The sequence below is a fragment of the Macrosteles quadrilineatus genome, unplaced genomic scaffold, assembly GCF_028750875.1.
Source record: "Macrosteles quadrilineatus isolate MER2022 unplaced genomic scaffold, UCM_ALF_1.0 Scaffold_5__1_contigs__length_97177068, whole genome shotgun sequence".
Classification (NCBI taxonomy): Eukaryota; Metazoa; Arthropoda; class Insecta; order Hemiptera; family Cicadellidae; genus Macrosteles; species Macrosteles quadrilineatus.
Genome location: NW_026542598.1, coordinates 82,809,694 through 82,944,759, shown reverse-complemented (window position 1 = coordinate 82,944,759; position 135,066 = coordinate 82,809,694). Strand labels below are relative to the sequence as shown.

The following is a 135,066-nucleotide window of genomic DNA, read 5'->3' as shown; positions in this document are numbered from 1 at the left end:
TGATTCCTTCCCTTCCCCCTAATTTACTGCATAATAGAAGTAATTGTATTTCCAAAACATATTTCGAAACTGAAATGAAATACTGAAATTGATCTTTAGGAAATACATATTTCAGTTCAGAAAACACAGCCAATCAAATAGGGACTTTCTTAGTAAAAAACAGTCTGGCTACAAAGTTTTTTATTTTTTTATTTGTGTAACAATAACAGTTGGCATAAAAAAAAACAAGATTTGTATAAAGATGAGTTAAGAGCAATAAACTGTTTGATGATATAGCCTATGACAGATAATTAATAACAATGCAATGGATTTATTGACCTACACATTTTATCTAACAGTGCAAAAATATAAAAACAATAAAAATAGACAATATAGTTTATATCATTAAATAAAAAAAAATATATTTACAAATATACAAATCGTACATTTACCACAACATACTAGCAGGTGCAAAAGAAACAATACTAGTCTCCCTGTTGCTCGAATTCGAGCAATTTCTAAGTATTAGAGGCGTTATTTCAAAAGGAATAACGTTCATAATTTCTGATTACTTTAAAGGATTCGATCCAACGATTATGGAAATATTCAAGATGTACATAACAGAATATATCAATTTTCAGGCTCTCTCGCTTTTTTCCATTGTAATATTTACGCCAACCCGAATTTAAATACAGTAGTAAATATTTCATTTCAACCAAGTCAGTAAATGTTTGTAGCAAACTGTAAAATTAGCAAACTTATTGACTGTTTAAAATTAACATATGTTTTTCTTCTCACTTTTAATTTTTGACAACAGCTGGAGTTTCATAACAATATTTTTGTTTCCCATGTTAATCTTATGGAGAAATACGAAACTTTAAAGGGCCCCAGGGCCTCACTCTCTGATTATTTCCCTAAAAAGAAAGTTTCCTGCACAACTTCACGTTACGCTCTTTCCAATGACACCAAAAACATGTCAATCGGTTCAGTAGTTTCGGAGGAGTAATTGTCACAAAAAAACATGCTTGCGTATTAAATAAGTAAAATAGATTTGTGACATAACCGGGATTATAGGCATAACAAAAGCCACAATTTTTATAAGCGTTTTAATTTTTTTGGGGAGTTTTTTTATCTAAATCATCAGCTGTATAGATAGCTTCGTCATTATAAATATATAGAGTTTTTCTATAATAAATTCCTACCCTCTTCTTGCCTCATATTGTTATTTTTGAGTTAGTAGAGTCTTAGTCATTTTTCGTCATAGCAGGTCAACAACATCAGGGGTTGTAAGCTGCCATACAGTAAAATCAAAATCTTCTTTATTTACAGTAGTTGTGCTAGAATACTCTTTTCCATTTAGGGAATAAGCTATTACCGTAGGTCTCATTGAAAGACCTAGACCCGGGACCTATTTTATTTTTCGTTTTGATGCCCCGAGAGAGCAAAAACACCATTCGTAAAAAATATATGTAATTTGTAATTTAAGTAATTTGGTTATAATTCATTTCCATTCTAGCTCCTGAGCTGCAATATTCAATGTGATAAATAGGTTTACATACGTTATAATCCGACAAACAGCTCAAATAGTAGGTTGTTTACATGTTTCGGCTTGTATCCGCCATTGTCAAAACATTGCAGTTGGAAAAAAATACTTATCATTGTTTACGAATGTCTATAAACTTTCACACCCACATACACGAACGAATAAAAAAATAAATAGGCCTATTACCATAAATGCACCTGGAGTCTACAAACTGTTATAGTTTGCTCATTTTATTTATGGATATGTGTTGGTAAATGTATACTCGTATGAATTATTTGATACAATTTACATAAAAACTATTATTTCTTCCCCAAGAGGGAATAAATTTAGTCTGCAGGACTGCTGCGCGGGAGTACTTTGTTATGTATTTAATGTGACAGCAAATCGTTTTAATGGTTTTATAGTGAAATTCTGTTTAGTTTTTGTTAAGAATATAAGTTGAATCGGCGTTAATGTATACTCGCCTCCCGCTCCAAATTCTTGGGTCGCTAGCGGCACGGTAGAAAATTGGTGGGTCGCTAGCGGCACGGGTCGCTTCTGGCACGGTCGCTTCTGGCACGACACCGATGTGATTTGCTTATGTTTTTATCCATACCGTTTTTGTTTCTATGTCTAGCCTAAAAGTAATGTGTAAAAACAGTTCCGCACTAGAACCGAGCGTCCTAGGATGTGAAGATGGGACACACAAAAAGTAACGATTTTAAGATTGCGATGATGATTAGATATTTATAAATAGTTAGTTACTGGTCTGAAAAGACTGATTTGTGCTTATTCAGTATATGATTTATCGTGGTACTAGAACGTTTAAGAACGATTGATGTGAGTCTTTTATACTCCACCCTAACAAAGGGCTGATCTAACTCTCTGGCAGCATTCATGATCACGTTGTGCAACTGGACACACGGACGCTGTTGAAAACCCCTACTACTGTATTACTACAGTAGTACTTGAGTTGCAGGTTAAAATCGTAAAATCAGGGAGGAATATCCCCCCCCCCCCGAATTATTTTATAATTTATTAGCTAACATGAATATTATTAGCTTGGGCTATTTTAGAGCTCAAATACGTATAAAATACGTTTTTAGGCTTTCAATTCCACATTTTTTTCCGGGGGGTGGGTCCGGACCCCCTTTTTTTCTGGAAGATATTCCGTAACCCCCAGACCCCCCGGTGGTCATCCCCCCCAAATGAAATCCTGGGACCACCACTGCCACCATTGTAGCAATTTTTCATTATTTTCCTGCGTCCTTTGTTTTTACGCGGTAGTATGACCAATAAAAATATTAGAAACTACAAAAACAATAATTTTTATATATCCGGCTAAAGAAGTTCATTTATGCCAAGTAAATAATTGGGATGTCACTGTACCATTTACTTCTCTGCTATATTCAGCAGATCCACTATTTGAATGATGATAAATCTTTAAGGAGTTGATCTTGACTTTTAGTGGATGAAGAACCTAATGAGACTGCTCTAGAAATATGCCTCTTGAGCCCGTATCTACGAATCGGATTACATTAATAGTCTTCATGTCAGGCACTTAAATCCCAAACCTCTCCATTAGCCTGTTTGGTTCATTACCAAAACCTGAGGTAAAGCCATAGTTTATAAATAGATGGGTTTACTGTATTTGTAATCTACGGGTGTAGATAGTTTGTCTAAGATTAACATTTAGGCTACAGAACATGTTATGCATGACTTTCGGCCATTTTTATTCGGATTTAATGGTTTAGAGCATATTAAGTGTATTTAAATAAATGGATAGCTTGTGGTCAACGTACTCGCCTCACAATCAAAAGGCTGCCAGTTCCATCATGAGAAGTCAAGTCAGTCACTTGTTCGTAAGTGGACCCAGTTGTTCTTAACCGTTGGTTTTCTAAAGAATGATCCTGACTAAAGAAACAGCTTATCTTATTCAGTAACAATGCTACAAAGATCATCTGACTCCATTCTAGACTAATCGTGCATTAATATTCATCTTCAAATGCTCGCCTTAAGGGCGTCTCAAAAGTAATGATAATGATGACAATGAGACAAGTTTTTACGTAAAACATTTCCCCTCCCAATCTTAAATTTACTAGTCCACAATAGACTCCAAAAACGTGTCTCCAGTGATACAAGATTGGAAGTAGAGCGGAAAATCCATGACGAATATCCTCGGTTGTGAGATGCGAATTGCAGATGAAGGTTTGCCACCCACAGTCAGATATAGCGGGCCCTACCCACGGGGCCCGGGGCCCTCCTGTGTGTGTGTGTAGGTGGAGGGCCCGTCAAGGTTAACCACTCTCGGAGCAGCGCAGTTATCACATCTAGTTATTTCTGCGGATTAAAAGACCTCCTAAGACGCCCGCGCTAGTCCGGAGGTCAAGTTACTTCGGGGTTTATAGGTTTTCTGTGTTCTGACGATGTGAGGAAACTGAAATTTGGAAATTACAATTTTAATAATCTTGTTAAAGGGTCAAATAATCTTGTTTGACATTTTAGATGAGTAACAAATCGTAACTAAAAGGGAGATTTTATTTAGGGCTTCGTCCCCTACTGTTTAGTCAATTTCAAAAGTTTGCTCTAGAATATTCAGTGATGCTGACAAATTTTTCTAACGGGTTACATGTTAGTTGTAATTTAACAGCTGATCCTGTAGTTGAATGATTGACTACTGTCAGATTGTAAACAAGAGACAAAACAGTTTATGAAAAGGATTTTGAATAGGCTACTAGATGATTGCAACCTGATTAAGGTAGGCAAATCACTCCTTATGTTAGAAATAAAATCTACGAATTTACTTCATTGTAAATTAGTAGTTTTATTCGCATAATAACTGTCTCCAAACATAATCTTTGAAAGGTAAGAGAGTAGGCCTGTTGCTTTATCTGAGCGTCGAAAACAAGTTTTTGAACCCTGTTAAGATGGGCAATATTGCGTGTGTAATGAAATGATAACCCAAATTACTCGACCATTTGTACCGAAGAGTGACAGAGAAGTAATAAGTATTACTAGTAATTATTACTGTAAAGTAATTTACTTCTCTGTGCGTTAAGGTAGAGTGGCAGAGAAGCTGGTGGGCAACAACACACCTAGTTCCGCTACCAATTTGCATTAACATTGGACAACACCTTCAAAATTGGCTGAATCCGCTGTGACTGTGTATAGAATCCTTTCTGTGAAATAGAAGTTTGGCAAGAAGAGAAATTTGAACTATCGGCCTAGTGAAAAGGGACAGAATAAATTCAGCAGACAATAGTGACAAATATGTAATATACATAATGTGTGTTTTCAATACCTATGTTGATAAATATTAAAACCAATAGGCTAAATTGAATAATAACTTGTTCTAAAATTGTGGATTTCATGTAGGCTAAGTAAAGAGCAATTTTGTCTCATATCATGACGTTTTACCAACTTCAACATGACGGAAGACTAATATGTAAACTTTTTCTTTTCCTGTCATTTATATACCAAAGCGTGAAGAAAATGCTGTAATAAAAAGTACTCTGTTTTGGAGAGAAATATTGACTTGATATTAGCTGACTCAAGCATATAGCTGGGTAAGAATGTGTAACATTACAAGTCTATTTGCTTTGCAGAATCTACTGTCAAATTTCTTATTCAATGAAATTCAACGTCTTGAAAGGTTATGTATGATGGTTGTATACTGAAGGCTATAAAGACCTGTATTCCTCAAATGTGGAAAGACCTCTTCTTCTGACGCAAGCTTGTCCCATCTGTCCAATAACTTGCGGCCTGATGACGTTAGAAAGCCTACTGGATGACCGAAACTAGGACAGAGTGAGACCGTGTGGGCAATAAATGTGTTGAAATGTCTCCAAACTAAAATAATCTTCCTGTCTGAATTCAGCTGGAGTGATACTGTATCTACAATGGTGTAAAACAAAACGGATACTTCCGCCGCAGCAAATCTGCAGATTAAGAGAATTTCACTATATTGAACAGTGCTTCAATATAGTAAATTATTTTTTTTAAGCTCTACAAAATAGATCAGAAAGAAACTTCAAAATTTGAGGTTTTGGTGGCCAAAATGGTAAACCCCATTTTATACCATGACACCCCATTGTCCGATCATGGTGGTGCACGAACTTGTTCGAATAAATGTAGGTTTACACATTTGTACAAAACTTTATCATAATCAGACGACCTTTATCGTGCTAACAAACACAAGTTCACTGCATATATGAATTTGAACGGTTGGTGCTTTTGGCATCTGGGGACATTTGTCCTGGGTCTATGTCTTACCATGAGACCTACAGTCTTATTCCCTAACACTAGCTAAAACATGCCAATTAACACTCAGGGTCATTGCACACACATTGATAACACAACATACACAGACATTGCATTCTCTCGCACTTTCTGCATGCAGCATAACTTTCCTATCACACACTTATCAGCAGTATCTCTGCGTCGCGATTTTGCAATGCAGCCTGACAGGACAAAAAGCCGAGTCGTAGCCCTAGATGGTCACTTACCCAACACCTGACATTGTTGTGTTACCCAACTAGCCTACATACAGGTCATGTGACATGTTAAAGGACAGCTACATGTTAAAAATCATAAACAGGTTAACAATGAATAATCCCTTGTTGTCGTCCATAGCTTCCTAATAATATGTAGTAGGAGGGTCTTGCTTGGGTGGAAGTTGACGGAGTTTAGAGGAATTTCAAATACCTTTTTGCTTCTTTCTTACACTACTGTATATTTATGAGGACACGGGTCCATCTGTTTTGCTTTATGTTGGTTTAATATGAAAATAATCAAGCTAAAAAACATAAGAAATCTAAAAAGAGACTTAAAACAAAATTTCCGGCTTCAGATGGATGAAATATATCCCTGTAGATTTATAATCCTTATTGGTCAGCTGGTAAATTGTGATGTTTATGTGGTTAGAACCTTATTTTGGAGGATGGTTAGTATAGGGTTTTTAGACTGGCAACAGGAGACTCATGTTGAATATCTACTTTCTTTCAGTACTCTATTCGTCAGCGTGTAAACATGGTCCTACAAAACCAGCTCTCATGGAATCTATTGACCATTCATTGGGTTGAAATTGATTGTAAAATAGGCTAGTCACAAAGACTCATGCCCTGACTGCACTAAAACTTGGAAATGTTATCTGTAAGTATTTAAAATCACTTAAAAATGTCATTACATGGTATCAATGAGCATAGAAACCTTAAATATGTAACAATTGAGGCTACTTTAAGGGTTAAAAATATTTTATGGTTGTCCTACTGTCTAGTAGATTGTACGGGCGTCTTCATGTGTAGACGAAGGTTAAAGAGGAACGAGGTCAAAATGAAGTGTCGTTTCCCATGTGTGTGACGCCATTAAATCGTTAGACATGACATTTAGAACCCATTGAATGCGACAGCATCTCTGGACCATGTCTTGCTCTTTCCAATCAATGCATTTAACAGTGTTGATTGGAGATGTAACGTAGATATTTTAAGAGTCGGTTTATGGGAGATTAGGTTGTGAACTCACTCACTGTTTACCCGCTAGCTCCTATCTTGTCTGGAAAACTATAAAATTACACCTCCGGTGTCCCTGATTGTTTCTCAGCTTATTATTTGTTAACACATACTAAAAAATTATATGTCTACTGGACATATACATTAAACTACTTCAAATATCAACTCGTAACAATGCAAGTAGAATTTTGCCTTTTTATAATATGATGAAAAATTATTTTTGTAATTTTTTAACCTCACTTGCCCTTTCTTTACTTATGGAGAAGATGAAGCACCATTACGGTAGTTACATGGACACGCTAGAAGTGACTGCAGTAATAGTTTGTTCAAATAACGAAGGCAGGCAGGAATACAGTAAGACCTATTATCTACGGCCAATGAATAAAGTGTGTACTCATTGGCCAAAGTAGGTCCTATCCCAAATCGCCCACGTTATCGGTTTGAAAAAAACCAAGTACAGTATTCGTGGTACAAACTATAGATCGTCGGTCTCGAACCCCAAATATCTGGTGTTTCAGTTAAAACCCTTGGGTTCAAGACGCTATCATTGGGCTAGTATTTCTTTTTAATTATTTTACAAATGAGCTGCTTATACCATGACCTTAACATTAACATAATGTTAAAAACATAATATTTAGTAGTGTCAATGACAAATTTGAAAGAATTCCATCCATGAACTCTTTTTCTCAATAACTGGCAACCTAACGATTTCGTGGCCGTTACATTGTCGAATTCCATGAATTGGTTTAAGTATCAGCTGTTTTCATTATTACTATACTGGCGACGAGGAAATCTATCTCTTTTAACCACGACATAAAGTTACATCACTTTACAACATCAATTCACTTACGACCATAAAACTGAAAGAAGGTGTCTTGATCCATGAACCCAGTGCGGATGGCGAGAGGCAGACGAGAGTTAGGGTCTCTGGGCCAAGGGGTTCTGATCTTGGCCTTCAGGAGTGATGAGGAATGCATTATTGGGCTTGAGTCTGAAGAGGGCAATGAATTCAAAGGTTTGGAACTGTGGGGAGAGTGCAAGGTTTCTGGAAGGAGTGAAGAGTTTAAGGATTTCAATGGGTGGTTTAAAGATTCTGAAAGGATTGATGGACTTAAAGGCTCTGAAGAGTGTAACAGATGCCAAGGTTCTAAAAGGTTTAAAGGCAAAGTTTCTGAAGGGTGTAAAGGGCTTATAGTCTCTGAAAGAGTCGAAGGATTAAAAGTCTCTGAAAGAAGGGAAGGGTTATATGATTCTGAAATGAGTGAAGGTTTCACCGTTTCTGAAGAAATTAAAGGTCCTAGAGGTTGAGAAATTTGTGAAGAGTTAAAAGTTTCTAAAACTAGTGAATCGTTTGGTTTCAAGGACATCACAGGATTTAAAAGACTTAAACTAAACAAAGGGTCCAAAAGCTCTGTAGATTGTTCCATTCGATTTGACACATCTTGAAGCTCCTCCTGAAAAGCCAGAACCTCTGGGATGTGAAGACTCCGGTATGCCGATGAACTGGGGTGTTCGTCACACTCCAAGGTCTTCGCCCCCTCGGGTCCACGGGGCACTGCGTATCCCAGGGGTATCATGACCACACGCTTCACTGACACCGACGCCACTATCCCGGTGCTCTCCAGCGACTGAGGCTATATTTAGCTGCTCTAGTGTTCCATTAGACGATAGCGAGATGGTGCATTAGGGCATATCAGTGCTTGCTTTGAAGTACACACGCTATTGTTCCCTAAAACCTTATTGAAGGTTTAGAAAGAGATTTTTTTCTCTGTAAAACCAATTGTCTTGGTAGCAAAGCTGTTCAAGGTATTTCACTCTACTGTACACTAATTCTTTAATCATATTTTTGTTGAAATGTAATTACGTTTTGTTGAAAATCACGGCTAAGACCAAAGTTCAGCTTCATTGTACTGTTTCGTTTAAAAGGGGTCCAGATTTAAAAAAAATATATTCGTTTGGCTTGCAAAGATAGAATAGTTCTCCTAAAACACATATAATTTTTCTTAAATTAATATTTAAATCAAAATATATTTGCACAATTCAAAGTTGCCATGATAAAAGTTTTTTTTTTTGGGGGGGAATATCTTGTTTCTAAAAACTCATTGATTCTTTGCGATATCGCCTAAATAGAAATTTGAAAATTCAAATACGCATAAAAGACAAACAATTTACTAATTTACTTACTAGTTGACCTGACTTTAGAGTGATCAAAACAGTACCGTACATTACTGTCTCGTAGATATGACCATTTTACAACGATGAAATGAATTAATCATTTACGCCTGCTTGTCTCTTGATATATATCTTCATAAGAATTTGAAAATTCCTCAATTTCATTATATACGTAAAACGTGTTTTCCAAAGAACATTCTTTTACTCCTCGACTAAATGCGTTCTCATCTTAATTGGTGTTACAGTAAAAATAAACGACATTGACTAGAGAATGTTGTATAAAGATTTGTTTTTACAATCAAGGAAAAACTAATTTGAAAATGACTCATTTATACGTCGTTTAAGAAATGTGGAAATCAATAAACAATGAGTTTTATAGGTATACAATTTTTAATAGATTCTTTTTATACATTGGAATGTAGAACAATTGTTAACAAATTGCAGCAAAATTGTGCATTGACTAATATTTAAAATTTTGACTATGCTTTGACTATGCTATTTGACAAATATTTTAATTGCCGATTATGGTATATTTTCGAATTATCCTTCAGACAATTAAAGACGTGAACCGTTGAAGACCTAAATAGGCACTTAAAGACCTAATTCCGTTTCTTTTTACGTATAGAATCCCGGAGTTAATTAGAGCTTAATAGCGTCGTGTTCTGCGAGTTGTGCCACTAGTCGACGGTATTGTAGCGTAGTGTATTTACATAAATTGTATAAAATAATAGTATAAATTCAATGATCAAGTTCACAGGTCTTGATAACTGATAGTGAATTTTTATTATCATACAAAGTGTAAAATGACATGATTATTTCAATTTTTCCTAAAATCTGCCACCCCTAATTTTTGCCACCCACAGGCTACACAGCGCGAAGAGGCGATTAGGTGAACAGAGCAGGTGAGCGCGCACACACATACAGTACTATACCCAAACCCAACACACACAGGTGCAACTCCCCCCACCACACCCAACGGGTATAAATAGTGGTTCGCTTGGCCTGCGCCACAGCATTCTTACTGCTACTCTTGCTCGCTGTAGTCACAAACAAAACACAGCTCTGCTAACTTCTACTTGCAATTTGCAATGGCTTATGCTCCATCCAAGTCATCTGCTACTGAAAAAGTGTTTTCAAACGCATCGGACTCCAAAAGATTCAACACTGGTTGTAACAAGAGCTCACCACAACGTCCACAACTAACACCATTTGGCATCACTCCGCTTCAGGCTTCAACTTCAACTAGAAACTTCGCTCCGAGTGCTTCTTCTTCTTCTCGGCCTCGTCCATTCTATTGTAGTTCTCCTTCAGAGAAGTGCAAAGAGCTGATTCGAATAAGAAAACTTTGTTTTGCTCTCTCTTTGTGTCACCGTTGTAACGATGGAGCAATCGATGGAGAACGAAGTGACGAGACTTGTGATTTAAACCAGGATGTGTACTCTCCTGTTTTAAGTCCTGAGACTAGCACATCGTTCTCCAGCGAACTTAAAGTAGAAGATCCTAAACCAATCCGGATAAGAAAAATGAAAAGATGTACGAAGTACTTCTTTGTCGAGTGGTTGGGGTTCAATAGGATAATCATAAGACGCGGAGATACAAAATACCTCTTGCGTTTGCCCAGAGGTATGGAAAACCCCGAACACCCTACAAAGAGGGACTATCTTATCCGGGATGCTTCGGGATCTTTGTCTTGGAAATCTTTAAAACAGACACAGTAAATTCACTTTTCAAAATTTCGGTAAAAAAAGGTGTGGGCAATACGTTTAGTCTGGTATGACATGTCAGCATGTTGCAGAATTAAACGGGTTGTCCACACATTTTTTTACGAAGTTATAGTAACCTTGACCTAGTTCGCGGACTTGCAAATTTCGTTTATTAACTGATACGCATAGTTAAAGAAGTAACTGAAGTATTGCTGTAAAGTGTTGGTGGTGAGCAAAGGCCGTTCTAGGGCTTTAATCCTTAAAGTAATCCACCTACAAATATAATATTGCAGCTTTTTAGCTCGTATTAGCTTTCAACATATAAAGCATGTTACTAGTTTTCTGTTAAGTTTATTTTAAATTCAACTACCTACTGTAAGTTTTAATACCAACGTACAAAGAGAACATCCTTCCTAAAATTGACAAAAATCGCCTTTTTGGTTGCTGCTACACAGTACATAGTACAATGTACAAGCTGCTACATAGATAATACCATAAACATAAAGTTTTCACAAAAAAACTACATACAACGAATAAACAAACTTACCTTCTCAATATAAAGTATAGAACAATTTAAATTAGTATGTCGTTTATTAGTGAGCATCTATTGTATTGTATTGTATCTTATTGTATTGTGGGTTGAGTATGCACTGAAAGTGTAACGAATTTTGATTTCTGATTGATGTTGGGGGCATCTTGGAGATGATCAAAACTTAATTATGTTGTCTCCCTGTAATCCAGCTACTAGGAGGTCACGAATTGAGGATATTTATGATTATGGGCATGCAATGTGAATACGGTACTCCCTGGTGTGGATTAACGTCCGCAATTAATAGTGAGTACTGGTACTACAACTATCCGCAGTACAATCCTGATAATTAGACCAATTCGTTAATACCAAGGCAAAAATGTGGGTCGGATTCCACTATAGTAAAGTGGTAGGTTCCTTAGTTGCCATTAGCTGTATGGGCTATTAATTAACAGCTGTGTCTAAGTCGGCTTTAGTCGCTAAGACTACATGATCGCGCCGCTCATCCTACACTCATCCTTCATTCACATTTGGGTAAAATAAATACGCACATAGTGGCTTCCCCATCTTAAATAATTGATATAATTGAATGGGGTTTAGCATGTGAAATCAGTGAATCACAATGTTATCCCCCTTAAGAATAGCATGGAAGGGGAAATTTACTTTCTTTGTGGGGTTCAAGTTTGGAAATGCAACTTTTTAGATTTTTTCCAAAGTGTTGGGCCCAATACCATTAACATGTAGCAGTGGTCTAGATTTTCCGTTCCTGAATCAGTCAATAATTTCATAAAATGTTTAATTACTTAACGTATGTACCAGATACGAGGTTTTCCTAAAAAAAATCTTTTTATAGATTATAATGTTTGTAATGAAATGCAGTTTACACCATGTTTCTGTCGTGTCTAGTTTGCGATATACAGAGTGTTCAAAACAGGTGGGGACATAATTTACGTAGTGATTCCTTGGGTCAAAATAAGAAATAGCTAAAATACTGTATTACGATTTGTAGTTGTAAAATAGGGTAGAACGAAAGCTCGCCCCGTGGTCTAAAACTCGACCAAAAGTATGCATTGTGCAAACTTCTCTGTTTTCACCCCACACTGAAAATAAAGAATGTGATTGGAATTTCTTTAATTTGTTTTGATTTTCTGTTGATATTTTGTTGTTATTTCGTTACCAACATGGCAACCCATAAAGCCCATGTTATTTATTTTAAATTTTAAATTAATTTTTATGTTTTTTTTAGCCTATTTCAATTTATAAAGGGATTCTACAGTTTATAAAGTAGTATGGTCAAGCTAGCTGACAAAAGTTTTGCAAAAGTTTTTTAGTATAGAAAATAAGGCTAGGCTAGGCAGGTTTACCCCAATTTTACAAATAAAAATCGTAATATTTCAGTTTGATAGGGAATTAAAAATGCTAAATAAAAGTGTTTTTGTTATTATTTCACAAAATCAGCCATTTTGTAGGAAGTTAATTAAGGTTGAATGAAGAGAAATATTTTTTCTAATATGGTCTCTTCTACCTGTACATACCAATTTTCAGAAAGATCGGTTGCAAAAATTAAAAGATCAAAAATAATTATTCAAAAACACAATATAGCGGATATCTGGGCAATGAAGCGATTAAAAAAAAAAAATTTATTCTTGATTTTCTATTTATTTTGACCTAAGGAATCACTAAGTCACCTTTTTTTGAACACTCTGTATAAGCAATGCTGAATACCCCATGTTACTTTCCCCGTCCCCAAATTGTGCACCTGCTGGGTGACAACATAGGTTTTGGTCATCTCCAAGATGTGTCCAATAACAATCAGAAGTCAAAATGCGTTACACTTTCAGTGCTCAACCCCCTATAGATGCTAGACAAAGATTTTGTAGCGTTACTGAGAGCGCCTTCAATAACAGTTGTACAGTTTGCAGTACACATGTGCTGTAAAGTTTCGCCTAAATACTGCAGGCGTTATGATGATGCTACGTTTCACAATAGTCAATGGTTTCACATGTTGAAGAGGACATGGTCCTATAATAGCACTTAGCACTAGAAGCACTATAAATCACTAGAACGGAGTTCAGTGGGGGTTCGGCTCCCTGCACTGAAACATCGCGAAACTAACGACGATGCTCTAAAGTGAAATAGAAGTATAAAATGATAAATTACGTGAAAATTGTTTTTCTTGACGCAAACAACACCTTTATGCATATTATTTAATTATTTTAAAGCTCGTATTGATAAGTCTTCTTGCAGAATACTTTACTTTTTTACCATTTGCAGTGCGTAAAAAAGGTTTTACCGTCTTTAAACATATACCAATAGCTTTTAATTAATAAATCAGTCTTTTTAACAATTTAAACGAATTCAAGGTTATAAATAAAAGACCACACGCTATTTTGTTTATACTTAAAACAGTTAAAAGTAAATTAAATCTCTTTTAGCGTATTGTTCGAATGGTTTTGTTCCTGGAACAATGTCATGATAAAAGATGTTTTAAGCTATTCAAGTTCAATCATATTTAAAGTAACTCTGGGTAGAAGAGTAGTTGAAATAATTACAGTAGTTTCATTATAATCACAATGTAATGTAGAGCGGTGAAAAAATGAAATTATATACATAAAAATATAGCTTGAGTAATTTTGGCATAGAAGCAATCGACTGAATTAAATTAAAACAAAAATGTCACTTTGAATTCCACAATGGTTATGTTTGTTCCTCATCGTCCTATGTCATTTTATTTTATCACAATACTTGCTTCCATGAGCAACTGCATTTTCAAAGTTCAATATTATATCCGTTGGATTCTTTGGTGTCTTGAGTTTGGATTGGTAGCAGCTCCTGAAGAATCTAAGATGGCGAATGATGTGATGCCTGAAGTAAAGAAGACTCTGCTCTAAGATTTTCCAGTTCATACTCCGACACAAGGGAAGATATCTTGCTTTTGACTTCCACCTGCAAGAGGGGGTTGAATGTTCTCACGGTCGCCTCCATGGCCTCGAAGAACTTCGTCAGATGATCCTTTTTGGCTCTATTGTCTTGTCGGTCAATTTTCTTCTGTAAATAACTATTTAGGGATGAGTATATTGGAAGGCTTCGCTCCTTGTGGTCAATTATAGACTCTTGCTTAAAATCTTTGACTGTAGAAACTTCTGCATCAAGTTCAGCTGGTTCATTTGAAGGATCTTCCAGTTCGTGATCTTCCGAGTTTTCAAGCAGAACTGAGTTATATTTTGGCTCTCTTTCACTGATGAATGGTTTTAAAAATGACATCAAATCAGCATATCTGTAAGGCTTTGTGGGGTTTGCCTGTCCGCTTGAAATTCTTTGTTTCTTCAGCGACTTTCGGTAGCTGTCGCGAATCGAAAACCACTTCTTTTTGCACTCGGTAACTGAAACAACATATTCTGATTGAATTAAGCATTTTGGTAAATTAATACAGCGTGTTCCTATAAAAATACATAATTAAAAAATCTTTAGATGACTACGGTTGGGATGAAATATAAAGTATGTCTGAATCTCAAGTATAGATAAATAAATTTGCCAAGTTTGATCAAAATATATCCATAAACAAGCAAACTACAAAAATGTACCGTACAATACTTTCCATAAGAATAACATAGGAATTTTAAATTTACATTTTTTTAAATTTTCTCCGTTACCAATAACCGTGCAAAACCATTATGATATACTAAATTATTTGTTTTTTTAAATCTCTTTAAAAAGGTCTATAAATAAATTGGGAAATTTTATGTTTGGGGGTAAAAAATGAGAAAACCCAATTTTTACCCCATAAAACCCCCATAAACCCTCATTAAAACCCCCATAAAATAGCGTTCCCATGGTTCGATCATGCTGGTTTGCGAACGCATTTAAGTTTATCCCACCTTACACCAATATACCAAATTTAATCAAAATCGGATGAAAAAATTACTCAAGTTATCGTGTTCATGTCCGCGTGTGTACACATACAGTAATTATACAGAGTGTTCAAAAAAGGTCGGGACATAATTTACGTAGTGGTTTCGTGGGTAAAAAATAAAGGGAAAATCAAGTATAACATTTTTTCAAAATCGCTTCATTAACCAGATATCCACCATTTCGTATTTTTTACATAAACATTTTTATCTTTGGACTTTATTAACTGATCTTTATGAGACTTGTTATGCATGTTAGGTAGAAAAGACCCATGTTGGAAAAAAAGTTCATCTTGATTCAATTTAAAATTTCTAAATGGTTGTCATTTTAATATTACTTAAACTTAAATTACCTACTTAAAATCGGCTGATTTTATGAAAAAATGTCAAGAACACTTTAAATTATCATTTTTAATTCCCTATGAAACAATAACAAGTTCAAAAAGATAGCTTATGCCTTATTCGTAATATTTAAGCTATTTCTTATTTGATCTTTTTGAACAAGTCGTTTAAACAATTTAAACTGATTGATATACGCGGACCATTTATCATTCATTTCATATACTATATTTTGTATAATAATCAGTAATAAAGTGTTCTTCATCCTACCAGATAAAACCATAGATAAAACATACTCCCTTAAGTAAATTTCCCATCCTCATGGAACCTTCGAGCGTTGAAATCGACAAGATCAAAACAACTGTTTGAGAGGAGATATTGCTCTACACAATATGCGTACCACAGCACTATGCCACGTCTCCATCGCCTTGGGAACTGTCTTCCAGAACACCTGGACTTCTTCTCCATGTCCGATGAAGTCTTTAGAAATGGGCTGAAGAGTTTCTTCGCTTAGCTGCTGTTGATCATTATACTGTTACCTTCTTTTTTGTTTCTGTAGTTGTTGTTTACTGTTACTTGTTTTTTTGATTTTTTATTTTGTTAGCTAATTACCAAATTTGTTGTTCCCCATGTTGATTGTTAATTATTGTTATTATTTATTGTATTTATTGTTATTTATTGTTTTTTATTGTTATTTATTGTTATTCATTGCTATTCATTGTTATTTTTTGTATCTTATTGTTATATATATTGATATATTTTGATACATTCTTATTTATTAGGGTTCTTTAGTCTGGTCATCTTGATGTGATGTATGAATTGTTCTATGTAAGTTGAATGAAACTTCTTGCCATGATTGTATGTATGAAAATGGAGTTTTCCGTCTGTAAATAAATAAATAAATAAATAAATAAATAAATAAATAAACAGCTGAAGCCAATTTGATTTTAGTTCTGTCGGTGTACTGTAGAGTCGTGTTTTGTTTACAATTTGTTTTTTTGTTATTTCAGCCATTTAAAACCTCGTTTAACCTAATAAAACTAATAATCATAAGCAATAACTCGTACCCGATTGGCATATTTATATAACCAAACCAAACAGTAAAGCAAAATCATGAAATAACCCTAAAATAATAGAAACAATATCGACACTAACGCCCAGTGTCACCGGACATGAACTAGACACGAAAAACAAGCTAAATTTACAATGGGATGAGAAGTCTACTTGGTTGGTTAGTATATAATACTACTTACCACTGCTGTTGACAATAGATGCTATTTCACTCCAAGCGTTTTCTTTCATAAAGGCGTCGTGGTAGTTCCTATCCGACGAATTATATAAATGTTCATATAAACGCACTGCCTCTATTAACTCTACATCTGCACATCGAGACATATTGAACAGGTAATAAACAACTGTTCTAATCTAGTAGGAACAGTAAAACACTCGACTACAACCAGTGGAAACATCAGCTGCATCAGCTGGAGGGAGGGAACGGATGCGTAGGGACTAGGGAGGATGTCCGTGCCGCTACCCCCACCAAACTAGATGCTTTGTATTGCCGCTCCGGCCGCCCCCCCCCCGGCGTGGGGCATGGTTTCCGGTTTGATCCGGAACGAATTACGAAATGGACGGTCCGGCGGTCGGCTACTCTGGTCCGTAGCGGCGCAGTGGCGAGTGGACATAAAATACTGGACACAAACCTCAACACCTTTACAGCTGACATAACCAACTATTAAATAACCACTACATTAAACGAAATACACTACAATATACTGTTTTAACGATCTTCCCACGCAAGGATTTAGTCCACAACAGCTGTTTGCCGCCAGCTTAATCAAATGGGGTTCATTACGTACTACTGTAAGTAGTTTTTTATCGGACACCAGCTGATTATATTTGACATTGAGTGGCTATAAATAAAAACACAACTTTCTCTTAGGAGTAGTGATTGTTAGTCCTTCAGTAGGTGAGGAAATATTAGAATTTATACAGATATTTTATTGTGTTGTAAGTTAGCTTAGAGTAGTATAGCGTAAAATCGTACGTCCAAAATGTGTTTACCGGACTCGTATGATAATTCCCCACTCGCGTTCTTCTCGCACGGTAACGACCACAATCGTCAGGTAAACACGACGATTTTCGGGACTAATAACGACGTAACATAGTCTAATATACTATCAATTGACGAAATCACAATTCACAATTCATAACCTGTAAATACGAATTACAGTATCCTATGATACGAAAAAATTGAAGATTCAAACCATTGTTGTAATTGAAGGTCGGCAATGCAGCACAGCGTTGATAGTTCCAGTTATCACTGTCCGACTGCGCTGATGTCTAGTTGTTGAACAACAATATCGCGCGGCCATTTGAAATGAAATTAATTACAGCTTTTACAGAGCTGTATAGGTAAATTACAGAGAGTCGTAAAAATATTACGCATACAGTACATGTCTTCATCAATTTTTATTGGAATCGTCGCGTCAATCTGAATCCAATTTATCATATTATTGGCAAATTATTTCTTGTTAAGAGCTGAGATCACAACAATTGTACGAAACGCCATCTTCATATTTTATAAACAATACAGTAGTGGCAAATGTCAGCCCACGAAAACCCGTAGGAGAAAAACAACAAGAAGAAAAATAGATGCTATGACTTATAACTGTTGTCACTATACTGTAAAGTACCTAAATTTATAAAACTTTAGTTAGACCAAATCCAAATAATAATGAACAACACAACAATACAAGTAAAGTGAAATTTACCGACGTCAGATTTCGAATAGTGTAAGGTGGTGCGATCACATTGCAGCGGCTAATAGCCGAACTTCTAACAATCTTACAGAAATATCAGCTGATGCGAAGCAAGTTGTGCCAACAACAAAGCATGGGTTATGAATAGTGTTCGTACGGTTATTGTGTTAATAGCGGTTTTACTGAAGTTCCTACATTTTAAAAATACTCCTTTTATAACAGAAATCGTTGTTGTGAAGAGTTTACGAAGTATTTGTCAGTTCAGGTCTGTCTATGTATGTGGGAAATATTTGTCTGAGCAGTGTTATGTTGGCTAACATGGTTCACGGCTGTCTGCCTGTCAGTTCAGTCCGCCAGTTCGCTACCCGTCAGTTGATTCAAATTTTAGTTGGTTTGTGTTTAGTGTAGTGAATTCCCAAACTCGCCGGTTCAATCGTTACATTTTTTATTTATTCAATCAGTGTGTTGTTTTGGTGCTCAATAAAGTGTGTGCTAGGAGATTTAATTACTCAATTTCAATGGTTCTTGAATACCTGTGTAAAAGTGTGCTTTTAAATCTTCGACGCCGGTGTTTTTAGGTTAGGCCTTAGTTTGGATTCTATAAACTCGATTCATCCTGTTGAAAATATATTCAATTTTAGCCTAATTATGGCAAATAACGTAGAAAAAGAACCAGCTTCGAAATTTGAACTCTCTCGAGAGGTTTCTAGCCATTATTTCAAAAGCTCTTTTGCAAGATCTATGTTTAGTAACTCTAACCAAAGCAAGTCCTTAGACTTTGTTTATTTTGACAACAGTACTATCGACGAAGAAAATGAAAACGAGAGTAAAACACCAACAAACGATTTTAACATTTCTGGAAATAAGGCAAACGGTGTTTTCACTAGCCCGCTGAAACGTGGATATTCAACTAAACTCTACGATACAAAATACGAGCCGGAGTTTCTCAAATCCAACTCTGGAAGGAATCAAAACAACAACGCGATTACTTTTTGGAAAAGAAAACAGGTAAGTGTCATAAACTTAAACTTTTAGATTTAGATAACTTTCATAGTTAATTGATCTTCTCCAATACTTACTTAACTCAAATAAAAATATGATCATCAAAGAATAACGTAAACACTTGTCAGTTATGGCCCAAGCCAAAGTGACAAATTTAGATTCCTAAAATTGTATACTCTACGTACTTAGTGCATTCTAAATGCAGATTGATAGCTGTGACCTCACTACAAACAAATAATGCAGCATTTATAGTTTATGATGTTGAAACGGTTTAGCAAACAGTTTTATGTCGTTATAAATAGCCTCATTGAGAAATAATTAGGCCTGTAAGTCTTTCCACGAATATTCCGAAGAGTTGTCGCCAATATTTTTCGCCGAGGAAGTGGATTTAGTGTGTTGTCTTTGTCTTTATTAAACGATTCTTAACTGCTTGCCTGGTTTTTATGACTGTTTTATAAGGTATCCTACTTGTGGCCAGTTTCAAAACGGATTAATGGACTAGGCCTAGGCTATACTTTATTTTGATGTTACTAGCCCCCGTTGTTCAATAAAATTTAGGCCTACATGGAATCGTCTAGACTAAAATCAACACAAGATACTAACATAAACATTCTAAGTTACTGTAAGGGAGTAAGTTATGTTTTATCCATGATGAAATCGTACCAACCCCTGTTTCATAGATTTTAAAATATGGATCAACTTATTTTATTATCATTGTCAACTAGCTAATTAACATTTTTCAACCTAAAGATATTTTTTAACAAAATATTAGATTAGGGTTAGGTAACTAGGCCTATGTAAATTATTGCTTGTCATATTTTGTAGTGGTATAATCAAAAGAGTAATGGGCAGGCTACCAAATCTATAAAATAATAGGCTAATACCCTAATAATAATAAAGGATTTATTTTATCATGGAATAGGTTTGAGCTATGTTACGAAATTAAAAATCAAGTTTGTTTCAAGTGAGTTGCTTCAATCGATTTGGCCAAAAGGAGATTTCACAAAACCAAATTCAAATCAGCGTTATTTCATTTTTCTGAGAAATAAGTTTTTCCTTCTACGAAATTGACCCGCGTTTCTCTGTAGCCCGGTAGATTAAAAACTCTTCAGCATTCTGTAGGTCAGCTAGCTGGTGAAGGTGAGGAAAAGGTGTCAGTTTCTTACCTATCATCATCACCTGAGTATTTTGTTGGGTAGGTAGGTATACCAACCTATGAACAGGAAATGGAGCGTGAGTCGCTGAAAAGGTAGTTTACTTCATTTCCCCTTAAAACTGACTATTTCACTTATACCGGTACCCTATAAAAAGGGGCATCCACTCGTCCAGTGATCACAGGGGTGACACATATACCCCGTATAAACCGTACCCGGGAATCAACTCTTGGATTCATAGATTTTTGTGCACACCAGAAAACTTAAGTTTCCACATATTTCCATGTGTATTTGTTAAAAATATGGAAGATTTATGTCACATTCAGGGTTTGCTGGGAAAATTAGTAGGTATGTAACCTACCGGTAATTAATTGCTAATAGATTTGGTGATTATTAAGAATATTGTAACATTAATGCAATTGTAACACAGATACAATCTCAACGATTGTTGAAAGATGAGTTTGTAGCTTTGTTACCACTTAGATTTAACTACGAATTGTTGCAATTCTTGGAACATACTTTCTTTTAAGGTGGATTAAATATTTAAAATTCAATGCATCCAAAACGCAGAGATGTTTCTATAAAAACGAGGGAGAAATGAGGATTGGGTCGTCCCCATTTGGCTGGTCTCCAATCACTACAAAGACTTGCAGCCGATCACAAACTAAGCTGAACATCTATGGTTACTACTTCCGGTGCACTAATGTTTGTTTGGTCTTCATGTTGCTAAGTTTATGTTGCACCACTGCATCCATTGCTGCTTTTAAAACGTTAAAAATAAACCTTTATCGAAACGTTTAGCTTAGAGATAGTGTTGTTTGACATAAAGTGGGGGTTTAAATTGAAGATTCGATAATGTTTTTAGTGATTAGTCAGTAATTTTACATAATTAATAATTTTAATGAGGTTTGGAAAATAGTTCATTAATCTCTGGGTAGAATATGAAAAAAAAATCATCTTAGTAGAGAACACATCTTGCAGAAAGGATTGCAAACTCCGGCTACAGAAAGAGTGTCCTAATCCAACTTATTGCTAGATAAGGTTTTCCAAAAGAGCTAAATAGTTGCACAGTACGTTGTTCCTACTAAACCGTTTCAAAAATGTTGCCTAGTACCTTTCTAGTACCTGCTAGGAGGTCAGCTAGATATATACAATAGTCATCAATTTCGTGTGTTGAACATTGAAAGGAACGAGATACAAGTATTACTACACGACGGACTAAACAATTATTAGGAGGGATTGAACATATTTTAACATACACAATAGCAAGCATAATTTTGTGTTTTCTGACTATATACCCGTTTTAGATGTTTTTCTTAGGTTTACGATATCCATGGAAAATGTTATACACACGTATGGTGAGGAGTTTTATCATAGGATCGAGAAGTATTTATTCCGAACAAAAAAATCCAAAGTATTAAAAAACATTTTAATACTTAACTCATGCACCGTGTATTTAGAGTCTTTGGGTAGTGTTTTATTTTAATTTCGAACACCTTAGGCTAACAACTCTTTAGGTTTCGTAGAAAATGTTGACACCTACCCCCATTACCCAATTTTTTACTTGTTCACACTTTTTGTTGAAATTTCTCTTAATTTTCTGCAGCAACATAAACATATTCGAAAATATTTGTGGACTTTTACTACACCGTGCACATTTTGCAGTATATTCCGAAATTTTGCTCACACATCCTTAAAACATTGTCGGAACTTAAATTTGTTTACCACAACTCTATTGGTAATCACACCCCGCCCTAGTACCACACTTTTGCCGCTCTGGCTCTGTTTCCTAATTTTTGCATTTAATTACCCCAAAAGCTTGATCGCCCTAATGATCAACTTATCTCCACATAACGCACACTGCTCAGTGCTACTTGCCCACATGAATATTCTATTTGGTGCGCGCTTCACGCATAGTGCGTGTGAGAAAGTAAAACGGTCAGTCTCTATATAGATTTTTTCCACACTAGGTACCAATTTATGATTAGAGTTTAGATGATTTTTCGTGTTAGAAACTATTGCGTTACTCGTCAATGAGCTCTTGAAGTGCGTATAGATTAAAGGAGTAGACACCCCTTTAATGTCTGTATACTCCTTTCTATGGCAGAAGCCTCAAACCTTACTCGTGTGGTGCTGGAATGTAGGTTCACTAGTAAGCGTGTGATCACATTAACTCAAACAAAGAACCATCAGATTTTTAGATTTTTGAATAAAAAGTAACGGTGTAAGCCTGTAAAAAATAGGTACTATTATAGATGAACTCTTGATAATTATTGCATATATTGCATAATCATAGTTCATCTTATGGAAAGTGGGGTTAGGATAAAGAAGATGGATCTTTTACCCTAAAAAACGGGTGTTTACCTTTTTTGACCGAATAAAAAAGTGATGAATTATTTTTTACAATATAGGCTACATCTACTTATAATAATTAATGTCAGGTTAGAGTACTAACAGTAAAAGTACTACAGTATCAATATTTTCTATTTACAGTAGACCAGTGATACTATAGTCAGAGTATTTACAGTACTACTGTATTATCATTGTCAATCATTGAGATGATGGCGCACCTAAGTGGCCCAAATATGGGTGAAGGATGAGTGTAGAATGGAGTGAGATGATCGGTTTAGCTTGCTGACTGAAACAGCTGTTTCTAGCCAGGATATTTTTTTAAAGCCCAATCAGAGACAGTTGGATCCAGTTTCGAATCATCAATTAAACTACTGACTTTTAGTTCGCTCGCAAAATTTAGGCGGTTTGAGGGAAGTCCCCCCACTACCTTTTTTGCTTAATGTATGTAGCAGCTGACTGCCGTTTTGACAAACCGTTGAGCAAACCTCAGCTGTTGTGTAGTTTTTTCAAAGGTAGGCCCATGTGGGGGGTTGATTTCTTCCCATAAAACCGCCAAAATTTTGTGAAGTGCGTATAACAACTCAGGATCGATCTATGGTAGACTATTAACTTAGCATATTCCGCAAACTTCTTCATGTATTCGTATTTTACAGCTTATAAAAGAAAACAAATTACATTCTAATTTATGCGTTATAACTGCAGAGCTATTTCAAATCGTCTTGACAACGGCGAAGCAAGAAGTTGTTTTAATTTTGGTGTTTTACACCTGACTCTAATTATTATACTTCGTCCTTACGATTCAAGCACAGCGTAAATCACTACATTATTAATTAAACTACAGTAAGTTATGATACGATTTGATGATTGTTTGGTTAGTCGTATCACTATAATCATACTCTATTTTGTTTTCCAGCAGGAGGTTTCGTTCAACAAACCTGGCGAGTTGGAATTTTCGCAGTCAGACGAAAACACATCTCCGAGAAAGGTAGGCTCAAATACTCTCCATGTAGCTGTGAAGTGTATTGCATGTGATTGTAGAGTTGAGTGGGTCAGATGTTTAGTTTCGTTACTGACCTAAATCAGCTGTGACCATTTATTAACCCAATGAACCACAAGTTTCGAACTAAACAACAGACCTAAAGTATTAACAAATTACGTTAGTGGTTAAAATCTTGGGAGTTGTGTGTATTTCAAATTCTACATGAACGGTTAGTAGATAAGTAAAACGCGGAGGATGACAAGGTATCTCGGGAGTTTTACAAAGTCCCAAACGACCAAGAAAATATTTGGCTCCATCGTCATTGCAATTGTTCTCTCTTCTCGCTGGAGAAACAAAAAATGAGTGCAACTAGAAACAATGGATGCAACGTGTACATTTAGTTGTGCTATGTATGCTGCCTTTCCTTCCATTATATGGTCGTCTTCCTGGAACTGGGACGGGGAAGTGTTTGCACTTCCCTTCGGGAGTAAAATCTTGTAACGGTACCAAGACAAAGGAAAATTTACAAAAGTTATGTGCGCTGCTGTTAATGTTTTCATAATCCAACGATTGAAGCAAAGAATGGACAACCTACTGAAATTTTAAGGATGTGTTCTGTCCCCCGTCGACTATTATAGAACTGAAACCGCATAGATAAATACAACGTCAATATACACTCTGTAGTCTATCCAGTTAAAACATTAACTTATTATTGGATACAAGTAGTCAAAGGTAAAAACGTATACAGCTACCAAAATTATTAGCGTTAAAGTCTTTGCTACTTCTGTTCCTTGAATGAGATGTTAAATGTGACGCAAAACTATTGGGAAATTATTTAGTGTGAAATCAATCAGAGGATCGCAAGCAAATACACGTGTGAAGTATTTGAACATTATTAACCCGGTGAACAAAAAGATGATCTCAAAAGTATGAAAGAAACATTTAAGCCAAAACCAGCGCAATCATAAGCTGTCAACAAGAAACATACAACTAAAACAAGCTCGTGATTTTACAATATTATAAGAACTATTGAGAGGATCCGCTGTACTACTTTTTCGATTATGGTCCCGATAGTTAGTGATTGTGTCTTCAATGATATCACAAATATACGAGAACGCACAAAACATTCCAGTACACATTGTTATAATTCAGTTTTCTCCTTTTGTATTCTAAAAATCTTTAGAGTAACATCAACCAGTCTACACAAGTTTTAAGGTCAATAGTATTATGCTCGATTTCTAAAAACAGGTTGACTCGAGAAACCTCCCGTTCCTTGATATGCGATATACGACTCGACTGTATGGAGTTCCCACAATGCAACACGATATTAGGACGTTGTCCCCGGTACTGTACAGTAGCAGATCAGCTGATAGGTGACTTTACCCGAGTCAGCTGACCTTTCCCATCTCGGAACTGAACGAGTTTTTCCCGTTGGTGAGCTGGTGAACGACCTGTCGCTGTCGGTGAACTTGTGTTACCATCACGCCGTGATGAACTGATATGGAGTTAAGAGGAGTCAAACTTTAAAAGTATACGTACATGTATTTTTAAATGTAAAGCAAAAGAAAATTCTGCAGATTTATTATAAACTGAAGTAGGTTTAACTAGAAACCTGTTACCTCGGCACATACTTGAGTCTCCCTTAATTTTCTTCATCGGTGGATGATTCTTGTATAAATTCCCGTGTTAACAAAAGAATATTTTTGGTTAACAACAAATATTTTGTGGTTTGTTAACTTGCAAGTGTTCTTTATCAGTTGAAGTTATAGTGGAGGTTTGTAAGGATTAGGAATAAAATGTAAGGACCTGGAAGTTATTGGGTTTGGTTTTATATTTTTAGAAATTGCACCACACTAAAGATAAGTAGAGTGAAAAGGAAACTTGAGTTTAGTAATTGATAAGGTTTGTCGAACAAAACATTAAATTTTTAACTCTGGTGGTAGTTTTTGAACTTGTATAGTACAAATATTTGCAAAAACTCACACATCACTACATTCCCAGATGTAAGCTGGCGTTTTTTTGGGCGGGGGAGGTGTCATAAGGGCGGCTTGGTCGTGATTTCAGGATTTGACGTTATTGCTTCCGGTCGATAACAGCCCCGTTTCCGGTTGTCGTCTGAGCGTCCGTCCGGTTCCAAAATAAAATAGTTTCTCAATTAGCCTTCGACTATGGGACAGTTTTTCGTCGCTTCGATTATCAAAGCATTGAGAGATGTAATATAACTTGCAAAATGAACAAGTTTAGAAGTTAAAGTTACTAACATTTTAACATTGTTTGGCTTATAAGCAAAGTTTTATTTTAATTTTTTGCTTCTTAATATCATAACTGCCAAAAACGCCAAGGATTTTACACTATTGATTTAAACACGTCCAAAATTAAAATTTTAAAGAATACCCATTTTTGTAATAATGTTTATAAGCTAACTATACAGTTTATGGATACAAATACCATATGAATAAATCGAAAACGCATGTAGGTGCATTCTTCCAATTCAAATAACGTATCCACGTACAATTTTAACTCTCCGAAACTTTGTTTTAATGTTCAACTTTTTTACACTAATCCGACGGATGCCACTAATCACTGACCATGTTAGCTCAATTATTCCACCATCCTCTATGGCCGTGTCCTGTGCCGGTCGCTAACAGCTGTTAAGTTTCCGCCAGCTGACCGGTTATGCACGTCAGATCAGCTGATCAGCTGATCGACGTGTAATTGTTGAGTTTACACGCTGTCAGATGGTTCGTGCGATTAGCGGTCAAGCTTTCGGTGAGTTGTCAATTATATTTGCTGTTTTTGTGCCGTGTGGTTGTTTATTAGCGAATTTCCCTATAGGGAAGTAGCTATTACCGTAGGTCTCATGGTAAGACCTAACCCCGAGACCGATTTACTTTTTCATTTTGATGTCCACAGAGGCCAAAAACACCATTCGTTCAAATTTTTATATATCTATATATAGAGATATATATATATATGTGTCCATCCGCACGATAACTTGAGTAATTTTTGTCCGATTTTGATAAAATTTGGTTTGAAGGTGTAAGGCGGGATAAACTTGAATGAGTTCGCGAACCAGCATGATCGGACTATGGGAACGGGGGATTATGGGGGGTTTTATGGGGTAAAAATAGGTTTTTCCCATTTTTGAAAACACAAAATTTCACAATTCCTTTTTAAACCATTTTGTAGAGCTTAAAAAACAAATAATTTAGTATATTGAAGCGTTATTATGCGCCTAATTGTTACGGAGAAAATTCAAAAAAATTGTAATTTTAAAATTCCCATGTTATTCTTATGGAGAATAAGTCAACTGTTGTAGTTTGCTTGTTTATGAACATATTTTGATCAAATTTGGAAAATACATTAATTTTTACTAAACCACAGTACCTTTTAATATTTTACATTAAAAAAACTTTTACCCTCCCTGTTGCAGCAAACCTAAGTACTCATTAAACTAATTCTGTTTAAATAGGGAATAAATGTGATATTTTTAAGGAGATATTTTAGTTTAAATCTAATCAGGCAGATGGAAATTCGCTAAGTCTGCAGGTTTGCTGCGGCGGGGGTATATTATATTTTTTTTGTAGATTGCCTTTATTTTGAAGGTGAATTTAGTGAATTGTTATTATTAATTAATGATATTTATCGTTTTAATAGAATGTTGGGTACCTATTTGAGTAGATCTCCTACCTATCTACATGCACCAGCTGTAGTATAAAGGTCTAACAATTAAAAAGTCGCAGATTCGATCATGAGAAAAGCTTTGATCCTTAAGTCTGTAGCTTTTTGATGATTCGAAACTGGACCCAGCTGTTCCTGATCATTAATACTCCCAGGCTTTAAATAAATGATCCTGGCTGATGAACCAGCTGATCTTAGTCAGTAACAAAGCTACAGAGATCATCTCACAACATTCTACAGATATCCTTTACTCATATTTGGGTTAAAATACGACCAAGGTGGCGTCCACGTAATATCAAATAATTGATAAATGATATGTTTTTCCTAGAAATCATACTAATATTATAAATGTGAAAGTTTGTGTGTTTGTTTGTTTGTTTGAAGTTCAATCACGCATTAACCCCTGGTCGGATTGTGTTGAAATTTTGTATGATGATAGCTCACATTCCCGATTAACATATAGACATATTCTTACCTCAAAAATCCTTTCGGGCTCCGGGCTCCGCCCCAGCGGCTCTAGAGTTTCCCATGTTAACCTTAGGAGTATTCATATTTAAAAGGAATTAAATAATTTTGCCAGCTGTTTCAACTACACAATTTGTTTCTATGATATTCAATAGCATTAAAAGGTTTTACGGCTTACAAACAGGGTGCAGCACCATTAGTTCTTCATACATTTATGACAACAGCTAATTTGAACCAAGCAGCAACAAAAACCTGAGTGTGAGAACTTTACTTATTTCTATTGTTTAGGTGAAGTGGTAGAACATTATGGCTATGGTAGATGTTCTATATACTATAGTATACTGTAGATTATAGTAAACCAAATTTTCTCAAAACGTGTCCTCTCTCATTGCAAATGCATAGCACGAGTATTTAACTACAATAAGCATTTTATAAAAAACCCCGTACGAAGGACGGGTACTCACTCAGCTAGTATAACATATTTAAAAGATTCGCTAATTATTTTTAGCTGATTCATAATGATACTGTAACTGGCAAGGGAGTATTTTAATCGATATTTAAAAGGAACACAGTCCAGTCGAATAATTTCACTTTTATGCTCAAGTTCAAGTTAATATTTGAGCTCCTGATTATGGACGCAACAGTGTAGAAACCTTGTACACGATTTGCCCAATGTTTCACATCTTTTTAAAACAGAATCCATGTTATCGTACTTTTTACAATATACAATGCCGCAAGGGGTGTGCGGCTTTTATTTTTACGATTTTGGGGGAAGAAAGATGGGGAGGGCAGCCCAGCAGTCTGCGACATATTGTTATCCAATATGTCTTGTTTCTCATTGTTGTTCCTCCATAAATGTCAATGTTTTCTCGTTGTGGACCATTATATAGCCTAATGGTGATTTGTTTGAGGTAATCAATTTTGTTTGTGCAGTAACAAGAGTATAAAAGGATTTTAATCATCAAATATGCATTAAATGATTCCTGTCAAATTTTTTGGGTGAATATTTATCTTTACAATCTATGGATTAGTTATATATAAGTATATGTTTAGTAACTTCTAGAGTTTGGTAGGCGTATAGATTGATGTATTTCCAAATTAATTTCTCTTAAGAGTGCTAAACTTATTCATTTAGAAAATTGAGTTTTCGCACCGTAGGGTACCTCAGCTAAGTTGCAAGATACATTATTAATTCCATTGCCGATATTCATTGGCAATAGGAATAATTATTTTCGGCTGTTTTTGCAATGACATTCTAGGATACTAATTGCAAAAAACGAGTAAAAATGCTTTAACTATGTGTTCATTGGAAGATTGTAACAATAACAAATACTATCAATACCTATTGCAATAGCTCCTTAATTTTATGGTGGGTGATTTTTCGGATATGATTCAAATGAATATATGATTAGGTGGTTCATACTAACATTAAATTTTATTTCTGCAAGTAGACTTATAATTCGACTGACAGATACAAATTTGATGTATGTGTTATTTAAAACATTGATGTAAGAGCTTCATTTGTATTTAGTCCAAGAAAACATTAATTATAGAGTTCTCTCTTTTTGATTCAGTACAGTAATGCCAGGAGAGTAAACATTTTATAAATAGGCCTCTTTATTTGGTCAAAGTAATTTTTAGTTATTTAAAGCCCAGAAATAAATAGTAACAATCGATTCATACCCTACACTACAGAAAAATATCTTAGTGTCCTAAACTAAAACATAAATATATTCAAAGGAGTATGTACATAATCGATGGTACTAGCTACCAAGACATACAATTGTTACTTCTACCTGTTGTTTAAGCATCAATCCAAATGACAAATGACCCATACCATCTGTGCGCTTGATTGTGAACTGTAGTTTTAATTCGGATCTCATTGACGAGCCCCATAGTCTACTAAAACCTATGACTTAAAAGAAGTAAATATTTTGTTCTTATGTTAAACTTGTGGCTAGCTGCTTTAGAAATAATTCATTTAATTACCAACAAATGTATAATGGAAACGAAATGTCTACTACAATATTATGTCATTAGTCAAAGATAGTACGTACATTATTAATAGGTTAGGGACATATTTATCAATGATTTGTTTCCGGACTTAGATCATTATAAATGACTTACGGGTAAATTACCCATAAACACAGAAATTCTCTGTTGAGCTGAGTGGTTAGAACTCCCCTTCAAATCTGAAGGTCGCTGGTTCGTTTCAAAGCAAGATAGTTTTTTTTCCCAAGTGCAATATGTCATTGAGCTACAAATTAATGATGCTATCTCACAAATGGTTGTCCAAGGTTTGGGCCGTTTTGAAACGTGAAAACTAGACCAATTGCGTTGAAACACAAACTCAAATAGAATTTAATGTCTGAAATCAAAACATATATGTTCCATAATATTTCAACTACATATACAAATTTGTTGGAACTATTCAAACACAAAGTCTCCTAGGATCGTTGACTTAAAAGTATGTAAACTTCTTATTTTTACCAACTTAAACATATAAATTCCAAACAATTTTGCAGACTAAGCTCGCTACAACTAAACGAAGTTGTTTCGTTGTGAACAAATCGGTGTGATAAAAACGATAAAAAGCTCTTGCATTCATAATCGCCGGCGCTTCGAGCATGTGTGGGATTAAACATATGTTGTGGGATGTATAATAAACTGCTCGATGAAAGAGATATTATTAAGCGATCATTGCATGTGGGTAGTCGCAAGTCGCTAGCTCATTTAATATATATTGTGGTCCATACCTGCGGGTACTGCCTTGATATATAGGTTCTATAGGTCCTTGCTAACGGCGAACTTTCAAATTCTTCCTGAAGGCCGGATAGAATTATATGTGGGGTTATTTTTAGAATCAGAGTCTTGATATTGAATTTTATTATATGATTGCCTGTAAGTGTGATTGGGTTTGAAAAGTAACGTTTCTGTAATGTTTAGAAAGGAGGAAAGAATAGGGGCGATGTATTTTGGTTGTTTGGGATATGAGTTTATATTTTAGGGTCGTAAATTACATATTTTTACTTCTTGCTAAAAGTGTTTTTTTCAACTATCACAATTTTTATTCAGATGGACTGCACTCTCTATTTTAACATTGTACTGACAAGTAAAACTGTATGCAATTGTTACCATTGTTTAAGCATGGGGAAGATTCCATACCTTTCTTCAAATTGTAAAAGAGTTACCCATCCTATTAGACAGCAATGGATATGTAAAATACTTCAGTGGTAGACAACCCTTAGTAGCTTGTGACATGTTAAAACATAGGATAGCCTGATGAATAATTTCGTAAATCTCTAAAATATATCCATTCTGTGTAGTAGTGATATGAATGAATCACAATAATGTTACTGTATTATGGAATTATATAGTATAATCCTAAACTGGGTCGATTGTAGACTCAGATGCAGTTATTTATTTTGAGATTTCAAATAAAGATGCTATCCAACAAAAAGTCGTTGTTAGATAGTGCAGTAATAAGACCAGCATTTGTAACGTTCTAGTACAAAACAAATAAGAAATTCGTAAAATCACACACATTCACACAACAATTACAGAAATAAAGCATGAATGTAGTACATTAAAATGAAGGAACATGCTCAGGAGAAATACAGGACGAGAAGAATGCAGGTTAAACTTTATAAACAGGAAGAAACTCAACATGTTGAAGCGTGCTGAAGTGGCGAGTGAATGTCAGAGTTTATGTAACACACAACAAACTGTAATAACCTTTGTGAAAGTAGTCCTCTTTGTTACACGTGTATTCAGCTCTTTCTGCTGACAGTCCAATTAAAAATCTAGTTTTAAAGTAAATAGTAAATGTCATGTCAATAGGGTTTGTTCAAGTGTTGAAGTTATCATTGAATATGTTAGTTTTGTTGTAAAGAGTGTTAATACCTATGGGGACAGTAGTAAAAATTGCTCTTGTGTTTCCACTTGTACGAATTGTTGCCCAATAAACTTATGGTACATACGTAATGTTATATACGTTAGAGATTTATTTATGAAAAAGTACAACATTAAGCTGCTCAACATAATAGGAATAGTCGAATTCATCCGAAAAATGTATAAGCTTTCGATCAATAAATTAAATGTAATCAATTATTCTATCAATTACTGAGAAAGGGACGCCACCTAGGAACGTATTTTAACCCAAATGAGAGAAATATGAGTGTAGAATGGAGTGAAATTATCTGTGTGGCATTGTTACTAAGATCAGCTGTTTCATTATACTGGCTTTTTAAGGATAGAACCGGTGACCTTTAGATTATAGGCGAGCACAAAGACCACTCGGCTACCCAGCCAGTCAACATAAACGTTACACGAATTAGCCTAAAAAGTGCGAAGTATGACGAAAACACACTTTACACTGGGTAATAGTAGTAGCCTAAAAAGTCTCTATAAAAAAAATTCAAAAGAGTTATAATTCAGGGTGTCCACATTCTGGAAGGTCAGGGATAGTCATGGAAAGTCATGGGTCATGGAAAAAAATTTTGGTCATTGAAAGTCAGGGAAATAGGCAAGAAGTCATGGAAAGTCATGGAAATTTTCAATTATGGATGGATTTGAGGGGACCATTCAATGCTCTAGTCAGCCGTAACCCGGACTGTTGTAGCATTTTTCAGGATTTTTCACAAATGTTCGACAATTCAATTTATTACAGTTGTATTATTTTATGAGTTTTCGGTTTGTTTTAGTTCATTGTTGTACCTATTGTACTCCATTGTTATCTGTTATTACATATTTCAGTATTTTCTGCAAAATAACATGTCCAGGCAGTATATGTGTGTGTATGTTATATTATAATTTGCGTGTAAAGTTCGTGAGTCATGGAAATCAATGGTAAATGGCCATGGATAGTCATGGAAAGTCATGGAAATTAATGACAAATCTTTTGTGGACACCCTGTAATTGATCTCTTGTCGAAACATCTTAAAGACCATACCTATCAAATACTCAACTATTTAATACCCTCCAAACGAATTACAAACATTTTACATTGAGAAACTGTAGAAACAAATTAAATTTCTCAATTCAGTTTAGATTGAGTCGCAAACCGAAATTGTTGAGGTGGTTGGTGTTGAATGTAAATTCCTCGCCGTTATCTTTCGACCTTCGCCCCGAGCTGAGGTCTCCTCGCGGTTGTCCGTGACTGACATGACGTCCGTCAGCCCAGGTGGCGATTACTTGTAGGAGGGGTCTGCGGTTATGCGGTCTGAGGACTGTGGTCTACACGACACGCGTACCGTCACCCGGGTGTAGGCTTTCTGCCCATACGATAATCCTATTAGCGACGCTCGGCTGATCTGTCAGCGCTACCCGTCCCTGCGTTGGGGTTGAAGATGAATAAGCGTAGGACAGTGGAGGGGGTGAGACACCAATGTAGGGGAAGTTAGTGCGAGTTGGAGAGAGTGAAAGTGATGTAGGGTGAAGAGAAGGAAAGAGGTAAAAATTCAGCCATAAGGATCGAACTGATCAACAACTCACCCCATTACATTGTGATCCAATGGTGTTTATAATTTTTTATGTGTTCAGTGGCGTCATTCGCCTATTAGGCGGCCTGATGATTGGAGTGTTCAATCTAAATCAATAACCACTTGCCTCCATTTATGTAGGCAAATAGTATCTAATATCCACTGTAAAAGGAAAAAAAGAACTGTTGCGGAGGACCTTTGCGGTAATATTTATTTACCGTATTGTGAGTTAACAGTATATTGTGAACCATGCCCTCGCGCCTGCACCCAGACTAACGAAAAGGAAGCGTGATCCATGCGCAGGCCCGAGGAGCGGCTCACAAAACTTTACATAACAAAATGAGAACCATGGATGGAGGCTCAAGAACAACACGCCATTTGAGAGAAACGAGCTGTAATTAACCATTTAAAAAAATAACACAACAATAACATCAACAACAATAATTAACAATAATACATGAATTAAATACTCTCAATTAAACTTTAAAAATTTTGATACCCGTTTACCCTACTAACTTACAATTATTTCATTAATCATTTTCAAATAGGCTAAATTTCAAAATAAATCTTACTAGCTTTTACCTTTCAAAAAACTTTAAATTAACAAATTACAACATGATATATATAATGACTCTTTTAATAAATTCATTTCATCTGGTAACTATAGAAACTTTAGGGGCCCCAAATTAGAATTCAATAGAATATTTAATAAAATTATAAAATTTAAAAAAGATCAACAAGTAGCCTAGGCTAAAGAATTTAAAATTTAAAAAGAAAAACAATTAATAAATCTCTGTGCACAAATTAACAAATAGGTAACGAAATCTCCAAGTCCAGGACGGTGGTTAGCAATAATTAATTAGGCCTAAAACTTGCGGAATTTGCGGTACTAGTTCATGTTTCTGGGCGAGCAGCACCGGAGGGGAAGCAGGCATGACGGAAGAGGGGGGCCAAGATCCAGGGGTGGCCAAGAGTTGTAATTCCCACTCCGCCAAGGCTGATGCAGACTACCGGTACTCCATGTTCCTCCTCACGGGCCCCATCAAGCGCGCTGGGCGCTCTTAATTTACTGCATAGTAGAGAATATCTTCACACAAGTAAGGAAAAGGCAAAAATACAACGCAAACATACTACAAAATTAAGATGAAAGACGATGCAAAATTTATGCCGATGCAGCGCTAACGAAAGTCTCGGAGCCTCTGAATCGTCGGCGGTGGGAGTAATAAGAACAAAACCCACAGCCTTGTTCGGGGTCGTGGAGTGAGAAACACTGAACTAGCCTACTATAAAAAAAAACACTTGAACCATTGATCATGAGTCGTGACATTCGCCCGGTGGAAATAGTCACGGCTCAACCTCCCTCCCCAAAAGAGGACACTCCTCTCCAAAAGGGACAAACAAACAAGCCTCTCCCCCACTTCCTGAAAAGAGAATGACCTGAAAGACAACTCAAGTGTCTGTGGTGGGGAACGCCAAGGGACTTCCAAACTGAGGGGAAAACTCACCCCCAGGGTTTGCTCTGGCCAGAGCTGGAAAATTTTGTGAGGGAAATTCCTTCGCAGAACACAGGGGACAGGAGAAGTGATCAGGTTCTCTGGCCCAGTGCACTTCCCACCCAGACACAAGAGGAAAGAAAATTGCCTACGGAAGAGTTCCGCGGAAGGGCTTGAGATGAGAAATGTGCGCCCTCCGGAAAACTTTTCCAGTCCGCGGATCTCCAAGCTCCGCCGTGACAGGCGTCAAAAACCTCAGGATGCGGTGGGGACCTGACCACCGATGACACAACTTTGCAGCTCTCTTGTCCACAGCCGAACTGGCTGGATGAGCTTTACAAAACACCAAATCCCCCACCTGGAAAGGGTTGTCTACTCTACCACGATTGTGCTTCCTCCGGACCAATTCCCTAGCTCTGATCAAGTTTCTCCTGGCCGCTTGCCAAGTTGCCTTGACATCAGCCGCACCAGGAGGTGGCAGAAGGTCGCCAATTCCCCACACATTCGCTAACGGGTTGTTAGGCGGATAGCCTAGAAACAGCTCGAAAGGGACCGCCTTGTGACTCTCATGGTGAGCAGTATTGAAAGCAAACTGAAGCCAAGGGAGTTCCTGATCCCAGGTGGTCTGCTTGTCAGCATGGAAAGCTATGAGAGCGGAGCGAAGATTGCGATTGAACCTTTCAGCATGAGAAGGCTGTGGATAGTAAGGGGAAGTAGTCACATGGCGGATTCCGTGCCCAAAGCACATTCTTTTGAACAGATGGGAAACAAACTGTGTTCCGTTGTCGGAAACAATGGTGGCGGGTATTCCAAAATGTTGGAAAAGGTGAGTTCGAAGTACCTGCACGGTGAGCTGTGCAGTGGCATTCCTTAAGGGGAAAAGCCAACAAAACTTGGAGAAGGCATCCACACAAACAAGTAGGAACTTATTTCCTGACTTGCTACGCGGGAGAGGCCCTACATAGTCAATGAAAACCTTCTCCAAAGGTCTTTCCGCCACCTCAGATGACAACAAACCAAACTTAGAGTTTTGAGCGGGCTTGCTCAGTGAGCACGTTTGACAAGAACGCACCCTAGCAGCAAGATCCCGATCCATACCCTTCCAGATGAACATTTCCCTAACCTTCGCAATGGTCTTGTGGATACCTAGATGCCCACCCACAGGAGACGAATGAAAATACTCAAAGACCATAGGGATTAGAAGACTAGGCAGCACAACTTTAGGTTTACCTCGCTGCCGAGCGCGACAGCAAAGGGCACCCTGGGACAGAAAATATGGGGGGTGGGCTCCCCCATTTTGAAGCTCACCAATGATCTTTGCCAGCTCAGGATCCTTCAGCTGATGGGGAATGAAATCAGAAAAGGCGAGTGGAAACTCCAAGAGCACGGCACAACCCGGTTGCTCTTGGTCAGAAGGATGATCGTCGGGTGAATGGTACATCCTAGATAGTGTGTCAGCAATCACATTCTGAGTGCCTCGAACGTGTTGCACTTGGAACTTAAGGGACGATATTTGGACAACCCAACGACCAATTTTCCCAAGCTGGCGTGGATGTGCAAGAAGCCACGAGAGTGCCTGGTTGTCGGTTTCCAATAAAAACTCCTTGTGCTCCAAAAAGCGTCTGAATTTATTGACTCCAAACACGACAGCCAAACACTCGAGTTCATACACCGAAGAGCTTTTCTTTTCGCAGGGACTCAAAGTGCGTGAGGCGTACGCAATTGGCTGCCTAACACCATCCACCTCTTGTGACAACACAGCCGCAATTGCGACGGAGGAAGCATCTGTTTGCAAGACAAAGTTTTGATTGAAATCCGGCATCGCCAAAACAGGGGGCTGCATGATAGCCTCCTTGAGAAGATCAAAAGACGTCTGCTGCGCTTCACCCCAGACAAACTTGGCGCCCTTCTTCCGAAGCTCATTGAGAGGAGCCGCCAATTCAGCAACATTGGGTATGAAGCGTCGGTAAAAACCTACCATGCCGATGAACCTAGCAATACCCTTGACATCTCTGGGAGGAGGAAACTCCCTGATAGCCTGGGTTCTAGCGGGGTCGATGCAGACGCCTCTATGAGAGATAAGATGACCAAGGAACGAAATTTCCGGCTTTGCAAAACTAACCTTGTCAGGATTCACGGTAAGGCCAGCCCTATTCAATCTACTCATGACTTCTTCAAGATGAATCAGGTGATCTTCGAAGCTCTCACTGTACACCAAGAGATCGTCGAGGTAATTGAACACAAACTTGAACTTGACATCATGAAAGATGGAATCAAGGAGTCTGGTGAGAGTCTGGGCCCCCACAGCAAGACCCATCGGAACTCTTGTGAACTGATACAAATTCCACGGAACGCAGAAAGCAGTGAGAGGTCGAGACTCAGGTTTCAAAGGAAACTGATGATAGGCCTGATTCAGATCAAAAACAGAAAAATACTTGGCCTTACCGAACCAATCAAACGCAGAATGCAAATCGGGGAGAGGCACAGAGTCGATTTCAATTTGCGCATTCAATTTGCGATAGTCCAAAACCATTCGGGACTTGCCATTGGGTTTTGGGACGAGAAAGGCTGGACTAGCGTAGCTCGAACGGGAAGGTTCAATGACACCATTTTCCAGAAGTTCGTCAATGATTTTTCTGAGAGTTTCCATTTTGGGTGGAGCTAATTTGTATGGGTGAGAGCGAACGGGACGGGTATCTGTTAGACGAATCTCGTACTCCAACAGGTTAGTGACTCCAAGCTTTGGCGTCAGCACATCTGGGAAACGAGAACACAAGGTTCTGATGGCTTCAGCCTCGCAAGTAGTCAGATGCCCTAACGGATCAATTGTTGGCTTGCTGGGTATCTCAGGCTCGACTACCGCAGCACCACCACCAATTTCATCAGCAAAAGATATTAATACCCGCCTCGCAAATCGGAAAAAACACTGACCTCTGCCTAAATCCAAAATTAGGCCAGTGTGCTTGATAAAATCCGCTCCTAAAATGACAGGGAAACAAAGGTCCTTAGCCACCCAAAAACTCCAAACCCAAGAAAAATGTTCAATTTTGAACTTGAAACGGGCTTCATAGATGATGGGAAGGGGTGAATTTGACGCAGTCCAGCAGATAGGGGTTTTTCGCTCAACTTGCTTGATAAGCCCAGACGATTCAAGGTTTTCAAAAAGGGACAAGGAAATGAGGCAACGGGCTGACCCAGAATCCACTAGGGCCTTCTGCACCGTGGAACCTATGAAGATGTTGAGACGTGGGCAAGTTGAGCGCGCCGCTTTCACGCCCATGGTAGCAAGGCCCGCAATCCCCCGCAGCAGAGGCTCGGTCACAGGCACAACACTCCCAGAAGGGGAGGCAACAGAAACATTAACTGACTTTAACTTAGACTTTGACTTACTTGAAAAAACATTCAAATTATTGCCCTTTACATTATCACCAACAACCTCACAGGAAGGATTGGGCAATTTTTCCTCCTGTGAGCAAACTAGTTTTTTGGACCACGTCCAAAATTTCCACCTTGACGGCAATGCCGCCGAATGTGACCTGGTTGCCCACAACCAAAACAAACAACAGGTTGCCTCTGCCACTGCGGCGGTTCAGGACCCAACACTCCCACGGGTGCTACGACAGCATGATGACCAGCTAGGGGAAGATGCCCCGCCGCTTGGTCTCTCTGAAAATCAGCGTCCTGGACAGATCTCGAAAGGATGGAAAGTCTGTCCAGATCCGCAAAAGAAGAAGGCCGTGGTGCAAAAACCAGACGGGAGCGTTCCTCAGGCTTCAACCCCTGAAGCACAATGTCAATGAGCTCAAGCTCACTGATCCCCAAACGCAAGACCCTTTCCACCGTGCGAATGTCCCCCACGTACTGGCTGAGAGACTCGGCTGGCTGCTGAGGACGAAAAACTCTCTCAACTTTCAGCTTCTCCATGACCCGACGGGGCATGAAAAGCTCCAAAACTTCTTTATGGAAAACATCAAAGGTGACGCCTCTGCGCAAACAATCAAGCAATCTGTCCCCCAACGGTTTCAGACAGTATGGAGCAATGAGTTCCATCAAAGTTGCGTCTGACATGCCAGGGTATTCACGCATGCGCAAAACACTCTCCAGAAAAAAACAAAGACCATTCACATCTAACCCGTCCACCGGCCGGAAACCACTCAGGACAGAGGCAAGGGGATGGGGAAGTTTGCCAAAGGAGTTAGAGATGGAAGGGGAACTATGAACTTGAGAAGGAAAGGGAGATGGGGACTGGACATTCAGCGTAGCCGCAGCCAAGGTGGACGTGTGAGAGGGGGACGGTGTGACATTTGCATTTGACATTTGAACATTTGCAGGCAACTGGAGCAGTGTACTTGGCGTAGGCGGAGCCTGGGGGGTACCCACTGGAGCCACAACTTCAACAACAGACTTTGGCACTTCGTTTGAAGTTTCCGAAGAACGGTTGTCTTCAAAAATTTCAACTTTCTCCTTGACAGACTTTCCTGCCTTAATACTCTCCAAAATTCCTTCCAGCTCAAGAATTCTGGCTTCCACCCAGCTCTTGTCCTCATCTTGGATTTCAGGTTGCCCTGAAACCAAGAGCAGACGCTTACGCCAGTGCGTCAGCTGTGTGATAGCCGAACTCTTAGCTGAGCCCATAGGCAAACTACTCCAACTATCAATTTCCCCACTTAGCTCTTCCATCCTCTCTTTACATGCCTCCAGTTCCTCATCCAAACTGAGCGACTCAACCCAAGCTTGAGGCATGCTAGCAATTTGTCTGAACTGTGTACGCAAAGTGCGTACATCAGTTCCAGGAGTCTCCCCCCGGGACCGCACCTCATACACCAGCTCCGGCTTCCTCAAATATTCCGGCACAATTGACGCCATACCGAGTCTCAACCAGCACTTGACTCAAAATAACAGCCAACAAAATTTTTTCACAAAACAAACACAGAAATTTAATTCCTAAGGCTTCTGGACGTTGATGCCTACGCACCTGATGGGGCCCAAAAGAAGAACCTGCCCATTCATACCGCAAGTACCGCAAGAAAAAACAACAACAAATGACCCACGAACGTACACACACACAAACATACACCGATACATACACTAGACAACACCTAACACTTGTGTGATGGGGGGTACACACAAACCTTTTTTTTTTTTTTGACACATGACCATGCTTTTGACACTCTTGCTCCCGAAGGATGCAAGTCATTACCACCGATTCCACCCGGTGCCTCGGCCAAAGGGCGAGCTCCTAATAAAAATGTGTTTACGCCCCACCACAACAACAAGACCTTTTTCCAAAACTGCCAGGCCAGAACATTTCCAAGAAACCAATCCATCCACGGCTCTTCAAAACAAAACAAAAAACAGAACGCGGACAGTGATCGCATCTCTAAGTATCCGAGTCGTGAAACCAAGTTTCACGACAAGGCACCCAGGACGCAACCCACTAACCACGCTCTGCTACCAGATGAACCATGCCCTCGCGCCTGCACCCAGACTAACGAAAAGGAAGCGTGATCCATGCGCAGGCCCGAGGAGCGGCTCACAAAACTTTACATAACAAAATGAGAACCATGGATGGAGGCTCAAGAACAACACGCCATTTGAGAGAAACGAGCTGTAATTAACCATTTAAAAAAATAACACAACAATAACATCAACAACAATAATTAACAATAATACATGAATTAAATACTCTCAATTAAACTTTAAAAATTTTGATACCCGTTTACCCTACTAACTTACAATTATTTCATTAATCATTTTCAAATAGGCTAAATTTCAAAATAAATCTTACTAGCTTTTACCTTTCAAAAAACTTTAAATTAACAAATTACAACATGATATATATAATGACTCTTTTAATAAATTCATTTCATCTGGTAACTATAGAAACTTTAGGGGCCCCAAATTAGAATTCAATAGAATATTTAATAAAATTATAAAATTTAAAAAAGATCAACAAGTAGCCTAGGCTAAAGAATTTAAAATTTAAAAAGAAAAACAATTAATAAATCTCTGTGCACAAATTAACAAATAGGTAACGAAATCTCCAAGTCCAGGACGGTGGTTAGCAATAATTAATTAGGCCTAAAACTTGCGGAATTTGCGGTACTAGTTCATGTTTCTGGGCGAGCAGCACCGGAGGGGAAGCAGGCATGACGGAAGAGGGGGGCCAAGATCCAGGGGTGGCCAAGAGTTGTAATTCCCACTCCGCCAAGGCTGATGCAGACTACCGGTACTCCATGTTCCTCCTCACGGGCCCCATCAAGCGCGCTGGGCGCTCTTAATTTACTGCATAGTAGAGAATATCTTCACACAAGTAAGGAAAAGGCAAAAATACAACGCAAACATACTACAAAATTAAGATGAAAGACGATGCAAAATTTATGCCGATGCAGCGCTAACGAAAGTCTCGGAGCCTCTGAATCGTCGGCGGTGGGAGTAATAAGAACAAAACCCACAGCCTTGTTCGGGGTCGTGGAGTGAGAAACACTGAACTAGCCTACTATAAAAAAAAACACTTGAACCATTGATCATGAGTCGTGACATTCGCCCGGTGGAAATAGTCACGGCTCAATTGTGTAAATAGCCTAAAGGTATCAATAGTGTTTTAGACCTCTCAGTACATACATTCTGTGCTTTAAGTAAACTGTTGATTCTTTATGAACAAATTATTACTAATATAATGGTTAAATTATGGTCAAATTTGAAAAAGAAGTATTTTATTCATAAAAAAGCCAAATATTTTATTATTTAATACGAACTTTTGTTTAAATGGTTACGTTTGTAAATCTTATAAAACAACTAATATAATATACTGTATATATATTGAAGTGTTTTTGTAGGGTTATTAGTGACGATTTGTAAATTTAAAATTGCTATTTTATTTGTATGGAGAATACAGTAGACTCATAGTTGGCTTGCCTTGATGATGGTTGTTAATTGATAGTTAAATTAATATTGGCAAATTTGTTACATTTATACTAAACAATTAATATTTCACAAAAAATCTATATATTAATTTGAAACTGTTTTTCTTTGTGACAGCTATTTTGAGAGAACCGCTGGGCGTAGAAACCCGGTAGAGGTGTCTAAAGAAAGGTCCTGGTCTGTAGATGAGCCATCAAAAGAGAAACATGGAGAATTCCCTCGGGGCTCTGCCCCAGTGGCCTTTAAATTCCCATCCCATGTTATTCTTATGGAGGAAAACGAGGTTTTTGTCACAGCTAATTTGAGAACACGGCTGGGCGTAGAAACTTGGTATGGTTGTCTAAAGAAAGGTATTAGTCTGTAGGTGAGCCCTCAAAAGAGAAACGATGTAAACTTCCTTGGGGCTCTGCCCCAGAGGCCTTTAAAGTTCACTCTGCAATTTTGTTTACATTTCAACCGTATGGATAATTTTACACTACTTTTAATGAACCAGCTGTTAATATTAAAATTGTATTCAAAGGTCTACTGAAACTAACTGTCAAAATTAAATGTTTACATTACTATTTATGATTTTAAATGGATTCTCCACTGCATGGCAAGTTTTTTATAGCTTCAACAAAATGATGAATTTATGATACGTTTGAAATGTTTTGTTCAAAAATCAATGCTTTATTGCTCTTAGAAAATTTTAAATTATGAAATAAGTGTGACTTATAAATTTCAAAGGAACATATAACTATTCCTTATCGGGTTAGCTTATGCATATTGTAAGGTTGGTACTTGCCTTTTTTTCCTACTTTCAATCACCATTTATTTTTAAATTCAAGAAAGAACGCCTGAGATTAATTTATTGGTATAACAGTTTTTGATAATCGGGTTGAAAATTGTATCATAGATGAGTACGATGAGGATGAGAGCTGTGATCAAGTTTTGGAATAGACTAACTACGGAGTCTATGGTTTTGATAAAGTAGATGAACTATGTCAATTTAGGTATTAAAAAAAAATGTGTACACAGTTTTTACTTTGATGTACACATGTAGCTAGGTTGAACAACGCATCTAAACCTCACTACATACAAAACATTCGGAAACACAACAGTGTCATCACATCTCATCGCATTTGCATAATGTGTTACCAATGCTGGACTAGGTTATGGATTTGGTTCCGCAAATGTTCAAGATTTGTGATAAAATTTCTTACAATTATGGTTCATTCGTATCCACGAAATACATGCACAGCTTTATGTGATCTATATGGCCAAGGCAAAACTACCCCATAAGCTAATGAACTATCAAGTAAGAACAGGATAATTAAATACATAGGTCGATGTGGCAAGAGAAGGATTTAAAATTGCTGAGATCGAAGTAAGAATGTTACTGCTTTCTGGAGAATCAGATATTTTCATAAAAAAAAGTGATGAAGATTTACTTATAAATCCGGATACAATCTGAATGATTTTCCTAAAGCAGATTGAATTAATGGTCAGTAATAAATATTGACTCTTTCCGTAACATGATAGACTAATTATGAACTCATTCTCCCATATAGTGAAAGTGGCTTTGGTATGAAACAAACTCATGAAGAAACAATTATAAGACTCCTAAAAAACCTTTTAGGCAACCTAAAGCCGATAAAAAGAAAGGTAGGAAATATTGTGTTAAACGAATTCATCAATCACGTTTTTTAGGGAACACAATCGTCATACTTATTATTGCTTATCGTCCCTTCATATAACTAAGATTTTAATGACTTCACTCTATCCAACGCAGTTAGCTAAATTTACATAAAACCTCAAGATTAACCGTCGATTTCGACGGGGTTCCACTAGTACCTTATTACCTTCAAGACAAACGCAATAACATATAAAGATAGAAAACCTGATAAAAAATAACACTGGTATGACTGTTTTTGTGTCGCGTAGTATATATTTAGTTCTTATGATTCTATCATATTGGTTTGTTGGTCACATAGTTGCAGACAAGTACTTATACCACACGCACTATCATAGTTTTTTAGACACAGACAACAAAAATGCCATATCTCGGTCATTTTTAATTGGATTTTCTACGTCGATGTGTCATTACGTTTGTGTCAGAATTTACAGTAAAAAGCATTCTTGTGTTTATTTTAAGATTTACTGGTATAACGTTACTACTGTTAAAAATGTTTAAATGGCTGCCATATTAAATTTTACATTTATAAATTGTAATATATCCTTGCAAAAACTAATTATACTAGCATTAACATTTATTTACAATTTAAAATTTTAAGTAACATGGATATAAAAAAAACAAAATGGTGGCTCTGTGTGTAACCATTGATTTACAGGTGCTTTAAATGTGATACTGTATTTATACATTTGTTTTTAACCGAGAAATTATATTCTAAAATGTTGGTAGAGAGTTACTTAACACCCTATAGTTCGACAGAATTGTTATAACAAAGTCACTACTAGATCATAAATGACCAGAAATATATTTTCATCAACATCATTAGGAGTACTGGTTAGATGACGCATTTTCTCGTCACACAATTGGTATTTGGAATGTGACGTTTGCAGTAAAGATTTTAATAAAACTTGTTCAATATCGTACAAAACTGTGATTTTATTATTTTGTATAGACAAATCTTTCAATAAGTCTTAATTTACGACTCAACGAAATAAACTATGACCAATAGTTGTATCACCAGCGTTGCCTTAGTTTTTGTGTTAAAGATGTTCGCTTATGAGGCTACCACGTAAAATCAAAACAATTGTTAGGTTGCAATTGAGGTCAATCACACTCTCGCAGTTACTTCCCTGCAAAGTGACCCGAGTGACCCTACGTAAGGAATATCTAAGAAATAGAACGGAAGTCCATTCAAATTCTTGCGTCGAATTGTTGTAATGTCAACCCTATCCTTCTGGGAACGTCAGACGTCCGGTGTCGCTGGGGGCTCCATCTTCTATCTCGCTCTACCCCCACTCTAGCGCTTGCTACCCCTCAACTGCCAGGAAAGGCCATAAATCAGGCGATTAGCTTCAACAATACCCGGGTAGGATTATGGGACGACCTCCGTCTCCCACCGTCACCCACCTGCAATACTAGAAAAAGTCATGCAGGGCGTAGCTCCGAAAGCCACTAACTTAAAAGGCACTGTTCCGAAAGCCACTAACCTAAAAGGCATTGTTCCGAAAGCCACTAACCTAAAAGGCATTGTTCCGAAAGCCACTAACCTAAAAGGCACTGTTCCGAAAGCCACTAACCTAAAAGGCATTGTTCCGAAAGCCACTAACCTAAAAGGCATAGTTCCGAAAGCCACTAAAGTAAAAGACATTGTTCCGAAAGCCACTAACTAAAAGGCATAGTTCCGAAAACCATTAACCTAAAAGGCATTGTTCCGAAAGCCACTAACCTAAAAGGCACTGTTCCGAAAGCCACTAACCTAAAAGGTATAGTTCTGAAAGCCACTAACCTAAAAGGCATTGTTCTGAAAGCTACTGCTCCAAAAGTCTCTGTTGCGAAATGCACTTTCTCGAAACGCACTGCACCGAAAGTCACTTTGCAAAACTAATGTATGGACTAGTGCCTAGATATGTACATTTTTTCAGAGCAATTGCTTGGAACAATGTCTGAAATTGGTGGACAACTTATTTGTACACTATTGTGAGTTATTATACACAAGCGTTTCAAAATATAAATAATGTCATATTTGACTTAAGGTAAGGTCTTAGGTTGGACTAAGACATTGGACCTTTTATCCCTATTTATTAGTGCAATTTATTAACAGTAACCATGACTGAAGAAAACCTAATTTAATTTTGTAATCTAAAATGGGAATCGTTGTATAGTTATAGTATTTTCCCATAGAGTCGGGGCTTTCAGAAGTTAACCTGATGCCACTGCTTTTAGAATCAACCAGATGGGGTTTTGTTGTATTGAAAGACTAACTGAGTTAAAAGTTTGTGATGGTGGCTATTTCTCCCTCCTGTAGCCCCCAACAGATGACAGACAATTCCAACCCCGTGGGACCTACCCTTGGTCTACAGCACGTGTTGGCAATTTAGCTACAATTTCACACTGTTTTCTTCCTTTATTGTTTGAAATTAACAAAGGAATAAGATTAGGAATGTTTCGAATGAAAGGAACTATTTTTGTGGTTGACAATGTCTTTTGTTTTTGGTGGCAAAGAAAGTCATTAGGCCTATTTTAAAATGTAGACACTCAACAATGTATAATTTATAGCGTTCTATGCAGAGTATTAAGTCATTATTTAACTTATGTAGATACAGTACTCAGTTATGTATAATGTATAGCGTTCTATACATAATATTAAAACAGCGACGGAATCCTACTTTTAGCACCTACATTATTTTAATGTGGATTTGAGTGCAAGATGTGTCTAGGATGAAGTGAAATGACCAGAAAAGCCTTGTTACTGACTCTAAAATCAGCTGTTTCTTTCACCAGGACCACTTTCAGTACAAACAATTCAATAATGGCTAGTGCCAGTTTTAAGCAATTTTTACCTAGGGGGAGTTAATAATAGGGAATGTCTCCTTCAGAATCACATTTGTATCCAAATTCAATTGTGCATGTGTTCATTCAGCTGGTCGATTCCTTGGTAGACGTCATCTGTTGAAAGCTTTGTTGATTTTGTTATCAGCCACAGTAAACGAAGTGGCAAAACAAATCTATCGACCAAACAAATAAACACGCGGAGGCACATGCATCATTCTCCCATCATTAATGACCAAGTGACGTCAGAGAAGAGATGTGTAACACACATGAAGAAAATTTAGGAAATGAATAGTCTTTTTCTGGGATGGGCGATGATGAGGTGTGATGAGTGTGGCTGGCCTACTTTGTTATGTGCGTTACTCGCCTATTTTGGTCGAAGACTTTTTACCATCCGCCCATAAAGTGTTGGTTGAAAAAAAATAATCGACTAATCACTAAATAGACAATGATTGATCAGTCCTGGGGATTGCCTGAGTCTTGTCTCTTTAGTTTTATACAATACCATACGTTTGATATTATGAATTGAATAATTCCTTCTTGTCAACCGCATTTCTGCATTACCTGAAGTCGCTACAATAACGGGGGAACATGTAATGTATTCGCGCACATCTCAAGACTTTGACCGGAGAAGGTAATATCACCCTACATCTAATAAATGAATTTATAGTTCACTGAGTAGCATGGTTGGGTTCATTCTTGAAAACCCACGATGATAATAATTACTTATAACAAACAATAAAACAAACGTAGTACAAACTCCTGCTCTCCTAGATATTCTAAACGTATTGAACACACTATTCTTTAGCGTATTCATGGTATCTTTGACGTACCAAAAGAAATGATTCTTGGACATTCTTGCAAACACCAGATGCCTTTTCCTCATCTAAAGAGTCTGCAAAAAGTACTAAAACGTTTCCCATCGTCTATTTCGCATTCCTTGACCACCCAGTCAACGGATACGCCTAAATCGCAACTAAAGCCCGATCAAGCACGATTTTCATCAATTCGATCACGACTGCATGAAGGCCAGACAAGCTCCGTTGCTTCTATTGTTTCAATCTTAAGAATCCTTGGGAACAATGCTTCTACGTAACTCATTGTTTAAAGTCCATTGTTGAAATATGATTTATAGATAAACTGTATCGTGATTAATTTGGAAATTTCCTCTTGGAAGATTGGGATTTTGAAATGTTCGATAAACCACGTAAAATGATGTTTGTGTGTCAGGGTATCTTATTTGCAAATAAAGCAGGTTCTATATAGTATTCATACCGTCGGGTACACGAGACAGAGAAATGACAGAAAAGAAATGTAGGCCCACAGGATCGAGAGAGGATCATACAGTCATTTTCGTTGTTTCTTCCCTTGTAAAGTATAAGTAAATTTAGCCCAACCTTTGATACATTTAAGAAATAATTGTTGTAATTGTTGAATTAATTGTGTAAACCTGCATCAAACTAGCTTAAAACGTAGTGGGACTTTCTAAACATGGAAATTTTAATACTATGGCCAAGTTAAAACATATTTCTACCAAGCAGTTAATCTGAAGAATTTTAATTACCTTTGGATGTGATTGGGAATTTTATCCATCAAAGGATCAATCCGAGGAAAACACAAGAGTGTAAAAAAAAACTAGAAGATATGCGAATGGGAAAATACTACTTTAGACCGCCGAAATCCATGGATTGCTGCAACGAATCCAAAACGTTGTCCAGTTTTTCACCAGTTCCCACGAGTTCATCCTCTGAAGACTACGAATCCAGCAGGCCCGATAATCGTGGATTTGGGTGTTTATTGTACATGGATTGGATGTGTTTAGTACTTTTGCAATCAAGGGATCATGAATTCAAGACAAACTTACGAGTAGACTGTTCTCACTCGCTGGCTGGGTTTCCGTTTTTGCAAATGCCATCTTCAAACAGCTCAATTCAGCTGGCAATCGAAGCTGGGCTGATAGGACGTTCGTGTTTATCAAGCCTGAATGGGCCTGATATCAAGCCTGAATTCAAGCCACACTTGATATATTAGTCTTTTGACACCTTAAATGTTGAAATTGGTTCACAAATAAGGGAGGAGTTGCGTTAACAAAAAACGGCTTTACGTATTATATATATAGATTCTTTCTCGCGGGCAGGGTTTCATGTCCCTACTTATGCCATCTCTAAACAGCTCAATTCAGCAGGAAATGGACTGATGGACGTTAGATTTTGTGTTTATCATGCTTGAATGTGCAAGGGATCATCAATTCAAGTAAACTTGGTATATTGGTAACTGTTTCTTTCTCACTCGCCGGCTGGATGTCATGTCCCTATTTATGCCATCTCTAAACAGCTCAATTCAGCAGGCACGCGGAACTGGGCTGATAGGCGTGGACTGACGTGTTTATTATACCTGAGAATTAATCGGCATCATTACAGAACGGCCCATTGTCCCGGGCTCCGCCCCACCTGTTTAGTTGTGGCTGCAGACCGTAACTCACAGCACAGACCTGCCCACTGTGGCGTCTCTTGTCACGTGACTGTCATCAGCGACTCGTTAGCTTCAGCGGGTTATGAGATGCGACGGTGCTTGATGTTTTACTAGGCTGTCATCACATCATTTTTCGTGACCTGCAATTTATACCTCGATCCGAAAAGACACAAGTTCATAGTCGATGTTACTATAGCGGAATTGCTTGCAGGAGAGACTTCAGTCTGGAAAAGTCAAAATAATTGTTTAACTCTGATTAGGTCCTGGAGGCTATGCAGGATTTCTGGAAATCTAGAAAACTGTATGATGAGTTTTTGGTACAATACAAATGCCTCAGTGGGGCTCACAGTGACATACATTTTAAGAGACTATTCCATCCACATTTTCTTCCTTGTGAGTATATCTTAGGGATATAGCTAATGTTTTTCTTGACCAAAGACAGTGACTTACTAAGACTATCCATGAAAAATCTTACAAATGTCAATTTAAAAGGTCTGATTTCCGTTTCAATTGTGTATGCACATTTTTCTTAATGCTGAAAATAATGTTTAATTTGCACATACTGGCCCACTCCAAATTCATGTTCTTTTTTGATTGTCCGATTCTGTAATTCGTTCCTTTTTACCTACGTATCTTGGGTGAGGGGTGGAGCAGGATGGCGTGCTGAATAAAAAAAGTTCATAACAAGGTGGAATTCAAGTTTTTAGATCAATTTATGCTTGTTCTTCTGGAGGGTGGATTAGATTTCTCCCACGCTTCCTAATCAGATTGTGTGTACTTCAAAGTGAAATTGATTTCGAAACACAGGAAAGTATAACGCTGTTCCACATAGCCTTCTTCAGTATCCAAACTATAGAAAGGTCAAGTGCAAGATGATCATCGCTACTTGCAGACGTACAACCACAAGTCATCCAGGAATCATCTCCTATCATCATTAGTAGACCATCCATTGTATTGGCAACTTGGCCAACGGATCTTCCGGCCAATACCTAAAGCGTTTTGTGTTACATATACGCTGTGTGGTATCTGAAAATGTACAAACAAATTTAAAGAGCAACTAAACACTCTTCTTCTTCTTCTTCAGTAGACTATCCTGCTCTATCCCTCACCCGAGCCACGTAGGTAGCAGGTCGCCGTCGTAGCAGGGGCGGAGGCACAGGATGCTTTAGCCTTGGCGACAAGGAAATCTGCTACTATCCCATCCTGTGGAATACATTACTGCCCACCCTGTACAGCTATAAACGGCTGTTACACTAAACACGCCATGTTTATGGGTGAATTATTCTTACTTGTGGCGATGCAATTAGCCGTGACACCGAGCGCCAAGTAAGATTTTTGTATGCGCTAGGTGTATATTCTATTTTCAATTCTCTGCTACAGGTTGTGCCGTCCACGCAATGATGGAGGAATTCAATGGTCATTGATACACATTGGGTTTACATCTTCGTTGGGATTTTGATTTTTGATTTGTGGGATACCTACTAGTTTACTTTTTTAAATCTCATTATTGTTGTAAAAAGTTCTACCACGATCATGTTTCATCACTGCTTGGTAAATCATAGTTTTACAACGTTTTACTGGCTTAGTCCATCTTCTGGTGGGAATAAACACATAGCCTGGGATTAATTTAAGGGTTGCTTCTAATGGTTTGCTATGAATAAGACTAAATGGTCTCCACATGTGGGATTTGGAAGATAATTAGTAGTTTACGTAGCTCTACGTCAAAAATCCTTAAGGTGACTTTTGGTTTCTGTAGGGTGACACCACAAACAAGAATATTCTTCTTACTCGTCCAGTGTATGTAATGTTCACCAAATATGTTTGTTGTTACTTTCAAACAAGACAAATGTGTTAAAACCGTAGTTAGCGATGAATACTGGCTTATTGATGGTTCGAAACTGGGCCCAGCACTCATTGATTGTTGGCCTTAAATTAATGGTCCTTGTTAAAAACGACGGCTCTTAATCGGTAACAAAAAACTATACAGCTCATCCCACACCATTCTACATTGGCAAATTCAATATAAAATACGCACAGGAATAGTGATGTGGGCCGGGTAAATACCCAGTGGGTAGGTAAATATAAATTGGGTATTTACCCCAGGCCCGGGTAAATACCCAAAAACTGGGTATTTATAATTTGTATTAAAGTTAGAGAAGATTGAGATGTTTTTTTGCAATTATTACCTTGTAAAGATAGCAAAATGATAATAAAATGTGTTAAACAAAATTTCATATGGTCACTACTAGCATTTTACTTCTCGGTATGATCACCATAAATACCCAGGTCTGAGCATAAAGCATAATCGGCATAAATACCCTGGTCGCATGGTTGCACTGGTCCTGACTACTTATGATTTTTTAATTTCTATGATAGATAGATGAATTTACTTTATTAAAAGTGAAGGAAAATAATTTGTAAAATAATAATAATTATTTAGAAAGACGTACAGGAAAATTTAACCTAGTAGTGGCCTATGTGTAAACAACTAAAAAAAATAATTAAAATTCAAACTGTAGGATGGCAGGATTTAATAATATTTTTTTCTAGATCTTTTGTTGGTATCAAAATAAAAATAAAACTAATTTCATAAACTTGTGATACAAAAAATTTGAATCTATAGCACAATAAATCTTTCAAAAATATATCAAAGTTAGACCAAAAAACAGGAGATACATTTTTTAGTAGGTTTATCCAAATATATTTTTTTTTTGTTCCCAACTAAGCGGTAACACAGAAAAGTTTAATGTAGACTCCCTCTTATCCGGACACATTTTAACCGGACAATTTTTATCAGCCCATTGGTTTAACCTGACTAGATTGGCAAGAAGTGAGCGGTACTGAAACGACTGTTCTCGTGGGAAAGATTTGAGACCAGTGATCACCTATCTAAATACAATGCTCTCCTAAATTAAAGTCGAATATGACAGTACCGGTACACGGTTTCCGTTTTAACAAGTTTTTGGGGACGTCGGTTTAACCAGAAAAACCGTTATCTGGACTAGCCTCGGTCCCGAGGAGTCCGGATAAGAGGGAGTCTACTGTACTTTCAGTATTCTGCCATTCTGCCTACATCAATCAGGCCTTGGGTCTGTCTAGCCATTTTACAAAATACAAATTTTTTTAACTATCATAATTTAATAACAGTAGAAGTAGGTTTAGGTTCACTATTTCTCTGATGAGGTGTTGTCTTGATTTCATAAAAAAAGTGCTAAATCTTTAAATAAAAGGTACTAGCAAAGCTTCAAGTTACTGTAAAAGGTGTTATAGACTATCCTAATTTATCATGTAATGATAACAATAACATACATTGTATTTAGGGGTGGATGAAAATGAATTTCAATCGATTTCATAAATACCCAAAATACCCGGGTATTTATGGATTTTGGGTATTTACCCTGAGTTTTAAATACCTGGGTATTTTACATCACTACACAGGAGGCGTTGCGCTGTTTTAAAGTAATGGTTATAATAATGACCTTGAGATTTATCTATGTTGGTATAGACTCATAAACCACTTATTATTATCATTTACAATTCTGGAGCAATCCTACCTTATAATCACTGGGTAGAATGAACATTGGACGCATAAATTCTCTGGACCTACTTGAACGAAGCACACAGCCACACCGAAGCACACAGCCACACCGAAGCACCCTGTTTTCCTCCTTTCTGCGTCAGCGAAGTGGCTGAAGCCGTTATTTTCTCGCAGTCTGAGACATCGATATTTAGTAATTACGGCTGGTCATTCCACGATCCTATCACGCCAGTGATGGCCCAACAGTGAAAGGTGACTTAGTCATTCATTGGTAATTGAACAAGTCGGAGAGATCTGGCTCAATGGTACTTGACCTGGTCCGGACCACTGTTGAATTGTTCAATACGAAAACGCTTCTGAAACGTAAACGGTAAATATGTGGAACCATTCACTCTGAATATCGCAAGTAAAATTCTCATCTTTCTCATCATTGGTCATTGAACAACTCGGAGAGATCTGGCTCAATGGTACTTGATCTGGTCTTGACCATCATTGAATTGCTCAAGATGAAAACGCTTCGGAAACGTAAACGGGAAATATGTGGAACCATTGTCTTTGAATATCGCAAGTAAAATTCTCATCTTTGTCATCATTGGTCATTGAACAAGTCGGAGAGATCTGGCTCAATGGTACTTGATCTGGTCTTGACCATCATTGAATTGCTCAAGATGAAAACGCTTCGGAAACGTAAACGGGAAATATGTGGAACCATTGTCTTTGAATATCGCAAGTAAAATTCTCATCTTTGTCATCATTGGTCATTGATCAACTCGGAGAGATCTGGCTCAATGGTACTTGACCTGGTCCGGACCACCATTGAATTGCTCAATATGTCTTTGATTCGAAAACGTGAACGGGAAATATGTGGAACCATTGACTTTGAATGTCGCAGGTAAAATTCTCATCTTTCTCATCATTGGTCATTGAACAACTCGGAGAGATCTGGCTTAATGGTACTTGACCTAGTCCGGACCACCTTTGAATTCTTCAATATGTCGTTGCTTCGAAAACATTAACGGGAAATATGTGCAACCATTGACTTTGATTGTTGCAAGTAACTTTCTCATGATGTTTTAGACTTTTGAAGGCTGTTTTGATCTATCGGGATTGCGTTTGATTGTGCTAATATAGGATAAATGATTTTTCCCTTGTTTACGGTAGGTTTTACCATAGTGTCAGCAATTGTTCATAAATAGTTAGTTTTATTTGGCTAAAAGTTTAAGTTCGTGAAGTTAGAAAACGTACTCTACATACAGGACAGAAACATAAGCTACATTAAAATTAAACATTGTCTTCAGCTAGTTTAATGAAGACAGATTCGTGAAGATGTATGCATATTTTATGGTGAGTCCTTAGTGAGTTTGGGCTATTGTTTAGCTTTTGAGAATACACTTTAAAACCCCCTCTGAACAGAATGCGATATTCCGAAGTTGTCAATATAATGGACAATGTATTCAATAATTGAAAAAAAACATTGTCCGATGTAATGACTTTAAAGCAATAGTATGTTTTAACTATACTAAACACAATATTCAACAGATAATATCTGAACTACGAGAATTGATCTAAGTAGCTTCAACAGTTGTTGGCTGAAGCCCAAGTCATGCATGCTTCTATGTGAGTCTAATGCCGTCCTATATTACTTGAACATCTTCCATAACATGGTACTCTTTACAGTTTCAAGGAAAATTATGAATGCTATTTAATAATATGGATTATATTTCATGGCAATATTTATGTTTAGTGAGTAAATGTATCAACAGACGTTGTAAAACTTTTTTCTGCGTTCAAACCAATTTCATTAACATAAATTACTTTAGATGCGGAAGAGTCATCGCATCTATATGGCTCTCCTGTAGCTAGAAGATGAAATATCAACTCAAACTGTGGTACTTTGGTATTTTACCGACCACAACGATAAATCTACTTCCAAAAAACATTTTAATTAGTTTAAATAATAAAATCTTCCTAACCTAACCTAACCTAAAACATAGTCCACCCTTAGGTTACGTTAGGCTATAATTATTTGGCGTGGTCGGTATAATACTAAAGTACCCAAACGGTTTTGCTACTTCTTCACTGATACTTCGTTGTGAGGTATCGTCTATTCCGTACTATCTAAACCCTAGTAACCATGCACTATCGTAACTCTCAGATTAAATCTTTTACATAACTAATGGTCCAGTTCACTTTTGTGTTGTGGTCTTTCAATTTACAACTGTAGATCTTGTGATAGCTTATCAGTTGGCCTTGACCGCACATTCCGTCACCGTATCCGCGTGAGACCAAGGCCTTAGAGTAGAAAGTGTTTTCCGAAGGCTAAAGGTGGAAATTGTCAATAGCCGTGGAAACCCGATCGTTGCTCTGTCGAATTTCCATCGGCCTTGGTGTGTTGCGGTGGTTCTAATACTTTCAGAGGTGTTGGTGTAATTTATAATTGTAAAGTAGAGGTGATTTCTGTTTTCTGTGTGTATGGTCTGGGTGGGTGAGAAAAATCTTGAAGAAACTGGCTTGAAACCTTACTGAAATGTGTATCATCTCTTGAAGGAATGGTCATATTCATGTCCTTTATTCCTAGGCTGCTAGGCTCCGTCCCGGGATCGTTTTCACATTACATTAGGCTAAACCTAGAGGGTTGCGATTTCTTCCATAACAGTTAACATGGGCCTTATGGGTTGCCATGTTGGTGACGAAATAACAACAATATATAAACAGAAAATCAAAACAAATGGAAGAAGTTCCATGTTTTATTTACAGCGTGGGGTTAAAACAGAGAAGTTTGCACAAAACATAATGTTGGTTGAGTTTTCGACCACGGGCAAAGCCCCACTAGAAGAACGCAACACACACAGATTGATTTGATTTTCTACGTCACAGTGGTGGATAGTTGTACTAAGATCTTACCATTAAAATCTGACAAAATTGCTAGTTTATTTACCTAAAACATTTGGGATATGGCAGTGAATCAATCAATGAATCTAATGTGACGTTTTTGATCCTGCAGCATGGCCTGTTTTTCTAGTGGGGCCTTGGCGAGCTCGGTTTTATAATTAAATTCAGATGTTATTTTCCGGTTAAGTACTTGTAACACAGATAGATAAACCAATATATTTCATCTCCCACCCATTTGTTCGACATTTATTCGATACATCGTCACAAAACTACCGCGAATATAAATGTAAATGAGTGTAGAAACGACCGCCTCAGGATGTAATCCTCATAACATCTCCTGTTGAAATTAATCAGCCAATTTGTCCGTCACGGACCGTTAACAAGCCTGAGTTTACTTAGAAATCTCAAGATAGCAGATTACCATCATAGTTGAAGTTTCTACTAGTGATTTTCTTGCGGGGAATTTTAAACGATGATTATATGAATTCAGAAAATGACAGGGTAATTTTAGCTAGGGTAATGCCTGCTGAAACGACCTTGGAAACCAAAAGTATTTGGTGGTTTATTTCGTAGAGAAAATATAATTAATTTTCTCTAGAGATTTTGATCTTTAGACATAGGAAATGTCAAATTGTGTAGCTTTTTCACGTAAGTATGCAGTCGTTCGTATCATTGGCTAAAATTAAAAGTTTTACCTTAAAATGGGTTAGCACAGCAGGTATTGTTGGTAAAATTTGTATCGAAAAATACCGTTAAATTTAATTAAATTATTGACATGAAAACCCCCAAGTACACATGCTAACGTAAAATTCGAAGAATATGATTAAGATTATTTCATATTTTATAAGCACGTTGAAGTGCTTCTATCTCAACTGTAAAAATATTTGTTATATAAATTTGATGTATTACATTTTTTCTGTTTTATAACCTGTTTTATAACCATAACCCCATATGGGGCTATGGGGGTAGAATAGTTGAAAAGGAGTTGCTTGTATTTACTTCTTGTTATTTATTTTCTTGTTAGTAGGTTACATAATTATTTTTGTTACGTACAGCATTTGAATAATTTGGTCATCTGTATGCTATTATGCCAGTGAAATTTTCTCTTTTTCTAGCGATTTGTCTAAACTTGGGTCTTATTACTATCTATTACACCTGCTGTTGTACAGCATTAGTCATTATATTTATCAGAATATCTATTAATAACCGTTGGAAATTGGCAACTGAAACTAGAATACACTATTTTATTCAGGATCGAACCACAAACACCAGCAGAGGTTGAATCAGGTAAAATAGAGCACTAAAGAACCTATCCGCTGGGTTACCTATTCAGTTCAAATTTGGTAGTAAAAAAATATTAAGTTCCTAACTTAGTGGACATTAAAAACCAGTTGATAATAAGTCTGTCTATTTGTTCCTTAATGAAGAAACTTAATGGAGGCCTAATCAGCGAACACAGAATAAAAATCTTTTATTCTGTATACACGTTCAGTTCGGTCTCAAAGTTTTTGAAGCATCATTAGACTAACTGTATAACCAAACTTAGAATAATTACCTGTATTATACTGGTTGTCAGTAAATAATTTTGTATTTACAGTTATCTCGTGCAGTGAACGTAGTTTTACAAAATTGAGTCATTATCTCGTTATTGACGACGCTTAATCAAATCATGCACTTGTAATCATACAAGAAAAACCACATCAAATACCATAATCTTATTTACATTTTACCGTCTGTAAATCCTAATTCCGCATGTAAAACTTGGCAATGCATGTTTATTTAATGCAATTTTCAAAGTGAAAGTGTGTAAATGTAGCTGCAATTAAATGTAAACATAGACATTTCTCCGCCTAGGCTCCTAGCCGATGGCTCCTTAGAAAGCAGTCATAGGATCAGCTGTTTAAAATATCCTTGTAAAGGTCACTTTCGCTGGTCCAGTACATAGATTGTACATATTACGTCATTATTCCAATGTTGTGCGATGGTTTTCAATTCTATGATCAGCTGTTTAAAATGTCCTTGTAAAAGTCACTTTCGCTGGTCCAGTACATAGATTGTACATATGACGTCACTATTGCATTATTGTGCGAGGGTTTGCAGTCATATGATCAGCTGTTTAAAATATCCTTGTAAAGGTCACTTTCGCTGATCCAGTATATAGATTGTACATGGATGACGTCATTTGTGAATTGTTCCGTGTGGATTTGGATTTGCTAATCGCCATGGATAATGATTCGTTAGCTTTTAAAGCGAGAACGATTTTGACTGCTTTTGTCCAGCCTCGTTAATATTCTTTCATGTTCTGGGCATCATTTATGCTTCTTTGAAAATAGTATTGCCTAATTTAACTTTACCTTGTGTATGTTGGGAGACTGACTCTCTCTGCTGGCCGAGTGTATTAAATCCTTTCTTCATCCGCTTTATCATAATAGCAGAAAGGTTGTCGAATACATCGAAGATTGGAGATTTGTAGAGTGGATTAGATTTGTAGACAGCCCTTTCTTAAAATATAAATGTTGTCCAATTCGTGCCCAGTCGGTTTTTATACACACCAAGGTGTATGACTTTCCAAAGAGGAAGCAGGTAGGAAACAAAGGGGGAACCTTGTATTGAAGCTCTCCCTTCAGGAATAGCCAAATTATTTATCTTTTGCGAGTGGGGGAGGTATTACGTTTTGGTATTTTAAACTTTATAAAAAAATACCGGTGTCTCGTGTAGTTTCTAGTAAAAAAAAGAATTACAAGATTTGACTTCTAAGTTAAGGTTTCTCAAGCAAAACTATAAAATTATAGATTTTCAGTCACATAAATACAGATTTTCCTCAGATCTTCTCTTTCCCAAACAGATCATTACTCCACATAACGTTCAATGATGTGTCAATTCGAACTTACTGAATTAGTAACGTACTAAGACATTTTTTGTATATAAAAATGAAGGTGATAAAAAGTGACAATAAAGTGGATTTTCAGTCTCGTAATCCTTTAATCGAATCCTTCCTTTTAAACTTCTCGTTTTCTTATCGATATAATAATCTAAATTGACAAATCGACATGAACTTACACGAATATTAATTTTTTCATACAATTTTATATGGCAAAATCGGTAAAGCGATATGTATCCAGTACAGTAACGTCATAATCCCACAATCTTCTCCTATAGACCTCACATATAATATCGTTATGTGACAAATAGTCGGTTGAAATTCAGGCAAATCAAAGGAACTGACAAAAATCTAATTCTTTTAAAAATACATTTAAATCTACAAAGAAACTTGTGTAAAATATCAATAGATTCTTTCAGTTTCCCCCCTTTTCTCACCGATCGCCTTTTCACGAGTTGAAATAAATAAATTAAAATAAATTGGCTAATGTTCGATACGTTTAAAATCAATGAATCGATATATTTCCAGTAACGTACTCGATTCATCTCAGTCGCCAACTCGCTTCGTCACTGACATTTTTGCTCGCGAGAGTGTGAACTCATTTTTCCCCGGTCTGCGAGTTAACTGGAAACACGTGGGGACGTAAGTGATGCTTGGTCTGGTAGGAAAACACCCTTCGACCTTCACCCCCCCCCCTCCTCCCCCCCACAGCATCCCCACGTCTACGCGCTTGATTTATTAAACTGCACCGAGACACGTGCCTTATCAGTTTGCATACAGGATCGGATATCAAGGGATAATTAAAGGTGTCAAAATGTGTAAGGTAGAGTGAACACAGGTTTTGTGAGTTCTTAAGTGTATAGCTTGCTTTACGTTAATTAATTTAAAAGTAAATTATTACGTGTAAATTTATCTCGAGACATTATTTACGGATTGTGGACGAAAGAGGTTTTATATGTAGCACCATGAAATAATCAACTAATAGACTTTTCATCCCAATGTAAATTTTGAAGCTCGTTTTTCTTGTCTAGTTCATGTTGGTGACACTAAAAGCTAGTGTCGACGAAATTTAGTTTGTATATACAGTACGTTCAAACAGCCGTGGCACCTGAGGGATTAGGAGACCCCAAGGGTTTCTATGGGGTCTCCTAATCCCTCAGGTGCCACGGCTGTTTGAACGCACTGTAGGGTTAATTTCATGATTTGTGTTTTAAATAACTGTTTGGTTATATAACTAGGGGACGAGTTATTATTTATGATTATATTGTTTTATTTGGTTAAACTAGGTTGTAAATTACTGAAAAACAAGTAACAAATTGTAAACAAAACACAATCTACAGTGCACCGGACGGAACTAAGAGTAAAGTTGACTTGTATGGTTTATTACAAATATTTAATGCAATTTAGCAACCTCCTCCTTTATACGTAAATGATATTTAACTTGTACAAGACCTTAAAATTTAAAAATTATACTTAAACTTGGAAAAAATCTGAGTATACTTCGAATGAGTTAAAGAGTTGCCCACGGTTTATAAAAAATTACAGATCTCAATCCTTATACTCAACTGCACAATCACAATGTATTTGATGTTTGAATAACATAGCCAATTTTCAATATAATTGTGTATTTGAAGTTTTCAAATTTAAAAGGAAGTAACAGGAGATCACATAGCAAGGGGAAGTTTCACATCGATCACAGTAACGCCACTAAGGCTCGTCTGCTGCAATGCGACAGTCCACTGGAGTGTAATGACAAACTGAACTTGAAACTGGAGTAGAAATGTGAAATGTCCCTGAACTTGGCTCTGGTTGGATGTAGAGTGGAGCTTTGGTTTAAAACTTGTGGCGTGCTAAAATGTTTAAGTAAAGAATTTTATGATTTGGAGCATTTCATGAGTTAGTTAAGTAACCCAGTTATGATTTGAACATTGATCTGTAAGATGTTAAACAAATTATATATTGCCACATTAATACAGCTACCATTCACATAAAGTACCTATTTTTAGGTTTACAAGTTTGGAGTTTTGGTATTTATGTATTGCTTTTACGTGTGTTTGTAGTTTGAGTTGTTTCCTATGTTATTTGTATAAGGTGGTATGTTGTAAATGTTGTTGCAGATGTGTAATTGATGATTCCAAATGTATTGCGATATTCAAAGGAAAATACTCTTATTCTTACATTATCTCGATGATACAGCATAATGTTACCTAGTATGTAATTTTGTATTGGATGGTAAATACTGTATACGATTTTTAAAATATTCTCACATTAAGTTGGAATCGGTGAACTCTAAACATTACTAACATACAGACAAAACCAGGCTTCATATTTCAAAATCGGATAAGAAGGCACATAAAAAATATTGAAGCTTTTCTATATAGGAGATGTGTAATTATTGTCATACATTTGGTAAATTCATCCTCTAAGGATTTTACTGTAAATTATTTAAATAATGTTCACCCAAAATATGATGACATTGTCATGTTTTCTCTTCATATATTTTTGATGTAAGGGCTTGTGACATGAAATCCTACCTCAATTCAATTTCACAACGTTCTTAACTACAAATGTAAAAAAAAAACAATCTAAAGCTAGCTACTGAAAATCAACGGGTTTTACTTTGAAGTCACATTTCCAAACTCCGTAAGTAATTGAGACATACACTCAGTCCATTGCGGTATTAAACCACACCTGCAACCGTAAACTACGTGGGGACTCTGACCAATGAAAATGTCCATTTATGACGTCATCAAGGGGGAAAGAAATTGCGGGGGAGACTCGTGAAACGAGGTAAAGATTCGCGAATCCAAAGAACAAAGAGACCGCTTTCACTACAGGGTAATGTGTGATTTCATGGCAACGGAGACAACGTAGTTCACTCGAGTAGTTCGGTTTGAAACAGTTTACGGTGTGTTTCTGTGTTATCTGTGCGAGTATTGAGGATAATTTGAATCTGATTGAGGACAGAGGTAATTATTTTGGTGTTGGAGCAGTTTTGATTGATTTTAATTTGGGGGTAATAATTGTGTATGAAATGAGTTAAAAATATAATCAGTTGAGTAACCTAAGTGTTAAATCTTGTTGTATCTGTGGAAGATACGAAACTAGACTCAACTGTAGTCGAGACTGTTAATTCTGTGCTACTAACGGCAAAAAACGTTGATAAATTAACTTGTGTGTTCGGTTTCATAATAACTTAACTTTCACTAATAGTAAATTTCTCAGTTTATGAATCTGGTACATCAGTTGTACCACTCCATAATGTGTTTGCTCATTCCTTGCTTTGCTGTATACGATCCACGCACGGGCGGCTAGTCTATGTGGACGGGCAAATGCAAGGTTAAAAGAAGCCGCCAACCTCTTAAAAAAGTTCAATGTCAAACCCCCATGTAAATTTTAAAGAATCTTTTTTTATATTTTTTTGTTTTTTTGTTTGTTTATTATTACGTTTTTGTGAGGGAATAGTCTAAAATGGTGTTGTAACCTCTACAAACCTTTGTTAGATAGCATCAATAATTAATAGCCAAATTACAAATGGAATCCGAGTCCAATCATGGACTCAAACCAGCACACAACACATTTGCAGAACCCTAACCACTTGGCTGCCCAAAAAATAACTTTCGTATTCTGACATGATAAATCAGACTGTCAAGGACGCTACACAATGATGTAATCTCTTTGACAATCGGATGGGAGGAGATTTGGGAGGATTGTGTGTCAGTTTCTGGGAATCGTGTTGCAGAACACGGGAGGTGTGGCACTTCCAAATGTCTTTCCGATGCTGCCTTCCAAGATTATTCCGCCCCAGGCGTCGCCTCCCGCATACTAAGTGCGCAAACCTTCCCAAAGTGGTTATTGCGGAAACAATGGAAATAAATGTTTTAAGTGAGGTACGTGGTGTACCTGAGGTGGATATCGGAAATAGGATTTCAGTGTTGCCCTGTGTGAAATACAACAATTCCTTACAGTCGTGAGACATAATACTGTACGATTATTAGGGAAATCGAATAATTTTTAGTGCGTGTTCAATATCAGTAATTGCGTACAGAAACTCGCCGATTTACTTGTGTAAGTACAATATAGGTGTTAAGATTAACATTAAGTACCGCTTGAAGTATGTGTTGAAGAAGAATAATGGGTATAGGCCTACTAAACCCCTTCCGATTTTACCGGGTTATTGTAAAAAAAATTGTGTGAAATTAAATAAACTGGTCGATATTGTGGAAAGAAGAGAGAATTAATATAATTCTATGGGACACACAGTAGAATTGTTCAGAAACGATTTTACGAATGTTAGCGTAAATTAGTATAAAGCTTATATCGTTGTAGATTAACAATTCAACGAATGATACAACTTTCCGAAAAGTGTAGGGAAATGCAATGTTAGAATATATGTCATGGTTTATTATCGGATTGCCTTTTTAAGTCAAAGCCTCAGAATCAACCGATTTTTAAAAGCAAGTTGGGTCACTCTTACATCCGATATATCAGCCTTTGAGATTAAAATGTCTAAAAATCTCCATGGGACGAAACATAAAAATAAATACAACTTGAGCCACACAGTATCAATTTCTCCCAGGCAGCAACGTTGAGGAAAGATTGCGTGAAACCTGTAGGAAAACCGGCGCACTTTTTGTATTGTTTAGTTTTGCAGCGTGTCGGCGTTATTGTATTAATTACACGTAATTACTGTGACCAGCTTGTTAGACTCCCAGCCTCTCACTATCTCATCGCTTTGCAATATTCATACGCAAGTCTGCATCTCAGTCGAGTGTTGTGCGTGGGTGACAACAGATGCTGGGATACACACGGGAACATCTCATGAGTTGGAGGCGACTCGGAATGGTAATATCACTAAATTTGTTGTAGCTGAATTTGCTTGATATTGTTAAGTCTTTAACTTGTTTTTGGTGTGTTTCATATCGATGGAAGTTTTTGTACTCATGTGAATATCAGTACACGAGTATTAGAACAGAAACAGAAGTGGGCCATACCCTAAACATAAACAGTATAATGTCACTTACCCAAAAAGTAAACAGTATTTAACATTACTTAAATGGAACTGTCAACAAACTTCTAAATCAGCTGTTGCGGCTATTTGACATTCGGACAGTGACGTCATTTTGTTTATGTGTATGATCCATACCGTTTCTGTTCTAATATTCGTGGCCATGATCTAGACCAGGATCAATTCCACATTGCCTAGTAATGTGTTGTTCTTGCCAAAGGCCAGAAGTTTGACAAGGAAGTTTGAGAGGAGTTTTCTCATTGTTTTGGATATTTATATCTCCTTCTGATTAACAACGAAAGTTAAGTTATTGATTTAAATTAAAATAGAATTTAATGTGAAACACATGTTTATTATTAGCGACATGTTTGTGTTGTGAATCAATTTAGTTGAGACCTTAATACATAAAGATGGATCTTAATACATAGTGAGGTGGAGGATGCACACGTTTCAAACGAAAAGTATCGATTTATAACCCTCATTTTGAATCGGAAATCCATATCTAAGAAATACTGTTTCACAATGTAGCGTTACTGTGTTGGTTGTGCCATTGGAACTGAAATGTCTTCCGGATGACTCTACAGTCTTTGATTCATTGCTATACTGCTCTAAGAATAAAGGTCGTTCGGAAGGCAAGAATTGCCTTTGGCAGTCAATTTGTCTTCACGGGAGTCTTCGTACCAGTGGGTGGTACTTTGATTATGTTGCTTATAAAGATCATAGAAGGCTTTGTTTTATCTAGGCCACCCTTGAAAAAACATCGTAGACCCACATGGATTGTTTAACGAATAAAACAGTCAAAGACATCGATTGAAAAGCAATTTGGGCAAAATTGAATAATTACAATTGCTTCAGCTCTGCAGCGTTTTACTGGGAAGTGACAAAAAACTTGACAATTCTGGTGGTCTCATGACTCGGTATCAGCTGAAAACTATTTCTGCGTTTCCTGGGTGGAAGTTGCTTCGGCTGCTGTGATCTTTACTCCCCGGTAGGCCATGGTCCGTGGCTTCGCCGGAGATGGACGATGTCACGTTCAAGGGTCGCTGACTATGGCCTTGAACTTGGCCGTCGCCTTGTCTAGAGTCTAAAGCACTTGTGGGAATTGAGGCTTCTTGATAATTTATTGCAAGAAATCAGAGGCGTGGTGTTATTTAAATTTAAAGATTAAGTGCAATTATGCAATTGAGTGCAAAGTGCTATATTTGGAATGTCCAATTGGAAAGATTTCATGTGAAGATCAATCTTTTACAACCAGGATAAAACTTATTCAACATATTTGCACGTTAATCTTACCATTTACCTCTTTTATTCCATCCCCGTAATATTTGTAGGATATCAATTACAACCAAAACCTCTGCGAATGCCTTTACAATAAGATCATTGCCCCATTTTCCAGAAATTCACATCTTAGAAATATATTCTTGCCAGATACACCGTTCGTCTCCTGACATTGCTTTAGCAGGAACCTGGCATTTCCAATGACCATTCTTACTACAACCTTTCAATTTCTTTTCAGCGACATTCAATATCCTCTGGCTAATGCCAGTGTTTCGCAGTGTTGGGCAAATCGTGGTGGCGTGGCGGTAATACCACGGTGCTGTCATTGGTGTTTACGGTGTGAGGTAATGGCACAGTCGGAGTGAAGAAAAGAATGAGGTGACCGACACAGTGAGGAATGTTCCTTAGCTCTCCGTTTGTGATCTGTTTGCGTTCCGATCGTGTGTTTTTTTTTACACTGCGAGTCGTCATTTCATAGTCTTTAAGGAAACTAGAAGTTCATTTAATACACATTGGTATTGGTGTATTTATTTATTTAAAACTTTTATATCCTTTTTTGTTCTACTAAAGTCTATGTCTTTGCTTAAAACTAAATAAATCAACGATATAATTAGCAGTTTTCGGTATAATGCGAACCTCATATTAGATAAGTGATCTCTTGAGATAATCGTAGCTGAACCTGCGAAAGATAATTTCAGTACGTACTAACCAGTAATCTAAATGTTACAGTAATCGTGAAGGCCGTCTGGCAAACTCCATTGCCAGGAGTGCGATTCCTCTGTTGGTGCTCAGCCGAAAATACAAAATAAGAAGCTGGCCTTATACTTAACACTTACAAGAAAAATTTGTTGCGATAGTAAGGATTTATGGGTATTTAAGTGTTCATTTCAGTAACCGCTATTCATGTAAATCCCAGGTTGGTATTAGCCTCACAAGTCAAAAAGTATAATGGTGGTGGTTCAGCTGATGCAGCAATGACACAATATAGTTAACAACTAGAACGCTTACAAGTTATTTGAGAAACAATGTTTTTAGCGTTATTCTCGAAGAAAACCCCAACCAAACAAGATTTTGGGTGTGGACTGAGTGACTTTGTACGTCAAGAGGTCAATGTTGCGTTACTATAGATATCCCAAGAACAAAACAACCTGCGCAGAAACGAAAAGATCACGTGGTTCGCGCAGGTAGGTGTGGCGTAGCATTCAAACCTGCGCGGCTCGAAACGGCCCATGGTTCTTTTGTTTCTGGTATTACTATAGATCAAAGACAAAAGAGGACTAAGCGTAATGCTTACAACCTAAGCACGAAAAGTAAAGTACAGTCCCGGCCACGTAAAGAGAGAAAATGTCCAGGTAGACCCGGTCAGGCCTAATCCGCCGTTGTCAAAACATAGCTATTGTTTTGAAACCGAGGGGGCGCGCTACCCCATCCCAGCGGTCATTGCTACCTCAGCGGTCATTGCCTGCTGCTTCTCAACATCGACTAGCCAATCAACGAAGCGACGTAGAATTGCGATTCAAATTTTGTGATATTCGTCTTCACTTTGTGAATAAAATTACCTGTCACTAAACTATAGGCGATCACCCGTTCGATTTATAGAATTTGTACTGGCCCGAGTTATTTCTAAGAATTAAAGGGAGATAGTAGCAATGACCGCTGGGATGGGGTAGCGCGCCCCCTCGGTTTCAAAACAATAGCTATGTTTTGACAACGGCGGATTAGGCCTGACCGGGTCTACCTGGACATTTTCTCTCTTTACATGGCCGGGACTGTACTTAATAGAAATCCTCAAAGGAAACGCAAGTGAGCAGAATCTCTTTGTGGACCTACGACGTCAGGTCCAGGTTCTGCAACTGGAGCAAAGACACAATGGAGGAGACCAGCGGAATGTGGTGAAAGTGACACTTGTATAACACGCACCATTCAGTCTCGCAGAGGCGACGTGATGGCGGTTAGTTGACATACGATAATCCGCATCACGTCGTTCAGGGCTTCCTGGAGATAGCAGATGTTTTACAAGGGTAATACTCATCACGTACTGGAACGTTGGGCTGATGGCTACCAGATGACACCTGCATCACGTCGTTTTGGCCTACTTGGTAATGACAGGTAGTTGAAATAATTATAATTTGCCTCCTACTGGGTCCTCCGGTTGTAGATACGATCCTGAAGTTTAGATACGATAGTCTGCCTTCCTGACGTCTCTATGGAGATCATGACCAGTTGAGATACGATATTCTTCATCATATCCTAACGCATCTTCCTGAAGATTATTACAATTTGAGATTCGATAATCTTCAACATATCCTACCGCATCTTCCTGGAGATGATGACCAGTTGAGATAAGACAATCTTCATCATATCCTACCGCATCTTCCTGGAGTTGATGGCCAGTTGAGATACGATAATCTTCATCATATCCTACTGCATCTTTCTGGATATTATTACCATTTGAGATTCGATAATCTTCATCATATCCTATTACCGCATCTTCCTGGAGATGATGGCCAGTTGAGATAAGACAATCTTCATCATATCCTACCGCATCTTCCTGGAGTTGATGGCCAGTTGAGATACGATAATCTTCATCATATCCTACTGCATCTTTCTGGATATTATTACCATTTGAGATACGATAATCTTCATCATATCCTATTACCGCATCTTCCTGGAGATGATTACCAGTTGAGATAAGACAATCTTCATCATATCCTACCGCATCTTCCTGGAGATGATGGTCAGTTGAGATACGATAATCTCCATCATATCCTACTGTGTCTTCCTGGATATGATGCCTACCAGTAGAGATACGTTATTCTCAAAAATATCCTACCGTATCTTCCTGGAGATGATGGCCAGTTGAGATACGATAATCTTCATCACGTCCTTCTGTGTCTTCCTGGATATGATGACGACCAATTGAGATACGATAATCTTCAACATATCCTACCGCATCTTCCTGGAGATGATGACCAGTTGAGATACAATAATCTTCATCGTATCCTACCGTATCTTCCTGAAGATGATGACCACTTGAGATACGATAATCTTCATCACATCCTACTCTGTGTCCCTGTATACGATGACCTTTTGAGATACGATATCCTATATGAGATTCTCCATCATATCCTACTGGTTTTCCTGGTGGTGGCGACCAGTTGAGATACGATTGATAATGATGAAGACACCCATTCGCTCCTTGCTTGTAATGATTGATGGTTGACATCTAAATTATGCCTTACTAAGTAGTTTTGTTTTGTCCTTGATGATAGGGATGTAATATTTGCGGTCATTAATGTTTAATTTAGAAGTAACAAATGCATATTCGTTACTTGTAAAAATCTTACTCTTTGTGATTGAGGATTGTAATGCTAAAAATTTCATTTGTCCTTAACAATGAGATATAAATAATACATCAAATTTACTTCTATAAAATCGTAACCATTCGTTGTTTGATGACCAAGACGAAAAAAAGATTTATTGAGCGTAGAAGATCACATATTGATTCATCCAAAACCCATTAAGGTTTGTTCCAATGCGATTAAAAAACGTATTGTCATCTTCTAACTCAATTTCATTGATTAGTAACAGCAAGTATTCAATTTCACCGAATGCAATCTGAAAGTAGATATAACCTAAGTTGTTTAATACTTGTATATCATTATAATAAACTCAGGTACTTTGTGTATAAACGACCAAACAGTAACACCACTCCCAGAAATGTAGGTGTCGAGTTTATATAGCGCAGTTTGTCAACATAAGTCCTGTAGAGAAACCCAAGCAGTTTGTCATCTCGGGAAAATTGTCCTCTCGGTCTTGCTTTCCCCACAATTTAACCCATCTCGGTAATTTGGGCTACAACGGCAGTTCTTTTCTGACACTGGAAAAACATTGAGTTTTTCGTCGAGTTGCTAGATTTCATCTTCGCGTGGTTTAGTGAAGCTGACATTTTTGAAGTATGTAATTACCATCTATAATTGCCATGATTGTGAATGTTAAAACAGGTGATGTATTAATACTATTGTGCATGTGTTATTGAACATTTTTTTATTATTGTAAGTTGTATACATACTCAATTTTCAAGTTTAATTTGTATCAGTAATGGACATAATATACTACTTTATTGCAAATTATAAAGAAAAACTAGGAATTACTTAATTAATCGTGCAGTTTGTAATAAATTGGGCATTCTTTACCAACGTCCATAAAGTCAGAACGTGTAAAATTCCTAAATGATTATTTGTGCGGTATTTTATTACCTTGAATTGTGAGCTGTAGCCTAATAATGAGTGCAAAAAGATCTTTGCCGTTTTCCCCCAGACATATATATTTATTCCAAAACACCAAACAACCTAACATCTAACCTCAACAGAGTGCAAACAAATCATCTGATCATAAAATTAAGTGATTATAAATGGGTCAAGAATCCGTGGAACAATCTTAGTAGTTCACTCAAAAGTAAAAAAATAAACTTCACAGAGTCTCTTGTTAATGATTTTTTTAAATCCCTTAAACATGATACACCCGATGCTGTGATAGTACAAATCACTCGAGGATCGCCTTTTCTATGTTATCATGTAGTTGAACGTTTTGCTTTGGAGGTTTTTTCTACTCTAGAAAAAGTAGTGTATATTCTGTAGTTATTCCAAATACTATCTCCGTGTCGAGCAAACCTCCGAACGATCTCGACCAAGGATCTCCTTGCATACCGTTACCGATGATTCTCGGTGGAGCAAAACCGAAAACCGCAACTCCATGGAATAATCGACCATCCGAGATGACACGGACTGTTATCCTGTGGTCGCTAGATTGGCTTGTTCGATTGAGGGGAAATAGATTCCTGTGGGGTTTGAGGTTATGAAACTGAGTAGGCCTACTGACTGACTAACCGTGATGAGTGTCGGCACAGTTTGTGGAGTGTAATTTTGAAGTTTTTTGTACCGGACATGTAGCTTAGTGGGGCCACCGATGGCTTGCCAAAGTTATTCATACCTTAACGGAACCTATGTATTTAGATCAACGTTCAGGGTAAAAAACGAGACTGTGTCTGCTAATCTTTTTTGGAATTCGTTTTCAAGAATCCATGTGTACAAGTTTTAATGTTTGTCCTCTTGGCTATATGCCTGTGCTATTTTACTCATTCAATCCATGTAACTGGAACGGGTCAATTAGTTGTCAATTTTTACTGTTCCCGTTGACGATATAACTGATATAAGGTTACACGAGATCATTTTTTGGTCCTTCGCGCAGGATTGCTGGATAAGGATGTTTGTTTTATCGGACCAGAACTGAATCATGTGCATTCCAGATTAATATTAGGCTATTTGTGGGTCTTTCCAAACGGTGGTGACTACAGTTGTAAGATGCTACCACTGAAGAATCGTATGAAGATACTCCACTCGATTAGATTTCTTCACATTGATACAGTTAAATTTTGAAAATTCCAAGCAGATGAAGAGTGTTTGATGAGTGTTGGACACTGCTGTTGTTTTTCTTCCAAGAAAAAATCCGCTTCGTCAAATCAAGAAACAAGCCTTAAGATAAATTCCAGAAACTACAGACTACATAAAATCAACCAGTCGTCGCCATACAGTCGCAATCCGATCTGTACTTCCTGCGGTCGTATCAGTATTAGTTACCGGTTGCAAGGTCGTACAAAAAGACAAAGTCTCGTGTGACTGTGGGAAGGTAAGAAGTGCAGGCTCGTCGACCTTGACTCTACTGGCTTGTGAGAATGCTGAATGCTGAAATGCTGAAGAATCCACTGCTGCTGTTTCCCACATCTCTTTGATGGCAGTTTTTGCTGTAAAGCTCATTCACATCGCCAAGATTTATGTCTTTAGACAGATCCGTGGACGGTGTGTGAATAGCAATGCTTGACCATTCAAGTCTGTTCAGGTTTTGACCCTCGTCTTGTTTTTGTAGCATGGCTTGATTTTAAATTTATCGTTAGTGAACGAACTGCCCACCACCATGATGGGTGGTGGTGGGACAGTGAAATACTGTTACTGTTAAAACTATATTCAGTATATACCAAATTTTCTACCAATCCACACTAAGAGAACATTCTTCTTTACACTGTTGCATATGCACCATTAAGTATTGAGAAAAAAACTAGACATTTCTCAGTAGCAGATTCTGAAAGCGGCTCTTTCAAATACGTTTTATCCATGTAAATCAAAAGTTTGCTAAAACCGGTTCAATAGCGATGTTTACTCTAGGATCCAAAACTCAATGGTTTGATGCATATCAGATGTGTCAAGGACTTTCGACAGTGCCAGTGAACTTCTCGCCCTTGCAATTTGAATCCTGTTTTGACGTCTGCTTCGTTTTGGAAACGGAGTGTATCGAGGTTGACTAAATCTTTCATTTTAAGGGTGGATTTTACAATTTGTGTTCAACCTTTATCGATAATGCCAGAAGACAAGCTATTGTTTATATATTTAGGCAGTTTTGTTTGATTTGGATAATTTTTAAATAGGTTAATTAACAAAAAACACCTACATAATCAGGACTAATCTCACACTTAAACTTCCTTCAGTTGGCCCATACAAGGATGATTAAATCTAAAAATAGAGTATGGTTTATCCATGTTAATATAAGTAACTACGGACAGTTCACATAAAAGAATGTTCTCTTAGTTTTTCAGCCATGTTTCTAAACAATGTCTTTTTAGTCATGTCGCATTTGTTCTTTGTTAACTCCATGGTCCTGCAACCTGTATCAGTAGCCTGAATAGTGAATAGTCAAGGACGGGAGGACAATAGCTGCGTGAAAACACCAGATAATGACAAGCATTCCGGCAGCGACGAAAGTTGCCTGAGGAAAGTTCACTGCCGGCCCACTGCTCAGGAAATTAATTTCCTCTAATCTTTCCCCTTTATTAACTTTGGAAGCCTTTTCATCCGAACTTTTTATTAGTTTAATTTACGATTCGCTCCGAAGTAAACGTGAGGGGAACTTCGAGGTTGAAGTTGAAAGTTACTCGCATGTTAAGTTTTGTAAAGCCAATGTTGTGGGGGAAACAATTTTCTTTTCTTGTCTTTGGTTGTGCAGTGAATCTTGGTTTGTGTAACTTAATCGATTTTAGAATGTTTTAATCAATTGGCAATGCAATTTCGAATGCTTAGGCATTTATACCTGATCTACGGAAATAAGTAGATTGTATTTCCAGTCCCCAATAGAAATTTTAAAACTATACGTGACCATTATGTTTGTTGTCAAAATATGTTTTTTATAATCAATCAGGTAGTTTCGACAATTAAATAAAATAATTAGGAGTTAACTAAAATCAACTCGCTTGTCCAATAAAAAAGTAACAACCACGAATACTAGAACGGTCACGGTATGGATCATAAACATAAAAAATGATGTTACTGGCTCGAAATTAAACATTTCAACATTGCTTACTAAACCATTATGAATTATGTTATAAGAGTCGGGCCAGTTATGACATTTGTTTATGCTCATAATCCATACCGGTTTGTGTTCTAATATTCGTAAAAATTAAATATTAATTTCTTCGCCTCAATTGATAACGTTAATGTAAAAGCAATTTGCATCTCGTTTGTAAAATATCCTCTCTATTAGCATTTTACGAGTTTAAACTATTGTACTTTAATCATCACAGTTTCAGATTGGGAATGAAGACCGATGTGATTGTGACTGAACGATAAGCGTATGTGAAGTGTAGTGCAATTTTACAACTCACGATATAATCAATCTTATTCAACCTTGAACTTCAGCTTCCACCATCCTTGTACCCAGATTTGTCACTCCTCCAGTGCCCAGAGTCCTCGGTCTCCAGATGTATCGCCACCGCCAGCCACCTGTCGTCGGAGGGCGGAGAGCGGTGGGCGGTCGTGCGAGACAAATCCAATATATTCCTCGACAACACCTGTGAACCCCGTGGGAACTTGGAGGTCCAAGGTCGTCTCAAGGTCGATTGGGGGTCGTTCACCTTCTTTCCGTTGGAAGATGTCACGAGCTGGAGATTCGAGATTACGGATCGATTCAAGTGTGGTTGTAAGATTTGTTTGTGTATGGGAAGTTCTGTACGATGTCCCTAATTTAGGTGGCTAAGTGGTTTCAGTGCTCGCCTTAAATCTGAAGGCAGCTAGTTCTATCCCAAAAGTCATCGTTCTGAGGTAAATTTCAGAAGTTATGACAAACCATTTATTACTGACGTGCATAAAAAGGGGGTCTGTAATGATGGAAGGCCCTTTGTATGAGTATCCAAGTAGTTACATCGCTAGCAAAATCATATGATTGCTAGTTCAGTCCTAAACTGGGCCAATTTTGGATCTAGATGCCATTCGTCTTTTTCAATTAATGGTAATGTAGTAAAAAAAGTTGACGTTCAGTAATAAAATAAAACACTACTAGTGTACATGTTGCTCGAATTCGAGCAATTACAAAGTATTACAGGAGTTATTTCAGATTGAATAACAGTCATATTTACAATGAGTTTAAAAGAGTCAACTCAAATATTACCGTTGTGTAACTCAGACCCTGTTTATCTTCGTTATTGATCAACCTAAAGCATTTCGGCTGGTTTTCTCCTTTTCAAAATGCCTCGCTGTACAGGCAACACAGGTCATTAATAGAGGGCCAATTGAGAACGAAAAGTCGTTTTGGGGTAGTGTAAGGGCGCATTTGTAACCAAATAGTTGAAGTTGTCCAGGTTCAGGTTCAGACTGTGATGAGTTAAGCCTATTACGCGCCACTGTTCTGTAGCTGCGGTCGTTATCACGATTGCGCCTCCTGTCTATGTTTCGTTGTCGTCGCGTCGGAGACATTTAAAAGAAAGAAACAACAAATAATAAACAAATTATAGCTACACAAAACAACGATAAATGCACAAATTTAAGTTACAATCATGCTAACACAATCCATCATAGCGACACAAAACAACGATAAATGCACAAATTTAGGTTACAACCATACTAACACGATCCGTCTTAGGGGTTATGTTTACACAAACTCAAATAGTAAATAAATGTACTCAATGTGTTTAATTGAATTGAAAAGTAAATAACAGCAATAAAATTATACAGCTGATCAAAATGTAAACAATTATGTTCTTCATAAGGATAACATGGGAACTTTCAAAGCCACTGGGGCAGAGCCCAAGGGACTTTTTCAAAAATGTAAGGTCAGTTTGCAAATCTACGCGACACGCTCTTTCCAATGAGACGTCAATGGATAAAATCGGTTAAGAAATGGCGGAGGAGTTCAACCGACAAACTTTCGTGTAGCGTATTAATTATATAGATCTGGTGGTCTATTTTGCTAGTCAGTAGTGTCAAATACTGCGAAGACATGTTTTTCTGTACGTTAAAATAACATGTTCACTTAGTACTAGACTACGTTTTTGTCCTTTCTACTCAAATAATGATTTTTATCAGTGGACTAGTTGTGGACATCAGCCACGTGGTCGAACCAATATTAATTTTTAGACTTCTTTAGTTTTTATTGCGAGGTTAACAGTAATTTTTGTCCAAACTTTTATCAGTTTAAAATCAGTTTTTTGTACATTGGTGTTTATTACAGTTTTAGGTTTTCCATACAAATTTTAACTCGAATCTTTTTGCAGGTATGTACTTCAAGTATCGAAACGAAACTGTCTTCTTGTATGGTCAAGCAGAAAGGGTAAGGTACCATAATGATAAATCATGTAGTGTATTTTAAAACTCTACTAAGAATCTTGTTAGCACCGTATTAATATTACGTATTGAATTATTATTGATTACTAGGAGAAACCCGTCGAAATCGGCGGTTAGGGGCCTCTTCGTTTATATATGGGCGTGCGGCTTCATTGGCAACAAATAATGCAAATAAATTACATAGCTAAGTGGCATTTCCAAAAGGAAAGAATACTGTAAATTGGCTGTTACGTAAATATTAATGTTAAAATGCATTGTTAATCAACGTTATTTATAAAGGATGATGTGGTCTAGTTTAAAAGGAATATGACCTTTCTGTCATTACAGTAGCTGATCAAATAGTATTTACTCATTGGGCCATTTTTTACAGCCAAAATGTCGTGTTATTTTAAAAAATGCTACCAACCCAGTGGAACCCAGTGGGCCACGGTCCGTAATATAGGCCACTGCAAATAATTTGTCAAAGATAGGTACCGGTACCATTCTAGGCAAGGTTTCTTTCTGTGTTCGGATGTTATTAGACACGATAAGAGCTCATCAATTTTTAAATCAGTAAATAAAATTGCAAATACTGTACTTCTTTTAGACAATTCAATAGCTCCCAATAAACGTGTGTTGTTTAAAATACAATTTAAGAATTAACAGCTGTTAAATTCAAAAGTATTATCCACATGATGAAAATGTAAACAAATTTGTGGAGGAATCTTTAAAGGCTTCTGTGGCAGAGCCCTAACGGGATTCACCTCGTGTTTCTTTTGGTAACTCATCTAGAGACCAAGACATTTCTTTGGACACCTCTACCAAGTTTCTACGCCCAGTCGTTCTCTCAAATTAGTGGAGACAAAGTTTCCAATTAAATATTTAGATTTCCCCATGTTAATCTTATGGGAGAAAATCCAACTTTGATGGAAGATCCTGCCCAAACTAATAACAATTTCAAAAAATTAAAAAGACTTTGCAAAACTACAGATCAGGGCCATTCGTTTGACACTTTAATTATCAAAATCGGCCCAAAAATGAGGGAGGAGTTCTGTTTACAAAAATCGGCTTAGCGTATTATATATATATATATAGATAGATAGATAGATGAATGAATGGTTGATTTAGTTTTACTTAATCAATGATTTTAAGTTAACACACAACAAGTATGAGTTAAGGAGTTGTTTGTTTCTTAAACTTTTCCTTAAATCTTAAAGGATCTCTGTGGCTTGGACATAATTCATTTAAAAGTTACTACTTCTTTGAAAACTAAGTTATCTGAAAAGTGTGCAGATAAGATAAGCATAATACTTAACATCAAGAGATTGCATGACAACCACTTGACCGGTATTTGACTACTTAACAGTGAAAACAGCTGTTGGTTGTTTTATTCTGGTTGTCTGGGTAACATTGTTTGGTAAAAATACTGCAATACATACTTTGTTCTGTTTGGCTTGAGCTCTATTATAATGAAGAGTAAAACACACACTGAAAATGTACTCTAAAACAAGAGAAATATATTCGGTTGACATCAGTGCACTTAAACGCAGCCAACATGCAACAATCAACAGGCACATCTACAATTAAGTCTTGCAGCATCCAAATGCAATGGTAACTTGGTAGTAATACACATGGTAGCATTACTACCATGTTACCATTGACTTTTACGACACATTTACCATGTTGAGATAATTACAGTTCAGTGCATTGATCCAATCACCCAGACTCGTTCCAAGTTCTGACTCGATTCCGTTGCACAATCCATATCTAAAATCATGTCACGCATATCATTGGTCTTGTTCCGAATCTGGTTGTGAGTTTGCTTATGGAAACTTCTCTTGGAACGGTTCCAGGCAGTAACTGTTTGTTGCTACATCGCACGGTTGTTGGTTGTTTGGTTGTTTATTCTGTCCTGCGGCAGGATGTGAGCAATTCTGTGATATAGATCCTGCATCCACGATTTTACTTGGCATACCGATGTTGCTGGGAGTACAACGGCATGTGAATCTACATCAGTGTTTTGTGTGGATTTTTAGTAGCAGATTTAACTTCGTTTTAACTATCAAATATTTTCTTGGGTTATAGGTGTCTTGATCAGGAACAAAGAATAATTTTACCCAAAGCTTTAAGCTTAGTTTTGTAACGTTGTTGATTAAATTTTCATCCTGACACGTCGCAAAACTTTGGTTTACTACTGATATGTTTTGTTTTTTGAGTCTGGAACATTTTTCATTCTATAGTTCAACATGACGTAGTTTTAATGCCAGGTGGTCTTTTAAAAAGTCATAGCTCTTCTAGAGTTTAAGTTGGTATACAAGATATTTTGATACAAATAGAATCCAACTGTGTCGGAAGAGTAATTCACAGGCAAAAGTCTCGAACGATTGGAAGCAAGGCGATATAAAAATGAGCAAATTGGTGGTAATTTTTAGAACTTAGACGCAGAGTCCATGTTCAGGAGTACGAGTACAGGACGCCGACGACTCCCTGGAGGAACGATGGTCCTTTGGACTGAAGTACCCAACGTAGAAATCTTAACTGTAGTTTGATACATAATTGAATATTAGTAGTGGGGAACGATCTCCGCAATATCAATTCACACCCTATTATTTATTGTTGTAAACTAAACATGCACAAAAATTAGTCCCACCGATGACGTTTAAGCTAAGAAAGTGGCTTTCAAAAGTTCGCCAGCTCAAAGACAATTTAGTTAAATTGAAATTGGATACGATTGATAGCAACTTCCTCACTTTTGCCCAGTATCATATTCGCCGCTGTGTACGTTTAATGGTATAAGCAGCCTTCATCGATGGTCGGGTCTCGCATACCTCAAAGCACGGATCAGCTGATATGGTTGATATCTGATGTAAGATAATCGACGGTTCTGCTTGGCCTACCACACGCCTTGGTCGAGTTAACGTTATGTTAAGTGGCCCCAAGTGGTGCTTGCGGTCCTCGCCGTCTGAAAATTATGGAACAGTATAAAGAAACTTAAATGTCACAGTGTCAACTTCGTATGTGACAAACACAAGACGTTTAGATCTAGTGTAATTCTTGATCATTTTTGTTTCTTTGTCTCGCAAAAGTAATTCATTTCTACACTTTATTAAAACTGAGAAACCTCATTCTTCTTCATTAGTATTGTTTAATAAAACACCTTTTATGAGGCAAATTTTTCATTGCCTGCCTATTTGTGGACGGATATGTCCCGAAGAAAGTTTTCCTGTGCCCGGAAAAATCTATTCCCAGAAGGTTTTCCTGGGGGTAAAAAACTGGTACTCTATACATTTTCTAGTGGATATACGTTCTAGGATCTCTTTCTCTAGAGAACACATTTGTGAAAGTTTCAAACTTTTCAGAAGCTCTTTAAGTAACAAACACTTAAGGAAGCCTACTGTTGTATTTGGAGTAATGGTTGATGACGGAGAAGAGGAATAGTGGTTCTTCAAAGTCTTCAGAAATATTCTAGAAAGTTTTCAGGTCTGGTACAAAACACATAAAGATCAAGGATTTTGCGTGTGCTTCTGATTACTGTGGCGTAGTTTTATCAAGAAAAAAGATGCCATTGGTGTTTGACAGGATTTGAACCCGGGATTTTTAAGGATAGAGGTCTGGGCTAACCACAAAACCAGCTGTTTTGGGTAATGAAAAACTATCACATTCAATCATATTATAGTAATGCTTGGTACCATAGCCGTCTCTAGTATACTAGAGACTGCTAGAGGTGGCTATGTTGGTACCATTTACCCTTTAATCAGGGGTTAAAGACCAAATAACAACCTAACTTGACTCGGTAAACTGGTAACTAGTGAAGTGGTAACTGGTAACTACTGTGGTAAATGACTAGTGAAGTGTCAATGGTAAATGCGACCAGACATGCCATCTTTAATCACTCTTCTCACCAATTAATAGTTTCTTCTCGCGTTGCTGATGGCAATCACGATCTTTGATTGTCTTCTTTAGTTCAGACGATTATTGTGATGTTTAACTGCTTGCCGCAACTGATTGGCGTGCAAAACTAAATCGTTTATGTAACTTTTTGTAGGTCTTGTGGCTTGTAATTATGTCTTAAACTCTAGAGATCTTGGTAAAGTGCTCGTAATGATGTAAGTTGGGAGTGAATAAAAACAGTTTAGTGACATCAAAAATATTTCTTAAGTTTTTGGACCTAATTGGCGTTTGGCGTAGTTTTGTTTCCTGTGTGTTTGATCCTTTTGCGTAATTCCTATAGGAAATGGCCATGTAAGTCAAACAAAGATAAAAAAATTCGAAGTTCTCTTTGAAAAAGGTCAATGAAGGAAACATATTTATAACCTTAAACTTAAAACTCGAACTCCTTAAAGAAAACTTTTTAAAGTGAAAATTTACTAATTTTTTTAGCTTCTCACCTGCGGCCACTAAAACGTTAAGAAATGCTTGTCCTTGTCAACAAATTCGTTACCATTCTCCTGCATACCCTGCTTCTTCTATTGACATACGCAGTCTGGTTGAATCCTTCATTATTGGGGTTTTTATGCTTGGTCTTCCATGATACCATCTACCTTGTAATACTAATTTCATGTCTTTTATTTGGAAAATATTCAAATCCATCTTTAGAAATTAATGAATCTGGACTACTAGAAAAACAGAAGTGAACCATATCAACAATATAAGGAAAAAGCTGTAATGAATCATCCATATTGATCCCTTCTAGTTCTTAGTCAGAATCATCCAGAAAGAGCGGCAGCAACAAAAGTGAGACCTAGTAACCAAGTCTGGATTTTCAAGGCCAGATTTGTAGATGTAATGACTAACTCTGGAGCTGAATGTAGAACGGAAACCTGTCTACTTGACCACTTCTACATCTGTGGGAAATGATAGCAGATGATAAGAGAGTGCTGTTCATTGTAGGGTTCGATTCGTGATTGGGACTTGTTTTAGCACAAAGGCTAAATGAGTCGGGATTCACTTTCGCAAAGAACAGGTTATACAAGTGTTCACTATCGGATGTTATCGCAAAACAAGACTTCAGATGGAGGCAGTAGGAATAGCGAAAGGGATAGGTGATCGGTGATTAGGTCTTGACACAAAGGATAAATGAATCAGGATTTAATTTTGCAACTAACCTGTTAGACTATACTATATTTATTAACTGGACAATAACGAAAATATTACATCGGGTGAAGAAGGGAGCAGGATTAACAATAGCCTATAGAGACACTTTCTACTGAACATATCGTCAAACAAGAACAAGATATTTGAAGTATTTTCTCCTGTAAAATTATAGGAATGAATGACTTCCGCGTCTCAAAGCTAAGTCTTAGCCGTTTGCGTACCTAGCCCGACCCTACTTACACTGTTTCCAAATATATAATATCTCTTTTCAGCCGTCTTATTTAACGGATTTTTAGTATTGTTATTGTAAAGCTTATGATCTGGTGGAGTGATGAATGGCAACTAAAAAGGTAATTTCTCAGGGCTTCGCCCCCTAGAGTTTGATTTTTAATAATTTCCTTTCAAAGATTTAGATGTTTTGCTGACTAAAATTTCTTTAAAACGGTTTGGATGTGAATTTAAATGTGATCAGATGATCTTTCTGGTGAATGTTAAACCGCAGTCAGGTTATAAACAAGAGACAAAACAGGTTATAAATTTTAGGACTAATTAAAGCAGGTAAATCGATCTTCATGTTGCAGATGTAAAAGCAAAAAATTTAATTAGTTTTAAAATAATAGTTTAAGACGTCTTATAACTGTCTAAAAAAAATATAATCTTTGAACAGATATGAGTATTGCATTTGTTTTGACTTGTAATTGAACTAGGATGAAAAAGCGCAATTCGCACACAGGTTCCATCGTGTACTTGAACAAGTATAAAACTCTGAATCAAATCTTAAACGACTACAAAAACAAAGAATGTCCTGCATCAACCACTCAACCCTTCAGCAAGTTCCAAAGGTCATCTCTTGGCGTGGGTGGAGTGAAAGTCCTCAACAATTACCTCCTGAAGACCCTCACTCCCACCTCCTCATGACTTATTCATTCCATTGTTTGCACCGATGTTATCCCTCAATGATTCTTGTTCGCGTTTAAAGTGATTGTTTTCGCGAGCTTTGTCCCAGTTTATGACCGAGTTGTCCAGTTTATCAGTGGGTGTTGTTGGCGTGTGGGACTTGCGATCTTTATTAATGGTGCGGTGGAATGCGGAATAGCTTTGGTCTTTGTGTGAACGTTTGGTGAGAGATTCCTGAGCCAGTAATTTTTCCCCACCTTCACATCCTAGGACGCCAGTTCTAGCCTGGAACTGTTTTCATTACTACTACTAAATGGGTAAATGGGTTCTAATGGGTTTTAGTACTAGAGTGTTGCGGCATTTTCACATGGATAAAATCAATTGGTGATTGGCGGGATTTGAACCCGGGACCTCAGGCACCAAAGCACCGCGCTCTACCACTAGACTAGCTCGCCGATGAAATCTACTAGCAGTAGCAGATCTGGTAATGGATCAAAAACATTTCTATTATTTTTAGGAAGGGCAGAAAGTGTATAATATTCATGGTTACACTGGACAACTATTTTCAGCTAGCTGTTATTGTAAAATACAAACTGATGCTCTGTGGGTTTTGTTGACTTATTGCATCTCCAAAACATTCGATCTTGAGAAATTTCAGTAGATTTACGACAGTTCTGATCTGAACCTAGTTGTCCTCGATCATTAAATGGCTCTAGTTAAAGAAACAACTGGTGTTAATCAGTAACTAAGATCGAATCTCATTAATCGATTGAACACTTTTCTCCTTCACACAGTCGTCTTAAAACGCTTAAAATGTCTTGGTCTTATCCATATTTCGGAGGATTATCTGTTTCAATATTTGTACTTGAAATTGTATTTCAGGATTAAATCTTCTTTGTTATTATTGAATTTTTATGGGTTCCATTATTAAGGTACTTTCCATCCTTTTTGGCTTGGTAGAAAAATTGTCATGTAGAAATTTACAAACTCGGCCAAAGTAAGTTAGTCTGTACAATAGCCTCCCTTCTGGGGTTGAAGACCGAGCAGGATCACCAGAATTTCAAAAGAACAGTGAAGAGACTGCTCTTGAATGGGGTTTACTACAGCGTCCGGGATTTTTGGCTGGTAGTCATAACTGTTTGTAAATAGTTTTACAAATGTACAAGACCTGGACACGGGACCGATTTTTTTTTTCGTTTTGAGGTCCCTAGAGGCCAAAAACACCATCCGTTCAAATTCATATATATATATATATTTATATATATATATATATATATATATATATATATATATATATATATATAAATAAATCTAAATGTAAATCTAAATGTATATATATGTAAATCTATTATTTAATAAATCTTAGTATGTCTACGGGTGTATTTCCCAATATTCTAAAAAGAGCTGTTTTAAAGCCATTGTACAAAAAAGGCGATAAAACTAATCCCACTAACTACCGTCCTATAGCCTTACTCTCTATCTTATCAAAAATAATAGAAAAGATTGTAAAGGAGCGTTTGATTAACTTCCTGAATAAAATTAATTTCTTTAGTAAAAACCAGTACGGGTTTAGAAGTAAAATGAACACAAGTAATGCTTTGTTAGATTTTATGTCTCAGGTTTACAATGGAATAAATCAAGGTAAATGCTGTGCAGGTATATTCGTCGATGTAATGAAGGCATTCGACACAGTAGATCACTCTATTTTACTGTCTCGAATGTACGAAGCAGGTATTAGAGGGATCCCTCTCAAGTGGTTCAGTTCATATTTATCAGAAAGAAGCCATGTAACTAGAGTAGGTGAATCTGTTAGTGAAATAGGTATTATTAAGCACGGAATTCCACAGGGTTCGGTATTATCTGGACCATTATTTCTTATTTATGTAAATAATCTTTGTGAAGGTGTATTCAATGGCAGACTAGTTGCGTTTACAACAACAAACTTAGTAATGTTACTTTTTTTTAGAGTTGCTTTAGAGTGTAACATTTATTGATGTCGGTGATCCCATCTTTTGAGCTGTTTTTATATGTGTTTTTTCGTAATAGAACATCCCAAACAGGTCTTTGACCTAGGGATGAATTGTTTCATAGTTATAAATAAGTGTGTGAGTTAAATCTTAAATAGTTAATCTAAGTTATTCTTAAATACTCTGTGTAAAAGCTTGTACAAAAATATGAAACAATAAAGATTTTCTGATTCTGATTCTGATATATATATATTTATATATGTGTCCGTTAGCGCGATAACTCGAGCAAAAACGATCCGATTTTGATGAAATTTGGTAAAAACGTGTAAACCTACGTTTATTCGAACGAGTTCGCGAACGAGCATGATCGGACCATGGGAACGGGGGTTTATGGGGGGTTTTATGGGGTAAAAATGGGGTTTTCCCACTTTTGACTCAAAAAACATAAAATTTTGCAATTTCTTTCCAAACTATTTTGTAGAGCTTAAAAAAACAAATAATTTAGTATATTGAAGCGTTATAATGCACCTAATGGTTACGGAGAAAATTCCAAAAAATTGTAAATTTAAAATTCCCATGTTATTCTTATGGAGAATAAGTAAACTGTTGTAGTTTGCTTGTTTATTAACATTTTTTGCCCAAATTTGGAAAATGTTTTTATTTCTTACTAACTATTAACATTTTACATAAAAAACACTTTTACCCTCCCTGTTGCAGCAAACCTAAGTAAGTGTTAAACTGATTCTATTTAAATAGGGAATAAATGTTGATATTTTTAAGGAGACATTTTAGTGTAAATCCAATCAGGCAAATGGAAATTCGCTTAGTCTGCAGGTTTGCTGCGGCGGGGGTATTTTAGTTTATTTTGACATGGCTAACGCTGATTGTATTTGGTTAATTTGGCTAAATAAATGACTTATGACCTATATTTGTAGTACAGTACGTAACTCGAAGATTTATGGTCTTGTATGGCGAATGAATAAAAAACTACGAATTTTCTAGCACGGCCCTCTAATTTTTACTAACGTGGCACAACGGATTGTGTGTTTCCCGCGAAAATCAACACCTACCGCTCGACAAAACGAGTCGACTGCAAATTGTTATTTATTAATAAATACGAAGCACGCCTCGTTTAATGAAATTCAACGATTAAAATCAACCTAATTAATCACCCACTTAATCTGTGGGCCTGTGACAGCGTTGGACTAGGTAATTGATTGTTACCAGTAGAATGGTTGAAGGTAATTGATTGTCTTATCTGTCTAAAGCCACAGCGGGAATTGTGTGGTGTCTCGGCTTGTTCCCTGCTTGTTCTCAAGGATGACTTCCTCTAAAAGAAAATGTTTTCCACAGAACTTATTTGAAGCTAATGCAGATGGGTAAGAACAATAGAATAACTTAAATTAAATGCTTAATTACACATTATACTTCGACACTTTTGTTTATTGTAATAACCGTACATGAGGAATATGCTATTTAATTGAGAATAGAGCTAGAAATCACATTTTTGTCGCCTTACACACGTTTTGTGGGAATAAATCCCTATCCCTTCTGCAGTTACGGATTAATGTTTAGTTTTCAATTAACACATTGAAGAATTACCGAATTATTACAGAATTACCCTTTTTGGTACCATTGTAATATTTGATTCGATCAAAATTGTATTGAAGGGAATTCAATTTTTTACCCGAGCAATCCTGTAGACTTTAAGCGTTTAAGCTTGTACTTTTGAATACTCAAGTTGACATCCCATCTATAGACCAGATTGTAGTAGGCACCTTAACTTGTTAATGTGCATTAAAATATACTATAGCTTACAATAAGTAGTCGTATCAGTTGAGCTTCGTTCAAAAATTGATTAAAATCCAGACGGACAGAAATGCGATAGAAATATTTGACAGCGCCCATATTGGTGGTTCAACAATTCCATTTTGATTTTATAAACTGACGACAATTTTAAAATGGGAAAGGAATATGCCTACTCTTATTAATATTCAAAGGTCCAATTTGACTGAGATTGTAAATTAAAATAGACTTCGTTTATGAACTCCGGAAGAGTATTCATTGTTCTATAAGATGCAGTGTTGGTTACGACACTTAGACCGTTTGTCATTGTCAATATTTGCTCGAATGATAACACAGATTGCTCGAAAAGTTCCCACATCTTATCTTCCTATTGGCTGTCAATAGTTGATGGTCTTTGTTGAGGAAATCCATTGCTTTAAATATTTTACCAGAAAAGACTGGTATTTGTGATCACTTTCTGATTGCTCGATGGTCAAAATTAGGATTTGTTGAAAATTATGATTACCGTCAGGAAACCGGTGGTGTTTACAGCAATTTTGTCAGTTAAACACGGACATTACTACGTTCTTATAGGTTTTTGAACCTTTTTAGATAAAAGTAATAAGATATATTACCAAAGAGTAATATATTAGTTGAATATTGTTATCCTTGGTCAATTAAATGAGAGTTATTCTAGTTTATAAACAACACGAGGGGAGATTCTATATACAGTGTAGCCGTTTTGGAGATGTTGTGTTTTTTTTTTCATTTGAGTTATTCTGATCTTAATTTTATACTAAGTGAAAAAGTGAATGTATTGACAAAATGTAATATCTTCAGTGCAAAGTATGCTTTTCCCTTTAGCTTCTAAAAAACATTTATTAGTTGAAACTTTAATTGCAAAACTTGTATAACGGCTAAACATTAAAATGTGTATAAAATGTCTAGTTATTAAATTAAGTATAAGGAAAGGGCCTTTTATTTGCAGTTTAATAAATACTAAACTACCACACTTGCATCAGATTAAAATTAAATAAACTTCTTGAAAATCTATTTGCTTTTTGGGCACATTAAGATAACAGTTTTGATAGTCCAAGAAAGGCCACAATTTTATTGTTGTGGGGAGGAGGTAAAAATACATTTACGCACACTGAGATGCTCAATGGCCTCTCAGTAGTGCCGGACTCCCGCGGGCTCAATGTCCCCGAACTACCGGTCAAAAATTCCCCTATCTTTTAGACACCAGCATGGAACTGTTTATCACATTACATAGGCCCTTAAAACTATGCCACTAGGGCTTTCCTTCTTATTTCCTCTGAAAACTAAAACCGATCAAGATCGACCTTTTAGTATGGCCTCGATGAACTGCTTTACACAGTTCCAGGTTCCTCCCCCTGGAGCATCCCTCCCCACGATGTCTCAGGAAAGAAAGACCACAATAGGATAAGGGCTGCTTCAGTAGCAGACAGTAGACATACGAGCGTGCCAAGCAATGCATTGTTCTGTGTATTAATGTTCAAGATAGCTTGGGAGATAAGTGGAGTTATGTACTTGCCCCTTGGATCAGTTAAGAAACTGTTATAGTAGACGTGTTGCGTTACTGTGTTGGTTTTAGTTGTAAAATTATAGCTTACGTTTTGATATCATTAGTTTAAGTCTATATATAAAAAAAATAGAGTTCAAATAAATGCATCGAAAAGCTAAGTTAGTTGGTTCTCAAAATTTGGTTCAAACCAGCAGTCTTTAAAAAGTTTATAAAAAAATCCATCCTATTGTATTAAATTATTATCATATTTTCTAAATTAACAAAATAGAGGTGCAAAAACTGAAATTACGCCCAGCAAACCAATGCCTTATCAAAGTTGTTCAACAACTAAATACGCAAGACTGATAATTAATTACCAAATAATCTATTGAAAGCTTTTCCTTAAATATTACTACTCAATCAGAGCACGGTATCATTCATGTTTGACGAACTTTAAAAAAGCCAAATTGCACAACATAATTCAATTTAAAAATTGCATTTGCGAAAGGAATTGAAGGAATCTTACCAATTTAGTGTAGTGCTTTGTGAGTTGCTCATTTTACATGATCTAAAATAATGTTTAGGCCTAATACATTTTGTAACAAAATTTAATGTCTTTAGCTGGTCTAATAGGTGGAATGTCTGCTTCAGTATTCATAAGTTATAGACGTAACTTTCTTTACATTCGATTAGGAAATAAAAAAAAAAATTAATTAGATAAGAAAATGTATTCGCAAAAAAAATTCTAATGTAAACTGCAAAACGTGACTTTAGTGCGAGTTTTAATGAGGTTTACTTGTACACACGCTGCGCTATAATCCTAAGCACGAACACAGCAAGTAACATTGTATGTTGTCTACATGAGTTGAAGGTAGTTGAAATTCCGCTAGTTAGAGTTGAGCTCTGACCTGAAACGGAATACAGTTCAACATTGTTATTCTGTAACCGTGCTTCGCTGAAACTTAATTTACTGCAGTTACTGCCGTAGTTTGCTTTATTGGGTGTAATAAAATAACCAGTTCCAGTTGTGGGACAGTTTGAGTAAGGGATGAGTTATTGTTGAATTTGTAGTGACATGTTTAAGTTACTTGAAATTTTTTTCGCTCGTTAGTTGATGTGTGGAGAGGTATGGAATGTCGATGAGCCCATTTTTGTAAAGAATATACAATAAATCATTGTCATTTAAATTTGCTCATTAAATCCATTAATTTCATGAAATTTGTCTCCGAATAAAATAAAAATTATGCAAATCGTAATAATTACTTAAGCTAATTGAAATGTGTCGAAGGAAAGCTACTTTTATGAAATTTTGTTATTTGATAAGAACCCTTAACTTTTTATTAAAGCGTTTACAATTTAAGAGGTAAATTTAAAAAAATACACACAGGTTTTTAAAAGTGTATTTTTGTTTCAACTTCAGATGCTAATCCCGCTTTAGCTTTAAAGTTTGACCAAGCCATAATTTGTAATTTTTATTTGTGAAATTAAAATTTCTAGAGATATTTTACAGGTACAACCCTGAGGTTGCTACAAAACTTGTCACAGCAATTTAACACATCACTATTTAAATCAAATAACCGTGTTTCGGAACCCACTTTAAGTTTTAGGTGCACTTAAAAAGATAGGTAGCTCCCTCCGCTAACCTAACTTAAATTTAAGAACCCACCTCACCTCAATTCATGATTTTTAAAGTTCTATTTACAAAATATTCTATCAACCCATGCTTCTGCAGTCCTGCTTATTAAAATACATGGTGCAAATATTACCCACCTTACAATTGCCAAAAAGCACAAGGGAAGCCACTAAAATATATTTGAGAACTGTTTTCAATCAGAATACCAAAGGGTGATTTAATTTACAATTTAATTCATCAGACATCAAAATTATTTTCCTGCAGTATCCGATAATGAATGCAACCTTTAAAAAATAACCTAAGGAATATTAACATTACCTAAAGCCACTACGGTTGCGATATCATACCACTTGGTCAAGTACATTGTAAGGGTGGGAGGGGAGAGGGTGTTAAGTAAGTCAATGTCAAGATTTATCGATTGTCTGACATTGCAATGTAGCCCATACTGCATCCCCCCCTCCTGTAACTGCAGTTCCGCGTTAGTGGAAGTGGTAATCAAAAATTTACTACCCTTTGTATCGTGCTTCGAATTTATTTGCTTCTTATTTTCACTTGGTTAGAAGATTAGTTAAATCCAGGGCTTGTTTATTCATATTTTTGAGTATTTATTTATTTATTTCCCAATGGCATAGCCACTTTACAATGGAAAAAATAAAACATTCACAACTTGAAATGACAGGGAAAAAATAGTTGTAACAAATAGTGAACAGTAACAATATAAATATTTGCAAATTATAAATAGAAAGTTAGATGGTAACAAGTATGAAGTGCCATGAGTGAGATCATGAAACAGTGTAAAATTAATGTACAATAAATATGAACATGGATGGATGCAGGAACAAACATAAATATACAGTTTTACAAATTTACATACATCAGAGACATTATGAATAAATACTGGTGAAAACGGTTGTGTCTGGTGGTAGTCCTAGTTTACGCTCAGGTTCAAAGAGATAACCTAAAATTTAATTCCTATGGTTAAGTCGTTAAGTGTTAGAATAAAAGTGCAACGTAATTGAATTAAGTCACCGACAAAGTGCGATAATATAAATTACTGATTTCTGTCAATTACGTAAACTTTAATGAGACATAGTTTATAAAATAAATTTTAACTTATTTTAACTGAAACGGCAAATCACTGTAAGTTATAGCACCGTTAATGTCGCAGAAACTAACACAGTAACAGAAATTATGAAGAAAATATAGTTTTAGACCTTCGAGTTACTAATTCAACTATATTCTTATCTAATCGTACTCATATTCTTCTGAATGAAAAATTGGAAATAATTGGGAATGTTCGAAAAATGTAATGTCATTATCTTTTACAGAGGTTATATTTTATGGCTGTGTGAAGTCCAAAAGTTGAAATTGAGAAACTGGTTAGAAGTTTGAAACTGAAACTAGGCGTCATTCAGGATAATTAATGAACCTGGATGAAGTATCGTCTGGTTTAACACGGAATACCAATTGAGTCCATTAGGCATTCTGTGGTTTTATTCAGTAATGACGTTTTATATCGTTCGATAACTATTCCAAATTCAGAATTAATTCATTCGACGCGTCTTTCTTAAATTATTTAATCTTATCTTTATAAATGTTGTTTAGCCTCGGGATTATTTTCTTTTTATGGGGAAAAGAATTTTTGTACGGTATACCTCCTCTTTATCCGGACTCCTCGGGACCAAAACCAGTCCGAAATGGGCTTTCCAGTTAAACTGACATCCCCTAAATCTTGGAAAATAAGGAACGTCTAACGCATTCTATATAAGCATCAGCTAATCCAAATATTTGACTTATTTTTGAGGTTATTGTATCTAGATACTTGATTGATCACTGGTTTCAAATATTCCCCGCGAGAAATGTCGTTTCAGTACCAATAAATTTCCGCCGATCCAGTCCGGTTAAACCGATGTTCTGATTAAAATTGTTCGGACAAAGAGAGGTTACTTCTTCCGTGTGTAGTCTAGTTAAACCGATGTCCGGTTTAAAGAGGGAGCCTACTGTACTTACATAAAGTAACCGATAGCTTAGCTCCTGGTTTCTAAAATTAATTTAAATCCTGAACGATATAACAAAGTTAACCTAATAATAAAATTTAACCGGGAACCACGAAAGAATAAAGTTACAACTTCTATAGACTCCAAAAAATTTAAATGTAATGAAATCCCTTGAAATAATCAGCATTCCCCTCACAAAAGGGCAGAAGAGTAACTAACTTAGATACAAACGAAATCTATTCTCCACGATAATTTTCTCTAGACCAAGTCATGTTACGTAGTCTTGTTTCAGATAACACGGGCGTGTTTGATATTCCAGGATATTGTTGACAACGTTCCTGGATGAGACAGGAATATCCCAGTATTTCTGGCAGGGTCAACGGCTTTAGCAGCCCATGTAACTCATCTTCTCCAGTTCCCAGTTCCAAATATTTACCTTTGCCGCTGTTTTCGTTTGATGAAGATTAGGAAATCGGTATTCAATCTTTTCGCTGCCAAACTACTCGTAAAAGTGTTTAGGTTCGTGCTTAATATCACAAAAATCTTCGTTTTAGTGGTGCTGTTTTCGTTTTCTTTGGCGAGATTTAGGAAATCATTATATTTTTGTTGCTGTGTTCGTAGTTGTGTTTATCTAGGCTTAGAAAAAAGTATGTTTAGTCACACAAAATAGTTATTTGTGTAAATAGTGTGCGAAGTGGCACATGAGAGAAATGTTTACGCCCGAGCCGCGAACGTGTGGAAGGTTTCTCAAGTGCAGCAAATGCACTTTGCACTCACGCTACACGTTATATTTTTCCTACAATTACTATAAAGCATATAAATAATTAGTATTTCCAACACCATACAACACTTTAGGTTAGATTATATAAAGATTATATCCAAGCGTTGAACGAAATGGGAAACGCTGACCATATCATAGTCGTAATATCTAACCTATTTTCAAGTGTACACTTATTACGTGCCTAATAAAAGCACATTGTTTTGGAATACTGGATTGCGACAGAAAAATGAGTGCGACAAAAGTAAGTAAATGAAGCAATTAGCTACTTGGCGTACTATAATCAGTGCTAGGAATACCACTTTGTCAGGCAATTGTAGGAAAACAACTTTTTCAGTTTTGGTACCCTCTTTCCAATGGTCCCTGAATTACCATTGGCGTCTATTATCGTTTAATTTTACGAAGATTGGGAAATCTGTCCTTAATCTTTTTGTTGCTAAACTGTTCGCAAAATAATTATTTTTAATGGGGGGATGGAAATCGTGTTTTAGTGATACTTAAACGTATTTTTTTTCTCTACAAATTGAGGATTATTGAAAAGATAAGTCGTAAGAGATCGTAAAAGATACATTACCTGCAGCAGCAAACCTAATTACATACCAAACGTAATTTTATTTAAAAAGGGAATAAAAATTAAATTTTATGGAAATATTTTAGCGTAAATCAAGTCGAGGAAATGGAAATTCTCTAGTCTCCAGGTTTGCTGCCGCAGCAAGGGTATTTTAAATACTTCAACAGTGGAATTCTGTGATCAATTATTAATTACAGTGGCTACTCTAAATTCTCTAGTGATGCTAAACTTGTCACTTGATAGCTTTTTAACGCGCGTGTTTATGATCCATTCGGTCGACCGCTTGGTAGAAACAAGCAGGGTTTTGTCGGAATGAATTGCCCATGTAAAAAGTAACTACCGCTCTAATGACCGCCGCATTTAGTGGCCTGAGTGGCGTTTTTGCAAAACATGAGGATGTCTGCCATCTCATCTTCGGACACCGCCACACGGACGTGATCAAAAAACTGATAGCTACATAGGTGCTGGGAAACACGCCTTTCTCAAGCATTTCTTGGGAATTGAAGCTTAAGCATCGGTAACCAGACAATTTGGCAAAATCGATCTAGCATATGCAATCCTCTGGACGAATCAAAATGAAAGATCTTTATTCATATCTGTAAAGACATATTTACAACACTGACTCAATTTGAATATTTCAGATTCCTTACTGCACCATTGATTTTATGGGAGTACAAAAGTCCAGGAGTACAGGACTTTAAAAAATCCATATCAATCGATACTGTTTACAGAACAGTTTAGAGGCAACCACAATAACCGAGTTGTTTTACCTGAAACCTTTATTAGAATAATGTCATCCGTGACATTAACAATGTAAATTACTTGACCTCGAAACAGTACATTTGAACCTTGACAATAATTTCACAAAATAGGCTAAACAAATAAAAATTCTGTATTACGGTGACATATGCTACAGGTCTCCAGAACCTCTTTTTCGATCGACACTTAACAACTCGTTATACTACAACTATGTGAATTTATGAATTTGTTTCGATCTATTACCCAACTAGTCAAAACCATCGTACATCGATAGTCAAATCTAGCCTAATGATCAAGAGGTTTGCGGTGAGTCCTGTGGACAGTCAAGATTTTTTTGATGGTTCTAAATTGCTTGTCATTGTTCACCGGGCTTTAACAAATAGTCCAGGCCTAATAAACAGCTGAACTTTGTAAGTAACCAAGGTAAACAGGTGATCTTGTACAATTCTACCGTTAATATTTCAAACTTATTCCATTGATGATGATGAACCAACATGTACAATGTTTTTGTCAAAATAATGAAACAAATAAAATGAAAGTTTCGCTAACAGGAGCGAACGCTCCTCTGTCAGACCACCAAAATCTGAACCAGGTTCTTGCCCTCCGCATCCGCCATCTGCATGAAATTGCCTGTTGGAACAAAAACTCGAATGTTCCGTCCGAGCGCGCGCGTCTTCAAAGCGCAGGAAGACAAAGTATTAATAGAGTTTAGTGGTACAAATGTGACGCAGTGATCATTGCATCACAATCCGCTTCCGGCCCGCAGTATCCGGCGGGAGATGACCGGAAGTAGCGTGTTCTGGCGGGAGATCTGATTGTTTCACAGCGCATGATCAGCGCTTTGTGACCGTGCGCAGCGCATTCCGGACGCGGATGCGTTGTAGATTTGCATTGCGTTGTAGCTGTTCTAGGGCCAAGGACAGTCACTATTACCACAGAAAACATACTACTATAACCCAGAATGCCAACCGCATGGTAAAACGCGTCAAGTACTTTGAGAGAGCTTTGCCTGTCAGTTCGTAGGAAGCAAAGCTCTCTCAAAGTACTTAACGTTTTTTACCATGCGGTTGGCATTCTGGGTTATAGTAGTATGTTTTCTGTGCTATTACTGGTAACTATTACTTCGTTTGATGCTCTGCACTGAAGACTATAAAGAGTTATAGCACAAAATAAAGAGGAAGCGAGTGGGTGAGTAAAATACCTCAGCAAATTTATGAGAGTATGTGGTAACTTAAATGGTAGATCCCAAATTGTGTTGATTATGAGAACATAGATGCAATTTGTCATAATTGGCATTGATTAATAATTGTGATATGTGTCAAAGGCACATTCTGTGAAGGGTCAAATCGTCATCTCGACTAAGTTGAATTGTGGTCCAAATTAATTGTATAGTGTAGTACAGTGACCTAAGGAATTAAAATCTATAAAACTTGGAAGTGAATGATGATTTTTAGAAGCTGCATCATTAAAAGACTACTGCTAAGAGAAGCTGACTCAACTATGACTGTATGAGGTCTCTTTGATTGCAAAACTGTAAACATCTTGTCCATATTGTTCATTATGCCCAATGCTAAGGAGCTTCTCACGCTATCTTCATCAGCGAGGCAATGGCCACATAAATTAACTGAACAACAAAAACTTGAGAAAAGAGGAAAGCTACATTTCAAATCTCCTTGGCTATGATCACTCATGTAACACTATTTTCATTGACTTGCCAACATGGTTGGTTGCGTGTGGCCTCTAAAACAGATTTCCCATTTTATTATTCTTGCGTGTCAAGATTATGAAGATGTAGCATCTTTATGTCGATAAACGAGATAAATCTTTTATGATGTGTTAAAGTTTGCCTTGAATCTTAAGATGGAACCCTGACATCGTTGTTGAATTATCATCCTAGTATCATGATCACTTCCCAAATACACTCTACATTCAATTTTTAATTTGTCATGATACAAAAAACTGTACATGAAAGCACCAAAATAGTTTAGTACTCTAGTTCAACTGTTGTTTTTTATTGTAAAACTAGTGTTTGCTCATAGGGATGAGATACAGTATTTGTTTCTTTATGGGAATAAAAATCTCGTAAATTTTACAGTATTTAGGACCCACTAAAATCCTATTTTCTGTCTTACTTTTGAGACAATCCCCTTCACATAATATAAAAGTGCATTATTTTTCAAGAGGCTTCCTTCTAATATCTTTTGTATAAACTTGTTGTTGTGAGGAAGAACACATTCAATGTAATTTGAACGTGGTATTCAAATCACAATCTTTTGGTTGTTTGAACATAGTCATGTAACGTCTACTTCTGGTTTGTGAAATTACAGTTACAGATACAACCACCAGTTAGACGAGCCTTGCACAGAAAGACTGTCACTACTGAACACTTATTATTCCGCTCTGTTGAGTGTTCTTTGCTCCTCGAAGGTCTTCAGCAGCTGTGGCGTGTGTCAGACTCCTGCTCTTGCACTGTCTCTAGATAGATCCTGCTGCTTCAAGGGTGATCTGTCTGCAGTGTGGCTTTGCATAATGTACATTGCATTCCTATGTTAAAGTTCGTTTGAAAATAAAACAATGGATCTAGCCGTCATTGATCAATGTAATAAATGAGAAACTGTCTCTTGTTAAGTAGATTCTATTGGCTGAAGGCTGCTTCAAGGACTGCGATATGGATAATGCTACAGTATAACTACTTAGACATTTCATCCCCAGCGTTAAAGCTGTAACATATTTTAGAATAGTACGATGGTCTCAGCTGTTCTAGATCACGGTGAAAAATTATCATAACCATAGATTAATAGATTCGTAATTCTTATGAATCAGGTCAAGAATATTTTAGTGTTCCATCAGGTGTCTTTTGGTTGCGTATTTTCCCCATGTTACTGTTTATTGTCATTTCAATTATTTAAAACCTAGTTTAACCAAATAAAACGATCTATCATAAACAATAGCTCTCCCCAGATTATATAACAAAAAAGTAAAACACAAATCATAAAACTAACCATAAAATAATAGAACGAGATTTCGTTGACTCTAGCGCTCAGTGATGTGAACATGAAAAACCAACAATTGGATGAGAAGACTACTCATGTTTGTTAGTCTATGCCATAACTAAGAAAGAAAAGAAACTTAAGAAACCCCTCATCTTATATAGAGACAATGCTACACTGATTACTTCACTTCATTATACTCTCACTCTGCATTCACGTTTGGTTTTAAAATTTAGTGAATACTGACTGCTATATTTTTAATTATAAAATATAAAAATATCTTAAAACCCCAAAATGAACGTAAACGTATACTTCCTTCTCTCTATGTTTGATGAGGTAAACGAAAATATTGAAACAATTCATCCATTGTTTATATTTTACTAGCTGTAACCCGCGGGCTTTGCCCCGTTTAACTTCTTAATTTTAAAGATTATCTCGTTCGCATGGCACAATCACGTCCTGGTTGAAGTTTGTTCGCTACGCTCACTCACCTTTAGGTTGGAGCTCGTTCGCTACGCTCACTCACCTTTAGGTTGGAGCTCGTTTGCTACGCTCACTCACCTTTAGGTTGGAGCTCGTTCGCTGCGCTCACTTGCCTTCAGGTTAGCTCGTTCGCTACGCTAACTCGCCTCCAGGTTTGGTTGCAAATTAGCTGTTGTCATAAATGTAAAATAAATAATAGTGCTGCACCCTGTTGGTAATCCTTGTAACTTTAATGCTATTTAACATCAAAGAACAGAACCAACTTGTTTAATTGAAACAGCTGTTAAGATTCAATAATTCCATTTTTCATAAGGTTAACATGGGAAACTCCAGAGCCACTGGGGTGGAGCCCGAAAGAATTTTTGAAATAAGAATATGCCTATATGTTAATCGGGAATGTGAGCTATCATCATGCCAAATTTCAGCCCAATCCGACCAGTATTTTTCGCGTTCACTTGTCACAAACATACATCCATACATCCATACATCCATACATCCAAACTTTCTCATTTATAATATTAGTAGGATTTATTGAAAAAGTTCATAGGCCTACATTGTTAATATCATGTTGTATAAGAAGTTACCAAGTTTGTCGGTGACGTCTGTTATTGTGAAGTTTTGCGTGAATCGCTTTTACCTTCACGTAACTTTAGAGTGATTTGACACTTGAAGCTCTTGGTAAACTTGAGTGCAAATATTTGATGTTGTCGCCATTTCATAAGTTAATACAACTTTTGTAACACTACTTCTACTAACACACTTGAAACATGTTATTTGATTGACATAATCGACGTGCATACTCTTTGAAATTTGTATTTTGGGAGGAAATAAACCAAGCTAAACACATCGACAAAAGAATATCGTAACATTGGGTGATATGTAGGTAGTTAGATCACGGAGACGAAGGACATTTTTGAAATAAGTATATGAGTATGCAATATGTGTGACTATTTTACCATACCGCTAAATAATTATTTAGTGACAAGATATTATCATTGACTTTTAAGATACAGAAGTTGTATTAATAGTCAAAGATATTATAGACGACGTAAATAATAAGTAATTTATACAATTAGGTTGCAAAAACAGCTGGTTCTTGCTTCAGCCCACGTTTTCTCTTTATTTCCACGCAAGCTACGCACCATAAATATTCCCCGCCCATATTATAATTACTGGGGCAGATAGTGGCCATTATAATTGTTCCGAAACAAAACAATACATACGCTATTATTTCCGCTTTGTGTGGTTCTTGAAGAGCTGTTAACACCAGCGGGCACGGAGTTGGCAAATTTGCTATTCAAACTAATTTTTTTATCCATTCTCATTCGAAACAAAATTCCATCAAATTTTAACTCTACAAATGGTACCGGCTATTGTAAAAAAACATATTACGTCTCATACATTCTCATGAAAATATCAGTTTGATAATATTAGTTGCAATTTGATTATATTCCTTGTGGTCCTGGCAAAACTGAGATAAGTCAGTAGCAAAGTTACTCCATTCGGATAACCTCGTTCTATTCTACACGTTTGCTTTGCATTCATGTTCAACTTTAAAAACGTCCTAGAAGTTATTCTACAATATTCTGCTTATAATATGAACGATTTGAAAACAAGGATGTAAAAATTTACTCTGACGTTACAAGTTAAATTCAGCTCTCACTAATCCAGTGCTGCCACCTATTTTATTCCCCTGTACGCAAAGGGCAGTCGTTTACAACATGACTCAATTTGTGAGTTTCTGACCCACAGATGTTGGTTTAGTTTTCCACTCAAACATCATTTCTTCAGGTGGCTGAATAGTGTATATAGATCTAGTAGGATTTATATATGTATATACAGTTTCCTTGTGGGGGAGGGGGGGGGCAACTGCCCCCCTGTTTTCCGCACACGCGCGTTTCCGGGTACGCAATCAGAGCGAGCGGGTCATACTTGTCTAGCGGCTCATAATTGCGCCGAGTTTGCAAAAATACCGGTTACATTTAATCTGAATAACTGGGTGACATACATACTCATCGTACACTCCTCCTTGGTAGGTGCCGTTGAGTTGGTACTGTTATTGTATTTAATCATTATTTTAATCCTATTTAGGTTGACAATGCTTGTATTTTGTTCCTATGTCTTTCTGTTGAAGGAACTCTCCAAAGTAGAACCTATGGTAGAACCATTATTAGACATCCCGTCTATATGGAACAGATGTTGCAATTTTTATTGAATAAGGACATAGTTTTGTGAGTTAGTCACAGAATGCGCTCGCGTCTAAAAGTCTATTTCGTAGGTACCTTTTTGTTGCTGACATAGTTGATGGGTCTTAACAGTTGCTATTTCTCATAAGTTGTTCCACCAGACTTGACGTAAAACCATAGATAAAACATACTCCCTTAGGTAAAACGTTCTTGTAATCAACAGAAATTTAGATCAGCGCAAACGTCGGTGGCTCACATCAACTACGACGAATTTGATTGAAAAGCTGGTGACAACTTTTACATGGGGACGGAATGTCAAACGTAGAACAAAATAGAACCTATCACATGGATAAGTGATATAGTTGTTAGTTTGGGAAGAAAAGAGAAGTCGCCCGGTATACTACTAGGACTAATAAATCACCTAATCAATTAGCATCGAATCCTTTCGGTAATGCTGGATATAAACGATTTTTCTCCGTGGAATCATCAAAGAAAGATTCGTTATTATGAATCTTAAAATCCTACATTAGGCTATGAATTCATTACTCCAATATCATGGAATCATTAAATGCAGTCATACAGTGTTAACATGACTGGGACGGTGGCATCGTCCTGTAATCCAGCTACTAGGAGGTCACGAATTGTGGATAGGCATGTACTTTGGATGCGATACTCCCTGGTGTGGATTAACGTCCGCACTAGTGAGTGCTACGACTATCCTAAGTACAATCCTAATAATTAGACCAATTCGTTAATACCAAGGCAAAAATGTGATTTGGATTTCACTATTAGGTCCCGTTTGCCATTGGCTGTATGGGGCTATTAATGAACAGCTGTGTCTAAGGAATATATCGGCCTTAGTCACTAACAAAACTACAAGATCGCGCCACTTATTCTACACTCATCTCCATTAATACTTGGCTTAAAATATTTGCATTCGTATGGTCGCCATTTCAAAGTAGAGTATAAAGTATAAACATATTAAAACAGTCAATACTCATACTGTTTAAAGTTATTTTTTCTAATTCACTGTTTCTAACAGCTGGTCTTATTTTATATCATGTTTACTGTTTGAGTACATTTTATTTTATATCATACATGTTTAAGAGTCGTGTCTCTTACCTTTAATTAGACCAGGAAGGATAATAGACGTGTAGATGTCTGCTCCTAGGACTAAATCTACAGATTCAGACTTCATGATGGCAGGATCAGCTAGTTGAAGTCCCTTTATATGATTCCACGATGAATGATTTGGTGTTATCGATGGCAAATTTGATGTGAGATTTGAAAGGATGTGACAAGATAAAGAGCAGCTAACTTTGGTATCATACAGAGAACTAAGATTGATTGAAACTATACCACGAGTGGTTGGGGCTTGATGTCCACCGATACCAACAAGAGATACTGAGGAGTATGAACGCTGCAGACTGTTACATATGGGTTATCATGCGCTCCTTTTCTCGCCCTAAGAACAATGAATCAGCTTATCGTCGATCACGGTGATGCATATCCCCAAGCTAGTGAAATGTTGACAAGAGGGAGATATATGGATGACATTTTTGGTGGTGCAGACTCGATTGAAGAGTGCAGAGAAGTAGTAAAACAGACTGACGAGCTTTGCAAATTAGGTTGTTTTCCTTTACAGAAGTGGATCAGCAATGATCAAAATGTACTATCATACATATCGGAAAGTAATTGCGAAAAAGGCAATTCCTTATTGATAAACAAATCCTCCAGTATACGTACTCTTGGACTTACATGGAATCGATTCAGCGACGATTTTCAGTTTCTTCCTACTCTAAGTCCAAAAGACAAATGCACGAAAAGAAAAGTTCTTTCTCAAATAGGTCAGTTATTCGATCCCTTGGGTTTTGTCTCTCCTATTATCATAAGGTTCAAACACTTCATGCAACAACTTTGGCTAGTAAAAATTCATTGGGACCAACTTTTACCTAATCACTTGCAAGACCAATGGAAACTCCTTGAAGCTGACCTACAATATTTGCCATTAGTTAAAGTACCTCGTTATCTTGGTCTTACCCAACTATCTTCGGTAGAAATTCATGGATTTTCAGATGCTTCTAAGCTTGCAATGAGTGCTGTAGTCTACCTAAGAATCGTTAATCGTGAAAATATCACTGTTAGTTTAGTTATTTCTAAAACTAAAGTAGCTCCTCTCAAGACAATGTCGATTCCTCGACTGGAACTCACTGCTGCTACACTACTAGTAAAACTTGTAAAGTATGTTCGGAAAATGCTCAACTTAGAATCTACCCAAGCATGGTTATGGACTGACTCTATGGTTTCCCTAACCTGGATCACAAATCAACCTTCAAAATGGAAAGACTTTGTGCGTAACAGAGTAAGTGTTATACAAGAGACAGAACCGCTCGCTAAGTGGAGGTATGTAGCAGGAAATGAAAATCCAGCCGACTGTGCTTCACGAGGTGTTACTGCTAAAATCCTTAGCAACCATAAGCTTTGGTGGACGGGTCCTCCGTGGCTGAATAAAGATGTTTATGAATGGCCATCCACGACGTTTGATCCAGCTCAAGCAGCGAAATCTGAACTGCGAATCCCTCAATCAACTTGCCACATTTTAAACTTTGAACCAGAACCAGAAATGCTAGAGCGCTTCTCAACACTTTCAAAACTATTACGTGTTACTGCCTGGTGTCAAAAGTTCATTGCCAAAACAAAAAAATCCATCCCTACTAATTGTCAATCTTTTTTAACTCCTCAAGATCTCAACTCATCCCTTTTGTTGTGGGTAAAACTCATTCAAAAACATGCCTTCAAAAATGAGCTTGCGCGGTTACAAAACAACAGACCTTTAGAAAAATCTAATCTTATAAGTCTTAACCCCTTTGTCGATAACACTGGTTTAATGAGAGTTGGAGGCAGACTTGAACAATCTTCATTAGAATATGATTCAAAGCATCCTTATATCCTTCCGAAGAATTCTAAGTTCTCAAAACTAGTGATAGATGATGCTCATCTCAGGACTCTGCATAGTGGCACCCGTTGTACACTTGCAACCGTTCGTCAGAAGTTCTGGGTTGTTGGAGGTAGACCTATCGTCAAACGAGAACTGTTAAAGTGTGTTACTTGTGCTCGTTATCGCTCTCAAAGAGCTCAACAATTAATGGGGCAGCTTCCTCCTACAAGAACATCACCATCACGTCCCTTTTTGCACTCTGGTGTAGATTACGCAGGCCCTTTTGTAATCAAAACATGGCATGGAAAGAGAGCAAAAACCTACAAAGGTTATATTGCGGTGTTCATCTGCTCGGCGACCTCAGCTATTCATCTAGAGTTGGTTTCCAACTACTCAGCAGAAGCCTTCATAGCGGCTTACAAACGATTCACCAGCCGTCGAGGCATCTGTGCTACTTTAACGAGTGACTGCGGGACAACATTTGTAGGAGCTGACAAAGAACTGAAAAGGTTGTTTTCATCGTCTTCAGCAGAATCAGGTCAACTCAAATCCCTGCTTGCTAATGATGGAACTGAATGGAAATTCAACCCTCCTGCTGCTCCACATTTTGGAGGTCATTGGGAAGCTGGTGTTAAATCAGTTAAATACCATCTCAAAAGAGTTATGAAGACCCACCTACTAACTTACGAAGAATTTTCGACAGTGCTGGTACAAATAGAAGCTGTACTCAATTCTCGCCCTCTCTGCCAGCTTACAGAAGATCCAGACGATCTAGCAATCCTAACCCCTGCGCACTTTTTAGTTGGCGAATCTTTAACTACTATCCCAGAACCTAATCAAGAAAACCAACCCACATCAAGACTTACTCGATGGAAATTAACTCGCCAAATGTTGGAATCATTTTGGAAGAAGTGGTCTCGGGAGTACCTTCAACAACTTCAAGCAATATACAAATGGAGATTTCCTTCCTGTTCAATAAAACTCGGATCAGTTGTTCTTGTTGTTGATGAGCAATTACCACCATCAAAGTGGCCGCTAGCAAGAGTGACTGAACTTCATCCAGGTCGTGATGGACTTACCCGAGTAGCCACTCTGAGAACATCAAGTACCTCATTGAAAAGACCAATAGTCAAGCTTTGTCCTCTTCCAATTGAAGTCAGTGATTAATATTTATTGCTCCTTCGGTGCAATGGGGGGGAGAATGTTTAAAGTTATTTTTTCTAATTCACTGTTTCTAACAGCTGGTCTTATTTTATATCATGTTTACTTTTTGTTCAGTTTAAAGAAATACAGTCCACTAAAAACATCATCTAGTTTTTCTCTCTTAATTATCTATCTACATCTATCGTTCAATCTAAGTTTATCCATCAGTATCTAAATTCTTTAAGCACATACCAACCAGGTTATCCAATGTCACTTTCGGCTTTAAATGTAATCCGACAGTACGACATTCATTTGAAATTTAACAAGCCACTAAGCTTTATAAGCATCAAGTTCGCAAGATAAAGTGAACTGGTTGGCCGGAGTTGAGCCGATGACACGAAGACAGAACGAGTCACGAAGGCAATTGCCAACTCTTGAGAACCTAAATAAGCCGTGTCGTAACACTTCGGCCCAAGTAACACTTCGGCCCAGTAACATTTCGGCCCGAAACCCTCAGATGTGGCCTACGGTCCAACTCTCTACCTGCCCACTAGTAACACTTCGTCCCAACAAAATATTTGACAGGTTACGTTAGGTTAGGTTAGGTTGGGTTAGGTTAGGTTAGGTTAGGTTAGGTTAGGTAAGATTCCACCGATTCTCCGTCATGTGAGGTCAGAGGATGCAAGGGGTGACGGTTGGGCGACATTCCACCAGAGGGTGGTTGCAAAGTATACAGGTCATGTACCTCTTACTACCTGAACTGCGTTCCTCAACCCTTGTCAATTTTTCGTCGGGCCGAAATGTTACTCCATTGGCTTATTTAATCATCTGTAAAAGCGAGTGGGACGAAGTGTTACTGTTTTTCTAAGAAATTTGAGTTTGGCCGAAATGTTACTGGGCCAAAGTGTTACTACATCAAATAAGCGATGAGTCTGTCAGATGCGACGTGGGAACTGGGAAGTCTTCTCGACTGATTTAAATCTTCTCCAGGAACAATCGTTGCTAAATTATTGGGCAATCTGGTACTAGGCGGAAGCATTTCGTTTATATTGTCTTGGTAAAATTCAGTGTTGATGTCCTGATTGCACGTGCGTAATTTCTCCCATTGTTTCAATTGGAGTAGTTTGTAGCTTGTTACTCTACTTGCAGTTACTAATGTTTACAGTAATGAAAATAATATTACTGTGGTGACAGTCAAATTAAAACTTTTATACAATACGCTAGAAGTTGATGTTTTGCGTTATTGTTTTGGGATGTTCTTAATTAAACAAATACGAAAGTTTAAGAATTATAAGAAACAAACTTGACTTATTATAGCACTTTAAGAAATAAAATGTTAATCAAACGACCACGTATGGCAAGATTCCTACGTCTGTGTACTGTAATGATTTCGGTGTGTTTTTAAAGTGTCGTGTTCAATAACCGATGGAAGTTATTAGGGAGCTTATAAGTTTTTAGTTTCGCAATGCCTCTGCATTATAAGATGCAAAATTCTACATAGACAAGATTTACTGTTTACTTTCAAATTCTAATGTTCACTTTCATTCCATGATCATACCCATAATTAATTATTATTTGTTTTTGTATGTTAATCAACTTGTAGGGGGGGGGGAGGCAACATGTTAATCACTTGATGTCGTGAACGCACCTAAAAAAACCTAGCTTAATAGGCTAGAGGTTCAATAGACTTGTAAAGTGTTATTATCCGAAATGTCACTGGATTCTAGCTTTTTTAAATAAAATTATTAGCGATAGTCCCACATCAGTTCATCCGTTCTAATTATAAATTATCATTTCCCATCCCATACAGTACGCCCATTGCGCAGGCAATGCTGTAACGCCTCGTGCCGTATCATCCCGTACGTGCCGTGCTGCTCAGTCTGATCCGATCACGGTAATAATCCGTCCGCGGCCACGTTCCACGGAGTCGCTCCGATCTGAGGCGGTGCGAGTCCGTAAATGCGAAGGTCGGTCGTAGTTCGCCGTTTACGCGCCAAAGTGGCATTCCGTTGGTGAATGTGGCGGGTAGCGGGAGTCGGGACGCGATCTGCAGAGCTATGTGGATTGTTGAGGTAAAGTACTCTAGGAGTCTTGGGACTTTGCGGTTTTGTAGGTTATGATTCTTTGAGTAGAAATTCTGCTACAAGTTTTAGTGTTCTTGAAGTCTATTTTACATGAAGTTACCGGGGGTTTGGAACAAGAGGAGGGGGTCTGACCGGTCTGGGTGTTCTCTTTCGTGAGATTTCGGTATTTTTAAAGCCGTTGACTTTCTAAAGTTATTCTTAATGTCAAGAACTGTATCCAAAAACCTTCATTACGTTTTTAGGACGAAATAGCTCCTGTAGCCCACTAGACCATCCATTGCCATTGTAGGAAGGGTATTACTATGGGTTGACTAGCGGATATATAGTACCTCCTATATTAACACCAGGCTTTCGTCATATTTTCGAAGTCGTTCCATCGGTTAGATTCTCCAGATTGTGAGTCTTCTGACTTCTGACCAAACAGATTACCAACACTTTCCACTCCGAAAGAAATGAAAGACTAGCTAGTAGAATTTAGTTTTCTTGTAACAAAGGGTTAATTCATTGTTTATGGTGTACTATAGCCTTGGTTTTTTTTAGAGGTATGTGCCACCAGAACCACGGATCTTTGCACAGAACCGGTGGTAAAGTATACATTTATTTAAAGCATAGTAAGCAATTGCATAAGTTCAAAGTACTTTATATATGATTTCTAAATTGAAGCGTCGTTCGTACAGATTTAGTAAGCGCATTCTAGCGTTTAATTCGTAACTTAATGTTTCTTTGAATGTTGGTGCCAGTTATTTAACAACAATTTTAAATGCAACAGTGTATCAGAACATAAAGGATTCCACTACTGAACACTTCTCTTAAGACATTTACAGTTCCTGTCCCGAATTTGTGTACAAGGGGGGCAGGGAGTTCTCCTATTCTCGCCCAAATATTTATAATCGTCCCTTTAAAGTTCAAAAGCCTTTCGGCATCACCTTCAAGTTTTTTACCCACAACAAACTCCCTCACGGATTCTACTTCGGTCTTCCCTCAATACCTACGCTTCTGCACACGTTTCATCCCATAGTTCTACCTCACCACTTCCCAGCTGACGCGGGTGTGTGTGTGTGCGTGTGCGGTGGCGGTGCGGTTGACAGGCCATGCGGAACTCCTGTACAACACCTGCCTCCCGCTTTCCCTTTCCTGGACTCCCTTTGTCCGCTCCTGAGTCATCCCCCCGAAGGCCACCAGGACCCGGGACTGCAGTGCGAAGTGGAGGAAGTGAATGTGAGGTTTGTCAGGTCGTTACACTTGATGAGAGGAAGACGTTTATTAGGATTTTCCACATGGTTGACTCCGCGTGGATGGAAGTCTAGTTTACAATGGGAATCTAGAGTACTGTTCTTACTTGCAAAGCTATCGTTAATCTTTAACAAAGGTTTTAACTAATATATCTTAACTATTTTTTTACAAATACTGTAGTAACTTACCCGTGCGTCGCAATAGAGTACAAACGTAGAAAATACATTTTGATTATGCTTTACCGCTAATCATAGAACTTGATTTTACCACATTCCACAACAAGCCCAAACAAAATACATTGAACATTGCATTTGGGTTTCTATGGAAACCAATGGATAAATTAATTATTTATCGTAGTAACTATGAAACCCCTGGACACAGGACAGAGCCATGCATTGTTAATTATCCATTGAAAAAGGGAAACTGGGCGTAACTCAAACATTAGCAGAGTGGCCTTCAGTAAAAAATAGTATTTCATCCGTTGGTTTATGTTATCACTATAGTGTACAATAATTACTTTCAGTTTTGTTTTGTTGAAAAATATAGGGATAATTGGAATATCTATTAGTCAAAGATGTAATTTAACAATTAACTCGTGATAACACTTAATATCAATTACTGTTACACAGTACAGCACTGAAAGTACTGGATGTAGAACAACAAGTTGTTATGTCAATTACAACGACATTTTATCGTTGCTAATAATGAACGCCAAAACGACATTTTATCTCTCGCCGTACAACGTGCCCTGGTATTATTGTTGCTCTAAGACCCGGTGTTATAGAGGTACCGTTTCTGGTCGATGGCTTTGTTCGCAAAAGTATGACGAGGTTATTTCTATAATGTTCATTTCCCATGACTTGCCAGTCGACAGGCGGAAGTGTTACGGTGAGTGTGCTGTCTCCAATCCGTGGTGTGCTTGTGACGGTGCGGGTGTAGGTATGAGGACATGACGTTATACGGGCATAACGTCACAAGGGCATAACGTCACATGAACATAAATCCACATGGACATAACGTCATACGGTCATAATATTACTGAACTTAAAACCACGCGGACATAACCTCATACGTCATAGCATCGCAGGACAAAAATCCACATGGACATAACCTCATACGTCATAGCATCGCAGGACAAAAATCCACATGGACATAACGTCACACGTAAGAAAATGAGGTGTAAAATTGGATGTAAAATGAGAAACAGATGTGACAAACAACATAACCCGCAAAGACTAGAATGTACCACCTACCACTTACAGGGTGTACTAAAATCAAATTTATTTTTTATCCCTGAGTTTTCAGACTATATGATAGTTTACTTGGCACAAAAATGTTACGGTTCACAATTGGTTTGGTTCCAAATTTTGATGCACTTGACAGTAAATTAGCACACACTCTACATCTTTTAGTACTCTATTACGTAAAAATGTCTGCTTAAATGGTAACAATATATCAGTCGAAAAATGTTTATAGTTACTTTTATAACAACTGACGTAGAGACAGGACCGAAAAGTGTGACATTTAGCCCACTATGGGATTTTATTGATGACACGTTTTGACCGTGGTGACGTTTTGACCGCTGTAACATTTTGTCCGACGGGACATGTTGTTCGCTGTGACGATTTGTCCGATGTGACGTGTGTTCAGTTTTGACGATTCGTCCCGTATTCCCTACTGAAATGACACTGACGTAGTAAGGTGGGGGTGGAGCGTGTACATTAGTACCGTGGGAAATATGTCTGCCAGTCATCTGGTACAATATGTGCTACGGACGTTTGTGTCATAATACCACACAGTGAATACAGAATACGCGACGTGTTTTGTTGTTCGTGGCTTTTTTGTGCCACATTTTCGTTTTGTGTCGAAATTGTTCAATAGACATATTTTGATGTGTACCAGTTTGTTAGAGTTGCAAGGCAAATATTTATTAGTAGATATTTTTACATTTTACTCTTGATGAAATTAATTTTATGTTTTTCATTTTAAACAACATTTATTGTTTAAAAGTTAAGATATTTTATATCTTACAAAATCGTATAATAATCGCATTATTAAATCAATTACAAATGACATTTTTTATCTCAGTTTTAGAACCAATATTTCTTACTTCAATATGATTCTGTCGTTAAGAAAACACTTAATTGCTTCTTAGCATTTACTTTTTATTCATAAAACTTTTTAATGTTAGATTGTTAATTAATATTTGCTAACTAATTTTAAGACAAAAATTAGTAGGTATTTGTATCCCTGGACCTTCTAGTTTCCCATTAAACATTCATTTAATGATTTCATAAATTTAAGAATACAACCAAATATAACTCGCTTTTTGTAAACTTTCATCTGGTCTTGAAACCAAAGAGTAAAGTACTTATTGTAGAATTTGAATTTACCATAAAATAAGAGAGAAATATTTAATCTCCTGAACCCATTGCCATGACAGGACAGGATTAGTGGGCATTAAAGTACATCAAAACAGGCTTCATTTTTCAAAATCGGATGGCAAACTTTCGAAATATGTGATAATATTGAGCCCAATAACATGAAACAAGGAACGCGCCTTCAGGTTTCCAAACGCAATTTAGAGACAGGCTCGAGTACTTAAATTGCCTATTAAGCGCCGTGGTTTAGTTCAAGAAACCAATTCCGCAAACGCAAGTTGCTGCGACTTTGCATACTGAATACGTAGCAACTAATGTTATTAGAAAAATAAAACATGTGTAATATTATCTATCTATAATATTATACAATTGAGGTGGTATGTGTCTGTCTGTCTGTCTAGTCAGCTGTCACGACTAAAATACTAAACAAATACAATTTTCGGTAAAATATTTTTTTACAAAATTACAACTAAAAATTACTTTTTACAACCCGCGTCTTAAACAAAATTATTGTGGTAGTGAAAAATAATCTATATATATACTACTAGCTGACCCGGCGAACTTCGTATCGCCTAAGTTATAGGTTTCCCCTAAGACAGACCGATGGAAAGAAAGTACCGTTACGTTTAATTTTCAAGATGATCTCGTTCGCATCGCTCAATCACGTCCTGGTTGAAGTTCGTTCGCTACGCTCACTCACCTTTGGGTTGGAGCTCGTTCGCTACGCTCACTCACCTTTAGGTTGGAGCTCGTTCGCTGCGCTCACTTGCCTTCACGTTAGCTCGTTCGCTACGCTAACTCGCCTCCAGGTTGAAGTTCGTTCGCTACGCTCACTCACCTTTGGGTTGGAGCTCGTTCGCTACGCTCACTTACCTTTAAGTTGGAGCTCGTTCGCTGCGCTCACTTGCCTTCAGGTTAGCTCGTTCGTTACGCTAACTCGCCTCCAGGTTGAAGTTCGTTCGCTACGCTCACTCACCTTTTGGTTGCAAATTAGCTGTTGTCATAAATGTAAAAGAAATAATAGTGCTGCACCCTGTTGGTAATCCTTGTAACTTTAATGCTATTGAACATCATAGAACAGAACCAACTTGTTTAATTGAAACAGCTGTTAAGATTCATTTATTCCATTTCTCATAAGGTTAACATGGGAAACTCCAGAGCCACTGGGGCGGAGCCCTTTTAAGAATTTCGAAACGGGAAATAGTTTACGTCCGATTCGCATACCTACAGAATTTACACACCAAATTTCATAACGATCGGTGAAGTCGTTCCGGAGGAGTTTGCAGACAAACACTGTGACACGAGAATTTTATATATTAGACTAGCTGACCCGGCGAACTTCGTATCGCCTAAGTTATAGGTTTCCCCTAAGACAGACCGATGGAAAGAAAGTACCGTTACGTTTAATTTTCAAGATGATCTCGTTCGCATCGCTCAATCACGTCCTGGTTGAAGTTCGTTCGCTACGCTCACTCACCTTTGGGTTGGAGCTCGTTCGCTGCGCTCACTTGCCTTCAGGTTAGCTCGTTCACTACGCTCACTCGCCTCCAGGTTGAAGTTCGTTCGCTACGCTCACTCACCTTTTGGTTGCAAATTAGCTGTTGTCATAAATGTAAAAGAAATAATAGTGCTGCACCCTGTTGGTAATCCTTGTAACTTCAATGCTATTGAACATCATAGAACAGAACCAACTTGTTTAATTGAAACAGCTGTTAAGATTCATTAATTCCATTTCTCATAAGGTTAACATGGGAAACTCCAGAGCCACTGGGGCGGAGCCCTTTTAAGAATTTCGAAACGGGAAATAGTTTACGTCCGATTCGCATACCTACAGAGTTTACACACCAAATTTCATAACGATCGGTGAAGTCGTTCCGGAAGAGTTTGCAGACAAACACTGTGACACGAGAATTTTATATATTAGATTATAAAAAAGAGGTGGTGTCTGTGTGTATGGGAAAAGTAAACGCGAAAACTACTGGTCGGATCGGGCTGAAATTCGGCATGATGATAGCTCATATTCCCGATTAACATATAGGCATATTTTTATCCCAAAAATCCTTCCGGGCTCCGCCCCAGTGGCTCTGGAGCAAAGGTTCCCATGTTAACCTTATGAGAAATGGAATTAATGAATCTTAACAGCTGTTTCAATTAAACAAGTTGGTTCTGTTCTATGATTTTCAATAGCATTAAAGTTACAAGGATTACCAACAGGGTGCAGCACTAGCATTATTTCTTTTACATTTATGACAACAGCTAATTTGCAACCAAAAGGTGAGTGAGCGTAGCGAACGAACTTCAACCTGGAGGCGAGTGAGCGTAGCGAACGAGCTAACCTGAAGGCAAGTGAGCGTAGCGAACGAGCTAACCTGAAGGAAAGTGAGCGCAGCGATCGAGCTCCAACCTAAAGGTGAGTGAGCGTAGCGAACGAACTTCAAAAAGAACCGAAATTTCTTAAACCATGTCCTCACTCATAACTGCTATAAGCATTTGATACTTATATGCCAACCCCGTACGAAGGACGGGTACTCTGCTAGTATTTTATGAACTTTCGGTTTGTATCAAGGCAAAATTGTATCTAGTTCAGATCTTCGCTAATAAGGTCTAGGTGCTAGTAAACCGTGCCCAGAAAATCCCCAACTCTCCGTAATTCAGTTAACTCTGTCCGTTGTAGGGCGAATCATCATGTACATGTTTTAGGGTGCCATGCTTAGTTAGGGCGCCATTTTGCTATTTGTGGTCCAATTTGTACTTTTGTGTCGATATAGTGTTATATAGTGTCTTCACCTGTACAATGATATGGAAGCTGTCTATCCCATTTGAAAAACGTTTAGCTAACCGATTTCAAATTTCTCAAATAGTGACTACGTTAAGAGTCTTCCGTAGTGGAAGCCATGTTGGATTTCTTCCCCATAAGAACAATGTTAAACACATCATTTGTGGACACGTAACGGCGTTATTTGTTAAGATATAGCTTTGAAATTTATAATTTGTATTTTTAACATAATAGACTCGTGACTGAGGTTTTTGAATTTCGAAAATCCATTTTCATTTCCTTTCAATAATTAGCTTAATTTTAAGCTAATTAATAATCAATTATTCATTATAAAAATTAAAAATTGTGAAATAAAAAACGTCAATCTCTAGAGGACCGCAATTCCTTAAATTTAACTCCTTATCCATAATTATATGACAATTTGCTGATGAGATATTTGGACCCAAAGTTAACATTGTTCTAATGGGGAAGAAATCCAACATGGCTTCCACTACGGAAGACCTTAAGAGGGGTGCAGGTAGCATTTCAGCCACTCTGTATCTTTTGGATGTCTACTTTAGTATCAAAAGTCAAACGCCACAAATTAAAAATATTAATTGAGTGTATGTTTTTCTCTATTGTTCCTGCAGTATTAGGTTGTAGCCATGTTTCAATCTTGGCGATGGTTTACGGATATCAGGTAGGAGGGGTACAATGCCCATAACAATGCCTTAGACTTATGCCTCGGGCCGATACATTGCCATTGTCTGCTCCCCGTCTAAATCTTTTCTTCGGGAATTGTTTTCTTGATTACATTTTGGCGATTTTGTGGTTTTTTGTTTATCCTAAACATTTGTTTTTGTTCACAATTTTTATCAAATTTTCTATTTAAATGAACATATTTAATACCCTGGTGTCGACTAAATTTCCCAATCCAATTCTAAAGTCAATTTTACAGTGTGTGTTCTACTCGGTTGCGCCTGAGATGCAAAAATTGTTTACAAACCTTTATATTTTGCTATAGGCCAACTTGTCGGTGAAAAAAGAATACTTATGAAACATCAAAACGCCCTCTACACTTACCGGACAAGAATTTGAACCTTGAAATCGTACTCAGCTGATCCGTAAAAATAATAAGTCTATGAGCGACTACCTTCATTCTTTTGAATAGATATTTCAACTCTTCACGTTCTTCTTATTCATAAATTGTTAATTTATGGAGTAAGTTCACAGTGAGATACTACCCGATTGCAACCAAGTTGTTTACTTGTAAAAAATATCGCCTTTAACTAACAGGTAACAATATCAACCACACAGGTAACAATAGACGTATTATTGACCAGTGATCGCCATTTCACCGCACCACACGTGCGGTTGCGGTTATCGAGTCGCTGCGGTCAATATGTAACCGCAGCGGTGACACGCGGTTTATTTATAGGGCGTGTCATAGGTGGTACAATCGGAAATTGTTTCATATACTGGCCATTTTGTACGAATCAAAGTTTTTGTGATGTTTTTCGTAGGTTAGGAGAAGTCACTTGTGACAACCATTAGTCTAAATGGAATAGAAGGACAATATTTTTGGAAAACTGCCATCTTTTACCCTTTAAGTAATGTGACAAACAATCCCAGGTCTGTGTCCAACAGAGTAGATGGGTTTTTTTGTGAGTAATCTGATGAATTCAGGAGTCTCACACTTCAGGAGTCTGACCTGTGTGCGTAACATTAATACTTCTTTAAACAAAAACTTCCCTTGTAGTTTATTATATCTGTTTAGATCGATTTATTTTCAATATGACATGTCTTTTACAAATTTTAATCATTAACTCTAAACTATTGTTTAAAGGCAGTAAATTGATTGACTCGTATGATACTACAACCAAAGAAGTACAGCCATACGTTCTATTGTGTTCTACAAAAGAAAAGATTGGTCAGTAAAGTGGTTACTCAATTCTTGCACTAATGTTTCTTTTTAAAACTCACAGCTTTCCATAGGCTTGGTGTCCATTACGCCTTGTTTAGCATATACTTTCAGGTTGTTTTCGAAAATGCAATCAAACTGTTGGCCAATTAGGTTCACGTTGCACGCAGAGCTGTCTGTCGTCTGTCACTCACCTGAGGATGTTGCGTGTGAGGCCGCGGGCTGCTCTTTTGGCGGGGGATTCTAACGTTCTGGCGGGATAAATATTTACAGTAATCCAAGATGGGAAGAAACCGTTGGACTGCGGTGTTTTGGTTGCTTAAATCATCTCTTGAATTAATTAAGTCGGTGAAACGGTTAGCCATTGCTCAGAAAGTATTACTTCATAAAACACTGCTCAGAGTAGAAAGTATCTATGCCTTACCTGGTATTTTCTTTTAGGAACAGTGATTTTGGAGTAATTCCGAGTACCAAACTAAACCGTAGACTATTCTGAGGTAGACATCTCAATATTTGCCAGCTTCATCAATTTTGATGCAAATAGAATCATTGAAGTGGCTACTCTATCTGGATACTATCACTGAATGAGTGGCTATGGAACATTGAGAATTGAGTACTGAACAAGTATTGCGAGCCTCTAGCAGAATATGCTAATGTGAATATTATTGCTCTCTTTGCATTCGACAGGTAATTGTTTATGCGACTTCTCAAAAGATGCCATGTTCTACCATAGACAAAAAGAATTAAATATAGACTGTCAGCCGTGCTGCGGTTACCATGGTTACCATAGGTTCTGGCGCACACCACTGGGAGCGTCGTGTAGTTTACGTAGCGCGTACGCCGTAACTACATGGCGCTCCCAGCGGTGTGTGCCAGAACCTATGTTAACCGTAGCACAGCTGACGGTCTATATTTAATTCTCTTTTTCTATATCTCTACATCAATTTGTCCTCTCAGTTTAGCTTGATAAGCTGGTGTACGGGAAAACCCAGTGATCAAAAGCAGGATACTCTGCTGATGTCTCAATTCAATTACGTCCAATTTTAATCTAAAACCGGCTACAAATTCAAAATGGTGATGAATTATCCATCCTATCCTTACTCATACCCAAGCGAAGACGACATCTGCATTCAATCGAACCTTTGAAACACCACTTCTTACTCGAGGTTCTAGCTTCACTTCCATCACTACACTGACTGACGCCCATTTCGAGTCAGTCAGTGGATCCACCCAGCAGAATTTCTCATCAGCAATGACAGTCATCACATAATCAAGGGTGTAAAAGTGAAACAACACATTCCTCGGCGAGATGACCCCACGTACAGCCGCGTGAGTTTATTTACTTTCCCGCCATTTCTCGCAGCCGCTCTTCTGGCGGGAGATCTGCCAAACTAAACCTGTCGGGCTTCTTTCGTTTTCATGATTTTTAAGTAGTAATTTGCGCCGGGATGTTGCAGTGGAAGTTGTTTTGGCTCAGATTCCAATTTTCTCGAATTTCAATTATTTGTAGGTAAATTGGTTGAATTCAGTTTACAAAATTAAATTTCTGATGTAGAATACTACTTCTTCGTGGTATCTTATATTCTGCCCTAGTATTAAGTCGATTAAATTTTTTTGTATCAAAATGTGTTCAAACGTTCTCTTAACTGAAGTATTTAATTTAGTTGCGTTTTCTATGAATGCACACACGCTTTGAGGGAAACTGACCCAAACCCCCCGAGTTTTGTAGTTGTGTCTACGGTGTGTTCTCGCCGTAGACACTATTCGCCGTCATTCTCGCATAAATATCCAAGACTATATCACTGCACCCGACAAAATCGCAAAGTTAATGAAACAATTGAATAAAGTTCTCTGTGCAGGTGCAAATATTTTGAGTTAAATAATCCAAAGTATTCTAAGATGTGGGTAATGGCAGAGAAAAAGGGAGTGTGGATTAAATAAATCTACAGTAATAACTCACTGTGTGTCCAAAACATTGCTTCACTACTTGGAACCTCTCTTGAAACTTGAGCGTTTCTTGTTGATTCTGAATTCTGAGCTTCAAAGACGTTTTATGTCAGTTTTTGACTGTTTAAACAATTATTGAATTCGTTTGTGGATTTTTCTGCATCTTTTTTCGCTGAGTACATCAAACAATTAAGTCCATGATTAGAAGTGTACATCTATAGATAAAACATATTCGCTTGTGTTGGTTAGTCTATGACCTATTCCAGTAATCTTCTGTAGTTGCAAAACAATTTTTACTATCCTGAAATGAATTATGTTGCCTAGTAACAAAAATGACGTTTTTAAGATCTGCAACATTCAAGATCTTGCATTATATTGCAATTTATTTTGCTGAAAACTTAGCATTTAGCTGTCAGTAGCGTTCAAGAAATCAATATCAAGTTGTTATGTAGACAATATGAAACACCAGCAAGTTACATGAAATATACGTTTATACAAACCCTTTCTGTTGAAGCATTTTGAGACTCTAAATATTCTGTCTTTTACAGACAAAACATGTTTCTGTAAAATCAATTAAGGTTCCATAAACAGATTGTAGGTAGTCCTCATACGAAAACCACTTGTGCTCAAATATGAAGATTGTATAAAACATTTAACTACCATATGTACCATAGTGACGTGAAAGATAACCATCATGCATGTTCGATATATTCCGGATTTTACATACAGCATGTTTCTCTAAAATCAACCCCCCCTATCCCCCCTTGAGTATTGGGTTGCAAACCCTTTTCAACTGATTTAGTAAATCCCAATTTAGTCTTAACCATAATCACGTTTCATTTTTTGAATTTAATCAAATTCAATGCCTTTTCAATTTATTGAGTGCAATCTTCTGAAGCCCTTTAGTTTACGAATACTTAGATAAAATAGAAAGCATGAAACAGTCGCCGTGTATGCGATGGAAACGCAAATAATAACCATGGTTTGAAGTGTATCTGATGAAGTCTTCAGTAACTTGCAGACACATTCTCTTTAGCAGATGAAGCATGTTTCAATGATCAATTTCACATACTCGTATATGATTCAACCAAATTAATTGCAGACAAAATGCCTTTTCACTGATTTGAGACGTTCTGCTGTATCCGTATTCTTCACCATACGAAAACTACTTGTGATCAAACCCAAGGCCTCTCCGAACTGACGAAAGGCATTCTTCTCAATTCGATTGGAAATTCATTGAATTCTTTTTGAATTTATCCTTCTCTTTGCATTCGGAGTCTATTTGAGATAGAAAGTATGAAACAATCGTGTATGCAACAGTGACGGACTAAGTTGATGTGAATGAGATGAGAAGCATCTCGGCGTAGCATCGCAGGGAAAGTGGGAAATCATTGTCCCATTGTGGACTGATTATCTGATCAATTACGGCAATGGCGGATTGCGAAACTGTTTTCACTCGATCACAGTTTGTAATCGTGTGAAAACTAATCTTTACCCGTCGAAATGGTTGTGAGGTGTTCCCTTTATTTAGGTCTTTCGTATGTCGGAAGAAAATCTTGTAATTTGTTTGGATTCAAGACGTGTTTTCCGACGTTTTCTCAATGTATGGACTTCTTAAGTCCATTTGACTAACTCTTCCCCTCTTTACTGTACGGCAATAATGGATACAGTTTTAACAAGTACAATAGAAGTAGAGAATAATATTTAAAGCAAGTTAATTGAATTCTATTCGATTTGAATTCGCGATCTGGGCAGAAAACAAAGAATTTGTATACTAAACAATAAATTATTTGTTTAAGTTTTTCTTGCCCTAACCAGCTTACAAAGTCAAACAGTTTAGTACCCATGATACGCTATTCTACGTCTTCTGGTTACTGAGAATGTACTTTACAGGGATTAACATAGTGTTTGTTTTCCATGTGATCCTTATGGAGTGCTGTAAATTAGGTTCATAACATTTTAGCAAACTTAAGAGTATTAAACCTAAACAATTGTGTATGCCCCTCTTATAACAAACCTAAGTATTCGTCGAGATATTGTCATTTAAACTCATGTGAATCCAAGAAGAAGTGAATGTTTATTTATAAACCTCATGACTACAACCCCAATAAATGATCTGAAAACCTTTACTGTCCGAAACTGTTCTGCAACGGTTTTTAATTTCTTCGGTACACCAATAAAAATCGATCTACTACTGTTTCAACTACTTTCAAATATCCTTTCCAAAATGTCAAACATTATTCCATCACTATGCCATGCCTCTTCCACGACGTATGTTGGATGGATCTGCCCCACGACGGGGTCGTTCCGGTCATAGCCTCTGGACAGACAGATGTCTGTGACTATATAAACACACACAGGTCATCGCCTCCGGGTTTGAATCATTCAAATGTTTGTTTACCAAACTAAATATTGTTTACCGCAAGGTTACTTGATATTAAACAACTGTTCATCATACGTTCCGGAAAGCAGCCGTTTTTAGTACTCTATCGTCCGCAAATTAATCATTTTCGAGGAACATTAAATAGGGAACAAAAAATCATATGGTAAATTTTTCTGTTCGCTAACCTCAAAGTTTTATCAGTGCATTTGCATTATGAAAATTCCGCTATAATGAATGCTGCTAATCACACGATATTTAAAAGTTACTAGTGTACCTGTTGCTCTAAATCGAGCAATTTTCAAGTAGGTACCAGTATTATACAGAAGTTATTTTAACACTACAGTTTTAACGGTCATAATGTTCGATGAGTTCAAAAGACCCGACTAAATACTTAAACTAATTGAAATACTCACGCTATTTAATAGCGCTTTGAAATAATAAACGCTTCTTGTAAAAATATTTTAGAATTGTTGGACCCGGCCTTATTTTTTAGTGTTTTCTACAAATGTTTCCCAGCTTAAAGCTATTACCAGTTAACATTTCTTGCATGTATTTATTTGATCTGACTTTAGGTATGTTTACTTTACCACTGTCACAACATGATGTTTCCATATTCTTCATGTTTTTTTGTTTTTTTTTACTTCCAAAAAGTTGTTTAGCATAACTGGCAAAAATTATTAATCTCATCCCATTCTTCATCCCAAGTGATTGTGTACCTGGATTCCTTACTGTGAGACCAGGCCTCTCCTCTACTCTTCTCATACGTATAAGATTTCCTATTAATTGTCTCATCCTCCTGTTTTCAATATTACTCCTTTAAAATCAAGAAATTTTCTGTTCTTCCAACAAAATTGATTGACTGTTTAGATTTGTCTATAACCTCCTAAATATTACAAACATTTACTCCCAAAAAGCTAGGCGAGTTTCTTTTTATATACAGCTGTTTTTGTTTTAAAATTTGATTTCAATGTAATTCTTATGGGGAAAATGCGACCTTTGAGAGTGTCTCGTGCCCTTAAGGGTAAGAGTTTTTAAATTCTAAAACCTTTATGCAAAACTACGAATTGAGACGAATTATTTGACACCTCAAACGTTAAAATCGATCCAGAAATAACGGAGGAGTTTTGTTCACAAAAAACAGCCCTCACGTATTAATATAAGAGATGTTTCTAAACAACAGAATTGTAAACATTGATAACTATGAAAATAGTTGTTCATCACACAGAGCGATGAAAATTACTATTTTATCAATCTGTATTAAAGAATACTCTGTAATGTAGGCGACATATAGGAAAATCTCGGATATATTAAAAGATTTTCAAGAATAATAATATAATGAATTTACCTGCGCCCGTAAAAATATTTTCTGTATCAAAAAGTATTTTTTGTCATTCGTTTTGGCAATAGTGGGTTCAAATTTAATTGTAAACTATGATGAGTTTCCTTACCATACAGTGCTTTATATACTATGAAATTTCAAATCCTTTAAAAGCTTAACGTTGTAATGAGAATAGTAGTTATGGTACTTGATTGATCACACAATACTCATCTTGGGTAAGGGAGCTTTATTGCAAAACGAGGTGGTGGTCAGTGGGAGAAACCCTGTAAAATATTAGTAAAGGAGGCTTATTTATGAAAATTATTTTCCATAATCGCAATTATATCGAATGTCAGTTGTGTCACTCATCAGAAGGTAATAGATGCCAATAGGTATCTCTTTTTGCTCAATAACTTGTTTATTAAATTGAAAACATAGCTTATTTTGTTTCTAACCAACATTATCAGTATAAGACTTGTGGGGGAAAGGTAGTTGAAGATAAGAAAAATAAAAGAAATATATCGAAGGACCAGCCTAAATTAGGCAAAGAAGTGAAGCAATTCAAAATTGATATTGTTGGGATTTGTCAGCTAAATATTTTACATAAATAAATATTTAAAAAAAGTAACAAGACAAGGTTTCAATTTAATATACAATGTTGTTCAATTTCTGAAAATAAATTTGTCAAAAAAAACTTATTATTGATGAAACTCACCAAGAATGTCAATCATTATTTTCAAGTTCATTGGTGGAACCGTCTTGATGGATTCATAGTTTCTTGAGGTGTTAAAGTTCAAGTTCATTCATGTCTTGATGATTAAAATATCACTTTTAAAAAATGTCTTTCTTTCTTGTAGAATTTAACAATGTTCACAATAAGGATTATATAATGTAGTTGAAATTAAAATGAGTAATATTTGCTTAAATCCAATGAAAAATTGTATGTGAGTTTTAAAATAAAATAGAGAATAAAAATTATATATAGTGATTGTACTGAAGATAGAAATACAATGTTTTTTTTTATAATAATCAAAAATATGATGTAAATAAACATTAAATTAAATAACTTTCAGCTGTCAAGAAATTGGGATGGGAAAGAAAAATAGGAAATTGTATTTAGAACAAAGAGGAAATAAAATTATAATATATTGAAATCAATTTTGAATAAAAGTATGGAAAAGTTATGAACTAGTACGCAACAAGACTATTCTGATGAAAAACTTTCGTCATCCTACTAATATTGGGATAACACTTAGCTCATAATAATTTCCTGATAAATAAACACATTATCTGAACACTCTTATAAACCAACCGCTACAACTGTACTTTCGAAGAATAGTCTATCCAGAGAAGATTATTTTTTCTGGTCATTAAGCTAGTTTTAAAGAATATGTTTTCAGAGCATCTAAATACTCATCGTACTGATTTGCGTTTCACGACTCTAAAAATCCGATGTGAGAATGAAGCAACGATGCTTCGAAGACTGCATTTTATCGTGATCCCTGTTGCGCGTTGCACCATCCGCGACGGCGCGTTCAACTGTTCAACCGTGAAACTCTTGATGAACAATGAACATTGAACCTAGAGACGTGTCGCAACTTGTCTCTTTGTCAAGTCTAAGAGAGATTTGACGTTTTGAACCTTCCCTGGAACTGACGACGGGGCAGATTATGTCTACAAAACGGTGTCGTCATTGAGTATTTGTATAGTTTGCAGTGTCGTGGGACCGAAGAGACCTACTGACACCTATACAGGGTGTCCTGAAAAGCAGTGGTTCCTAGCGTGAATTTCTTTCTTGCATCCAGATAGACTTGTTTTGCATTAAATATTTGCCAGGGGACCGATGCGTAAATTCCGAGGCAAAGCTAATATTGCAATACCTTTTCACTTGAAATATTAGCTTTGTGTAAAAGACAGTAATTAGGTGAATAAACACACGAATGTAATTTCATCCGTTTCGTCTCTTGTTTACATAAATTTAACTGTGAAACATTTAACTCAAAGATCAGCTGTTGGATTACAGTTCATATTTAAATCGTTGTAAAGAAAGTTAGTAGCAGTGGATCTTTGGAAGTGAACTGTAGAAATAAAAGAACGCAAGGGGGCAAAGCCCTTAAGGGGGGGGGGTCGTTTCCATTCATCACTCTGCTAGGTCATAAGTTTTAAAATGTCAACTCAATCGTGAATTTGGTTGAGTAAGAGAACTGAAATGGGGAAACCAGCTGTTACAGAGAACCCCCCTTATTGTATTAATAATGTACTAGTGTACATGTTGCTAGAATTCGAGCAATTGCAAAGTATTACAGGAATTATTTCAAAACGAATTACAGTCATATTTACAATGTGTTTAAAAGACTCAACTCAATAAGATTACCGGTACTCAGACCATGTTTATCTTCGTTATTGATAAACCTAAAGCATTTCGGCCGGGTTTCTCCTTCTTAAAATGCCTCGCTGTACAGGCAACACAGGTCATGATAGAGAACTAATTGAGAGCGAACAGTCGTTTTGGGGTAGTGTTAAAGGGCGCATTTGTAACCTAATAGTTGAGTTTGTCCAGGGTCAGGTGCTGACTGTGATGAGTTAAGCCTATTACGCACCACACTGTTCTGTTTCTGTAGCTGCGGTCGTTATCACGATTACGCCTCCTGTTTATGTTTTGTTGTCGTCGCGTCGGATGCATAAAAAAACAACAAATAAACAAATTATAGCTACACAAAACATCGATGAATGCACAAATTTAAATTACAATCATGCTAACACGATCCGTCATAGCTACACAAAACAACGATAAATACACAAATTTAAGATACAACCATACTAACACGATCCGTCTTGGGGGTTATGTTTACACAAACTCAAATAGTAAATAAATGTACTCAATGCATTTCATTGAATTGAAAAATAAATAACAGCAATTAAATTATACAGCTGATCAAAATGTAAACAATTATGTTCTTCATAAGGATAACATGGGAACTTTCAAAGCCACTGGGGCAGAGCCCCAGGGATTTTTTCAAAAATGTAAGGCCAGTTTGCAAATCTACGCGACACGCTCTTTCCAATGAGACGTCAATGGATAAAATCGGTTAAGAAATGGCGGAGGAGTTCAACCGACAAAGTTTCATGTAGCGTATTAATTATATAGATTGATAGATATATGAACTAAAAGTGCATAGTTATCCGTTTATCCTTATTTTATTTATTGATGACGTAGATTAACACACTTCCTTGTAAAGTTCTTCTTCTTATGAATCAGCTGATGGCAGTTTAAGTCCCGTGTGATTCATGTACATTCATAGACTGGACCCAGCTGTCCCCGATCATTGGGCTTTAAAAATTATCCCGACTGATGAAACAGCTGATCTTAGTCAGTAACAAAGCTACACAGATCAACTCACACCATTCTGCACTTGTACTTCACTCATATTTGGGTTCACCTAAGTGGTGTCTCCATCTCAACTAACTGATAAGCGATTGTTAAAGTAAGTAGAAACCTGTGTACGAATAAATTTCACGTTTATAACTTTTATCCAACCATTTTAATCAGTTGACATTGAAAAGCCTCTAATTTCTAAACCTCCTTGAACAACGTAGAATTCAAGGGTGCTCTGTGAATATAACGAATACTTTTACCTAATGAAAGTAACGCCATAATATTGTGCTAGATTGTGAGAAGAGAAAAGTGAGAAATGTATAATAAACGGCGACAATTGTGAGAAGTTTGTGAGAAGTTCTCTTCGGGAGGATCCGATAATGAGCTGCTGAGAGTATGGGACAATCGGGTCGTTAGTTGGAGACACGGTTCAACCGAGGGACAATAGTGTACATAGGATTGACATTATTGGGTCTTAGGTGGAGGAGAACTAATCCTGAATTGAGTTCAGATGTCACTTTCCAACATCAGTTTAATAGTTTCACGCATTCCAATGTTTTGATGAGAATGTAAAGTCCTTGTGATGTTTTCAATACTTTCACAAGGTTGACAGGTTGAAATTTGAACATAGTTTGGTAGAAAGGTTGAGTAGAGAAGTCAATTTTTGTATTTTAATTAAGCTCGGTTGTATATTTATTTAATTTATGGAGTTTTGTTTCCTACATTTTTACAGATTAAATATTTCTCTGTGAAAAATATCGTCTCTGTGAGAATATCCACCCTTAAAATTTTCCCGTGGCCATACAGTAAAGTCAACGAAGTATAATTTTTGTATATACACAGTCAAGACAACATGGACCGATAGTTAGTTTCGTCATTCAGTTGCTTTATTAAATACTAGCTGTAACCCGCGGGCTTTGCCCCGTTTAACTTCTTAATTTTCAACATTATCTCGTTCGCATGGCTCAATCACGTCCTGGTTGAAGTTTGTTCGCTACGCTCACTCACCTTTAGGTTGGAGCTCGTTCGCTACGCTCACTCACCTTTAGGTTGGAGCTCGTTCGCTACGCTCACTCACCTTTAGGTTGGAGCTCGTTCGCTGCGCTCACTTGCCTTCAGGTTATAGCTCGTTCGCTACGCTAACTCGCCTCCAGGTTGAAGTTCGTTCGCTACGCTCACTCACCTTTTGGTTGCAAATTAGCTGTTGTCATAAATGTAAAAGAAATAATAGTGCTGCACCCTGTTGGTAATTTTTGTAACTTTAATGCTATTGAACATCACAGAACAGAACCAACTTGTTTAATTGAAACAGCTGTTAAGATTCAATAATTTCATTTCTCATAAGGTTAACATGGGAAACTCCAGAGCCACTGGGGCGGAGCCCGAAAGGATTTTTTAAATAAGAATATGCCTATATGTTAATCGGGAATGTGAGCTATCATCATGCCAAATTTCAGCCCAATCCGACCAGTATTTTTTGCGTTCACTTGTCACAAACATACATCCATACATCCATCCATACATCCATACATCCAAACTTTCTCATTTATAATATTAGTAGGATTAGTGTGTAAATACAGCTCAACCAATCATGCCTATAAACTCAGTTCTGTAGCGTATAAATCTTCTTTACCTACATGATTTGAAATATTTTAGTGTATTGAATTCAAGCTAAAATGCAGTTGTTGTTAAATTTTAAAAACTGTATTGTCCTAGAAGACTATCTCGAAAGCCCTAAAAAGTATCGTAGATTATTTTAACTTAATTTTCTAAAATTATTACGGTTATTTTCCATAAAAACAATAATTTTCACAACGTTTTGTGATTTGGAATCTGACACCGTCTTCAGGTGAAATATGAATCTTCCCTGTAGTATGAAATAATAAATAATCCCTGTAATATGAATCTTACACTATTCGGGAGAAAGTTAAACTGTATTTCGGAAAAAAATGTTTATTGAAGTTGAAGTCATAAACATCCTGTGTAATTGATTGTCGCGGGTAGTTTTGTCATTTGTTTGCCGAAGTAACCGTTTTCCCGCGATTATCACCGACCGGTCGGCGAGTCCTTGGAGCGTGACCTGATCAGCTGTTATTGGCCTATCTCACGAGTGTTCGCTGAACCGACCCAGCTGATAACACTTATCAGTAAGGGCTGGGTACACCCCTGGCAATACCTGTGTGAACCACTGTGATAATTAATTATTGTGCTGCTTTGCTAGTGATAGGTATTAGTTTTATATTTATGTTCTCTTTGTTTTGTAACTTTTTCTGTGTTGTGTGTAAGCAAAGTTGGCGGTGGAGAGCCGTTGTTTTATCCGAAGTGCTTATTAAATTAGGTCCTGAATTAAGGATGGTTGGAGAAGTGCTCTATTAGATTGGATAGTTCTTCAGCAGCCACATTTTAGTGATTACATTTTTAAATAAAATGCATTATATTTCGGAACATATCCGTATATTTATTTATATTTTATGGCAGATAAAAACGTTTACCTTTTGATTTAAATCTATGTCAGTATGGTAGTTTCTTGTAATATTATGTAATTTTTTATGATGAATAATTGGAAGGTATAAACTTCTCATGCCTGATTAGTTTATATGATATCCCACATTCACACACTCCTTAAACATTTATCACCCTTTTAAATCATCTTATGTCAATTTTTAGGTTAGTTCTGTTCAATTTGTGTAGGAGTTTGGTTATTTACTATTATAATTGTATTATATTTAACCAATTTTAAAACGGTTTAACCAAATAAAACAATGCATTTATAAACTATGGCTTGATAATGTAACCAAATGGATAAACAATCGTGTAAAATCTACCTTAAAACAAAGAAACATTTCAACATCATCACATTCAAACGTAACCAACAGCACATCTGGACATGTTTCAGATTTTACAATATGGCGAGAAGTCTTCGTGTGCCGTTTAAATCAATTACTAAACCGATTTCAGTGAATTTTCCATTACAGATATTATGTTCAAAGGTCAAAAGATAAAAGTAATTTTGGGACGTTATGGTGAATGGCACTTATGTCTAAACACCCGTTATTGTGTAGGAAGATTGGGTAACGATCGATGGATTGATATACGAAATTGAATAGACCGTTAGTCTTTATTTTAGAAGACTGACCTTAACAAATTGATGTCTTCAGTGGTGGGACTATTTTATAGCAATTTTATTCCTAGATCGTGATACTGAGAAAATTATTTTAACTATTTATTGTTGCATTCATATTGACCCTGGTTAACAATGTGGATACTACTTTATAATAATACAAGCAAATCGTGCAAATCATTTTAAAGTTCTTTAGTGCATACTAACACCAGGCTTTACTTAGGATTCTAACTCTAACAATCACGCATGTAAATAAAAAAATTAAAAAAAGTTCCAGTAAGTGTATTTACAATGAATATTTAGCTAGATATCAGTTATTTTGTACTTTTACAAAATACAACACAAACATACATACTTTTGAGAAAACCTCAGCAGTTTTTCAACAAATCCTTTAAATTTAGGAATCCAAGATAAAAATGTATTTTAAAAAATACTAAATAAACGTTTTCTTTTTGGCAGGTTTTCTAAAGATTATTGTTGTTAGCTATGTAAATTAAATTTTTTCAACCGTCGCAATTCTTCATTGTCCTAATTGCAACTCGATTATTATTTATTTCTTAACTAGACAGATCATCCAACAAAACTGCCCTCATAAGAACTAACTTGAAAATTATCAATCTTGAGAATTCTATTCTTAGTTTATTTGATATTATACACGCTGTTGGAATGTTTTATGCATATACCTTATTATATAAATTCCCAAATCACTTTTAAAATATCTGAGTTGAAAACTAAGCTGTTTAGTGAATTCATTTAAATTCAGACATTCACATACTAATAACAGGTAACTTGAAGGGTTTTCTATAATTAAAACATAGAAACACGATCGTTTTGTAAACTTAGTTACCTAACTGTGATGATTTGAGTTTCAGCCAAATTTATGTAGTACAACAAATAGTCCTACGTAGTTTTATTTGATAAAGAAGTGAAGGAAATTTCATGTTTATATTATTTACTACAAAAGAGTGGAAATCTTACTCAAATTTGAATTTTTTACATATTTGGTTTGAAGACAACAAAAATCAAAACAGAAATGTACATAAATATTTTTCACCGTAAAATATTTCAGTTTTATTAGGTGAATTCGTGGACAACTTAAGAACACTAATTTAATATGACGCGAATAAAATTGTCCGCAATGACTCACACTTCCGTCCAGTTTGGGGTAGTGTAATTTAGAAGGCAGTGGAGGGTGGTGGAAGGGTTATTACCAACATGCAAGTCTGACTCACAAGTGAATCATTGCCATTGGCGCGACTGACTGGAATTGATAAATATCATGGTGGCATTGGTGACATGGTCAGTCGCCACTGCCTGTCATCAGTTAGATAATCTATGCAGATTAACCAAGGGACTTAGGGAGTATATTAGTGGAGAAACTAGGTTTGAAAGTTAGTTGTCCGAAGTGAGTAGTTACAGCTTTTGAGGTTAGGACGGTCCAACAATATCCGTGATTATGCCTGTACCAAATTCAATGTTGGAAAGATCAAAGGTAATTGAATTGGTATTATAAAATTGTTTTTTTTTTATAATCGTTGTGAATACCACAAGGTTTATCAGTGTAGAAATTAAGTTTTAGTCCAAGTATTTTTAACATTTTGATTTAGTTCGTCTCCGAATAAAAAAAATACAGTACTCATCTTAAAAATTACTACACACCTTAGCATTCATGTCATGATACAAGTAATTTTTTTTTTAATTATTGTTTAAAGAAATTATAACTTGTCTCCAAACCAATGTATGACGAATGACCTAAGGTATGAAATCAGCTATTATGATTAGTAAAGTTATGCAAACTATTAGAATGATATAACGATAAAGCCAGTATTCTTTAAACTTGTATTTAGTTATTTTTTCGCTAGGATGTGTACCAAATAGTAGTAGTTTTATTTTAAAATGAATATTTCTTTGTTCTTTTTGGATGAAATACCAAAACGATAAATTTATAAAATGTGAAATTAGGTTAGCACTCCTGAAAAACGTGATCCTAGATTGCTGGCGTTTCAACGGATCGACAATTTGAAATTCATTTCAACTCCAACCAGGATATATTTTACAAATATACATCTTTCGTGAAAATACAGAATGTATTTGACTGTTGCAGGATTGTCAGAGGCTGGTGGAAGACAATCACAGACTTCTGCAGGAGATGGACAACTCTCATCTGCAGACTCAAGTGGATACTCTGCAGTGGCAACTGAAACAGGTACATAAATACCCCCGCCGCAGCAAAACTGCAGACTAAGCGAATTTCCAATTACCCGGATGGATTTCTACTAAAATATTACTTAAAAGTTGTCAGATTTAATTTCCTATTTGAAAAACATTAATTTTAGTGAGTACTTAGGTTTGCTGCTACAGGGAAGATATTGAGGTGTGTTTTTTTTTTGCTATGTTGATAGCTTAGTATGAAATAAACAAAATTTCCAAATTTTTTAATTTATCCATAAACAAGGAAACTACAACAGTTTATATATTATACATAAGAATAACATGGAAATTTTAAATATAATTTTTTTTATTATCTCTGTAACCGTTGGGCATACAACAACACTTCAATATACAAAATTATTTCTTTTTTAAAGCTTTACAAAATGGTTAGGAGAGAAATCATGAAATTTTGTGTTTTAGGGTCAAAAATGGGAAAAATCAATTTTTACCCCATAAAATTCCCCATGAACACCCATTCCCATAGTCCGATTATGCTGGTTCGCGAGTTATGTAAACGTATAGGTTTACACGTTTGTACCGAATTTCATCAAAATCGGATCATTTTTGCTCGAGTTATCGCGCTAACGGACATATATATGTATATATATATATATATGAATTTGAACGGATGGTGTTTTTGGCCTCTGGGGACATCAAAACGAAAAAGTAAATCGGTCCTGTGTTTAGGTCTTACCATGAGACCTACGGTAATAGCTTATTCCCTATATGGGAAATTCGCTAAAAACTGTCGGTTAATTTATCACTAAATTAATAGATTAAAAATGTTGAGCAATCAAACTTGATCAGAAATCCAAAACCTCTACAAAGCTTGTTTAATTGTAAGTAAAAAAAAAATACATGAACATAAACTTTTTTTTTAATACTTAAATCTATTAAGAAAATGTTGGCCCTGTAAAACCTATTACAAAGCCATTAATATTGGTACTCGTTTAAAAAATAAATACCCAACTTAATAACAGAAACAGTAAGGTCGGCAGGAAATTCTGTTTAGCATAGAAAGTGCTTTTCTTATAACTTTTGCTTTTGGAATACAAATTTGATTTTCACCTCAATGTTTATTCATGATGTCCGTAATATTAGATATAAAATTGACATTGCTGGTCCTCCATTTGTTTAATGCTTTTTAGTGACACAGTGTTACTATTAATTATTGTGTTTTTTTTTTATATGTTTTGTTTTTCTGGTAGCATCTATTGTAACTTTAATGTACTGTAATTTATTTGGGTATGATCAATCCTTTTCTAGGAATAATAAAAGGGGTTTCTTCGTATAAGGTATATTTTGAAGTCAAGTTCCTAAGTAAGCAAATTGTTTTAGCAATATGACTTAACTGAAAAGTTTTAGCCTTGTTAAATCATGTTTGTTTCTAGGCTGAATCAAGCAGGCAAATGTACAGAGCTGTTTTAGAGCAAGTGTCAAAATTTCTGGAGAGGGTTCATAGAAACCTGGATCAGGCAAATGTGAAGACTTCCCCTTCAAAATGCAAAGCACGGTAAGTAACATATGTTATTTTAATGAATATGGAGGGTAAAAAATTAAAGATGATGGGCTAGTTCATGACGATAAAGGACTCTATAGTAGCCAACCTGAGTTTGTAGTTTCATTGTGACATTGACTTTACACTAAGGTATCCTATACATTACTTCTACACGCACCAGCTATAGCCAGTTTTTTTTTATTAGGGAAAACACACATAAACCTCACATAAATTGGGATACAATTTAAGATTGTTTTTCCTATTAGTTTTTAATATGGTGATGGTTGGTTCACAAAAAATCATAAAACACTTTTCAGTTTGACATGGGTAAGTATGTAAAAAATTTGTATGTAAGATAGGAAATGTATTAAATTACATTTTTCTTCCCTGTGTTCTTTACCTTGAAGTTTGTGTATCACCCTGTATATTTTGCCAGATTGTGTGACATCTTCAGGGGGTTTTCTTGTTATCTTCTTATCACCATCAATACTGTCTAAGAGATAACATTTAAGAAAACCTGGTGAGGTGACAAAATATTTAGAGTTACAAAAGCTTCTAGCTCAAGAACACAGACAATAAAAACGTTAATTTAATATCATTTTAACCTGGGATAGCCAAAAACAATATGAAGGTTTTAGAGAACAGAACCAATGCTTAATTTATAATGGTGTTTATATTCAAAGTTTGTCTAATTTTGCCACAACAGATCAGTTGCATGATTAAATACACTGCCAGAAAAGAGAGGATGAGTTCAAGATATCAATATGCTTTGAATAAAGATATTTAAACAAAACTTGAGGTTTATTTGTAAAACTTATTGAAACTGGTACAGCATTTTTTAATTAAATATAAGATGAAACAGTTAAATTTTTTAACGTAAAATATTCTTTTGTTTAAAATTGTTCTTAATTTTTCATTACAAAATCAACTTAAAAAGTCTGCTCATTTCCAGACTTCCAACAAATTTAAGAGTGTAATCACAGAAATAAAGTTCAGTAAAAAAATCTCTTCTGCAACACATAAACAAAACACTACACAAACTATAGAAAAGGAACGTCTAAGAAGATTGAATAACATTGTATGAACCTCTATGCGCTTTTCTACGATCAGGATCAGTAGAGGGGCTGATCTAGCGTTCCGCTCTTGAACATGAGTATGCAAGGTCTATAGTCGCCCATGTCCAGGTATATGAACGTCCCAGAGTCATGGGACATAAAGCAGCCAAATTCAGTTCCAACAATGACGTGCCAACAGGGCCGAAGTTTCTTGTCTATCTCGGTCTTGATGTATTGAGCCATGTGTGTGTACTGGTTGGTCTTCTGATCACGAGCTGTTTGCGTACTCACTTCAAACGAAGCCCCTAACTCAGGAGCCAAAGCTTCCTCCTCTTCCGGTTTGTAAACAAACTTCTTAATCGGGAATTTCTCCCAGGCCTCTTTTGCCAACTCGATGATTTCCTTCTGCAATTCTTCAGTCATGTCGGATTCGAGGACCACACAGTTTATTTGAGGCTTATCTAGTTTATCTTGTTTACTGGTGCTGTGTTCAACCGATATGGTCTCCATCTTGGATGTGTTTTCTTGCAATCACAGTATTGACTTGTACTGTTGTTGGTTTGAAGATGATTATAAATATTTACACATATGTTTGTCAATAACATGTGTTTTGTTATTTTATACTGAACTGTATCCATGGACATACAGGAATAGTTAGTTACTGTTGACAGCTTTAATTATTTGTTTGTATATATACATTCTTCCATTGATTTTCAACGAGACAGTGTGCTTGTGTTTAAGGAAAACAATATTATACTTTTATCCTAGGATATCAATACATAATTTATTACAAATTATTTTTCCTATGGTATGATTGGGGGTTTAAAACCAAAAAAGATATTTTGCAGAGAGTTTTTGTAAACTTTTATCTATAGCTACTTGTACTGTTTACCTTCATTGGTAAAACTATGTAATTAGGTATATAATAGCATCACCCTATTTTGCCAGCTTGCGTGGCATCTTCAGGAAGGCTTCTTTGTGAATGTCAAAGACAAAAAAATCTCACTGTGCTAATAATATTATATATTCTGTGCAGTCTTTATCCAAATGTGCTTTACTTAACAAATGTTAAGTGCTTGTACAATTTGTGTCCAGGTCTCGTAGTGTCCACACGGTCGCCTCATGTCCCAGCCACAGTCGTCCTGTCTCACCGTCGCCCTCCAGTCCAGGACAGGGTGTGCAGAGGGCAAACAGCATCTCCCAGATGCAGGACTCACACACCTACTCAATCTACAGAGACATATCTTGGTGAGTTATCAAACTAGTGTGCTTCCACCATATACGTAAATTGTCGAATCTTGACAGTGTCTTTAGAGAAAATACTGGCTGACGTTTTGGTTCTAGCAATCGCAATCCATCCTCAGCGCAACATACAAATCATTTGATCGATCGTTCCTAAAAACAAGACTCGGGTATACTACAACCTGTTTTTAAAGCATAATTTATTGTTTTAGCAAATTTCCCCATATAGCTTACTGTATTACCATCATTTTAATTAAACTAGGTAAAGTAATGATAACCTACATTTATTCTAAAGAGATTGGACTATGTGGACAGAGGTTTATAGAGGGTTCTATGGGGTAAAAATTAGTTTTCCCATTTTTGATCCTCAAAACATAGAGTTTTCCAATATAACTCTAATCAGTTTTGTAGAGTGCTATGTACACTTGGTGGTAGGCCTATGTTTTAAATTGAATAGTTTAGCTTTGATACAGACTGGGATTAGCTGCTTCTTCAGCCATCCCCATTATTAAACGCCCACCAATTAAGGAAATCTACCAGCACAAGTCTAGCTGATTTTGCTAACTACTGGGCAACATTAAAGAAAACAAAATTTATCTTCCAAAACATTAGTAAACATATTTGCATTTACTATTAACAATGTTACCCAGTAGCTAGCCGTTGTTGTTGTTGTTGTTGTTAGTTGTTTGGTTTCTTACAAATGAACTGGACCAAACTTTAATAGCTTAAGTACTTTTTTTATAATGTTGAGCTTACAATTAATTGGGAAATGTGTGGCGTAAACAACTTCAATCTTTATTCAACAACACCAAAATCATTCAAATAATTTGAAACCCGTTAAAGGAGTTTTACTAGTTTCAGTTATATAAATCAGTGTGCATATTTAAACGTAAAGTAATGGCCTAACAGCTGTTATTGGCCTAACCTATAATTTACAGAACAATGACTTCCGAGTAGCAAACAATAGGCCCATGTCAGTGATCTCTTTCATTTGGAGTTCCCACAAAAATCCTAACGGATCTTTTAAGTGTGAGAAATATAACTTGTAATTATCTTGTCATTTGACTTATCTGATGAATGTTATTTTTAAGCGCTGGTAGAAGAAGACAGTGTTTTAATCTCTTGAAATTTCCATTCATATGTTGTGTTGTCTGAATGTTTCTGCTTTGTTTTGATTTAAGAGATTCAATGTGGATTTAGCTGATACAAAAGATAAACCCTTTTCAAAATAGCAGATCATTAGTCTTGTTTGTTTTTCACTTCCTTCAGTAATTTAGGTTTTTTTACAATTTACTTGAACCAACCCAATGCTGAATGAAAACACAATCTTTGTTGATAATTATCATTTTGGAACATGCTCACTATTTCATCAACCATTTTAACCAAGATATCCTAACAGCAGCAACCCAAAGTACTCATTGCACTAAATCTAATATATTTATACTAAGTAGTGGGTCCTACTTTAACTGTCCTTCTACTATGATTTTATTGGAATAAAACAAAAATAAATTTGCTGATTCATATCAGTTTTGCTACATTAGGGGATTTATATTTAACTATACTTGAATGTTACTTGGTTCTACGACTTTTTGTGTGGGATCTTATACAGTTAACTCTATTAATGAATATTGAACTACCTTAACTTGTTTCTTTACTCAGGAGGAGTCCTAGAAGTGTGGTAGAAGAAGTATCTCCAGATAAACTATCCCAGGAAGCGTTCCGGCTTCTCCGGACAGTGCAGAGTCTCTTGGGTACCCGGGAACCCGACCTGACCACCCGGCTGACACCTACACCCACACCCGCACCTACACCTGATCCCTCACGGGACAGCACTTGGGTGAGTTACAAGTTACAATTGTACAATTTCATTTGTAGTTGCTCTCACTAATGTCTTTGCAACTGATTTTTCCATTTTTCAACTAACACAAAAACCTTTCTGGCTTTTATTAGACGTATTTTTCTTAAAAGTTTAGTAGACTGAACAATAGAGTATAAAAGGTAGTTTCATAAAAAACTGAAACAAGATGTATTGCTACTTGGAATGACTAATGTTGGATGCTACGTCATCCGGGATATGGTTCTGATATAGTAGCCTACAGAGTAAATCTGGGGCCTAATAAATAAACCTCTGAGCAGTATAAGCAGTGGTTCAAGTACTAATGAGTGGGATTGGGGAACGAGCTGGCGTAAGTTTTATCTAAGTGATAATGCCGCAACCCCTAGGTCTAGCCTGAAGTAATGTGAAAAACAATCCCAGGCTCGTGCCTAGCGTCCTAGGACAAAAAAAAAACTAAGAGTGGCATTCATGTCTTGATGGCCCAAATTGCTTTTAGTTGATACTTTTCCTCCTAAGTATTTATTTATTTATTTGAGATATCAAAAACACTGTCAAGCATCCAACTGTAAGCATGTTTTTTGTATTTCTAACATTTTTACTCTGAAGATTGCCAGTTGTCGACACAGTTTTAAGGGTTAGTGCTCTAGGTAGCTGAGGTAGTAACGTGACCTACTTCACCACACAAAACATTGTATTGTACATTATTGCTGATTATCTAGTAAATTAACTGTCAACAAATGTAGTGACACTATGAGACATTTGACATGTACAGTATTCCTGCCTACAGTCCAAGACTGCTCAAGTCAAAGTCTGCTCTTTTACGCCTGGTCTTGAAATATTTTAACTATAGTACAAGTTTACAAACACTTTTCAAAAGCAACATTTACAGTATAAATTTGTTATACTTGAGTTGGTTAAAACTTAAAACTAATAGACCCATCAGAATTCTGAAGGCTTTTCTTTGTTTGCAGAAGAATTCATAACATCAGTGTTTCAGCCTGGATTCCAGGAATGAACTGATTTCCTTAAACTCTTAAAGTAGGTTTATTTCTTGAAACTTTGCTGTTCGCTTCATGAAGCACTGCAATTTTTGGCTGGTTTGATTTTTGCTTCTTATGATTTAATGCTGACAAGATTTATATCTAACAAAGCTTTTTCAAGCCGTCTTAATTACAATGGCTTTTAACTTTAATATTTTTGTTTATAAATTACGGCAAGTCAATTACTGTTTAGTAATAGAAGATCACAGGTAAGTTTGTAAAATAGAGCTTATAACATTTAAAACCTTAAACTTTTCAGTCTTCCAAGATACACCTTAATAGTATTGCATCTGACTAAATCCTTTCACATGCACTAACTTACCATTCATGAAAAATATAATCTCACACTAAGGCCAAGGAGGCGAAGACACATAAAGTTCATCATTTTGAACACCCTCAAGAAATTATAAACAATTAAACGTAGAAACCCTAAATAGCTATTCACACGTCACCATGATAAAGGATGCTCCATACTGAAAAGCATCTAATTTTAAACAATTTTTCAACTCATATTTCTAAATTTCCAAATCCCCTCAACAATATTTTTTTGTTTGAAAGTAAATTTACGTATGCATTTTTTGTGCCCTCTACAATCTTTCTTTGTTCATTTTTGTTGTAATTTTTCTATAATCTTTTGTATGTTGTAGTGCGTCGGAAGCTGCAGTTCGCTGTCTTGCAGCAGCCAACGGAAGTCTCTTGACGCATCGTCGTGTTCGTCTCGCGCAGAGGGAGAGGAGGGAGGAGACGTTTGTACGCCGCAGCTAAGCGTTGGCTCAACAGAAGACGAGAGTGGCTTTTCCTCCATGAGCAGCTTCCATGAAGTTGGACTCCCAGAAGTCAGGACTTATCCCGACGTCGGTCTTCCGATAATTGAACCGTCCCACAGAAGATGGAGTTCGACTCCTGTTGAAACTCAATCTTTTCAAACAAACTCATCTATAAGAGTGTTATGGGTGTGAAATGAGATGTCCCAAGGAACTCTGAAAGATCTTCCATGAAGAACCTGGATTGAATTGCCTCAAGAAAGAACTTTAAAGGTTCAGTCAGAACTTTAAGTAAAAGTTTTTGTGAGTTTCCAGTATGTTTTGAAAGCTGGTGCTGCTGTGCGTTATTAACAAAAGCGACAGTGCCATAACTTGCTTTCAAGGAAGCATTAAATCAATTGGGCTGGGATAGCTTTAGATAGGGTAAAATATTTTGTTTTGGAAAGTTTTCTGTTCTAAGAAAAACATAGATTGACTAGCAAATTTTTATTGGTTTCTAAAATAATGTGACATTATTATGACACACAGTAATACTTGACTTTATGCAGGGAAACATGAGTTTTTTAAATTGTCAATGATTCAGCATTGCAACCTCAAAAATGCTTTTAAAACTTAAATGAACTCATGATCTCATTAATTTTATCCCAGCTCATATTATTTTTTTTTATAATTATTGATTAGTTAACAATTGTGTTTTCATTTAGTATTTTACTTGTAGCGTAACAAATTAAATTATTACACAAATTAGTGTGATATTTGTTTACAGTTTTTCAAGTTGTACAAAATATTAAAACTACTTTTAGATGTAAAAAAAATTATAAGTGCTATTATAAAGTAGTTTTGATCAGTCTTTGAGTTAATTTTTTCCTCTTCCATCATTTTATTTGTTATAAGATAAAACCTTATAAGAGATATCAAATAAATTACACAGGATGTAACCAATGACCACTACCTATTGTAGCTAAAATTAAATGTATTACGGAAATCATAATATCTTTGTGAAATGTGGGAACTGTCACTTGCTAACCATTTTAGTGTCACACAGAGGAACTCTCACTATCACTGGTACTGTAGTATTTTTACTCCACACTACACTATTTTGACGAGCTTCCCATGCAAGGTTTAGTCCAGAAAACAGCTGTTTGTCGCCAGCTTAATCAAATGGGGTTTCATTACATACTACTGTACTGTAATTGTTTTACCGTACACCAACCAGCTGATTATACTGTATTTGGCCGTTGGCGCTGAGCGGTTATAAACAAAAAGATACCTTCTCTTAGAGGTTATGACTAGTGATTGTTAGTCCTTTAGTTGGTAGTAATATAAGGATTTGTACAGATTTAGTAGTATGGCGTAAACTATCGTACATCACTCGTCTGTTAAACACTTATTTTCATGACTACTAACGATATATATTATATTTCTGTATTGAGAGACATAGAGACAAATTGCAGTAAGGTTTGAAATCTGTGTGGTCAGAAGACAGTTGCCCAAAATGTTAGATCACCACCACCAGATGAAGGAAAAAGTTAAAAAGACAAAAGATAGGTGCATTGTAGTGGGTTTTGTTTAAAATTGGTTTCTTGTTATTTCAGTCGTTTGAAACCGCATTAAACCAAATAAAACGATCCAGGAATCACAAACAATAACTCGTTCCCTAGTTAACCAAATAGCAAAGCACAAATTATGAAATTAACCATCAAATAAAAGGAACAAAATTGCGTCAACACTAGCGATCAGTGTCACCGGACATGAACTAGCGAGTAAAACAAGCTTCAACCTTTACAATGGGATGAGAAGTTACTTGTGTTGGTCTATAATCATGATGAAAGGAAATGATATAGGTGTGATAATCCTATCATAGGCTAACATCACCCAGATTGCAAACAGAAGATTACCTGATTGTAACTGCCTTATAAGTTAAAAATTTGTTTTGATTTTATTGTTTTTGGTTTTATAAATTTTCTAAATAGTGAAATGTTGTTTGCA

General features: G+C 36.6%; 2 protein-coding genes across 4 annotated transcripts; one reads left to right on the top strand and one right to left on the bottom strand.

Annotated features, from left to right (window-relative positions):
* Window positions 1–14,253: 14,253 nt before the first annotated feature.
* Window positions 14,254–17,054, bottom strand: LOC128995731 (transcription factor Adf-1-like). Its single transcript, XM_054420750.1, has 2 exons — window positions 16,913–17,054; window positions 14,254–14,795 (listed from the first exon to the last, which is right to left on the bottom strand). Exons 1-2 carry the CDS (start codon window positions 17,052–17,054, stop codon window positions 14,254–14,256), a joined length of 684 nt encoding a protein of 227 aa, XP_054276725.1.
* Window positions 17,055–18,593: 1,539 nt separating this feature from the next.
* On the top strand, window positions 18,594–133,927 carry LOC128994969 (uncharacterized). Of its 3 annotated transcripts, XR_008490934.1 has the most exons (8): window positions 18,594–19,429; window positions 23,843–23,914; window positions 125,535–125,636; window positions 127,033–127,154; window positions 129,290–129,442; window positions 131,096–131,273; window positions 132,245–132,311; window positions 132,961–132,976. XR_008490934.1 is itself a non-coding variant. In XM_054419826.1 (7 exons), the coding sequence occupies exons 1-7, from the start codon at window positions 19,070–19,072 to the stop codon at window positions 133,270–133,272; spliced, it is 1,299 nt and encodes a 432-aa protein (XP_054275801.1). In that variant the 5' UTR covers window positions 18,594–19,069; the 3' UTR covers window positions 133,273–133,927. The 3 variants fall into 3 exon arrangements, 2 of the variants coding, with proteins under 2 accessions (XP_054275801.1, XP_054275804.1); XM_054419826.1 differs by lacking the exon at window positions 132,245–132,311 and having other exon boundaries at window positions 132,961–133,927; XM_054419829.1 differs by lacking the exons at window positions 18,594–19,429; window positions 23,843–23,914; window positions 132,245–132,311 and adding an exon at window positions 124,833–124,922 and having other exon boundaries at window positions 132,961–133,927.
* Window positions 133,928–135,066: the final 1,139 nt, after the last annotated feature.

Coding starts and splice junctions, on each gene's coding strand:
- LOC128994969 (XM_054419826.1), top strand. CDS start 19,070: ATGGCAAATAACGTAGAAAAAGAACCAGCTTCGAAATTTGAACTCTCT. Junction 19,430..23,842: donor CTTTTTGGAAAAGAAAACAG/GTAAGTGTCATA, acceptor TTTGTTTTCCAG/CAGGAGGTTTCGTTCAACAA. Junction 125,637..127,032: donor TGCAGTGGCAACTGAAACAG/GTACATAAATAC, acceptor GTTTGTTTCTAG/GCTGAATCAAGCAGGCAAAT.
- LOC128995731 (XM_054420750.1), bottom strand. CDS start 17,054: ATGTCTCGATGTGCAGATGTAGAGTTAATAGAGGCAGTGCGTTTATAT. Junction 14,796..16,912: donor ATCTATTGTCAACAGCAGTG/GTAAGTAGTATT, acceptor ATGTTGTTTCAG/TTACCGAGTGCAAAAAGAAG.